Source organism: Hyperoodon ampullatus (assembly GCF_949752795.1).
Source record: "Hyperoodon ampullatus genome assembly, chromosome: 1".
NCBI classification, from domain to species: domain Eukaryota; kingdom Metazoa; phylum Chordata; class Mammalia; order Artiodactyla; family Ziphiidae; genus Hyperoodon; species Hyperoodon ampullatus.
This window is the reverse complement of record NC_136914.1, coordinates 90,594,250-90,738,428: the sequence shown is the minus strand read 5'-3', so window position 1 is coordinate 90,738,428 and position 144,179 is coordinate 90,594,250. Positions and strand designations below refer to the sequence as shown.

Here is a 144,179-nt window from a genome sequence, read left to right as displayed (position 1 = left end):
TATTTTTTACAGATTTTTTCCAATAATTGATATCTAGTCTCATAGCATTGTGGTCAGAAAAGATACTTGATACAATTTCAATTTTCTTAAATTTACCAAGGCTTGATTTGTGACCCAAGATATGATCTATCCTGGAGAATGTTCCATGAGCAGTTGAGAAAAATGTGTATTCTGTTGTTTTTTGGATGGAATGTCCTATAAATATCAATTAAATCCATCTTGTTTAATGTATCATTTAAAGCTTGTGTTTCCTTATTTATTTTCATTTTGGATGATCTGTCCATTGGTGAAAGTGGGTGTTAAAGTCCCCTACTATTATTTTGTTACTGTCGATTTCCCCTTTTATGGCTGTTAGCATCTGCCTTATGTATTGAGGTGCTCCTATGTTGGGTGCATAAATATATACAATTGTTATATCTTCTTCTTGGATTGATCCCTTCATCATTATGTAGTGTCCTTCTTTGTCTCTTGTAATAGTCTTTGTTTTAAAGTCTATGTTGTCTGATATGAGAATTGCTACTCCAGCTTTTTTTTTTTTTTTTTTTTTGTGGTACGTGGGCCTCTCACTGTTGTGGCCTCTCCCGTTGTGGAGCACAGGCTCCGGACGCGCAGGCTCAGCGGCCATGGTTCACAGGCCCAGCCGCTCCGCCGCATGTGGGATCCTCCCATACCAGGGCACAAACCAGTGTCCCCTGCATCGGCAGGCGGACTCTCAACCACTGCGTCACCAGGGAAGCCCTCCAGCTTTCTTTTGATTTCCATTTGCATGGAATATCTTGTTCCATCCCCTCACTTTCAGTCTGTATGTCCTTAAGTCTGAAGTGGGTCTCTTGTAGACAGCATATATACGCGTCTTTTTTTTGTATCCATTCAGCCAGCCTATGTCTTTTGGTTGGAGCATTTAATTCATTTACATTGAAGGTAATTATCGATATGTATGTTCCTATTACCATTTTCTAATTGTTTTGGGTTTGTTATTGTAGGTCTTTTCCTTCTCTTGTGTTTCCTGCCTAGAGAAGTTCCTTTAGGATTTGCTGTAAAGCTGGTTTGGTTGTGCTGACTTCTCTTAGCTTTTGCTTGTCTGTAAAGGTTTTAATTTCTCCATCAAATCTGAATGAGATCCTTGCTGGGTAGAGTAATCTTGGTTGTAGGTTTTTCCATTTCATCACTTTAAATATGTCCTGCCACTCCCTTCTGGTTTGCAGAGTTTCTGCTGAAAGATCAGCTGTTAACCTTATGGGGATTCCCTCATATGCTATTTGTTGTTTTTCTCTTGCTTTTAATATTTTTTCTGTGTATTTAATTTTTGATAGTTTGATTAATATGTTTCTTGGCGTGTTTCTCCTTGGATGTATCCTGTATGGGACTCTCTGTGTTTCCTGGAATTGATTAACTATTTCCTTTCCCGTATTAGGGAAGTTTTCAACTATAATCTCTTCAAATATTCTCTCAGTCCCTTTCTTTTTCCCTTCTTCTTCTGGGACCCCTATAATTCGAATGTTAGTGCATTTAATATTGTCCCAGAGGTCTCTGAGACTATCCTCAATTCTTTTCATTCTTTTTCCTTTATGCTGCTCTGCAGTAGTTAGTTCCACTATTTTATCTTCCCAGTCACTTCTCCGTTCTTCTGCCTCAGTTATTCTGCTATTGATCCCTTCTAGAGAATTTTAAATTTCATTTATTGTGTTGTTCATGATTGTTTGCACTTTATTTCTTCTAGGTCCTTGTTAAACATTTGTTGTATTATCTCCATTCTACTTCCAAGATTTTGGATCATCTTTACTATCATTATTCTGAATTCTTTTTCAGGTAGATTGCCTATTCATTTGTGAGGTCTGGTGGGTTTTTACCTTGCTCCTTCATCTGCTGTGTGTTTCTTTGTCTTCTCATTTTGCTTAACTTACTGTGTTCAGGGTCTCCTTTTCTCAGGCTGCAGGTTCGTAGTTCCCATTGTTTTTTGTGTCTGTCCCCAGTGGGTAAGGTTGATTCAGTGGGTTGTGTAGGCTTCCTGGTGGAGGGAACTAGTGTCTGTGTTCTGGTGGATGAGGCTGGATCTTGTCCTTCTGGTGGGCAGGTCCACGTCTGGTGGTGTGTTTTTGGGTGTCTGTGACCTTATTATGATTTTAGGCAGCCTCTCTTCTAATGGGTGGGGTTGTGTTCCTGTCTTGCTAGTTATTTGGCATGGGGTGTCCAGCACTGTAGCTTGCTGGTCGTTGAGTGGAGCTGGGTCATGGCATTGAGATGGAGATCTCTGGGAGATTTTTGCCATTTGATATTACATGGAGCTGGGAGGTCTCTGGTGGACCAATGTCCGGAACTTGGCTCTCCCACCTCAGAGGCACAGCCCTGACATCTGGCTGGAGCACCAAGAGCCTGTCATCTACACGGCTTAGAATAAAAGGGAGAAAAAAAAGAAAGAAAGAAAACGATAAAATAAAATAAAATTAAATTAAATTTAAAACGAGTTATTAAAATAAAAAACAAAAAAATAATTATTAAAAAAATTTTAATTAAAAAAAAAACCAAACCAAAAAACAAATTCACCAATGATAACAAGCATTGAAAACTATATTTAAAAAAAAAAAAAGGACAGACAGAACCCTAGGATAAATGGTAAAAGCAAAGCTATACAGATAAAACCACACACAGAAGCATACGCATACCACTCACAAAAAGAGAAAAAGGGAAAAAAAATATATATATATCATTGCTCCCAAAGTCTATCTCCTCAATTTGGGATGATTCGTTGTCTATTCAGGTATTCCACAGATGCAGGGTACATCATGCTGACTGTGGAGATTTAATCCATTGCTCCTGAGGCTACTGGGAGAGATTTCCCTTTCTCTTCTTTGTTCACACATCTCCTGGGATTCAGCTTTGGATTTGGCCCTGCCTCTGTGTGTAGGTTGCCTGAGGGCATCAGTTCTTCGCTCAGATAGGACGGGGTTAAAGGAAGGAGCAGCTCCTTCGGGGGCTCTGGCTCACTCAGACCGGGGTGAGGGAGGGGTATAGAATGAGGGGTGAGCCTGCAGCGGCAGAGGCCAGCGTGCTTTTCTTGCCTTCCTTTGAATGAATGTTTTTATCATTCAAATCCCTACTCCCCAATAGTTTAGAACAATATACTCTGTTTCTTTTCTTTTGTTACTTTATTTAGTTATTTTGCTCTTTGGATCTCTCTTTTATAAAATAATTAATTAATTATTTTTGTTGCATTGGGTCCTTGTTGCTGTGCGCAGGCTTTCTCTAGTTGCGGCGAGCAGGGGCTACTCTTCGTTGTGGTGTGTGGGCTTCTCATTGCGGTGGCTTCTCTTGTTGCAGAGCACGGGCTGTAGACGCATGGGCTTCAGTAGTTGAAGCATGTGGGCTCAGTAGTTGTGGCTCACGGGCTCTAGAGCACAGGCTCAGTAGTTGTGGCCCATGGGCTTAGTTGCTCCGCGGCATATGGGATCTTCCCAGACCAGCGCTCGAACCCGTGTCTCCTACACTGGCAGGCAGGTTCTTAACCACTGCACCACCAGGGAAGTCCCTGGTTTTCTTATTGTAACTCACACCTTCTATCTGGGATCATTTTCCTTTTGCCTGAAATACATCCTTTAGTGTTTCCTTTGGTGATAGAATGCAGGTGATGAATTCTTATTTTGTTTATCTAAAAATATCTTTGTTTGGCTCTCATTCCACTATAAGACTCTTAGAGGAAAACATAGGCAGAACACTCTTTGATATAAATCACTGCAAGATATTTGTTGACCCACCTCCTAGAGTAATGAAAATAAAAACAAAACTAACAAATAGGACCTAATTAAACTTAAAAGCTTTTGCACAGCAAATGAAACCACAGACAAGACGAAAAGACAACCCTCAGAATGGGAGAAAATATTTGCAAACAAAGCAACTGACAAAGGATTAATCTCCAAAACATACAAACAGCTCATGCAGCTCAACATCAAAAAAACAAACAACCCAGTCAAAAAATGGGCATAAGACCTAAATAGACATTTCTCCAAAGGAGACATACAGATGGCCAACAAACACATGAAAAGATGCTCAACATCACTAATTATTAGAGAAATGCAAATCAAAACTGCAATGAAGTATCACCTCACACCAGTCAGAATGGCCATCATTTAAAAATCTACAAACAATAAAGGCTGGAGAGGGTGTGGAGAAAAGGGAACCCTCTTGAACTGTTGGTGGGAATGTAAATTGATACAGCCACTATGGAAAACAGTATGGAACTTCCTTAAGACTAACAATAGAACTACCATATGATCCAGCAATCTCACTCCTGGGCATATACCCAGAGAAAACCATAATGCAAACAGTCACATGAACCCCAATGTTCATTGCAGCACTATTTACAATAGCCAGGATATGGAAGTAACCTAAATGTCCATCAACAGAGGAATGGATAAAAAAGATGTGGTACATATGTACAATGGAATATTACTCAGCCATAAAAAGGAACAAAATTGGGTCATTTGTAGAGACGTGGATGGACACAGAAACTGTCACACAGAGTGATGTCAGACAGAAAGAGAAAAACAAATATTGCATATTAACACATATATGTGGAATCTAAAAAAAACCTGGTATATATGATCTTATTTACAAAGCAGAAATAGGGACACAGACGTAGAGAACAAACGTATGCACACCAAGGGGGAAAGGGAGGGTGGGATGAATTGGGAGATTGGGATTGACATATGTACACTATTGATACTATGTATAAAATAGATAACTAATGAGAACCTACTGTATACCTCAGGGAACTCTACTCAGTGCTCTGTGGTGACCTAAATGTGAAGGAAATCCGAAAAAGAGGGGATATAGGTATATATATATATAAAGCTGATTCACTTTGCTGTACAGTAGAAACTAACACAACAGTGTAAAGCATCTATACTCCAATAAAAATTAATTTTTAAAAAAAGGGGGGTTGCTCTGAAGGTGTTTTGTAGATGTGTAAAGTCCAGAATCAGTTGACTTTAAGTTAGGAAGATTATCCTAGATAATCTGAGTGGGCCTGATTCAATAATGGAAAGGCCTTAAAAACAAAGCTGAGTCTTCCCAGATTGAAGAAGAAATTCTGCCAATGGACTGCTGTTTCAGCCTGTTTCAGTGAGTTCTGGTCCACCCTTCTGAGGGCCTGCCATACAGATTTCAGACTTACCTAGCTGGGCCCCACAATTGTGTAAGCAGATCCCTTGCAAGAAGTCCCTTCATATGTACCTCCTGCTTGTTCTGATTCTCCGCTTGAACTCTAATACAGCAGTTATTTTCTTTCAGCTAATTTTCTTTGAGACATTATGGCATTATCTTCTGGCTTTCATTTTTTCTGTCAAGAACTCAGTTGTCAGTTTAACTGCTATTGTTTTGAAGATATACTCTCTTTCCTTCACCCTCTGGCTTCTTTTACAATTATGATGTATTTCGGTGTGAAAATCCCAAGCGGCAAAAATAAAAACATATTCTGAGTCTCTGGAATCTGTGGATTGGTATCTTTCATTTTTTTTTTTTCTGAAAAATGCTCTGCTATCTCTCTTCAGATATTGCCTTTTCCTAGTCTCCGTCTCCTGGGATTCCAATCACAAATAGGTAAGAATTTCCCACCCTTTCATGTCTCTTACTTCTCCACAGTAATTTTCATCCTTTCATCTGTTACACATTCTGAGTAATCTCTTTTTTTTTTTTGGCTGCGTTGGGTCTTCGTTGCTGTGCGCGGGCTTTCTCTAGTTGTGCTGAGTGGGGGCTACTCTTGTTGAAGTGCATGGGCTTCTCATTGTGGTGGCTTCTCTTGTTGCGGAGCATGGGCTCTAGGCACATGGCCTTCAGTAGTTGTGGCACATGGGCTCAGTAGTTGTGGCTCACGGGCTCTAGAGCTCAGGCTCAGTAGTTGTGGCACATGGGCTTAGTTGCTCCACGGCATGTGGGATCTTCCCAGACCAGGGCTCAAACCCATGTCCCCTGCATTGGCAGGTGGATCCTTAACCACTGCACCACCAGGGAAGTCCCCTGAGTAATCTCTTTTGATCCATCTTTCAGCTCATGAATTCTTCTGTTATCAAACATGTCTTTGAGTTTTCATTTGGATTGCTGTAGCATTCATTTCTAGAATTTCCATTTTATTTCCCAAATCTGCTATGTCACTTTTAATGATTTCCTTCAGATATTTTCAAGCTTGTCATTTATATAATTTGTGCCTGATAATTCTGACATTTTAGATTTAGTTGAATCTGTTTCTGCTGTCACGTTTTTCTACTGGTTTTCATTCATGTTACCTTGCTTTCTTGTGTATGTTTGCTTGCTGATCATCACCTTTAAGAAAAACTTGGTGGGTTCTCTGGTTTCTAGGCTAAATGAACCTTATTTCATAGAGGTTTTCTGCCAAGTGCACAGGCACCCCAGACGTGGACCATCTCACCTTGAGATTCTCTGGTTCACCCAGGCTATGCTTATGCAGGATACAAATTCTTTTAAGGACAAGTCTATGCCTATAACTTTTTTTTAAAAATTAATTAATTTATTTATTTTTGGCTGTATTGGGTCTTCGTTGCTGTGCATGGGCTTTTCTCTAGTTGCGGTGAGCGGGGGCTACTCTTTGTTGCGGTGCTCGGGCTTCTTATTGTGGTGGCTTCTCTTGTTGTGGAGCATGGGCTCTAGGTACATGGGCTTCAGTAGCTGTGGCATGTGGGCTCAGTAGTTGTGGTTCATGGACTCTACAGCACAGGGTCAGTAGTTGTGGCACACGGGTTTAGTTGCTCCGTGGCATGTGGGATCTTCCCAGACCAGGGATCAAACCCATGTCCCCTGCATTGGCAGGCAGATTCTTAACCACTGCACCACCAGGGAAGTCCACTGTAACTTCTTAGGGACTCTTTCCTTGTTACTTTTTGTTTTTGTTTGCTTGCTTGTTTTTTTCCTTTCTGTTACTTCAGGGAGGTAGGAGCTTTGTTCTGATTTACCATTTCTTTAATTATGTAGTTAATATTCTGTCTCCAATTACAATGTGTGGGGTTCCCCTTCACACACCCCTGCACCCCCTATACCAAGCAGCTCTCTGACACCAGCTTAGTGTCCTATAATTCAACTCAATACTGACACCAGCTACCCAGAAATAGCATCAGATCCCATGGGTTAAGGGCTTATTCCCACAAGACTGTCCCCATGTTAGATGTCAAACACAAGTCAAGGTTGTTATCTGTGCTTCTGAATAATGGGCTGTAAATCAAAGGTTCCCATGACCCCCTCCTTGGATTTTACTAATTTACTAGAGTGGCTCTCAGAATTCAGGAAACCAGTTTACTCACTAGATAATTTGTTTATTATAAAGGATATGAATCAACAGCCAGATGAAGAGATGCATAGGGCAAGGTATGGGGAAAGGGCTCAGAGCTTCCATGCCCTCTCCAAATTTGCCACTCTTTCCAATTCTCCACATGTTCACTAACTTGGAAGCTCTCCAAACCCCATCCTTTTGGATTTTTATAGAGGCTTCATTATGTATGCATGGTTGATTAAATTATTGGTATTGGTGAATGATTCCATCTATAACCCCTCTTTCATCCCCAGTAATCGGGGGTGGGGGGGGTGGGGTGGGGTGGGAGTGAAAGTTCCAACCCTGTGTTTACGGTTTGTTCTCCTGGCAACCAGCCCTCATACTTAGATGGATCCAAATGTCACCTCATTAACATAACAAAAGACACCTATGTTGCTATCTTCGCTTAGGAAATTCCAAGGGTTTTAGGATCTCTTTGCTGGAAATGGGGACAAAGACAGAATATATGTTTTTATTATAAATTACAGTATCACAGTAGCCTTTTGGGGTCCCTATGATGTAGGTAATGTCCCCTCTTAGTTTCCTCTTCTTGGGTGGACCCTGAACCTTGACTGTCTCCTTTGCCACATGAGACCGGGGAACTCAAGACTGAGTGTTCAGCATTAGGAGACACCTGAGCAAAAAGAGGTTTTGGTGCTCAGATACTTTCCCTTGACTTTTAGGTTCAGGCTTTCCCCCAAAATTTAGCATGGCAGGTCCCACTCTTTTTTCAATTCTTTATTGTTTTTAATGTGATTTTAAATATATTTTATCCAACATTTTTCAAAGAGAAAATTATTATCTAGCCCATCATGATGGAAACTGAATTACTGTTTGTATAGGATGTTACAACACACAAACTAACTTTCGACTTCCTTTTAACACTCCCCAGTCAGCTAGCCTGGGAGTGAAGAATCTTAGAACTGCATGCTAGATCTGTACTTCATCATCATTTCATCCAACAGGCAATACATTTTCTAAAACTGGCTTCCAGGTACCCAAACCCCAACCATTAAAATAAACAAATTCATTTGTGAGCTCATCTACAGGCATGTTCTAGCAGGAAGATACTATGCAGGGTCGCGTGGGAAGGTTTCCCTGAGAGCTTCTTTCTGAGAGTGTGGAGCTTGCAGAGACATACAGAGGGTGAGACAGAGATAGAACCTGGACTGAGAGTCAGTTCCTGGCAGGTGATCTTGCTGGTGATACAGGCAGTTAGAGGGGACCCTCAATATCCAGTGATTAGAGAAGGTAGCTAACTTCACCTGGAACTGGGGAGATTGGTTTCAGTTGAAGCTAGGCTTAACAAGCAAGAGGCTTGAACCTTCTTAGAGAACGAATAAGACTTGGTGGAAAGCATGGTGTGGTGTGGTTAAGAGAACAGAGCTGGGTCTGCAGGAGCTATTTGCTTTTGGCAGGGGTGGAGCAATGGGAGTTATCTGGGGGTGGGAGGAGTGTTTAGCACCAGTGTTTTCAGATGCAGAAGGCTTGGGAATGAGGGTCTGAATAGCCTAGAGGAGACCAAGGGCTTGGTGGGCTAGAACTGTTCCCCTGTACCTCTCTTCTGGCAACTTATCTTGTCTACCAACAGCTTTTCCTCTCTGTCATTTCTGTTTCTTGCCCATGTAGGTCTCCTTTTCTCTGCTTACTTGAACTATGGATATAAATAGAGGTGAGTTCTGATGGCAGATCCTACGACTTAGTGTGCTCTAGTATCATGCTTCTCAAAGAATATGCGAAGTTCTGCTGGGAGGTACAGAAAACTATAGGACAAAGGAACATCTTTAAGTTTTACTTGTGTTTGGAAGATTTGGGGAACAAAATTCTTTCTTCTTTTTTTAAAGATTTTTTTTTTGATGTTGACCTTTTTTTTTTTTAAAGTCTTCATTGGGGGCTTCCCTGGTGGTGCAGTGGTTGAGAGTCTGCCTGCCGATGCAGGGGACACAGGTTCGTGCCCTGGTCCGGGAAGATCCCACATGCCACAGAGCGGCTGGGCCCGTGAGCCATGGCAGCTGAGCCTTCGCGTCCGGAGCCTGTGCTCCGCAACGGGAGAGGCCACAACGGTGAGAGGCCCGTGTACCGCAAAAAAAAAAAAAAAAAAAAAAAAAAAAAGTCTTCATTGAATTTATTACAATACTGCTTCTGTTTCATGTTTTGGTTCTTTGGCCACGGGGCATGTGGGATCCCAGCTCCCCGACCAGGGATCGAACCCCACAACTCCAGCATTGGAAGCGAAGTCCTAACAACTGGACCACCAGGGAAGTCCCCAAAATTATTTCTTTATTCAAAGGAATCATTTACTTTATAGTCTTCTACTACCCACCTTCTTTTCTTAGCTTTCTCCATACACTTTTCCAGGGGATCATTTCAAGACCAGGGCTTCAGTTACCAAATATATGCAGTTAACTTTCCAATTAACATTTATAGCCCTGGTATCTTTCTGAGGCTCCAGGCTCTTACACCTCAAGCTTTACAGGTCTAAAACTCAGCACAATCTGTTCTTCCCAAAGCATACATGTTCTTCTCCTGCATTCATTCATTCCTTCATCCACTCATTCAAATAGCTATTGGGCTCCAAGTACTACATTACACTAGGCACCGTAAGATGAATAATGAGCAAGATATATATGGTCCCTGCCTTCATAAAGCTTCTAGTTCAGTGAAGTATATTCATAAGAAAAGAAGAAAACTTCTCAGAACTAAAGAACATGAATCTCCAGGTTAAAAAGACCCACCAAGGGCCCAGAACAATAAAATTTTAAGACTGACCAAGAAAAAAATCATAAAATACCAAAAGACTTCAAACAAAGAGAGTATTTTTTTTCAGAGATTTTTTTTTCACATTCATTCAAAGAAACTGGACTAGAATGACAATAAGACTTTTAGTACCAACTGTAAAATTTGAAGACCATAGAAGAATGTCAACATCCTGAAGAATTGTTATTTTCAAGGGAGATTACTAAGTCTTTCAAACTAGCAATTATGTATGAGTGTATTAGTCAGCTTCTTCAGAGAAACAGAGACAACAGTTTGTGTATTTACATATAAAAAGATTTACTTTAAGGAACTGGCCCATCTGATTATGGATTCTGGCAAGTTCAAAATCTTAAGGGTGCACCTGAAGGCTGGGGACCAGGGAAGAGCCAATTCAAGTCAGAAAGCCATCTGCTGGCAGAATTCCCTCTTGCTCAGGAGATCAGTCTTTGGTGTCATTTAGCCCTTCAACTGATTAGATTAGGCTCACCATGTTATGGAGTGCATTCTGCTTTACTCCAAGTCCACTGTAGTGGGTCTGACATTAAGCTTTTTGTTTTTTATTGTAATGTATTGCCTGACATTAAGCTTTGATTGCCAAGACATCCATTTCAAAGACCTCCATGCCGAATAAGCATGTTGCCAGCTCTATGACACAGCTACTAGTCAAACAACTGGATAAGAACCCAGGCCACCTTACCTATGAAGTTCCCTTTTCAGAAAGCCTTGGGTAACCTAGATGACTGACCACTTGAATGGTTCCACTTGTCCACTCCTGGGTCCTAATTGCCACTCTTATATTTTAATTTCGCCAATAAAAAGTGAACCCTAGGCACCTCACCCTCAGACCCCAATTAAGGCAGAGCCCCAGGTCTGCGCCCCCCTCCCTCTTTTTCTACCTTTGACCTCAGTGTGTAGCCATTGGGTGTGCCATGTACCCTTCAGGACCTGTGAGTAATACATTTTGTTCTTCAAAGTTCCCTCATGGTGTTTGCTTAGGTGTGTCTTCTGATCGTAGTAAGAATCACAAGGGCCAGTCCAGCCACAACACTGGCTCCAGTCAAGGAAATGTCAGTGGGGGCCTCACCACAAGTAGTACGGACCAGGCAAGTGCCTCAGGCATCCCTAGCTGACAGCGTCACTATCAACAGGCAGAGACTGACAGAACATCTACCTACGTAAACATTAATCTCATCCAAATACACTCTCAGAGAAACATCCAAAAAACTGTTGGACACATATCTGGGCACTGTGGCCCAACCAAGCTGACACATAAAATTAACCATCACAATGAGGGAAGAAAAAAAATATTTTTAAAAATTCAAGGCCTCCAAAAATTAACCTCCCATGTATCCTTTCCTATGAGCTCCTTAGAAAGCTTCAGAAAACAAGAGAGTAAACTAAGAAAGAAAAGTCACAGATCCAGGAAAAGGTTCTCACAGGCTAGACTCAGGGCAATAGCAATGCAGCAGGCAGAGGAAGCAACCTGGGCAGACAGGAGCAGCAGGATGGCGCTGATCAGGGGAAGTAAATGGAAGATGGACTCTCTGATGTATTCCTGTATTTTTTCTCAAGGAGTCTCTGCGGGATGGTTACTAAGGGCAATTTATTTCCTGGCTTTACTCCTTTGTAGCTGAGTAATATTAATCTTCCAGTCTTCTGTTTCTTCACATGCAAAACTAGGAAGATTACAGTATGTTTTGTTGGGAGGGCTGATGGATGGACAGGATGAGCTAACTTGTGTTTCTTAACAACCCTGAAATCTCAATGACTTATAACCACAAAGATATTTTTCTTTCTCATGCTGTATGTCCCACGGGTTCGCTGGGGGTCCACACTTAAGCATGCAAGTGGAGGGAGTCCCCATCACCTGGAATGACAGTGTTTTTTGTGGTAGGGGAAAGTAAAGTGGGAGTTACATACCAGCTCTGAAAGACTTCTGTCCGAAAATAACATGTCATTTCTGCTCATGTTCCATTGGCTAAAGCAAGGAACAGGCAGGGACAGGCAACTCTACGTTATGTCCAGGTGGAAGAGAAGGACGAGAATGCTGAAAGACACTCTACTGACCACCACAGACCCCCAAGCCCTCCCACCACAGGGAAGGAATCTGAAACTTTATATAAGAAGTGCACCATCTCAAGGGAGGAACAAATGGGTCCTTGAGGAGGGAATAAGGCCGGAGGGACGGCAAGGAGCCGTTGAGTCCAGGGACACAGGTTTGGAGTTTGAGAGAGAGAAGAGAAATGTATGATTTCCTATGAGAAGTAGAAACTTAGAGAACATGAGAGGGGTCTGACTAGGGTTGACAGGAATTTTTGTTAGATGATTGCCATGTAACAACACATATCAGAGAGGAATCCTCTGATAGCTCCTCAAGAAAACTTAGCAGACTTTCGTTAGGTTTCTTTATATGTATCTAATACCATTTAATTACATCTTCATATATTTATGGCTCATTTAACAAAGTCCCTCTTTCCCATATTCAACTTGTTCTGCAAATATATTGTTTTTAAAATATTTTCCATGGTTCCAAAAAGAAAAAGAAGGGAAATTAGGTTCTGGTCTCACTTTTTAAAATGTATTTTTAAAATAAACTTATTTTGGAACAGTTTAGACTTACAGAACAGTTACAAAAATACTAAGTTCCCACATACCTTATGCCCACTTTCTTCTATTGTTAACATCTTACATTAGTATGGTATATTTGTCACAATTAATGAACCAGTATTGATACATTATTAATAACTAAAGTCCATACTTTATTCAGATTTCCTTAGTTTTTGCATTATGTCCTTTTCTCTTCCAGGATCTCACCCAAGATAACACATTGCATTTAGTCATCATGTATCTTCATTTTATTTTTATACAGATGAAAATCTCACACATTCACTTGTACTGAAAATAAACTGAATTCAGAGCTAGCTGACTGCGAGTTGTTATTTAAAACGCTCCAAGAGTTTTTTGGGGGGTGGGGGTAGGGCTGGTGGAGAGGGAGTGGAAAAGAAAACAAAAAACAAAAAACAAAAAACCACCACTCCAAGAGAAAACAAGATCTCCCCCTAGTGTTTAGAATAGAAAACAGCACCTTGACTTTCCAACTTAGTACTAATACAGAACAAATCTTCCTTAAAAAGTGTTTTTTGGAAATGATAATAAACATTATAGTTTAAATATCACCCACAGAAAAAGAAGGCACAGTCAACTACTAACAAACATGGCAAACAACCTCAACAACAAAATGTCCTTGAAGAGAGAGGGAGCTGCAGACCTGGTAGGGGGTTCGTGTAAAAGCAAGCAGGGTTGGCGAGCAGGTATCCTCTGCGGGGCCCGGCATCACGCCTCCTAATAGGTAATCAAGGACTGAATGAGCAGTTTTCTGTGGGCTTACATTTTTTATATTCATTATAATATAATTGAATCAGGATTAATGAATATAAAAGGTAAGGCATTCAACTCCTGTGCTGTCTACTTCCCTAGTCTTGATGAGCACTACAGTTAGCAGCACTTTTCCCCTTCCTCACCCCCAATGACTGGGTATCAGATTTCTGGCTATTCAAACATTTGAACATAGTGAAAAATCAAAAAGCATGTCAACGGGGGCTTGTGAAATAACTGTCCCAAAGAAAGAGAAACAGAAACTTGGCATCCATGCAGAAATAGACATAGTCAAGGACTTAGAACTTACTGGCTATTCTTATATGTAACTCTAATAATTAGGATGATTTGATTTGGGTCCACAGGAAGAAAGATAGCAACTTTGTAAGGGTGGCTTCAACACTGGCTTTCTGGCAGTAGGATTGACAACTGGTAGCCAGAGAAGAAACAAATCTACCAAACACAGAATATAGTTATTGATTTTACTGATGAGCTTAAATCATTAAGCAATATTCACATCATAATCAGCATCACATCACATCATCAATATTGATGAAAGAAGTTGAAGAAGACACAAATAAATGGAAAGATACTCCATGCTCATGGATTGGAAGAATTAATATTGTTAAAATGTCCATACTACCAAAAGCAATCTACAGATTCAATGCAATTCCTATCAAAATTCCAATGGAATTTTTCACATAAATAGAACAATCCTAAAATTTGTGTGGAACCATAAAAGACCCCAAGTAGCCACAGCAATCTTGAGAAAGAAGAAAAAAACTGGAGGCATCATACTCCCTGGTTTCAAACTATATTACAAAACCATAGTAATCAAAAGAGTATAGTATGGGCATTAAAAACAGGCACATAAATCAATGGAACAGAATAGAAAGCCCTGAAAAAACCCCCACACATATATGGTCAATTAATTTATAACAAAGGAGCCAAAAATATACAATGGGGAAAGGACAGTCTCTTCAATAAATGGTATTGGAAAAACTGGACAGTCACATGCAAAAGAATGAAACTGGACCACTATCTTACACCATACATAAAAATTAACTCAAAATGGATCAAAGATTTGAACATGACCTGAAACAATTAACACTCCTATAATAAGAAAACGTAGGGGACTTCCCTGGTGGTCCAGTGGTTAAGAATTTGCCTTCCAGTGCAGGGGACACAGGTTCAATCCCAGGTTGAGGAACTAAGATCCCACATGCCACAGGGCAACTAAGTCCATGCATCACAACTACTGAGCCCTCACACTCTGGAGCCCGTGTGCCACAACGAGAGAGCCCGTGTGCCACAACTACTGAGCCCGCACGCTCTGGAGCCTGTGCACCACTAGAGAGAAGCCTGCACACTGCAACAAAAGATCCCACATGCCACAACTAAGACCCGATGCAGCCAAATAAATAAATAAAATTTTTTTAAAAAGAAAGAAAGAAAAATAGGCCACAAGCTCCTTGACATCAGTCTTAGTGATGAATTTTTTGGATTTGACACCAAAAGCAAAGGCAACAAAAGCAAAAATAAACAAGTGAGACTACATCAAACCAAAAAGCTTCTGCACAGCAAAGGAAACCATCAACAAAATGAAAAGTTAACCTACCAAATGGGAGAAAATATTTGCAAACCATATACGATAATGGGTTAATACTCAAAATATATAAAGAACTCGTAAAACTCAATAGCAAAAAACCCAAACAATTCTATTAAAAAATGGGTAGCAGATCTGAAAGACATTTTTCCAAAGACAGAGGATCTGAATAGACATTTTCCTAAAAATGGCCAACAGGCACATGAAAAGATGCTCAAAATCACTAATCAATAGGGAAATGCAAATCAGATCCACAATGACCTATCACTTCCCACCTGTTAGAATGGCTATTATCAAAAAGACTAGAAATAATAAGCGTTGGCAAGGATGTGGAGGGAAACTTTGCATTGTTAATGGGAATATAAATTGGTGCAGCCACTATGGAAAACAGTATGGAGGTTCCTCAAAAAATTAAAAATAGAATTACCATATGATCCAGCAATTCCACTTCTAGGTATTTACCTGAAGGAAACAAAAACACTAACTTGAAAAGATATATGCACCCCCATGTTCACTGCAGCATTATTTACAATAGCTAAGCTATGAAAGCTACCTAAGTGTCCATCAATAGATAAATGGATAAAGAAAATATGGCATACACACACACACACACACACACACACACACACACACACACACTGGAATATTATTCAGCCATAAAAAAGGGAGGCAATCTTGCCATTTGCAATAGCATGGATGGACCTTGAGGGCATTATGCTAAGTGAAATAAGTCAGCCAGAGAAAAACAAATGTTGTATGATCTCACTTATATATAGAATTTAAAACAAAACAAAACAAATCCAAAATACAAACAACCAAGTTCATGGATACAGAGAACAGACTGCTGGTTACCAGAGGTGGGGAGGGGAATTGGGAGGGGGTGTGGGAGGTGGGTGAAGTGGCTGAAGGGGGTTAAAAAGTGGAAACTCCCAGCTATAAAATAAGTAAGTCATAGGGATATAATGTATAACATGGGGACTACAGTTAATAATGCTGTATTGTCTATTTGAAAGTTGCTAAGAGAGTAGATCTTAAAAGTTTTCTTCACAAGAAAAAAAATTTTTGTAACTAGGTATAGTGATGGATGTTAACTAGAGTTATTGTGGTGGTCATTTTGCAATATACACAAATACCAAATCATTATGTTGTACACCTGAAATGAATATAATGCTATATGTCAATTATATCTAAATAAAAATAAAAATAGATAAATAAAAGAGACAGTGTTAAAAAGAACTCTTTCTAGTTATTTGTAAGTCTGCCTGGTTTGGAAGCATCTACATGGGAATAACCTATAGGTACCTCCTTTTATCTAAAAGATGAAGTGTAAACACTCTAAGTAGCTGCTGGCCAAGTTACCAATTCTCAAATATAACTTTCCCTCTCCCCCGCAACTTCCTAAAAGTGTATATTAAAAGAAGGATGTCTACCATAGAAAATCAAGTTTTCTAACTAAAACTTTTTCATGTTATTTTAAAGGAATCAAGACAAAGAAACTCCTATAGCAAAACTTTTTGTAAGGGACTTTAACAGATTTTGCTTACACTTATTTAGTAGTCAGTCTCCTTTATTTACTATAAACCAATAGTATAACTTCATATAATTATATTATATAATTATATGAATATAATTTCATAATTTCTCAGTCCACAGCTTAGGGCTGTGCAGAATAAGTTAAACCTACAGAAGACTTTCTGGCTTGCTGAGGAATGAAAATAGGTGGAAAATTTTAACATTTAGGTTAAAAATATAAATATGGATTCTTCACTTATGTTCACCTTACTTCTAAGAGAAGTTTTATAAAATAAAAATACAATCAGTGCTCTGAAAAGGAAAAGGAAGCAAATATGCCACATGAGGTTTCTCCTATTTTCTTCAGCTTCATGATATTTTCCTGTCTAATAAAAACTTCTTCTTGTATTTATGTAAACCACCTTATATTTTTTTGGACCAAGGTAGGCTATAAAGAAATAAATTCAGTTACTACAATTAAGCATCATTTATAGATCTACTCTTTCTGGCAACAGGGAGAAAACTGCAAACATGACAAAGCACAAAGGTCTTGTAATCAAGGCGGGGGCACCCTCAGTTCCTCAAGAGAGACTATGATTTTGCAGGTACTGCCTTCTAGACTAATGTTCTCACATGGGCCCTCATATAGGGGATGTTGAGCCATATAATGGGCAATGCTCCTGATAATTTTATGCCAGAGAGAAGCAGCTTTTGTGGCTGTTCTTCATAAAATTCTGGATAAAGCCCAAAGCATAACATTAAAGTAAAATTTATGAAAATGCCTTTTGTGGCCCAAATATATAAACTTAAGATGACATAAATGAGAAGGCTAAGACAAAGAAGAGCATGTCCCACAAACCAGATTCTACTCGTTAAACTAAAGTCAAAATTTTAGTTTTTTTAGGAGGGGTGGGAAGTTAGAAGGAGAGCTACATTTCTCTTACTTTTTGAAAAACCAGTAGGTGTACATATGCACATGGTAAAGAATTCAAAAGTACAAAAAAGTATGCTGGTAAAATAAGTCTTTTTACTACTATTAACCTAGTCCCCAGTTCCCCTCTCCACAGGTCAGTCACCAGTTTCTTTTGCTTTCCTCTAGAGACAGTCATTGTTAATCAAGCAAATATCACACACAAATCTTTTTACTCCACAAATGGCACTGTTTGGCACTTTGTTTTCACTTTTAACACTATCTTTGGTATCATTCCACACCATTATATAGAATTATTGTATCTCGGTCTTCCTTACGGCTACATGATACTTCAGTGAATAATGTATCATAATTTATCCAGTGTCCTACTGATTGTCATTTAAGTTCAGCCTTTGCCACAAATACACTATAATAAATGTTCTATATTCACATCTACACAAGCACACATACAGGTGTAATATAAATTCTTGGAAATCACTGTATCTACATTTTAATCTACATTGTAAATTTTGTTAAGTGTTACAAACTGCTCTCTCAAGAGATTCTCACCAACAATGATTTCATTCAATATTTAAGTGCCTACAATGTGCTAGGCACTGTTCTAGGCGCTTGAGGTACAATGATAATCAACGATCTCTGCTCCTGTGAAACTTATATCCTGTGTGTGTGTGTGTGTGAGAGAGAGAGAGAGAGAGAGAGAGAGACAGACAGACAGACAGACAGACGGAGACAGAGAGACAGAGGAGTTATCAAGAATGACTCCGAAGTTTTCAGCCTGTTGCCATCAGCCAAGATGGATGCAGAAGGTTTGCAAGATCAGAAGTTTGTTTTGCATATGTACACCTTGAGATTTCTGTTGGATATCCAAGTGAAGATACTGAATCAGCAGATGGGTGTGTAAATCTGGAGTGCAGGAGATGGGTCTGAATTCCAGACATATAATAGATGATTTCTAAGCTATGAACCATTGAGTGAGTACAGAGAGAGAAGTGGACCAAGGACTGGGTCCTGGGATACATCAAATTAATAGCTGCAATTAAAAAATTGAGAAACTCTTGGTGAAACTTATAAGGGAGGAGAGGTGGGAGGAGAGGGAGAATGCAAGAATCCCCAAATATCAATACATGAAATGAAAGGGACATCACTTCAGATTACATATTCACTAAAAAGAATCATGAAAAACTTTACTAAAAACTATCTAAATGTACTTATCCAGGATACATATAGAACTCCTACTAATCAGTAAGAGAAAGAAAACTCAATAGAAAATCAGGCAAGCAATTTGAACCAACTTCACAAGAGGATATCTAAATGATCAATGAGTATATGAAAAAGTACTCAACCACATAAATTATCAAAGAAATGAAAATTTAACCCACAAAGGTATCACAACACACTCTGAATGACTAAAGTAAAACAGACTATCAATACCAAACATTGGCAAAGATGTGGAGCACTGCAGGTAGGAATGGGAGCTGGCACACCACTGTGGAAAACAGCTGCACATCACTTTATCCAGAAATTCCACTTCTATACATGTATCTAGCAGAAATGCATGCACAAGAAAGTTCATAGCAGCAGTACTTTGACTCCACTGATTTCCTCAATTGTTTTAGTGTTCAATTTCACTGACTTCTGCTCTTTATTATTTCTTTCCTTTGGCTTCTTTTCGTAGTTTCTTAAGGTAAATGCTTCGATCATTGATTTGAGACCTCTTATTAGTTTCCTGTTGCTGCTGTAACAAATTACCACAAACTTAGTGGCTTAAGACAACACAAATTTATCATCTCAGTTCTGAAGTCCAGAAGTCGGAAACAACTCTCACTGGGCTAACATCAAGGCCTCGGCAGGTTCTTACCTTTCTGCAGGCTCTGGGGAGAATCTGTTACCCTGATTTTCTAGCTTCTAGAGATGGCCTGCATTCCTTGGCTCATGGCTCCATTCCTCTAGCAGTGTTGTGCTGAGTCCTCATGCTGCCATCTCTCCCTCTTTTGTCTCCTTCCTCCATATGTAAAGACCCCTGTGCTTGCACTGAACACGCCTGGACAGTCTCCCCATCTCAAAGTCAGCCGATTAACCTGAATTCCATCTACAACTTAATGCTCCTTTGTCATGAAATCTAACACATTCACAGGTTCTAGGGATTAGGATGTGAATATCATTGGCGAGCTATTATTCTGCCAACCACATTTTTACTTAATATAAGCATTTAATACTGTAAATTTCCTTCAAGTTATTTTAGCCGCTTTCCCCAAATATCAATGTTTTGTACCTTCATTTTCATTCAACTCAAAATATTTCCGAATTTCTCTTGTGACTTTGTCTTTGATGTGTGGTTATTTAAATGTATGTTTTATATAAAATTTCCAGATAGTTGTATTTTCCAGTTATCAATCTTACTGTAATTTATTTGTTTTTTTATTTTTAAATTTAATTTTATTATAACTTATTTTATTGGCTGCGTTGGGTCTTTGTTTCTGTGCATGGGCTTTCTCTAGTTGCGGTGAGCGGGTGGCTACTTTTCGTTGGTGTGTGTGGGCTTCTCATTGCAGTGGCTTCTCTTGTTGCAGAGCACAGGCTCTAGGTGCCGGGCTTCAGGAGTTGTGGCTCGCAGGCTCTGGCACGCAGGCTCAGTAGTTGTGGCGCACGGGCTTAGTTGCTCCGTGGCATGTGGGATCTTCCCAGACCAGGGCTTGAACCCATTTCCCCTGCACTGGCAGGCGGATTCTTAACCACTGCGCCACCAGGGAAGCCCCTATTTCTGTTTTATTCAGAGAATAAAATGTGTTAAAAAGTTGTTCTTTTTGTTTTCTATAATCCAGCATATGTTTTGGTTACTATTCCATTTGTACTTAAAAAATATGTATTATGCTGTTATTGGATTGAGTATTCTTTAAATGTCAGTTCAATCAAGTTGCTTGATAGTGTTGTTCAAGTCTTCCAAATCTTAATATTGTCTATTTCCTCTTTCAGCTCCATCAGTTTTTGTCTCATGAATTTGAAGATTGTTAGGTGTGTACATTTTAAGGACTGTTACAGCTTCTTGGTGAATTGACCTTTTATCATTATGTAATTTCCCTTTATTATTCCTGGCTAATCTTTCCTGTTCAGAAGTCTACTTTGATAAATGCGATCACTCTAGCTTTCTTTTGATTGATGTTTGCATTGTACGTCATTCTTCATCTTTGTATTTTTAACCTACATGTTCATATTTATATAAAACATATAGTTATAAAGCATATAGCTGAGTCTTTTTGTGCAATCTGACAATCTAATTTGGTGTGCTTAAATCATTTATAGTTAACATAATTATTGGTATGGATGGATTTAGGTCTTCCATTTTAATATGTGTTTTCTGTTTGTCCTGTTTTTGTTCTTCTATTCCACCTTTCCTGCCTTCTTTTAGATTATTTGAACTTAAATTATAACATCTATTTTCTCTTTTTTTTTTTGTGGTACGCGGGCCTCTCACTGTTGTGGCCTCTCCCGTGGCGGAGCACAGGCTCCAGACGCGCAGGCTCAGCGGCCATGGCTCACGGGCCCAGCCGCTCTGCGGCATGTGGGATCTTCCCGGACAGGGGCACGAACCCGCGTCCTCTGCATTGGCAGGCGGACTCTCAACTACTGCGCCACCAGGGAAGCCCTCTCTCTCTCTCTTAATTGCATTGCAATATACATATTCTAGAGATTACGATATATACACCTGACCTTTCACAGTCTATTTAGAGTTAGTATTTTGTCACTTCAAGTAAAATATAGAAGCCTTACAACTATACAGGTCTCTTTATTATTCTTATAGTTGTCATATGCATTATTGCTAAATGCACTGAAAACTTCTTTTGACCAAGCTATAGTTTTTTCTTTCAACAGTCATACATATTTTAAAGAACTCAGAAAATTTTTTTTATTTTTAACCACATAATTAACATTTATGCTGCTTTTCCTTCATTCTTGCAGTTCTAAGTTTCCCTCTGGCATCATTTTCTTTAAGTCTGCAGACAATAAATTCTTAGTTTTCCCTCACCTGAAAATGTCTTTATTTTGCTTTGATTACTGAAGAAAATTTTCAATGGATAGAAAATTGAGTTGATTATTCTTTTTTTCAGCACTTTAAACATCTTTTTCAGTATTTTCTGGCCTCCAGAGTTTCTGATGAGAAATCTGTGATCATTTAAATTGTTGTTCCACGATACATAAAGTGGTTTTTTTTTGCGCTGTGTTGGGTCTCTGTTGTTGTATGTGGGCTTTCTCTAGTTGAGGCGAGCGGGGGCTACTCTTCATTGCGGTGTGCGGGTTTCTCATTGTGGTGGCTTCTCTTGTTGCAGAGCACGGGCTCTAGGCACACAGGGGCTTCAGTAGTTGCAGCATGTAGGCTCACTAGTTGTGGCATGCAGGCCCTAGAGCACACAGGCTTCGGTAGTTGTGGTGCATGGGCTCAGCAGTTGTGGCACACGGGCTCTAGAGCACAGGCTCAGTAGTTGTGGTGCACGGGCTTAGTTGCTCTGCGGCATGTGGGATCTTCCCAGACCAGGGATCGAACCCGTGTCCCTTGTATTGGCAGGCAGATTCTTAACCACTGCTCCACCAGGGAAGTCCCCATAAAGTGTTTTAATCTAGCTGCTTTCAAGATTTTTTTTCTTTATCTCTGGTTGTCAGCACTTTAATTATGATGTGTCTCTGTATTTCTTTTGAGTTTTTCCTTTTTGAGCTAAGCAGTTTAATTATGATGTGTCTTGGTGTGGCTTTCTTTCAGTTTATCCTGTTATCAAGCCAGGTAGGTTCAGTTCACTGAGATTCCTGAATCTGTAAATTTGTCTTTCATCAAATTTGGCAAGTTTTATCCATTACTTCTTCAAATAATTGCCCCATACCCAGCTCTTTCTCCTCCTTTTCTGGGATCCCAACACTGCTGTGCTAGAGCCAGCTTGTACCAACTCACAAGCTGATTTTGCACAACTCTTCCCAATACTATGTTCAATGACATCATGTTGATAGCTTGAAAATGGCCATGGTGGGAATATTTACCTGGACATTGGAAAACATTACAAATGACTTTTTTTGAGAGTTTACTACTAGACTCCAGTGAAACAAATGTTAGGCCTTTTGATATTGGTCCTCTGGTTCCTGAGGCTCTGCTCATTTTTTCAATCTTTTGTCACTCTGTTCTCTATGTTTAATAAATTCTATTGATCTCCCAATATCACTGACTCTTCTGTCATCTTCAGTTAGCTATTGGATCCATCTAGAAAATTTTTTTTTTTTTTTTGGTGGTATGCGGGCCTCTCACTGTTGTGGCCTCTCCCGCTGCGCAGCACAGGCTCTGGACGCGCCCGCTCAGCGGCCATGGCTCACGGGCCCAGCCGCTCCGCGGCATGTGGGATCCTCCCAGACCGGGGCACGAACTCGTGTCCCCTGCATCGGCAGGCGGACTCTAAACCACTGCGCCACCAGGGAGGCCCCTAGAAAATTTTTTAAATTTCAGATACCTTTTCAGTTCTAAAATGTCTTTTATTTTTGAAAAAAATTTTCTATTTTGTTGAGAACTTCTATAGTTCCACTCATCTCTAGAGTGTTTTCCTTTGTCTCGTGTTATAGTTATAATGGCTACCTTAAAGTTTGATAATTCTAACATCTGGACCATATTGGTGTTGATATTTGTTGTCTTACTTCTTGAGAAATGATCTCATTTCCCTGGTTCTTTACAGGCTGAGTAATTTTAGATTATATGCTAGACATTTTGAATATTATACTTTAGACTCTAGGTCCCATTAAAATGTTCTGGACAATGTTGATTTTTGTTTGTTTAAACAGTCAACCCAGATAGGTTCAGAATGCAACTTCTGTTCCATCTTCTGCGGGCTGTGGTTCCAATGTCAGTTTAGTTTACAAAGGCTTTGTTATGCTATGTTGGATCTACCTCACACATGCACTGCTCAGTGCATGACAGACACAGTTAGGTTGTGTCATGTTCAGTGGTTTAAATTAGTTCAGTTCTCAAAGGCTTTGCTGTGCTGCTTTGGGTCTGAGTATGTGTAGCGCAGGGGTAAGCCTGGCGCTTGCACTAATCAAAACATAAAGAACTGCTTTCTCCAGCTCTCTCATCAGTTCCCCCCTTGTCCCAAAGGGCACCGCTGCCCTGTCCTCTGACCAGATATAAGGGTTCTCTCAGAATTTTAGCTCCATCACTATTACTGTGCAGTTGCCACAACTCAGTTTACCTTCAGGACAAAGAGAACAGAGAAGAATAGGGATTATCTTCACATTCTTCAAACTGCAGAGGTTCTTTTCCCATTTCTTCTGTCAGAAAAACAGGCTTCCCATCAATTTTAACTGTTGGCACTGTTTGCTACCAGGGCTTAACTGGAGTGCTCACCAGTGACAAATCATGAAAGAAAAGCAAAAATAAAAGCCCCCAACATGCCCTAGCTTACAAGGGCTATTTTTTTTCTCATTTTTGGGGGTTTTCCTTTCATAGGTTTTCCCTCAGAATTTCCTCTGGTTCAAACTATCAGAGGAGTCCTTATGACAGCTCTGCTGGGTGCCCTCTCTGAGCTCAGGGCTAAGATAAAAGAGGGAAAAAATGGAAAACTCATCCCTCTATGGATCTCTTCTCCAGGTTTGACTCCCCTCTCAATCCACCTGCTTTTGTTTACTTTTCAGTCTCCACAGGTAGGTGTCTTTTGCATTTTGTCCAAAATTTTTAGTTGTAAGTGGGAGAGAAGGGCTTTTGAGGGCTTACTCCATCTTGGTTATCCCTGAAGTCCAAATCTGCATTATTTTCAAGAGACCTAAACTGGAAACAACCCAATTGTCCTTCAACATTAGAATGGATAAATTGTAATATATTTATAAAATGGCATATAATATGGCAAGGAGAATGAACACACTACAGTGACATCAGCAACATAGGTGAATCTCACATTATCTTTGTTGTTTACTGCCAAGTCTGACAGAAACGCCACTTTTAGCCTTTAATCAAAATGATAGGCAGAAAAAAAATTACAAAGTGTCTGGTTACATTAGAGAAAGTTCAAAAATAGGCAAAACTAAATTATAATGTTGGAAGTCAGGATACCTGTTATCTTTGAAGGGGAGGAAGGAAGGAGTGATTGGCAGATGGCATTAGGGGAGTTTTTTTGGGGTGCTCTGAATAGTCTAATAATTCTTGCCTACATGGTGGTTACACATGTATTATAGTTACTCAGTAATTCATTCAGCTGAACATTTGTTTTGTACACTTTTCTGTACATATTTTATGTATCAATTTAAAAAACACTTAAAAAATTAAAAAAGTTAACTTCCTTCTGGTGGCAGATGCCAGAATCTTAGCTTAAATCAACCTTTGTATTAATGGGAACTTATAATAAGGATACTGAGGTACTTTGTGGAATTCAAGGCAGGAATGATACTAGGCTGCATGAACAATTTGAGCCAAGGGCTCAAAAATACTATCGGAACCTTCCCTCTCATTACAAATGTTTCCTCCAGGAAAACATGACCATTGACATGAAATAACCATTCTATACGATATACACTGAGACATTTGTGTAAGTACCTACTGTTTTGTTTGCTCAAGACTAGGCCTACTTACTGGGGATAGCACCACTTTCAGGGAAAACGGTCTTCCCTCATTCTCTCCATATGGTTTTCACAAGAGCTACGTGGTTTTTGCTACGTGGTTTTTACTTAACCCCAATCACCTGCCATAGTCAATTAGCCCAGTAATGGGCACCTGACCTGTGCTGGGGAATCCTATTCCTAGAAGTTTTGTTCTTGGGACCAGGGTTCTATTTTTAAACAGGAATGCTTGGGGTAGGGTGCAGAAATCTGCATTTTAGTAGTCTGTCAGGTGATTCTAAAGTCTGAGAACTCTAATCTAGACTATCTTGATTCTTTATTTGGTTGTGCCTATTTCTTCAGAGGTATTTTATTTTGAAACTGGAGTTGTACTCAACCAATACTGTCAATTCATGGCTTGGTAGACTGGGGTGGGGGTGGGGGGGAAGCTCAAGTGTCAATAAAAGATACTATATAAAGAACATGAGAATATAAATTTGGTAAAGTTTTGGAATATATGTAGACTCTTTCTGGAACTTATTTCTCCCCGGGCAGAACCAAGCTAAATGATGGCAGTCCTTATAGTGACCTCAGAGTTAAGAAAAAGTTAAAATGTCAATCATGAATATAATCCCAATTTCATTAGTGGGAAAAAAGACAATATCCTTAAATTTAAGTGGGTGATTACCTATGGAATTAGTGCTTTTTCTTCTTTATAATTTACTGTTTCTCTACTTTCCTAAAATAATTTTTCATAACAGAAACCAATTGATGTTATAAAGATACAAACAATATATTTTTTTAAGTCAAGGAATATGTACAATCAGGAATTGAAAAATGTGTCATGCTTTCTGTAGGTAGTTAATATACACCTCTGTTCAAAAGCAAACTCATGTCAGCATTGTAAGTGAAAAGTATTTTCTCATCTTAAACATTAGACTTCTTACCCTTCCACTTAATACAGTTTTCTCCTGCTACTGAAAGTAGAAGCATTTCTATGAAAACTTTCCTAAGCTGAAATGGCATAAAGTGAAGAAGCAATTATCTGAGGACACATCTTACTAACAGACACACAAAATAAATCAAGATAAAGCACAGATGCTCACATAGGTCCAAGCTATGGTGGCTTGATGCTGAGATGCTGAGTAGTTCCTGATGAAGGAGCTTCACAGTGTGGGGCACACTGCTCCCTGCAAAATAAACACTGAATGCTGTTTTTGCTTTCCCCTTTTTTCATAAAAGCAAAAACACTCTTCAGATTTCTTTTGATTAGTGAAAACAGCTACTAATAGGTCTTTCATAAAAGCAAAGTGGCATACAGTGAACCTTTGAAATGCAGGAGATACCTGCATTTTATAACCATGTTAAGGTCAGCACTTAAATATTTATTTCTGGAACGTGGGATTGCAGGATCCCAAGGTGAAATGTGGGATCATTTCCCCTTTTATATTTCTTAGTATTTTCAGTTAAGTAAAAAAGTAATGGGTCTATTATTTTTAAATCAGAAGAAATAAAGCTCTTTTCCCCTTCTTTTTAAAGAGAAAACATTAAAGTTATCCAGTGTAAAGAATTGGTGTGAAATTAGCATGCAGTTAATAGTTTTAACTGAGTTGTATTAGCTAAGGTCCATGAGTGAAATCCATTCCATTTTCATACTACTAACCAGAGGGCCATTTAGTCTACTCAGACTTTTATTTAGATCATTCAAATATGTTAGTGGTTGCTAACTTCGGCTTCATGCTCATGTGAACATGCTGTTCACTACCTCCCTCCAAGTTAGTTTCACTATCATTTATTCTTATTCTATTTTGTAATTCAAAGCTAAACTTTGATACAGCAAATAATTCACAAGAACCACCATATACATTTTCCTGTTACACAAGGTATATAACAAGTTTAAGTAAACTTTTCATTCATTAATTTACAAGTATAATGGCATTTAGTTTTAAATGGTTCTTAAAAGTTTTCAGGTTGGCTTGGGAGGAAATTCAAGCAGGAAGGTGTCATTTCTTATGACTCATTAGTGAGACCAATTTTAACATGGAGGACAGTAAAAACTTCCAAAAGGGATGTGGGGAACTAATAAAACAGTGTACAATTCTTGATTTTTTCTGTTTATCCATAAGAGAAAGATGCACATGATCAACTAAACAAATATTCATATTTGGCTTGAAAAAGTAATTAATTTTCCCTCCTGGATACTCTTATATAATAGTTTTTTGCTTGTTTTATGTATGCTACCTTTTTCTAACTAGATATCAATTCACAGCAAGTTAAAAAGTTCCAGGAAAATAGCAATTTTGAGTAAACTACAAATTTTACCCTCAAATAATCCACATATGAAATAACTAGGGCAGAGAGAATACAACATGATATATTCCAACCTCACAGAGATCAAGTCTGGAGGGCAGTATGATTTGGGTTTGTGTTTTAAAAAAATCAACTGAGCTATTTATTATTACCAATTGTAGGCAACTGGTGGGAAGGGGGGGGCAGATCTTACCATATCCAGAAATTAATAAAACACTTAAAAAAACAAATATAAATTTAATAATAAACATTATGGTCAGGTTGTTTATTAAGGAGGCAACCACACATACAAGTTCGGCTATAGAAATGTTTTTGCAAATCAAACTTCATGTGATCTAAAAGGACCATGCATAACGTTAAAAATGGACGCCTGTACATTCAATAAAAAGTTAAATATACATAGTCTAGATCATTCTAGAGTTATACAAACATCTGGGGACACATGTATCTAATTTCCTTTCAGAAAAACTTTTTTATAAAAGTGACGTACTGAGATAATAATTTTAAAAAGTATCTGACAATTATGAATGGTCCCCAGTATTACAAAATGTGATTTCCAGGGTATGAAAACCAAAAAAAGCCAACCCTTCAGAGAGCGTTTTATATTATACAAACAAGTTTTGTAGAAAAATGATCCAGCAAATGCTTGAGTTAAGAATATTTATATTTTTTCCAATTCTTTACACTTTATTAACACACTTACAAAAAATAACATTCAAACACTGAGAAAATTAAATAACTTTGGAAGCAGAGCTCACAGCTTTCTGCTTACATATAAGTGACAATTCTGGGCTGTTGGCACAAAAAATAATCAACATTCATAAAACCCTTACTACTATATATCAAACATAAGTTAAAATCATAGGCACTAGTTTATCAAATCCACACTTCATCTGTAAGACTAACCACAGTGAATCCTTAGATTTTTCCCAAACAGAAAAATTGGCAATACACAAAGGCTTTCTAGTAAATAGGCAATTTTTCTCTTTAGGAAACTAAAAGCCAATAGTCTGTGGTAGTACAACAGCAGGTAAAATAATACTTTACCCAACTCAGATCCAAATATGTTTTTAACAAGTGATGAAATATTCTAATTAAAAAAAATAGACATTTTTTTTTCTGATGCAGCCATTTAAAAACAAAGTTAAATAACCTGAATATTCCTTTTGAAACTGATAATCTAACTTAAAAATGTAATGGGTGTTTTGTAATAGGGTTAAAATTCCTTTTAATTAGTAGATTGCAGCATTTTTTTTTCCAATGTTGCACTGAAAACTGAGACCTATTTTCTTTTGTGTATATGTGGTTTCAAAAAGAGACAGTGGCTAGTTCTTTCTTTTACTTACTTAGATTTTTACATGCGATACCCCTCTACCCGAAACAGATGCTTCATCTTCCTCTGAAAAGCAACATTTTTAAGTTCATCATCATATGGAATTCTGGCGCCATCCTTTCCTGACCCATCCCCATCACCCTCAAATCCATGGATAAAATTTCTTCCTTGCATGAAACACCAAAATACATTAGCACTGGCAGTTTGAATCTCCAGCTGTTTGTGCTAACTGAATGACTCCCTACTGGTCAAGCTAATAAAGACTACCATGGGATCTGTCATGGCAGAACAGGGGTCTTGGTTTTATAAGTTTTATCATCCTCTCAATCTATCAACCTCAGTGCTATCCTGAATATAAGCTTCCCATTTCTCTCTCAATTTCTTTTGCCAACTTACAGAATGTGTTTGACAAATAGGAAATGAACTTATGTTCAAATATCTAAAATCCTTTAGTGACCCAGCTGCCAATATTTTAGAGCTGTTCAAATTAAATACTTAAAAACAGACCTCACCATGAAAAATTAGAAGCCTGCTGAAGAAGGAAGTTTTAGTCTGGTAATAGTCAAATAAAACCAAAATAAGTGATTTCCAAGATATACATAAGGGCCATCATAGAGCAAGTGTTTAACAGCTTAGAGTCATATGCAGTAGGTTTCATTTGTTACCAAAAATGCAAAAAATTGACGTCAGGCAGAATCTAAAAGGGGCAGTATTTTCAAAGGATGTTTTGAAACAGTTAGTTTAAAGTGGATCAACTTAAGTAGGATTCAGCAGGCTATAATTTCCCACTACATAATAGGCAACTGTGTCAATTAATAGTAACAATACAACTGTCATTACCAGAGATTTTGTAAGGTAAGTGCATAGATTTCCCTCCCCAGTTTTATTGTATGGTTTTGTCCCAGGTTGTAAGCACTGAGGTGGTGTTATTTATATCAAGAATAAACACACATACTACTTGCTCTTTCCCATCATGGAAACCTGCTAATAAAAATAAGAACTCTTAGTTCTGTAACAGATGACAGCATGTGAAGAAGTTGGTTTCAATAGCAAAGGCTATCTTTCCTGAGCCAGGAGCTATAAAGTTTAGAAAGATTGTACAACTGATATTAAGCCCTTTTGGCAATCAAAACAAACACACAGGAGTCTGATGTGTCAACGCAACATGATGGATGCATGCTGTAACACTATCTGGTGGTGGTGATATGTGAGCTACACCCAAAACTTAAGATTAAACAAAATAATTTTTCTAATGAATCTGCAAAAATAACTTATAGGATTCTTCCAAATTTAGGTATCATGTTTTAAATCTCTAGCCTAGGTTTCTTCCCACCCTGCCCCCCTGCCATCTCAATCTAGTTTCCTGGAGAACTAGTGAAACACTAGTGAAACATTTTAGATAAGTAGTCAGAATATTAGTTCTCATTAACACAAATATTTATTGATACTATTTATACAGTAAATTAGGTTGAATGTGAAGTTTTGGATAGCTTGAATTCACCAGTTTCTTGTGCACAAAGGTACTCTCTCATTTACAAATGGGCATTTCTCTTTGGCATCCATTAGTTTTTTGCCCAGATATTGGCCTCTGTCAAATATTAAAAAATCAACCTAGTTTCTATTAAACAAAACTAAAAGTGATTCCATGGAGAGTGATTGTATGATTACCAAACACATCTGATGTTAAATGTCATTAAAGTGCTGCTTGATCATCTCTGTCAGTTTGTGCTAATTAAGACAGAGAGGGCTGGGATTTTATAAATCCCAAGAGTCTTATCTGAACAGTCTGCATATAAAAGTTGTCTTTTAGCCTGGTGAAGGGGTATCCATGAAGCTGTGGACTCTGCATTCTTGTCTTTGCTGGTCAATAACAGCCATCTTTCCAACTGTCATCTTTCATGCTACTGTAGGTTTTAGGAGCTGGCAAGGATCTGAAATAAAGCAATTTATAAAGTGATTTGCAAGGTTTAATGGAACATTACCATTTTATCTTCCATATATATTAATTACTTTGCAGGTGGCATCACGATCCGATGTTCTAGGGCACTGCTGAGATCAAAGCTCTAAACAGCTATTAGCGCAACCATCCCACACTCAACATGTCCACAACTTTCAAGTTTCACTGGGCATCAGGTGACTGCACTAACCTCTTTTTTGTTAACATAGACACTTGAGTAAGAGAAAAGATTGTCTTGTCTTTTCCAACCGAATGGATCACCAAGCTTATTATTTACTTATTTATTTGAGGGGCAAATTAATGAATGTGATATTAGAGGCGTAGTGTCACCATCACGAGAGAGGCAGAATGGGATAGTGCTTAAAAGGACTCTGAAGTCAGACATACTTGGAACTGAAGGTCTTACTAGCTGAAATCTTAGGCAAATTACTTAACCTCATTAAATTTTAATATTCTCCTCTGAAAAATAGGCATAATAACAGTACCTACATGTTTAAAGCTATTGTAAAAACTACATAAGGTACAGATATGTTATTTAGCATAGTACGTAGCAAAAAGCTGTTATACTCTATTGAATTCAGAAATGTAATATGCTATCTTAGAATAAAAGAAGTACGGGTAATTCAGTTTCAATGCTTACAGCACAAAAGCACTTTTTCCATGCAAATAAATATTTCAAGTTTAATTATATTTGACACCTAAGTTTACTGATAGTGGTAAGCACATTCCTGAAAGGTAGATGAAGACTACAGATACATGGTTCCGAACCTGGCTAGGCTCAGAATCACCTGAAGATTAAACAAACAAATTTAAAAACAGCATACCTACAGATTTTGAGCTTCATACCAGATCTACTCTCTGTGGGTAAAACTTAGGCCTCTATATTTACGTAAATTCCACAGAAGATTCTGAATTGTAGCAAGGTTTGAAAACCACCCTCCTGGATTACATACTCAGACCTGATGGCTAGAAGTTTTATCTTAAATTTCATTCTAGGTTCTATTATGCTTTTAGTATCTTTATTGAATATCAATATATTCAAAATGAACAAATACCACATCCAAATGAAGTGGTTCTAACAATTTTTTCTAGAAGTTCACCAAGATGCTTAATCATGTTAGGCATCTGGGCAAATTTAACCTGAACCAAAGTGATATAATACCCCAATGTCCCAAGTGAGAATTTCTTAAGTAAGGAAAGTAATGTTTTATTCAAATTGTACTAAGATGCTAGTGGGAACCCACTAGGACTCTTGATCTTCATTATCAAATGCAGAGATGAGGATAATTCCAGTCTACCCACTTCCCTATGCTCAAGAAAGTCAAAGCAGGGCATTTGCCACTTACCTGCGAACAGGCTGTGCAAGTTTGCTGCGAGGCACTGGTATACCACCCCCAGCAGAAGGGGCACTGGGTCTGGGCAAGCCACTTCTCATCACAGTTGTCCCTGCAGGTCTGGTTAGAGTAGTGCTGTTGATATTGCTGGGAGGATTTGCTGGGACTGTGTTCTGAACCATGGGAGGCCCAGGTGAGGAGGTGGTTTGCATGAGTTGTGTCGTTTCTTGGCTACCAGGAGAACCAGAGCCATGGTTACTAAATGCTTTTACTGGTTGCCGGAGAGCCAAAGGAGATGGTGCTGCAGGGGAGCGGAATTTGCCTGGAGAAGGTACTGTAGAATGGCAAAGAAAAGTCAATGTTTTCAGTGGAAACCAAGTGCAAGTGAAACCACTGCTTTATGGCTGGGCACCAGTACATCTGTATTCATGAAAACTCACTCTACAGAAATGCAAGGAATAAAGAATATTTCTAGGGAGATAGATAGATAGATAGATTGATCAATCGACCGATCAATCACTGGTAGCTCTTAAGTAACCAAGTCCTTACTCAGAGGATTGCAACTATCCTTGACAACAGTGTTTTAACTAGGTCAGCTAGGAATCTACAATACCAGAAAAGGCACTGCAGCATTCTGTTTTACTGTGGCAACCAACCTGAGCCATATTCTAGAGATGAAAAAAATGCTGACTACTAGACAGCTGACTGGAATTTGAAACACACTTTCCCCTCAAAGAAACATTCATGTAAACATGTATCAAGTATCTGGAGAGTGTACCTCCAAGTCCTGCATCATCCATAGTGTAACTTATAATTTAGAAACTAAACCTGCTTCTATTGTGCTTCACCAAGTAGGGAAGTTATAAATCTAGCTAGGGGTATATCAAGAGGTATATGAAGTCACAGGATAAAGATGGTACATTTTGCTGGAATGTCAATTCTACTAAGTGGTTATTTAAAATACATGTTGAAACAAATAATGATATATGAAAGAATTAAATGTACACTTTGCATTAATTTTTAAGTCAAAATAAGACTTCAAATAAATTTTATTCTTGTAGTGGTCCCTTAGCATTGTAAGTTCAGATGTCCTGGGGGACATTCATCCTTTCCGGTTTATCCTTTTTGGATAAATCATCTCTGGAAGGTTTCTTCAAATGCCCATGAATGGCTATATACAATATAAATAAAAAATATTACCTTAACATGCTTTACCTAGCAAAGAACTCTGGGGTGAGGTTCAGAGTGAATTGGGGTGGGGAGAGGAAGGGAGGAGAGTGCAGGGGAGAAACGTATCAGAATCACCATATTCTCTCTCAACCTCCATTAGTTTGCCAAGGATATGAGTAGAGGAAAGTTTGACTGTGTGTCAGAATCCCAAGAAACTTTAAAAAAAGGTTGGTGGGGGGTCGGGGGGAGCCCAGGCACCACCCCTAGAGAATCTAGTCTGGAATGGAAATCAAGATATTTATTTTAAAAGTACCACAGGCACTTCCAACCATGTTGACAAAAACAGGACAGGGCTTACCCAGTTAAGATACATAAGAACAGTTTTCAAATATTGGACAACGGGCAGTACAGGACTGTAATCCCTGAGAGAGGGAAAATAAATGTGGTGAGCTCTACTGGCACCCTGGCTTTTTTTTTGGGGGGGGGGGGCTTGGATTATAGAGTGTGGAGGAGAACCCAGAGTAGATCAAAGTTATCTTGCTGACTTGAGAAGACTAAACTTGGAATCTGAAGGGCAGATTACCTTAGAGGAGGGAGGTGCTCCAGAAGACCTCTATAACTCAGCTTAGAGGTCTGCTTGGACCTTTGCTGGAATATTGAGCTGTGCATGCACCAAGTGAAGCTCCATGAGACTGGGCAAAGGAGGCCTGGAGCACTGTAAACTGAACAGTTTCCAAAGCTCATACAGGACTAGGAAACATCTGAGTTTCAACCAATTAGAGCAGAGAATCCTTGTCAAACACCCAGGGCAATCAGGGGACACTCCAAAAGGAATAAACTAGTTCTAGAACAAAGCTACCCCAAATCCACTCAAACAAAACTTAAAAACAAGCCACTAAAGCAGGGGTCAGCAAGCTACCACCATGGGAAAGTAAAATGCTTTTCTGAAAAAAATTGTATTAGAATATGGCAACACTCATGTGTTTCTATATTGTCTATGGCTGCTTTCCAGCTACAAGAGTAGCTGAAAACTTACAACGGAGACCATATCACCCACAATCCTAAAGTATTTACTATCGGGCCCTTTAAGAAAACGTTTGCTGAGCCCTGCTATAAAGGATTAAACTAACCCATAAAAAACTTACCTGTTTACCACAACAAAGTCTACACAATTTAAAAGAAGGTAACAAAATCCAGCACAGAACATAAAACTTCACAATGTCCACTAACCAATAAAAAATTAGTAGACATATAAAGAAATAGTAAAATGATAACCAAAACTAGGATAAAAATTAGTCAAGAGAAACAGATTAAGAAGTCACAGGAATGACTGAATTACCACGCAAGGACTTTAAAAAGAACTATTACACATATACTTAAGGATATTAAGAAATATGTAAATATGAGGTGAGAAATAAAAGATTTTTAAAAGAGCTAGACAGAACTTTAAAAGAAAACATTTTTTCTATTATTATTGTTATTATTATTAGCCATGCCCTAAAGCTTGCAGGATCTTAGTTCCCGAACAGGGATCGAACCTGGGACCCCTGCAGTGGAAGCACAGAGTCCTAACCAATGGACCGCTAGGGAATTCCCAATAGAACTTTTAAAGATGAAAAACTGATAATATATTCCAAGTGCTAAGTTCACTGGATGGGAATTAATAACAATTTAGATGTTGCAGAAGAAGAGGTACCTGAAGACATAACAGTAAGAATTATCTAAACTAAAGCATACAGAGAATAAAAAGACTCAAAAAAGAAATGAAAAAGACTCAAAAAAGAAATGATAAAGCCTCAGTGATCTACAGGTCAAAATCATGTGGTCTAATACATGCAACTGGAGTCCCAGATGAAAGGGGTTATAAGTGGGACTGAAAAGATTTGAAGAATGGCTGAAAATCTTCCAAATTTGATGAAAACTATAAACTCAAGTATTTAAGTAGTTTAAAAAACAAAACAAAAAAAACCTGAGCAGGGCAAACAAAGGGAACACCACACCAAGGAACAACATGATCAAATTTCTAAAAATGAATAATAAATTTTTTTAAATGTTTAAACAGAGGAACAAAGATAAAATACCTCAGACTTCGATCTAGAGTTCTATATCCAGCAAAATTATAATTCAAAACTAACATCAAGGGCTTCCCTGGTGGCGCAGTGGTTGAGAGTCCGCCTGCCGATGCAGGGGACACGGGTTCGGGCCCTGGTCCAGGAAGATCCCACATACCACGGAGCGGCTGGGCCCATGAGCCATGGCCACTGAGCCTGCACGTCCGGAGCCTGTGCTCCGCAACGGGAGAGGCCACAACAGTGAGAGGCCCGTGTACTGCAAAAAAAAAAAAAAAAAAAAAAAAAAAAACTAACATCAAAGTAAAGACTTTGAAAGACAAACAAAATCTGAGAAAATTTGTTGCCAGCAAGTCTTTCACTAACAGAAATGCTAAAGGAAGTTCTTCAGGTAGAAGGAAAATGATACCAAATGGTAACCCTGATCTGCATAAAGCAATAAACAGTGCCAGGAATGGTAAATATTTTGGGAAACATAAAAGATCTTTAATAAATCATTTTTAATTTCACTAAAAGATAACTCTGTAAAATAAAACTAACAAAAACATTCTCTGTGATTTAATATAATATATATAAAGAGAGTAAAAGTAAATGATAAATGTAGCACAAAAAATGGGAAGGAATGGAAATATACTGTTCTGAGGTTCTTACATTATAAGTGAAGTGGTATATTACTTGAAGATAACTGTAATAAGTTAAATATGTACACTGCACACTCTAAAGCAACCACTTAAAAAAAAAGATAGAAAGTAAGCCAACCGTGAAAATAAAATGTAATATATAAAAAGTACTCAGATATTCCAAAAGACTGAAAGCAGAGGAGAAAAGGAACAAAAATCTGAAGAGACAAAGAGAAAACAAGTTGTGAGACAGATTTTAAACCAACCATATTGATAACTGCATTAAATGTGAATAGTGATCACTCCAATAAAAAGGTAAATATTGCCAGTATGGACAAAAAAGCAAGAGCAACATGCTATCTAAAAGAAACACATTTTAGATATAAAGACACAGGTTAAAAGTAAAAGGATAGAAAAAGTTACCTTATACAAAACTGATTATGAAAAAGATGGAGTGTTTATAATAATATCAGAAAGCAATTACCATCAGAGATAGAGTTTATAAAGTTAAAGGGGTCGATTCAGCAAGAGGACATAAGAATACCAGCTATGTATACCCAAAAACAAATATACAAAACACATGAAACAGACATAACTGAAAGGAACTAAAAAAGTCCAGAATTAGTTAGAGATTTCAACACTCCTTAGTAATAGATGAAACAAATAGGTAGAAAATCAGAAAGGACAAAGACATGACCAACACCATCAATCAAGCTGACCTGACATTTATAGAACACTCCATTCAACTGGACACAGCTCAAATGTCTGTCAGCAGGTGAATAGGTAACCAAATTGTGGTATATCCATACAACAGAATACCACTCAGCAACAAAGAAGAGAAAACTGCTGATACAACAAGGATGATTCTCAAAAATTAGGCAAATCTAACTTATGGTAACTAAGCACAAATCAGATATTTGCCTGAGGCTGGGAGAACTGACTAGGAGGAAGTACAAAAAAAACTTTGGGGGATGATGTAAATGTTTGATAACTTTACTGGGCTGGCTGCATGAATGTATACTCTTGTAATTAAAATTGTGCATTTAAAATTCCACCTGAGAAAAGGTCATTAAAAAAAAAAAAACTCCAGGACTTCCCTTGTGGTCTAGTGGTTAAGACTCCGTGCTTCCCCACGCTTCCACTGCAGTGGGTGCAGGTTCAATCCCTGGTTGGGGAAGTTCTGGATGCTGCAGGGTGCAGCCCCCCCCACAAAAAAACCCCAAAACTCCATAAGGGGCTCTAAAGTAAGGCCATAGTTGAGAATAATTATGAACCAATTATATCTTGAATCAATTATATCCAACAAACTGTTACAGTCTCTTCTGGTAGAAAACTGAAGACAAGATATCCACAGGACCCAAGTACCCGGAATTGCAAATTCCATGATCTTCACAGAAGTTGTTTTTTTTTTTTTCCTTACATAATCCATCTTCCCCTTTCTATAGGTGACTATGAAAGTGTTTTCTCAATTCTGTTCCCTACAGTCCCACCTTTGTCTCTGCCCAAGTTGTTTCACTGTCTTCCTGGAAACTCACTGGATGACTGAGACTCTATGTCTAAGTTATCCTCTAGCCACTATCTAAGGGTGGTGCCTAGACCTGCTCCTTGCAGTACCAACTCCAGAAAAGCCACCTTCAGTCCTAGTTTTTTATTTTTTACCATACTTGGCAGCCTTTTGACTGGGATTTTGTTTTGGTGGGGATGCAGGTTTCAGATAGGAGGCAAGAACAGTAAAGTTCAGAGGAGGATCACTGAGTTTCAAGGAGTATTTTGGAAAAGTCTGGAGAGCTGGGGATAGACAGAAATGAGGTCAGGTTAAGAGATTCACTAAGACATTGTGAATGACAGTCTGGTAGATGAGAGACGACCAAGGAGTCCTAGGCTTCTTTTTTATGGTGACTGATGTAGAGGGTATGGTGAAATTAGGCAGATCATCTTGAGGAGGCTGAGAGTGTTTCATTTCTTTCTTTCTTTTTTTTTTAAATAGTATTTATTTATTTGGTTGCGCCGGGTCTTAGTTGCAGCAGGCAGGCTCCTTAGTTGCGGCTTGCTGGCTCCTTAGTTGCGGCTCGTGGGCTCCTTAGTTGTGGCATGCGAACTCTTAGTTGCCGCATGCATGTGGGATCTAGTTCCCTGACCAGGGATCGAACCCGGGCCCCCTGCATTGAGAGCACAGAGTCTTAACCGCTGCACCACCAGGGAAGTCCCTGAGAGTGCTTCATTTCTACATCACAGCTTTATAAATACTGGAATATATCTATAATGTTTGGAATGTCTCACCAAATCTTACCTTGAAAATAGGCTTTGTGAAAGCCTTTTCCTCTGGAAAAACTTCTGACCACCATTTTAACTATTAATAGTTATGCCAGGGAAATGGTTGTCTCCTGAAATTTTTTAAGAATGTGAATCTCAGACTTCCACTTGGGAAAATGGAATAGATGAACTTTTCCCTATTTCTCTCAGTAAGTATAATTTTAAGACTGTGAGCACTGTATATAAAACAGACATAAGACTGAAACATGGAGAGAAGAAGAAACACTACCCAGGAACCTTGATACCTGAGGGATGACATGGTAATGAGTTCCCAGGATTTTCTTTTGCCTCATATATCCCAGATTAAAGCTGAAGAAGGCAGCAACCCAAAAAGGCCTTTGGGTATGACAGACCAAAAAAAAATCTGCTCTCTCTAGCCAAAGGACTAGGAAAGAAAACTTTTAGATAATAACTGCTCTGCTCCAGCCAAACACCACAGAAAAAACTGTAGCACTACTGTCACCAATGCCAACAAAGACTAGTGGGGAGCCTGGACTTCTATCCTTTTGAGACTGAACAAGGCCTACCAACACCTTATCCAGGGAGGTAAGAGAGAAGGAAGTAATGAGGTGCTCTTTTCCCTCCTCTTGGGTTGGTGTCAGAGGAGGATTAGTGGAGAGTCAGGACTTTCATGACTGCTCACTGGTAGTAAGACCACCCTCATCACAGTTTCAGTGGAGACCATACGGGGAGCCAAAATTTCTACCTCCACCCAGTTGGTCCCTCCCCCTTGGGTGTCAACAGGAACTGAGTGGGGAAACTGGGCATCTATTCCCATAGCAGTAATGAAACCCCCCGGCCCCTCATCCACCAAATGCCTGAGTGGTGTCAGAGAAAGATATATCCTTTCATAAAAGGGTAGGTTTAAATAAGATCTAGACTCTAATAATCTGAAAATGTCCAGATTTCAATTAAAAAAACAAAACAAAACAATTTATCATACCAAGAACCAGGAAGATCTTAAAGTAAATAAAGAAATACAATCAAGAGATGTGATCACCAAGATGACAGAGATGTCAGAATTATTTGACAAAGATTTTAAAGTAGCTATTACATATAAGGAATCTAAAAAAACAGTACTGAAGAACCTAGTGGCAGGGCAGTAATAAAGACACAGATGTAGAGAACAGACTTGAGAACACAGGGAGGGGAGGGGAAGCTGGGACAAAGTGAGAGAGTAGCACTGACAAATATACACTACCAAATGTAAAATAGGTGGCTAGTGGGAAGCTGCTGCATAGGAGAGGGAGATCAGCTCAATGCTCTGTGATGACCTAGAGGGGTGGGATAGGGAGGGTGGAAGGGAGGCTCAAGAGGGAGGGGATATGGGGATACATGTATACCTGTAGCTGATTCACTTTGTTGTACAGCAGAAACTAACATAACATTGTATAGCAATTATACTCCAATAAAGATATTTAAAAAAAAATAAAGTAGCTATCATAAAATTTTTTGAATGAGTAATTCCTAACACTTGAAATATGCAAAAATACAAAGTCTCAACAAATAAATAGAAGACACAGAGAAATGGGAATCAAATGTAAATTTTAAAACTTAAAAATGCATTAACCAAAATAAAAAACTCAGTGGATGAGCTCAGTAGCAGAATGGGGGCTGGGGGAACTCCAGTGAACTGGAAGATAGAACAAAAGAAATTACCCAATCTGAACATAGAAAAAATAGATTAAAGAAAAAAAAGCCTCCCAATGATATAGAAATAAAAGTGAAAATAAACAAATAGGACCTAATCAAACTTACAAGCTTTTGTACAGCAAAGGAAGCCATAAACAAAACAAAAAGACAGCCTACAGAATGGGAGAAAATATTTGCAAATGATGTGGCTGACAAGGGCTTAATTTCCAAACTATACAAACAGCTCATACAGCTCAACAACAAAAAACAAACAACCCAATTGAAAAATGGGCAGAAGACCTAAATAGACATTTCTCCAAAGAAGACATACAGATGGCCAATAGGCACATGAAACGAAACTCAACATCGCTAATTATTGGAGAAGTGCAAATCAAAACTACAATGAGGTACCACCTCACACTGGTCAGGGTCACAGGGTCATCATTAAAGAGTCCACAAATAACAAGTGCTGGAGAGGGTGTAGAGAAAAGGGAACCCTCCTACAGTATTTGTGAGAATGTAAGTTGGTGCAGCCACTGTGGAAAACAGTATGGAAGTTCCTCAAAAAACTAAAAATACATCTAGCATATGATCCAGCAATCCCACTCCTGGGCATATATCTGGATAAAACTACAATTCAAAAAGATACATACACCCCGATATTCATAGCAGCACTATTCACAATAGCCAAGACATGGAAACAACCTAAATGTCCATCAACAAATGAATGGATAAACAAGATGTGTTAAATATATACAATGGAATGCTACTCAGCTATAAAAAAGAATGAAATAATGCCATTTTCAGCAACATGGATGGACTCAGAGATTATCATACTAAGTGAAGTAAGTCAGAAAGAGAAAGCAAATACCATATGATATTACTTATATGTGGAATCTAAAATATGACACAAATGAACCTATTTATGAAACATTAACAGACTCACAGACATAGAGGAAAGACTTGTGGTTGCCAAGGGAGAGGGCAGTAGGGGAGGGATGGATTGGGAGTTCAGGATTAGCAGATGCAAACCATTGTATTTAGAATGGATAAACAACAAGGTCCTACTGTATAACACAAGGAACTACATTCAATATCCTGTGATAAACCATAATGAAAAAGAATTTTTAAAAGAATGTGTGTATATATATATATGTATGTATAACTGAATCACTCTGCTGTACAGTAGAAATTAACAAAACACTGTAAATCAACTACTTCAATAAAAAAAAGAAAAAACTGAACAGAATTTTTAGGGACCTGTGGGACTACAAGAAAAGACCCGCATTTTCATGCCACTGGAGTACTGGGAGGAAAGGAGAGAGGATAAAAAGTACTGTGAGAAATAATGACTTCCCATATACGAAAACTTCCCATATTTGTCAAAGGACATAAACCTGCAGATTCAAAAAACTAGGACAACACCAAACTAGGTAAATCCAAAGCAATCCAAGCCAAGACACATCATAGTTATAAACTTCTGAAAATGAAACACAAGAAAAAACCTTGAAATCAGAGAGAGAAATAACACCTAACCTATAGGAGAAAATGAATTCTAACAACAGTGGATTTCTCATCATAGCCCCCAGAGGCCAGGAGAAAAGTAGCAAATATTTTTCAAGAGTTGAAAGAAATGTCAACCCAGAATCCTATACTCAAAGAAAATATCCTAGAAGAACTAAGGGAAAAGCAAGACATTCTCAGACAAAAGAAAACCAACACAATTTGTGGCCAGCAGATGCCTCCCCACCCCCCCAAAATCCCCAGCTAAACAAATTCTATAAACAGAAAGAAAATGATAAAAACATGGAAACTTGGAATATCAGAAAAGAAGAAAGAACAAGTTAAGCAAAAATATGGGCAGACACATAGGCTTTCCCTCTCCTTGAGTTTTCAAAATTATATGTGCAGGTTGAAGAAAAAATTGTAACACTGATGTTGTTGGAAATATTATTTAAAGAAAATATTTATGACAATTATAAATGGGGTGAGGGTAAAGGTACATGAAAAAAGGTAAGGTTTACATATTTGAAGTGATAAAATGATAACATCTACAGACTGTGATATGTATATATGATGTTATGTATGCATAATGTAATGTAATGCAACCACTACATATGCAAACATATGGACTCAAAAACACTATATATAAGTCAAAATGGAATTCTAAAGAATGTTCAAATAACCCACAGGAATGCAGAAAAAGAAAACAGAGAAATGAAAAAGAGAAAAAACAACAAATAAAATGGCAGTCTTAAGCATATCAACAATTACATGAAATGTAAATGGTCCATCTACACCAATTATTAAGACAGAGATTTGAATGCATTTAAAACATAACCTAACTTTATGCTGTCTTTAAGAAACTCACTTCAAATATAAAAATAGGGTTTCCCTGGTGGCACAGTGGTTGAGAGTCCGCCTGCCGACGCAGGGGACATGGGTTTGTGCCTCGGTCCGGGAAGATCCCACATGCCGCGGAGCGGCTGGGCCCGTGAGCCATGGCCACTGAGCCTGCGCGTCCAGAGCCTGTGCTCCGCAACGGGAGAGGCCACAACAGTGAGAGGCCCGCATACCGGAAAAAAAAAAAAAAAAAAATATATATATATATATATATATATAAAAATATAGGGAGGTTGAAAGTTAAGGGATGGAAAAAATATATCAAGCAAATAATACAAAAGGAAAGCATGATGGTTATATTAACATCAGAAAATGAAAAAGAAAATTATCAGGGACAAAACATAATGAAAGCAGGGTCAAATTACCAAGAAGACAAAACAATCCTAAATGTGTATGTACTAAACAGAGCTATAAAAATGTGAAGGATAAACTTACAGAACTGAAAGGAGAAATAGACAAATCCACAATAGTTGGAGACTTAAACACCCCCCTCTTAACAACTGATAGACCATGGAAGAACTCAACATCACCACCACCAACCACAGAATGTAACTGACATTTATAGAACAATCCACTAAACAACAGCAGAATACACATTCTTTTCAAGTGTCCACAGAATATAAGCCAAGACAGACTATGCCCTGGGCCATAAAGTAAATTACAACAATTTTTTAAAAACTGAAATTACAAAGAGTACTTTCTCTGACCATAATACAATCAAACTAGAAATCAATAACTAAAAGGTAACAAAAAGATGAAAAAATCACTTGAAAACTAAATGATATACTTCTCGATAGAAATTTTATAATACATGGAACTAAATAAAAATTAAAATACAAAATATCAAAGTTTGTGGGTCATAATTAGGAAAAAGAAAAGTCTTAAATCAGTAATCTAAGTTCCTACTTCAAAAAGCTAGAGAAAGTAAAATAAACTCAAAGCAAGCAGAAGAAGATAATAAAGAGCAGAAATCAATGAGACTGAATAAAGAAAAACAGAAGAATCAAAGAAATAAAGATTTCTTTCAAGAGGACAATAAAATTGACAAGTCTGACAAAATAAAAAAGAGAGAAAACACAAATTACCAATATCAGTAATGAAATGGGATATCACTGCAGACCCTGAAGACATCAAAAGGACCATAAGGGAGTACTAAGAACAATCCTACACACATTAATTTGACAATTTAGATGAAATGAACCAATTCTTCAAAAAACTAGCACAACTCATCTTGTATATAACAGATAAACTGAATGGCCATATAATTATTAAGGAAACTGATTTCATAATTCAAAACCCTCTGAAAGAGAAACCTCCAGGCCCAGATGGTTTTGCTGGAAAATTCTACCAAAGGTTTAAAGAAGAATTAACACCAATTCTATACACTCTCTATCAGAAAACAGAAGAGGAGGGAACACATCACAATTCATTTTATGAAAGTAGTATCACCAGTAGTACCAAAAACTACTGTGTCACTAGATAGTGACAAAAAAGAAATCTGTCAGGGAAATAGACATAAACCTCCTTAACAAAATATTAGCAAACAGAACTCAGTGATACATTTAAAAAAATTATATACCATGATTGAGTGGGGTTTATTCCAGGATGCAAAGTTGGTTCAATATTTAAAAATCAATCCATGTAATCTACCACAACAACAGGCTAAAGAAGAAAAATCACATGAGCCTATCTATTGATGTAAAAAAAGTGTCTGACAAGATTCAACGCATATTCATGACAAAATTTTCAGAAAAACAGGGAATTGGAACTTTAACTTGATAAAGAGCACCTACAAAAAATCTACAGCTAACATTATATTTAATGATGAAAGACTGAATTCTTCCCCTCTAAGATCAGGAACAAGGCAAGGATATAGGCTCTCACCACTCTTATGTAACACATGCTGGAAGTTCTAGCCAGTGCAATAAACAAGGAAAGGAAATAACAGACATATAGATTAGAAAGAAAGAAAGAAACTTTCTCCACGATTGTTTACACAGAAAATCTCAAGGAATCTAAAAACAAAAGAACAAAACAAAAAAAACCTTCCAGAAATTTTGAGTTCAGGAAAGTCACAGGATGGAAGATTAACATACAAAAATTGATTGTATTTCTATATGCTGGCAATAAATGCGTGGAAATAAAAATTTTAAATGCAATACCATTTGCACTGCACCCCAAAAAAGAGAAAATAGATATACAGATGTAAATCTAATAAAACAAATCTCGGCAAATATCACAGGTTAGCTGCAAAGATCGAATGAGCAATGTGTAAGTAAACTGCTGGTAAAATGTAAAATATTATAGGATTTGTAAGGTGTATCATATCCATGCCTCCCTTATCTAAGGAAGATGGTGCTTTTCAGCCTGCTGCAGCTCAGTTATCTGGAAAGATATTCAACAATGTCACTCAGGACAGTCTCCTAAGCTGTCCTTATAAATTAACTAAAATATAGGGATTAAGTAAATTAGGCTCCATTACCCAAATTAATTAAGACAGCAGGCTATAGTTTCTCTTTACTCATTGTGGATACCGAGAATTACACTTGAATCAAGGCACAAAATGAAGGAATGTTATCTGCTCCAAGCAAGAATTAGGATTCTATTTATAAAACTGAGATATGACTAAGAATGTTAACTGTGGTGTCTAAGTCATCTCTAAAATGGAATGGTGGGTGATATGAGGATTCTTAATTTTTGAATATTCATTTTTGTCTTTCAATAAGCATTTAATAAAAAATGGTAAGTTTATTTTCTAATTAAGGCTTGTATAATTCAGCAGGCACTTAACTCTAAAATGGAGAAACTGAGTAAACTGTAGACTGTTTTTAGCCTGATACTCACTGAATACAAAATCTTTTACAAATAATATATCTCAATATTAAACACTATCTTGCAATATAAAAACTAGACACTTCAAGTGGTTATCTTCACAGTCATGTATCAACCAAACTACAAATTCATTAATTGTATAATTCTTAAAAATATGTAAATATCCAATAAATGCACAGTTTGCAATAAAAATACACACATTGCCAAACACTGGCTACCATGACTGATGGGGAGCAAAGTACATATGCCATTCAATTATTTAAAAAATAAAGACAAAAATACTTCCTTGTCGGGCTTCCCTGGTGGCGCAGTGGTTGAGAGTCCGCCTGCTGATGCAGGGGACATGGGTTCATGCCCCGGTCCGGGAAGATCCCACATGCCGTGGGGCGGCTGGGCCTGTGAGCCATGGCCGCTGAGCCTGCACAGCCGGAGCCTGTGCTCCGCAATGGGAGAGGCCGCAACAGTGAGAGGCCCGCGTACCGCAAAAAAAAAAAACCCCAAAACAAAAAACTTCCTTGTCAACTATCCCTTACTTTATAGGTATAGCATTCCAGTCACTCAATGGTCTATGCACCATAAATGATGGCAACAGGTTACTGACATAATAAGGACTTTAAAATAATTTCTGGTTATTAAAGACCACAGAGATGAAGTAAATATGATTCTCTCATTACAGAGTTAAAGAATCCTTGTTAGGACTTCCCTGGTGGCGCAGTGGTTAAGAATCCGCCTGCCAATGCAGGCGACATGGGTTCAAGCCCTGATCCGGGAAGATCCCACATGCCACGGAGCAGATAAGCTCGTGCGCCACAACTACTGAGCCTGTGCTCTAGAGCCCATGTGCCGCAACTACTGAGCCCATGAGCAGCAACTACTGAAACCCATGGGCTCTAGGGTCTGCGTGCTGTAACTACTGAGCCCATAAGCAGCAAGCAACTACTGAAACCCATGTGCTCTAGAGCCTGTGGGCCACAACTACTGAGCCTGAGCACCACAACTACTGAAGCCTGCATGTTCTGGAGCCTGCGTGCTGCAACTACTGAGCACGCGAGCAGCAACTACTGAAACCGGTGTGCTCTAGGGCCTGCGTGCTGCAACTACTGAAGCCCGTGTGCCTAGAGCCTGTGCTCTGCAACAAGAGAAGCCACCACAATGAGAAGCTTGAGCACCACAACGAAGAGCAGCCCCCACTCACCACAACTAGAGAAAGCCCACGCACAGCAACAAAGGCCCAACGCAGCCAAAAATAAATAAATAATTTTAAAAAATCCTTGTTAAAAGAGATACTAGTAACTACTACAACCCTTCCACTTTACGGAGAAGGAAAATTGCCACAACCACAGAAATCAATTGAGCAAATAAACAGGAAAGTCACACCTGAATTCAGGTCTCCTGATTCCCAGATTGGTGTTCTTTACCTCTCGGTAATACCAAAAGAGAAACACCTCTGGGAGTAGACATTAAAATGTCTTTTTCGCCATTTTAATTTTCAACTAGACTCAGAAAGTTTATTTGTGGGGCTACTATCCTATGCAGGTTTTATAATATACAACACCAAGGCATATTAAATTTGTAATGGCTGACAAGTAATCATAAAAAAATAAGAAGACATAGAATCCCTTGATTTCTTCTTTCATTAGGGTACAGTACTTACCATTATTTTTGTAAGCATATATTTATCAAGAGAATATTTATTAAACATAAGAGGCAGAAGAAACTCCTGGGAACAGGTTTTGCTAGCTTTTCTTCCATACATACAAAAAGACTGATAGATAAGAATAAATAAGCTACCAGCAAACATTTGCAGCATTAGCAGCATTATTTACAACAGGTACAAAGTGGAAACAACTCAAATGTCCACCAACTGATGAATGGATAAACAAAATTTGTTTGAAAGAAGCCAGTTGCAAAGATCACATATTGTATGATTCCACTGATATGAAGTGTTCAGCACAGGCAAATCCAGAGTCAGAAAGATTAGTGGTTGCCAGTGACTGGAAGGAGTGGGGAATGGGAGTGACTGTTAATGGGCATGGTATTTCTTATGGGGTGATGATAATCTCTAAAATCAGACAGTGGTTAACAGTTGCTCAACTCTGTGAATATACAGTTGACCTTTGAGCAATTCAGGGGGTTAGGGGTGCTGACCCTCTGCACACTGGAAAATCCACATATAACTTTGCAGTTGGCCCTCTACATGCATGGTTCTGCATCTGTGGATTCAACCAACTACAGATTGTGTAGTATTGTAGCACACACTTAGTGAAAAAAATCCGTGTATAAATGAACCCATACAGTTCAAACCCATGTTGTTCAAGGGTCAACTGTACTAAAAAACACTGATTTATACACTTTAAAAGGACGAATTTTAAAACAGGGGAGGGGAGTAAAAGCAAGAAATCTCAGAAAATAAACAGCCATATTTTTGAAGAGTTTCCTAAAACAAAGAAGAGGGAGCAGTAGAGCCATAAATTAGAAAATCTTAAAACTCCCTTTCTAAACGTTTAGAAAAACCAATTTCACAGAAAAATGAGCAATAGAAAAAGAGTAAGGCAAAATCCCATATAAAGTTATTAAATAAAAAATAGAGAGAATAAGGAATAGAATATTTCTACTAATGGTGAAACCTTGCCAAATATGTCCACCATGCACATGCACAAAAAGATGAAAATTACAAGATATGAAAGAACATAAATCAGAATGAAAAAACACTCAAAAAGGAGGTGGTGGAACACAGAAAAGAATCAGACATAAAATAAATCATTTCAAAATGAAGTCAAAGACAGAAGGAACACAAGAGTCACCATACACAGTATCTTATGCTTTAAAAGAAATAAACAATGAAAATAAACTTTTATAGAACAAGAAGAAATGAAGAAAGATGAAAAGGATTCAAGAGAAGGCAACAAACACAGAAGAAAGGCAAAGAACACCCAACATGTGTACAAGAAGAGTCCCCACAAAAAAAAGAAAGCCAAAGCAAAAGAACACAATAAAAAAAAACTATAATTCTAAAGAACTTGCCTAAAATTTTTAAAACTCTGCAATTTCAAATTGAAATAACACACCACATATCTGGGGAAATCAACTCAGAATGACAAACACTAAGACATATTCTCATAAATTATTGAACTTTAAAGGAGAAGAAAACAACCTTTGGACATCCAGATAAAAAGACCAAACGATTGTAATGGAAACAATTCTTATTCCTGACAAAAATGGAGTCACATATTTAAGATACTCAAGGAAAGAAAATGTGAGCCAAAGATTTCATATCTAGCTAATGACTTTCAAATATAAAAAGAGCAGACAGGGCTTCCCTGGTGGAGCAGTGGCTGAGAGTCTGCCCGCCGATGCAGGGGACACAGGTTCGTGCCCCGGTCTGGGAAGATCCCACATGCCGTGGAGCAGCTGGGCCTGTGAGCCATGGCCGCTGAGCCTGCGCATCCGGAGCCTGTGCTCTGCAAGGGAGAGGCCACAACAGCCCGCGTACCGCAAAAAAAAAAAAAAAGAGCAGACAAGCTGTCATCGACATGTAAAAATTGAGGGAATGGATATCGTTCCCATAACTCCTTAAGGAATCTAACAGAGGATAAGCTTTAAACAAGAAAACTGACTGGTGAGACAATATCAACAGACAGGTAGCAAGCATCAAATATTATTTAAATGTAGGGCTGAGACTAAATGAGGCATATAAAGGAGAGTATATAATAGTTATTTATGGAAAAAGTTTTTTTATTTTTATTGGAGTATAGTTGATTTACAATGTTGTGTTACTTTCAGGTGTACAGCAAAGTGAATCAGCTATACATACACATATAACCACTCTTTTTTCAGATTCTTTTCCAATATAGACCATTACAGAGTATTGAGTAGAGTTCCCTGTGCTATACAGCAGGTTCTTATTAGTCATCTATTTTATATATAGTAGTGAATATATGTCAATCTCAATCTCCCAATTTATCCCTTCCCCCCTTATCCCCTAGTAACCTGTTTATGGAAAAAGTTTTATAAACTGCTTTTAGTAACCATATTGTATGGTATTACACTAATGTTATCCCCAGAAGATTCTGTGTAAAACGTGGGAGAAAACAAATTATTAAATGATACTCTATTTCTATGTGTTTCTGAGAGACAGACTTCTCGGAGCAGAATAAAAGAAAAAGCTTTAAGTTAAAAGAGGTTAAGTAATTATCCTCAAGCCCTAAATGTGATTAGGGAGTATCAGCATGAACTCATTAAGGAATTCAATCTTAAAAAATATACAAACACAAATCTACACATATATATTTCTAGTAACTGAAAAGAACTAGAAACAATGACCAACTGGATAGTAAAGAGCACAACTAAAAACTCAGACTTTGGTTTCGAAATTCCATTTCCTACCAAAAGAAATCAGGATTTTTTCTTTGAGAAATAACTAAATTCAGGTCTGTGGCAGGAAGTGTATAAGATGAGCCTATCTTGTCATACCAGTTATCAAGACGTTATCAAAGACTACCAGGGTTGTGTCAAAAAGACCTGAACACCAACTTGAAGATGCTTCTACCAAAGTTGGGAAAATACTCAGATCGAAACACATTAAAAAATGTTTAAATCTGTAAGTTTATAATGATATATATATATATATGTGTGTGTGTATATATATATATATATATATGAAAAATATTGGTCACCTTTGGAGGATCCTAGATTGCCAATTTTTTATTTTGTAAACTGGTAAATAGAAAGAACAAGTATTGAAATAAAACCTCAGTGCTGGTTAACCGAAGAATAAGGAAAAGTTTCTCTTAGGGATGTTAGAATTGAAATAATCCAATTCTGAAATTCCTAATAAAGTAAGGATATAGGCATTATGCATCAATGCCTGCTAATATCACATGAAACAGGCAACGCCAAGTACCACCACCTATATAGGAGTGGTACAGTGGTATAGGTTCAGTTATGCCAAAAATAACATAACTGAATCTAATTAAGCATGTGGATAACTAACAATTTATAGGAAATACAGAGGAACCTGATAAATGACACCATGGAAAATCCAGTCTGTGTGAACATCTACAGGACAAGTGATTTGGTGGTTTCTTCAAACAACAAGGGGGAGTAAAGAGTTGGAGGAAAACTATAAATTAAGAGAAACTTAAAAAAGACATATATTAAAGAGGTAAAACTATAATTTCATTACTTGGATGATAAAAATTATACAGAAAAGTAAGGAAGTGATCACTGTAAAAATTTGGAAGAATGGCTATTCTTGGGAGAGGGGGTCAAGAGAGGATTGTGTTTGGAAGCAGATGGGTATAGAGCATCTGAGGTAGTAAGTTCTAGTCTCCTAATATGAATGGTAGTTACAAGGGGGTCACCTTATAGGAATTCACTAAGCTCTCTATGTATTATATGGTTTTCTGAATTTGTGCTATATTTTAAAATAACAAAGATTAAAAAATAGATTTATAAATTAGAAATCCTTTTAAATTTATTAATCTTTATATTCTTAGATAAATGTACTATAGTTTATGAAAGGATAAGTCAAAAAGTTCTACAATCTCCAGATATGGAGAGAAATCCTTTAATAAGGTTAAAGTATAAATTGAGGGAAAACTAGAGTATATGAAGAGGTGCACTAAGTTGTAGTTTTACTATTGTAAAAACTGTTTCCTCCTCTAATGGTAGCAGCATTTTGCCTTATCTATAAACTTGGGAGTTAGAGAGGAATAAAAATATAATGAGGGTTAACTGGAATCAGGTGATCTTTTAAAACCACAGAATGTTAAAGGCTTTTAATATTTTAAAGTGCAGTCCTATTTAATCAGGAAAATCAAGGCACAAATTTCAAAGAGGTGGAAATTTTGATCTAGGACTTTCTCAGCAAAGGAAATTGATAGATGTAGTCAAGATTTAATTAAAGAGGAAAAAAGAATTTTAGAAAATCATAAAAGCCTTAGCAAGTCTAAATGTAAGTAAAATCTATCAAGTATCATTCCAAAGACAGCATGAAATGATCTAACAGAAATTTGTGTGTTTGGAGGGAGCCCCAAGAACAGCCCCTGTGCTCTCTCCTTTCCTTCTCCCAATTGTATGTAACAGTCATGGGAGGGAGAGCAACTCCTTCAATTTTAACTGTATCTAAAAACTGTTTATGGCAGAGGCTGGCTTTGATCACAACTGTTAACAGAAGAAAAAGTAAAGAGGGGCTAGAACAGAGAAAAAAAGAGAAAAGAATATAATGCATGTATCTTGTTTATGCTTCAGATTCAATATGTGTTAGTTGATAGAAAAGGGAACACGAAATTTTAAATTTCAGATCCAGGGTAATGACAAAATTCCTGGGTTCATATCAATAAGACCTCTTATAAATATTGCTTATGTCACCTTAAATATCTCAAAATATAGTGAATTAGAAAATTAAAGCAGTATTAGACAACCACCATCATGAACTCCTCCTTAGTTGTTTCTTTCCTTCAAAATAAAAATGTTTGTACATTTAAATTTGTCCTTATCTCTACATTCACTTCTCTAATTAGTCTTCATTTTCTTCCCCTGACTTGTTGAGGTTTCTACCCTGTTTATCTCTACTTGACAGAGTTCCCAGCAACTGGAGATAAATAAAATATATCTTTATCAAAGCAGTTTAAGCAGTCACTTCTACGAAGTCTTAAAAAAACACAATGAGTTCTTTCCCTCAAAGAGAAAAGTGGGCTGAAGAGAAAAGTGGGCTGAAGAAACACAAAAGCTTTGCAAGAAGAAAACGCAAAGAGGGACGTGTCCAGCCGTTCCTGAGTTAGTGGCATGATCGTGTTCATCAACAAATGTTTATGGTGTGTTTCTCTGTGCCAGGCAACACAGTTTTACTTCCCTTCCTATCTTCAAACTCCAGCTACTACTAAATGCAATTAAAGTCAAAGTGACCATTTTTTCCAATAGTTAAAAAAACCATCTTCTTCCTCTTCCCATGATTCTGTGAGCCCTTAAAATAAGTAAATCAGCTTTCTAGAAAATGTTATAGGCTCATCCCCAGGATGAGGAACAACTGATTTATGTGGCAATTTACTATCTAGTTCATGTTTCTCTATTGGATGGGATTAATGTGCAAAGGTACCTATGAAAACGTGGTGTCTGAATCCTGTCTGCTTCACATCCCTACAAGAGCAGAGAATCCCACAGCCCAATGCAGACTCCTCTCTCTCAAAGTCTAGACATGAGGGTAAATTAGAAAATCCATTTTGACCTTGGATCCAAGAGATATTCTCCAACTCAGCTTTACCAGTAATTAAACTAGTATTTTAAATCCTATCATATATTGTTCCTTTTTCAATTGGTTTAGAACTTATAGTGTAAAATGATCATCACCAAGCCACAGTACGACCAGAAAATAAGGGAGTCTGGATTAAGATAAATGAGAGATTAAACAAAATGAAACAAAAAGGAACAAAAAATCAAACATGCACACCCACAAACTTCTCTCTCTTTACCATGTCATCTAGATAGCTAGAGGTACCAGGAATTATGAGACTGGGTTTTCCTGTTATCTTATCACAGAGGGCAGGCAGTTTGGTAGTTCAGAATCACAAAAATAATGTAACCTCCACAGGCATCCCCCACCCCCCCCAAAAAATCAGCCAGAAGTTATGATCTTCTCGATCTAATAAATAGCAACATAAAATTTCAAGTAAAAATTTAAAATTATATAAGCGTACCTAATGCCAAAAAACATTATGAAGCAGCTTATAGAGGCATACAAAAAATAAAATTTATATAAACTTAAAATCCTCTCTTGCCCTGGTATAGATACTACAATCCTTTTATAATCATCTCTTTTCACCTACCTTCTACCCCTAGAAGTACTCAAAAGTATCTGGAAATCTCAAAAAAGAGGTTTAAGGTCCTCAAATAATTTAAGAACCTTTTCTACAATGATCCTTAATAAGTCACCTTCTTCTCCATCAAAAGAGCATAATCTATTCAGTCTGTTATTATTTCTGACAGTGGCACCAAAACACACCCCTACTGGAGGCCTATAATCAGCCCCTGACATCCAAGACACAAACATTCCAACATTCTACTTTTCTATTTGACTATTCTCTTTTCTTTGGATTCTAATATCTAAAACTATTTCCTTAAATTATACTTAATCCACCAAATCATTGCTAAAATATCTGCATTAGTGAACTTGCTAAAGTACCTATTTCAGTACTTTTATAACCATATTAACTAAATAATTTTTCAACATATCAAATCCCAAACCTCCTCTTTCCATATAATGTCCTGTTAGTGTTTTATCCTTCTTATATATCTTTGTTATTTATTGAGTTCTGAAGCTATCAGGAAATCTACATGTCCTAGATAGGGGAAATATTTTTCCTCCTTGCCTATATTTGTTCTGTACCATTTCCTCTGAGGTTTCTATTCATTCTTATTACTGCTGGTCTATCTAATCCCACATTGTTTCTCCCAATTCTACTTCTTCCTAGCTGTCCATACATCCAATCTCTTGGAACCAACATGATAACTTTGATGTCAACCTTCATATATTTCTTCAGCTGTCAGTTCTTACAAAAGCTACCATTCCGTGAATATTCCAAACATCATCAGTTAACAACTCTGCTTTAACGTCAATCAATTTCTAATATGAAAACATGCCTGTTTCATCCTACAGATAAGTAAATCCAAAAACCAAAGACAGAAGAAAAAACATAACATACAGAATGTCTGGCATTTGGTTCATTTTAAAGCATTTATTAGTTATCTAACAAAGTTAAAACAATAACCTTCAGTTTCAGGTAAGAAAAATGATAAATTCTCTAATATTAAATGCTACATATCATTTATTCCTTTTAGAATTGCAACCCAATACATACCTCTGTAGAAAATGAGTTTCTTCTGGATTTATCCAAGTAACAGAGAATGAATACACATTATTTTAGTATTAAAAAAAAGACTAAAATGTGCCTTATAGACATCACTGACTCAGTATGCCAAAAGGTAAAAGATTTAACTAACTTGACCATTTGATGAAATTTAAAACTTAGTAAGAGGCTGTAGTTACCTCTTTTTGTAGATGAAGTTTGAAGCAACTGTTTGGCTTTGAGGGAAGTACGAGGCAAATTTTTCAGCCTTTGCGAAGCTGTTGAAAAATAAGGAACTGTAATATTTGCCTGGAAGGACAAGATAAAGACTATAGCTTCTGTAAATCTGAATATTTTAATACAAACTTGAAAATTTATCAAGGAACAGATAAGGTGAGACTATGTTAGAATCCTAGAAGCAGAGGAATCTTAAAGTGATGCTTAGTGCATTAAGTTGGAAAAGAAAGGGAATGGAAATCTTAGTGCAAAGTGCATACTTTCCAAAATTATTTCTTATAGATGAGAAAATCTATAATATGTAAACCAATCAAAATATCAAAGAGAAAACAAACCACCAGCAAACATGCTACAGGATGCAAAGAATACAAAGCTAATAAGTAAAGTGATGAACGCAAGCACACAGTACAGAAAAAAAAATAAACGTAGTACTTGTTCAGTGCAAAAAGCAGACTTTGGCAAAGCAGTTATTGTTAGATGAACTGTCCTAACATGAAATAGTAATCCCCATACTCAAAAAGGAGAAGAAAACTCAGAACCAGGCAGGTCCTCAAGGGAGTAAACAATCTAGTTGCTTTAATATGTTCAACATCATCTTGCTGTAGAATTCAACTAACTGCACTTTAGACTTTGGGTAGCAACATATCTGGACTATGCACACATGCATACGGGGTGGGGAGGGCTGTGTATGTGTTGGGGTTGAGGGATTTGGAAGAATCAGAGCATCTGGTTTTTAAAGTGATCAATGAGGAGTTCTAAGCTTTCTTCGGAACTCCTAATCTATTAACTGCAGCGAAACTCTCATAACCAGCAATTAAGCAGCAGTTCAGAGCCATCTGGAGTTAAGTCTCACTTTGGCTCCAATGAACTGATGATTCCCACATGTACCAGTGCAGTCACCTATTTAAATGGTTCTAAAATGTCATTCTACCCATTTGAAAGTCAGACTTCATATACCTCTAGGATTTATATGCAACGCCCCCAACCTGCCCCCCAAAAGAGATCTCAAACCATAAATCTGGCTAGAGTTTAAACAATCATTGGGTTGATAAATGGATTACTTGATATATCACCAAAAAGAATTCAGGAGAATTTTTCTTTCCCTCTATTGCTTAACCATATCAATGCTGATAGGATTTTCTCACTGTCTAATAGTAAACATTTTTAAAAAGTACCAAATGCATTTGATTTCAATTTCTGTAACACTTACTACAACACATTACTGCTGCTAAATAAGACTGTATGCTAGTTTAAGTTAAATATATTGCCAGGCAGACAAGCAGAAAATTCTCCAAACCTAAAAAATACCAATTTTATAATGCATTACTTCATATCTATCCCACAGAAATATAGGATGCTGTCGTCATTGAATATTCTTCATTTACATATTTATTCATACATGCTTTCAACCATTCATATTTTCATTCATTCACTCATTCATTCATTCCTGCTTTCTTTCATTCTTTCAAGTAATTATCTACTTTATTAGAGGCACTGTTTTAGGAACAATGGATTCAGTAGCCAGCTAGATAGACAAAGTTCCTACTTTCATGTAACTAAGATTTTAGGGAAGGGGAAACACAATAAACAAAGAGTAAAATATATGGCCTGAGACATGGTGATAGCTGCTAAGGAGAATATTAAGTAGGAAAGGGGGACAAGAAGTAGGAGATTTAAGTTGCAATTACAAATAGAGTCATCAGGAAATATTTTCCTGAGATGACATTTGCCCAAAGATCTGAAGGAAGAGAGGAAGTGAGCCATACAGATATCAGGGGAATGCATTCTATATGGAAGGAAAAGCAACAGTAAGGACCTGAGGTAGGAGTGTGCCTGGTATATCTGAAGAACAGAAGTAGGCCATGGTGATTGGAGTGGAGTAAACGAGGGCAAAAGGTAACCAACTGTACATACACTGGCAATCCACAGTATCTATTAACCATTAAAATTTTTTAAACGAGGGTTTAACATATCATCTCTAATCAACTGTCCCGGAAAGATCTTATTTAAATTAATAGCTACAATAACTCCAATGGACCTTATTTAGCCCTCAAGTTTCATGGGTGATGCCACAAGAACAGCATCTACAGACAAGAGAAAACTGTCCAACAGAAAGTCAAAGAATCAGATAGGATCCTGTTTATAGCAAATAGGATCAGGCAGTATACTCTAAATTTGCCTGATACAGATGCAATGAAATGAGTGATTTTCATGAGATACCACAAAGTCAAATAATGTTACTCAAATAAGAACAAAAGCTAAATTTTAATCTGAATTATCAATCATAATTTGATCTGTTTTCTAATGACGAAATCACTTATTTATTTATTTATTTTGTCCGCACAGCTTGCGGGATCTTAGTTCCCCAACCGGGGATCGAACCCAGGCCCCGGCAGTGAAAGCATCAAGTCCTAACCACTGGACCGCCAGAGAAGTCCCCAAAATCACTCTTTAAAGATAAATTATAGTAGTTAAACTGAAAGTCTCCAAATCCTTCTAGAACTTTAATCCATTCTCCACATTGCTACTAGACTGAATTTCTTAAGAAGTAACCCTGATTAAAAGCCTATGATGGCTCGCCATGCTTATAAGATGAAATCTAAACTCCTTAATATGATATTTATTTGATTCACTTATTTTTTTGGCTGCACCACGCGGCTCGTGGGGTCTTAGTTCCCTGACCAGGGATCGAACCTGCACCCTCGGCAATGAAAGCATGCAGTCTTAACCACTGGACCGCCGGGGAATTCCCAACATATTTAAAAGCTACCACAATCTAACCCCTACCTGCATCTCTCATCCTTGGTCACTGCACCAACTAACCATCCTGTGACCCCCACTTTAGTCAAACAAAACCACTATAATCAGGGTGCCATTCTTAAGACTTCATTACTGGTCCCACTGTTTGGAAAACCTATACTTCCTTTATTCGTGTGACAACTCCTCCAGAGTTGGCTGAGATATCTTTCAATACCTTTCCTGAAAACCTCTTCATACTGCTGTGTAATGCCTCTCCTGTTCCCACATCACTTCCTGCCTATCACTTCCTCTTTTGGAGGGCACGAGCTGTCTCTTTCACATTTATATTCCCGGTGCTTGGAACATATACACCCAATAAATACCTGTTGAATAATTAAGAAACACATAAGTGACTGAGTACTGGATAAAATCCAGAGATTCAAACTAAATATTCGAGATCCTCCACAGCTGAGGTCCAATAGAGTGGTTCTCAAACTTAAATATGCCCGAGTCAGCTAAAACACTTCTAAAAAATAGATTCTGGGTCCCCATCCCAGATGTATTCAATCAACATTTCCAGAAGTAAAGGTCAGAAAAACTACATTTATAAAATCTCTTTGTGATAACTGACAACATCATTACACTACTTATCCTTAAGTAGGAGTTCTACAAGTATCTCACTCATTTGTACCTTAGCCAATTACACAGATTTATCATGACTTATTTATTTCAATTTATGTTTCATAATTATATAAAATTCGAATGTAACCTTTTAGTGTTTTGGTTACAAGTGAAATCTGGATGAGAATTCCTTCCCCATGGGCCTAAGTGCAGTCTGGCCTATGTATAAGCTGACAACTGCCCTGGACACTACCTCTTCAGTGAGAGGTCCAGAGTACAATACTGATCCTATACATCTCTTCTCTGGGAGTATACTCTGTATCCTATTCAAATATATTCTTCCATTTAGTTAAATGTAAGCAAGCAAGTGGATAAATGTTACAATGACTTATTTTACCCTTTGTGGTAATTCACAAAGTATTTATAGTTCAGTCTCAAATCATGCTCCAGTAGAGTCATCCAAGAATATTTTCCAAGATGCCTCCTCATTTGCAATTAGGTCAGCATGATGTAATCCAAACAATGATTGGGAGGAAATCAGGAGACTCATGGAGGAGTTGAGAAGAGGGATTAATTTGGCTTGGTTTTGCCACTTTTCTAGTTACTTGACATTCTATGTATAATTTATATGGATCTCTTCTCCCTCTCTATAAAAATGAAAAATGAGATGTTGTGAGCTTCAAATGGGACAATACATGTGAAAGTAAACTCATACTACTTTCTTTAAAACCAGCAGATTGCCTTGGGTTTTCCTCTCTTATTTCTGAACCAGTAATTCCTATATTTTTCTGAAAATTAAACTTTCTACTAAACCTGTGCTCTAGTGGTCTTAGAAAGCAAGCACTAGTCTTTTGAAAAACTGTCCATGAGAAACATTCCTTCCTTTAACTGGAGAATCTGAGAAAGTTACATGTATCCATGACCTCTGCAATGCTCTGGTTTTCTTAAACTTTTTAAGTTACTCACATTTTCCAAATATAAAAGTCAAGAATTGGTAATAGCTACCAAAATGAAAATATATTAGAACTCTCATAATATTCATATTTGAATGCCAACATCCACAATAATGCAGCCATAGCAAATAAGCATATAAAAATAGTGATTGGCATAGTAACAAGGCAAAAGAAGTGTTCCCTTAGGTGGAAGTAAAGCAACCTTGCAAAGTTAGGTTCATGCAGACCAGCAAGTAAGAATCAAAGCTTTACCACTTAAGAGCTGGAAAAATACTTAAAAGAAAACAAAATGCAGAAAATATATAAATTTGGTTTATATAAAATATTTAAAATGCTAATTTATGTATAAAACTTGCCATTGTAATATCTGTACATAATTATATATCAATATAAAAAGGCTATTATGAAAACAGTACACCTATATACACACACTAGTTAAAACACACATATATATTATGTATCAAAGATATACGTAAAAATTTCAGAAAAAAAGGTAACATTTTATTTTGCTTCATAATGTATTAACTTTAAACAAAACGTTTTCAATTTTTTTTTCTTTTTTTTTTGGCCGTGCTGCATGGCTTCCGTTACCTTAGTTCCCCAGCCAGGGATTGATCCTGGGGCCATGGCAGTGAAAGCCCAAGTCCTAACTACTGGACCTCCAAGGAATTCCCAAGTTTTAAATATTTTTATGAAATAAACTTTATTAAATTTTAAACCTGCCAATATTCTGGATTTACTACTTTCCAAATACATTTTTGTGAGTAGTGTGATTCTATACTAAAATAAATATTTGTGACATTTTCATCATAAATAAGCTTCACTACAGCTACATATATAAAAATAAACAAGTATATGCAATTTTTAAAAAAGGATGGTACCTTACTTTTTCTTCTGCCTATACATCATTCAAATATTGAAATACACGACTATGAAACAGTATACATATATCCCACTTAAAAGTAAATTAGTGATTAGAATCTCATTATGTTTCTTTACGTATTTTCCTTAATTATCAACTTCTGGGGAAAAAGAAAAAACAATTCACCTAAAGGAAAAGAAAATTCTAGGGAATCAGCAGTTGATTATACAACGGTAATTCTACCACTAAAGAAGGTGAGTAGTTATCATAAAGTTTAAGATAAGGTCAATATATTCTTCTTTTATTAACATTTTTATCCTAGGTTCTCAATCTTTTATTGTTCCTTCTCTTTTGGTAAAGAGTTATTTTTCATTTCCATACAGCTTTAAGATGCTAGAATAGTTTAAACACACAAACAGCATGTATGAGGGCATGAGGGAACAAATCTGAGTAAAGAGTTGGTACTGACAATAATGGAATGAGGTAAAAAGGATATAGATATAGCTGGTTTCATCAAAGAGCTGGGAAGCTGTCTGAAAATATGTCATGGAAAGATTTGAGAAATTCAGAATTTAACAATTCAAACTAAGTATTAAAGCACCTCTGAAAGCCGAGTGAAAATGGTGTTTTGGATTATCTGTGCATAGACTGTAAAAGTGTAGCTTATAATATACATGAGTTTTGTTACTTAATATTCTTAACAATATAAAAGTTTCTTTCCCGTTGTATTAACACTATGGATTGCTCTTCCCAAGGGGGAAGAAAACCCCAGAAACAGGATATTATTAAACCAAATTAACTTAATTTTCAGGTTTAAAGGCACAAAAACCTATCACTCACCACTTCAGTAATAACTTAGAGTTCAAACTGTATCTTTACTTTCATTTTTTAAATTTTGTGAATCTCTATTTTCTACACCATTTATGAGTACCATATGAGTACCATAACGACACTTTTTTTTTTTTTTTTTTTTTTTTGCGGTACACGGGCCTCTCACTGCTGTGGCCTCTCCCATCGCGGAGCACAGGCTCCAGACGCGCAGGCTCAGCGGCCACAGCTCATGGGCCCAGCCGCTCCGCGGCATGTGGGACCTTCCCAGACCGGGGCACAAACCAGTGTCCCCTGCATCGGCAGGCGGACTCTCAACCACTGCGCCACCAGGGAAGCCCCACAACGACACTCTTAAACACATAGTTCACATGGTCTGTATGTTTAAAATTTAATGTGGTATAAAAACATGTTTTTGCACACCTCCATCTAAAAAAACGAGGTACCCAAATCTCTAGGTATCAGTTTTCTACAATGCCTTAAATTTTAGAGTTTATCTTAGAAAGAAAAAGAAATAATATTTCTGGATAATTTTTATGTCTTAGTACTAAACCACTGATGTGACAAATCTCTCTAAATGGGCTTCGGCTTTCAATCAGGATCAACATGGGTCTGAATCCTAACTTGCTACTTATAAGCTGTATGGTATGATCATAGATAACTTATGTAACCTTTCAAAACTTCAATTTCCTAATTTGTAAAATGTGTTAGTAATTGAACCTACTTCATAGAATTGTTCAGAGGATTAAACAGAATTATGAATGTTTGGTACTGTACAATGTGAGTTCTATAATATAAATAATATCATATGCAATTTGTAAATGAGGAAAATTTATCAATACATCACAAAAGTCATTTTGGTTCAAATGTATTTTTTTTCTGGACTGTGGATTTTTGAGCCACCAAGTAACAGCAGCTTAATACAAACTACACAAAGTCAGCTAAACACAACAGAGCCAAGGAAGAGTGCAAGGGGATTTAAAAAGAGTTGAATGCTTTCAAAGTTGGGTTACTCAATACACAAGTTATAAATGGACAATCAATAACCTCATGTTTGTATCACTTCTTTGTCACAGCTTTGAGGAAATGAAGGAACACATCACAGTGACCACTTCAAGCACTGACAGTAAACATGCTACAAAGGAACTGAATGAATCAAACTACAAAACTGATGTGAACTGTGGGATAGAAGGCATGCATATTGAGCATTTCTAAGATTGTAGAAATAACTGATAGTTGTTTAAAACTGGTTTGACTGCATGCTCATATCTACCCTACTTAATACGCAACAGTTTTTGGAAAGTGTTCAATTCTGTTTTAGTCACTCTATAAAGTACAGAGTGCCATCTACTCCCACATCACTTCTTGGCTCAGTTTGGCCACTTTGTCTTAGAAGTTCCTTCTGCATGATTATCTAATCTTTGTTTATGTTGCATATGTCTCCTTAATTCAATAGCCTCAACATTCCTTTCCATCAGGTTACCTTCAACTTTTTTAAAAAATGAAATTCTACATTTGCTGGAGTATTTATTTTATTTATTAAGAATTTAATATGCCTTTAACTGTGCTATTATTTTTATGGGATCATTATTGTTTTTATTAATGTTCTAGTAAGAAATCTCCTTGGGTTTTAAGTGGTCTGCTTCAGGACTATTTCCCCCCAAAATCCTGTCATTTTTAATGTGCAGTATTGCAGAATATAAGATTTTTAAGGCATATATATTTATATATTAAACAGCTAGAACTTGCTTATTTTAGAATTCTAGAGAGACCACAGTTTCATACAGATTTAAGTATTGATGCAATTGGGTATTTTATAGGGACAAATTTTAAATTTTAATATAGATCATCTTATAGCAATTGATAATCACTACATTTTACTATAGTTTAATACAGCTATTCAGCACAAAATTAAAATCTATAATTTTCATTTATCTTTAAATAACTGATACATAAAAGATACTTACTGGCTGAAGCCTGAGGTTGCATGCGAGGTATTCCTCCATTTGGCACTTGAAAATTTGAGTCACTTCTGCTGCTTTTCACTGAGTCAACTTGTGTATTAGATGTTCGGGACAGGTTTGGAAGACTGCGTCTTAGTTTTTCTATGACAACAGAAATTTAATTAAAAGAAAAAAATCAAAACATTCTTTCCGATGGAGAAAATTAAAATGTTAATTAACATTCAAAAATCAAATTCTTGGGCCTCCCTGTGGTGCAGTGGTTAAGAATTCGCCTGCCAATGCAGGGAACACAGGTTTGAGCCCTGGTCTGGGAAGATCCCACATGCCATTGAGCAACTAAGCCCGTGCCCCACAACTACTGAGCCTGTGCTCTAGAGCCTGCAAGCCACAACTACTGAGCCCGTGCACCTAAAGCCCGTGCTCTGCAACAAGAGAAGCCACCGCAATGAGAAGCCCGAGCAGTGCAACGAAGAGTAGTCCCTGCTTGCCGCAACTAGAGAAAGCCCGCCTAGAGCAACACAAAGACCCAACACAGCCAAAACTAAAAATTAAATAAAATAAATTAATTAAAAAAAATAAAATTCTTTAAGTGTTCTGCATATTTTAGAAGAGCTAACAGGAAGTACACGTCTTATAAAAATAAACAATACAGTTTCTATAAATGGGTAGAATTGTTAAAAAGAACCATAAATTACTTAAAATCTATACACAGGGACTTCCCTGGTGGCTCAGTGGTTAAGAATCCGCCTGCCAATGCAGGAGACATGGGTTTGATTCCCTGGTCCGGGAAGATCCCACATGCCACAGAGCAACTAAGCCCGTGCACCACAACTACTGAGTCTGCGCTCTAGAGCCCTCGAGTCACAACTACTGAGCCCACATGCTGCAAGTACTGAGGCCCGCGTGCCTAGAGCCCATGCTCCGCAACAAGAGAAGCCACCACAATGAGGAGCACGCACACTGCAACGAAGAGCAGCCCCCGCTCACCACAACTAGAGAAAGTTTGCGCGGAGCAACAAAGATCCAATGCAGCCAAATATAAATTAAAAAAAAAAAATCTATACACAGATCACTTCATGAGTATAACAAATCAAAACTAACATAATCAAGTAAAATTAAATTCACTTCTTCCTTTATTTTTGCATTGACTCAGTATTTTTTAAATAAATTTATTAATTTTATTGTATTTATTTTTGGCTGCGTTGGGTCTTCACTGCTGCGCATGGGCTTTCTCTAGTTGCAGCGAGCAAGGGCTACTCTTCCTTGCAGTGCACAGGCTTCTCATTGCGGTGGATCCTCCTGTCATGGAGCACGGGCTCTAGGCTCGCGGGCTTCAGTAGCTGTGGCTCGCAGGCTCAGTAGTTGTGGCTCGGGGACTCTAGAGCACAGGCTCAGTAGTTGTGGCGCACGGGCTTAGTTGCTCCATGGCATGTGAGATCTTCCCAGACCAGGGCTCAAACCCATGTCCCCTCCATTGGCAGGCGGATTCTTAACCACTGTGCCACCACGGAAGTCCCTGACTCAGTATTAATAAAACAATAAACTGTCTCAATTCTTGATCTACTTTCTAAAATACAGAATCTTGATAAAAACTGTTACTTTCATACTGAAATATGAAGGACAAATTTTTTCCAGACATTATAGTTACCTTCATTTTTAACACTTGTGGTCTGTAAATCTGTGGGATGGCCTTGAAGGGAAAGGCGAGGTTGCTGTAAGCGGCTAATCATAGGCTGTGGGGACACTCTACTATATTCTATTCCCCGAGCAGGAGATCGAGAACGAGGTGAATTTCGGGGTGACTGCTTAGGTGATGGTCGAGGTGAATTGCGTGGTGATGGTGAAAACCTGTTAACAGCAGGGTATACTGCATGATGCATATTGTCATCTTCATCATCTAAACTTTGTGCATCAAGTTCCTGATCACTAAAAGTACCCCGTCTTGTAGAATTGCAAGATGAACCAGAACTGCGCCGAGACGCGGTGGCTGCATATTCTTGCCGGAGACCTGACAATAATGAATGTATTATTTTATTTCTTCAGTTTTATTTTTAAACATTTAAATATTTTTAAGGTTTAAAAGCAAAAGATTATCATTGAGAAATTCAAATAGGGTATAACGTGTAAAGGAAAACTCCCTTTCACTTGATTCACCTTAGACTTTCCCACACATAAGGATGCATATACCACATCTAAAAGGCTCTTTTTAAATTAAATGAAATTCGTAAACTTTTGCCCAATTTCAACATTTCTTCTTGAATCCGAAATCTATATTAAAAATAGAACCATAAATTTAAAAATATTTCTACTCCAAAAGACAGTAATCCAAATTTGAGATTAACATTAAAGGAATACTGAAGGAAAACAATTACTGCCCAACCAGTGTAAAGAATACATCAGGAGTAAATATACTCCCTGGATACTGAATCCTTGCTTAATCTTACTCAAGAAGATGATGAAGGAAACTTCTATCCCACTCTTAGGAATTCAATACTTGGGCACAAACATAATTTCAGTTGTTTAATAACCTAAGAGACTTCAATAAAACAAGATAAATTCTAAGCCATCACGTAAGAATTTTCAAAGGAGTCAGTCCCTTAATTATCTTGATACCTCCAGAAATACCCAAGCAACCTTAGGAGCCCTTCAAATAGAATAAAACCTTCTAGAATAAAAACAAATGTTGATAGATATGCAACGAGAAAAAAAATTACAATTGAAAAAACATATGGAACTTAGATAACATTTTGAGGAAGTCCTGCTAACTATTGGCAGTTTAGCCCAAAAGATCTGTTCCAGAGGAGTATCAAACTTTTAAGTTATATATTCATTCACAGAAAGTGATTATCAACATGGTTCCCCAAAGTAGTGGATGAGAATCACACCAGGGTACCTGTAAAACTAGATTCCTAGGGCCCGTCTAGCCCTTTGGGCAGGTTTGGGGACCACTGTAGTAACCAACAAATTACTTAGGGTCATGTTATAGCAAACATGGCACTAAAGTCACCTAGCAAAAGACAACAGACCAGTGAGAAGAGCGGTGTTTTAAAAAAGAAAAATCCAGATCCCAATGCAGGTTCTCCATTAACAAGGGGGTCTTAGGGAAGTCAAAACCACTATGGGATTGTGTGTTTCTCATTTTAAAAATGAGGGAGCTTAACCAGGCAAAAGCCCAAATCTGTTACTCTTCATTTTTGTTACCAAAGAACGGGAGAAACAATGTTGTAAAAAGGAAAATCATTCTCTCTTTAAAAAAAAAAAAAAAAAAAAAAAAAGCTGGTGTTTTCAAGGAGGTATCACACACCTTTTCAGCATTTTTTGTTTTATTTTTTTTTTAATTCACCAGGAAAAGAAATATTTGTGCATGTGAATAGCTTAGAAAGGATTTTTAAAGTAAGCCTAAAATTTCTATTATGCATTACCAACACACAATATGAAAACTACAGCAAATAGCTGCTTGAATTTCTAACAAAATACTGCAGTCTAAAAAGTCAGGATTCAAAGAAGAAATGAGTGAGTTTATTCTAACTGGTAGTTACACAGCATTCTTTATTCTTTTTTCACATCCATGATAATAAGTAACCCCTCACTAGCTGACAATACCATATTCCCAGTGAGGAGTTATATATACAAAGTTACAGAATAAAAGGGTAAAATGTTATTAGTTTCTAGGGCTAAAGATAGATAAAACAAGCATCAAACCTTTCTATCTCTAAGGGAAGATGTGTGAAAATGAGACAAGAATTAGCAGAGTGAGAAACATTGCAGTTTCTTAATAAATGTTATAGCTTGATAAAACTTACTACATATTTACATAAAAGAAAGGACCTAAACAGAAAATTTTTGAACTGAACTATAACATTGCTCCATTACCTCAGCCAACTGTCAACTCTGAAATCTGTGTTTCAAGGATCTTTTCATTATGAAGGTTAGAGAGACTGCTTCCTTCACAGTTAAGCCTATGGCATCATACAATAAAATATACAGGCAAGAATAATACTATCACCAACATCTTACATTCAGATGAGAGTCAGGGCACTAATGAGCCTTTGAAATAGTATGAAAAAACTTGTGCGTATGCATATTTTGGGAGTGACAGGGGACAACACTTTTATCAGATTCTCAAAGGTATATGTGACCTAAAAAGTTGCAAGGACCACTTTGCAAAGCAACATCACATGCTTCATTTAACTTAATGTCACAATTCCGATTTTCCCATGAAGGTCTTTTTTACAGACTACACCAAACATTCTAAGAAAGATGAAATTTGCCCCCAAGGAGAAAAAAACTGATTTCGGGGGTGTGAAAAAAATCTTAGATATCATAATAGTTTGTGGCCCTTATAGTACATAAAGAGATATACAGTATATCAATGGTATTAAAATTTAACGGGAGTGGGGGTGGGTAAAAAAAAGTCTAAATCAGCTCCTTGGGGAGGCATTAATGAAAGAACAGTTGAGAAACTCTGGTCTATGCTAAGAAAACACAGAGCAACCGAGTAATAACTACAGAGTTACAGTGTAGAGTAACATGCAGGGTATGATTACCAGTCACAGAAGCAGAGCATAGCCTGTTTTTCTTTGCTCCTCACACAGCAAATTGCTCTACATACTATGGACTCTAAAAACAAGTTAATGAACAAACCAGTCCACTTGAAAAAGCCTCTGAAATTTCAACATTTCTATTCTTACTACATTATTATTCCACAACACTTTGACATATTTAATAACAACAAAATTGTACAGTAATGAAAGACCACAACTTTAACAATTAAAATACTTACTTTCTTCCTGCATCCGAGCTAGAATCTGCACATCAGTTACATCATTTAGCTTATAATTGGATCCAATTGAATCTTCATCTAATTCTGAAGCACTTAATTCACTGTCTATAGAGGATTGAGGACTGAGTGGAGGATTTCTGTCTGACGAACTTTTCAAATTACCTTAAAAAAGAAAATGATTCAAACTTCAGTGAAACAAAAATTGAATAAACATCTGTTGCAATTAACTTGATATTATATCTTTGGATTAAGTTCATTGTTATTCTGTCTTTTCTGTTTATAAAATTCCCAAATGTTAAAATTAAAAATTGACCTGATTAAGTATAAAGAGGGCTACAGAGACTCCTTCATATATAATGACAAATACAAAACACATTTTCTTATAGCTATAACTTATCTATATTCTTATGAAACAATTAAGTTTTCAAAACAGTACCTGGCAAGTAGTTAATGTTCAATAATACATGCTAGAGGATTTCAACTTTTACAAGGTAGCCAATGAAACTACTCTATAAATAGATGAATTTAAGATGTGTTTTCTCCTCCCAAATTCAGTCACTAGCAAATACCACTATCTTTTCCCTTGAATAAAAGCACCTACTTCTCCTAAACAAGAAAGCTATAATTTGAGGAAAATCAGGACTCCTTAGAGATTTAGGAACAAACCAAAAAAAGAATACTAAGCTCATTTCTCCTACAGTATGCCATGTTTACAAAATTCCTTCGCTAAACTAGTAATGGGGATCCAAGGAGTTCTCTGAAATTTACTAGTGAAGCATAAAGATGGGATGAAGAAAATGACTGGATGAAAAAACTCATTTTATCACTGTAAACCAAAAGGGGGATACAAGACAGGTCAGAGGAATAAAGGATATACATATCCAAAAGATTCTAATTTGTTTCTAAGGAAATGCTTTCATCAGATCATCAACTTCTAATGAAGAATTTAAAAAATTCCAAGACTGTCACTAATATTTCTAATACAGATTTGAAACTTGTTTTCCAGAATTCTTCACCATAAGAGTCAGCTCCAACACGAATGGCACATAAAAAGAGCAAGAAGAATACGAAACAGTTTATGTTATCAAGAAGAGCATAGTGCACATGATAGGAAAAGTACTATAAGGTCAGTCTCAAATAGTGCCTGAATAAAATTCTTTATATTAAACAAATACGGCAGATCAACCTTTTTAGTACAACAGTCATGGGTGAAATAAGGAGCAAGTAACAACCTATGTACAGAACAAACTTCAGGGTCAATAAGTGATGAGACTAGGGAGTATACAAGTCAAAAGTTTGAGGTGGTTAATAATACTTTAATTTTTAAGGAAGTTATGATAATTAATCATACCAAGAGCAGTAATAAGAGTAACTGAATGGGTGAAATCTAAAGAACAGTAAGCTACAAAATAACAGTCTCAGTCACAGAACCACAGCAGAACATTCTTCTCTCAATTATAGCAATCTATCCCTCTCCCATATCATTTAGAGCTCTAAACACCCTCTTGGCACATTCACATACAGCCTTGTACTATTATTTAACTACAGTATCAAAGCTTATTAAAACTCCTATTAGAAGAGTTTAACTCTGTAGCTTTTACAACCTAAGCAAGCTACTCAGTAAGCATCTATTGGTTAAAAGAATAAAGCCTGTGACGCTATTTTATCAAGCCACATTAAAAAACTTTTACACACATGCTAAAGAAAATTTTATGAATGTAACTTGGCTTATCGGTATCACAGGAGCCTAGTATCGTACTACCTGGTGCTAAGTAGCACCTCAATGATATCTTCTCTAACCAGTTGGAGGTTTCATAAATAAAGGAACTTGAACTACTGATGAGTAAGTTATTTTCTGAGGCAGGGCAGTAAGTTAAAAACCATTTCTTAATTACTCCATTTCGTTTCTCCTTACCTGAATTTCCAGGAAGTATTAGCTGTTTGACTATAGGAGGTCGCACTGGGGTTGAGGACGGAGAATTGAAACCACTGCTGTATGGGCTACTGGCATTTGGACTGTAAGGACTTGTGTAACTGATGGAGTTGAAAGGATTATTATACAAATTCTGCCTCTTGAGAGCTGCATTAATGACAAGGGGAAAAATCAAATTGAAGAAAAGGCTAATAACATCGCAAAAATTTTCCTACTGGGGGACTGCCCTGGTGGCGGAGCGGTTAAGAATCTGCCTGCCAATGCAGGGGACAAGGGTTCGAGCCCTGGTCCAGGAAGATCCCACATGCTGCGGAGCAACCAAGCCCGTGCGCCACAACTACTGAGCCTGTGCTCTAGAGCCTGTGAGCCACAACTACTGAGCCCATGTGCCACAACTACTGAAGCCCATGCACCTAGAGCCCATGCTCTGCAACAAGAGAAGCCACTGCAATGAGAAGCCCGCGCACCGCAATGAAGAGTAGGCCCCACTCGCTCCAACTAGAGAAAGCCCGCGCGCAGCAATGAAGACCCAACGCAGCCAAAAATAAAAAATATAAATAAAAATAAATTTATTAAAAAAAAATTTTCCAATTAGGAAATTCAGTAAGTCATTATCTCAGTTTAAACAAAGAAACGTTTCTATAGTAGTAGAGAGAAATATATCACATTAATAATCCCAACAAAATATTTCCACTATCTTAAATTTTTTTATGCAAATAAAACAGGAGCCACACCAAACAGAAATAATACTATAGGAAGAATATCTCCTCAACAAATTATTAGCTACTAAATTAAGTTACTTCTATCTTGTTGGAAAGTTTATTCCAACTGTATCAACCTTGAATGGCCTTTAAAAATAAAATGAATATAGGGGCTTCCCTGGTGGCGCAGTGGTTGGGAGTCCGCCTGCCGATGCAGGGGACACGGGTTCGTGCCCCGGTCTGGGAGGATCCCGCATGCCGTGGAGCGGCTGGGCCCGTGGGCCATGGCCGCTGGGCCTGCGCGTCCAGAGCCTGTGCTCTGCAACAGGATAGGCCACGGCAGTGAGAGGCCCACGTACCACAAAAAAAATAATAATAAAAAATAAATAAATAAAATGAATATAAAAGCATATTTGTGTTGTCTCATTTTTCTATAACAAATACACATTGCTAATAACAACAAAAAACTATGAAATAATGAGTTTTAAAAACAGTCTTTCCAAAGTTTGGATTTTTGAAAAAATAAAGCAATACTGACTATTATTTAGGCCAGATTAAGGTCAAACATACAAGAATTCTTTTTATAAAAAGACCCCCCCCGCCCCATTTTCTGGGCCAAGGAGAATACTTCTGCCAAAAAAGGGGAAAAATTTGTGCTATGCATATAAAATTATAAAAATAGTATGAAAGTAGGGCTAAGATATCAATTATATACAAGAAAAATTAATACTTAAAATATTTTTCTTTTCTTCACCCTATTCTAAAATCTACAGCTTATTCATATTTATGACCATCACCAAAGTACTATGCAGAATAAATACACAAATGTGACATGGTACATCTTCTCAAGAGGCCTAAAGCCAAGTAGTGCAGGCAGAAAAAACAGCGATTTCAAGGCAAAATGAAATGAGTACTATCATAAAGGCGCAAAGAGGCTAATGGAAATGATGAGATAGGAGTAATTCATTACAACTGAGAGAAAGTAGGTAGTAAGGCTTTTTGGAAGGAAAGGCACTGGAGCAGTCTTGAGAGGATAATTTGGTAGGACACTGGAAGTGGGGAAAGTATATGTTTTCATCTGTTTATAACATAAACTAAAGCCATGTCTTGCAAATGCATAGTGTGTCCAGGGAATAACAGTGAGTAATCTAGAAAGGTAAAGTTCATGGTGAGGGACAAAACAGGAAAAACCAGCTGGGGCCAGGTCACAGGAGGCCTGGAATACTATGCTCAGGAGTCTGGAATTTGTTCAGTAGCAGTGATAACACCATCAGGGACTTTTAAGCAAGAGTAACATGATCCAATCAGCTTAAGGAAAAAAAAACTGATGGAAATTCTAATGTTAAATAGATTAGACTGAACTAGGCAATAAAAGTGGCCAAAAAAAAAAAAAAAAAGGAAGAAAAGGATAAATATTAAAAACCGGTAAGGATTACTAAAGGGAAAAAACAATAAGATGGTTCTGAAGTTTCTGGTTTGCCTATAAGCAGAGCACTGGTTTTGGGAGGAGGAACACGTTTTCTGTTTAGTTTTTCTGTTTAGTTGGATAGTGTGGTAAGTTGGTCAGTATAGTTTTCTACATATTCACCATGAGACACCACGAAACATATTTAGTATGTAGTACGTAGCATGATCTCAATATATCAACCTGAGCAGAAATAGGGGTGTTCATTCCTTCCTATCTCTTTACTCTTCTATTTCCTTTGAAGCGCAGTCTCTCTTTATTTGGTTATTTAACCACTAGCATTTCAAGTTCTCAACTCTTTTATCTTCTCACTCTAAACCATATTCTTCTTCTTGAGAAATTTCATTCATACTCACAACATTAGTTATTATCTCTATTCCCCCAAATATCCATTATTTATATCTCCAGGCATAAGTTTCCATGAGCTTCAGTCCCATATATGCTGCCCATTTAATGTCTCCCCTGAGGGTATGGCAAATGCACCCCAGAGCCAACAAGTCCAAATCCAAATTCTTTATTTTCGAGCTAAAACAAATTCTCTTCCTGGGGTCTCTATCTCAGAATGATAACAACATTCATCCTATTACACAAGCTGGAAACCTAGAAATCACTGCTGATACTTTCTTCTCCCTCATTTCCTCATATTTGGTTCATTCCTTTTTCCTTTCACACCTTTTCATCTCCACTACGACCCTTTCCCCCCAACACACACTACCCAGCTATCATCATCAACCCTCCTCAAAAGCATCCTACGGTTCACTTTTGGCCCTCTCCAATCTACTCTCCATACTACAGCTAAGCATGTCCTCATCAACGTGCAAATCCTCTCATTTCTTCTTCCTGCCAACACATACCATACCCTTGAATAAAACCCTTCAGTATCTTCCCATTGCTTTTAGAATATTAGAATAAAGTCCAAAACCTTTAACATGGTCTCTAAGGCCTTGCAGAGTCTGGCTCCTACATATTGTTCTGACCTCATGTCCAGTTCCTCATGTAGGCCAGGCTCCCTCCCATATGCTCCCACAGGCCTCCCACAGAGCCTTTGCACACGCTGTTCTCACCACCTGGAACACTCTACTCCCTCTGTCGCCTTCCCCTTTAGCCCACTTAAATTTTCCTGAATCTTTAGGACTCAGGCCAAACATTACTTCCTGAAGTAAAATTCTAATTTCTCCAAGCTCAAAGCACTGTAGATCATTCTTTTATTACATATCACCAGTTATAAAAATTATTTTATTAACATATTTCCCCTACTAGATGATAAACTCCATGAGTGCAAGTACAGTGTTAGTCTTTCTTCATCATGTATCTGCTACCCTTTCCCCAATGCCTGATACATAACAGACTCTCAAAAAATATTGAATATATGCATAAATAAAGGAGATTAGTTTGAATAAAGATGATACTGGATATAGTATGAATGGATGAAATCATCAAAACAGAGAGAAATGGGGCAAAAGAGAGACCTGGGTAGATGGGGCGGGGGTGGGGGGAAGGCAGGAGGAATGGGAAGTTTAATGGGTACAGAATTTTAGTATGGGATAACAAAAAAGTTCTGGAGATAGACAGTGGTGATGGCAATGTGAATGTACTTAATGCCACTAAACTGTATGAACTGTATATTTAAAAATGGTGAAAGTGGGAAATTTTATGCTATATAAATATTACCCCCCCCCAAAACACACACAAAAAGAGGGGCAGAGAAGGGAGAAGCTTTAAAGAAGACTGAAAAGAAAACGGGAGGGAGAATAAGGGTAAAAAAGATAATGCGCTATCAAAAAAACAAGAGAAGAATATCTTAGGAACACATGCTGGTACACTAAAGAGAAGCTGAGTATGATGGTGTAGAAATGGCTGTGCTAGAATATAATAGCTAAGTTCCTAGGAAGCTTTGCCTTATCAAACAAATACATTCAAAAAACAATCTTCCCTTTAACTTGGGAAAAGAGAGGTTTAGGACTATAAGGTTCAAACTTGTAACAGCCAAATTATTTTTCTTTAAATATATACAGCTATAGCTATTGCTCTGTGCATACAGCTATAAAATCTAAACACTGTTAAGCAGATCCAGTACTTGATTACACCTAGTTTTGGTTCAAGAGTAACAGCTTTTCTTACATGCTCCTACTATCTTTAATACCTTTGTTATAATAAAGCAAAAAGCTACTCACTCCAATTGCTACTTTTGAAGTGCAACAGCTTTGGTTTTCTCCCCTATGTCCATCCCATACATTATTTTCTTATAATAACCACTGCTCCTGCCAAACAAACTACACTTTGCTATATGACAGTTTAACTGTGTAAGCTCCCCGCTGCCTCCCCTGACCATTTGCAGCTTACACTCTAAAAAAGAGCACGTACCTCAATAATAAAGCCAAAAAAAAAGCAATTTTAAGGACATGGCTGCCAAGTAAACACAAAGCAAAAAACAAAACTCTATTTAGGATTTGTAATCATGCATCAATCTTTTACTACGTGAGTATTCCAGGAAACTGATTCTTTTTTTTTTTTTTTTTTGGCCTCACTGCGAGGCTTGCAGGATCTTAGTTCCCTGATCAGGGACTGAACCAGGGCCCCAGCACTGAAAGCATTGAGTACCATCCACCAGACCCCCAGGGAATTCCCAGAAACTGATTTTTTAAAAAAAAATTTTTTTTTGAAACATGTTTAAAAGATTGAGAGTAATTCCAAGAAAGAGTCAATAATATTTTTCCTACATTTCTAACACACTGGCATGCTACATTAAATGCCATAAAGAGTGACACATACATTTTGTCAGCTTTGTGAATGCTATTAAACAATAGAACATAAAAGCAGTTTAACTTAAAATGCCAAGTTAAAAAAAAAAAAAAAAGAGGGGAAATGAATACATTTACTAAGCACTACCATGAGCCAGAAAAACATGCTGGGCTCTTTCAACATTATCATTTAATCCTTAAATAACACTTACAGGGTTCATCATGCTTGTAAGAAAACTGAGCTTATAGGAGTTAAATAATTCGCAGAGCCACATAGCAACTAAGTGACAGAGTGAGAATGAGGGCTCTTTGGTTCTCAACCTGTATCTTTCTACCACATCAGAATTTCCCTGAGGCTGGTGAGATGATTTTAGATGATATCAGACAAAACATTTTTTAAAAATAATTATTTCTTTTAGCTTGCATCAGAAAAAACCTTATTACATAAAATCCATTATTTCATGGATATTTTTTAGGATGAAGCTAAATAAAAATACGGAGATTTTTTTTAAAAGCTATTAAGAAAATAACAGAACAGGGTTATGTGCATATGGCAAAAACTCACAATGGCATGCACAATGTGATTTGGAAAACACCCCCCAAGCAAAGAACTGCCTTCCTAAAAACATACCAGTCAACATTTATCTGTTTTTTGATTAAAGAAAGCAAAGAGATGAATTTACAAGTAAAATTATAGACATACCTGACATAGTTTGATCAAGTTTGTGGATAAGAGACTTTTTAGCACATTCAACATCAGGACTTGGGTAATCCAAAACTTGCCTGCACCAAACTAAAGGACTAACTGATTTCTGCATTGGTGTAAGTTTTTTCTTTGGTGATGAATACAGCCTAGAAGAAAACAAAACACAAAAACAAAAAAGGGTAATGTTAATTATTAAGCACAAGGTTATAAAATAGGGATCCTTTGGAACAGATTTAAATTGGGGGATGGGGAGTAAAAATGATGCAGTATGTTTAAGATCACCCACATTTACTTTCTGCACAGGAAGAAAATGACACTACAATCATCAATATAAGCCCAAATCTCAACTATTAAATGAACCCAAATGAGGCCAACTGTCCAGTCCTAAAATGTGTCTTATTTTTCTCTTTTACTCTCATTTCAAAAACTATGAAGAAACATGTCTTTACAATATTTTATTCTGTTTTCAATAGTTCTTAACTCCCTAATATAACCATATCATTAAGTCCTGTCTAGAAGGCAGATAAATAACTTGCTTTCCAACTCCCAGTTCCCTTCCTACCACAAACCACACAAACATTCACCATTAGTAATGCATTCCTTTTACTTAAGCAGTACCCACTCTGTAGCCCTTTTTCCAAATGATACGTCAGAGAAAAGCAATACATTAAAAAATCCTTAATAACAATATGAATCAATTTATGAAATTACTTCAGTTTCAGTAAAGAAGAAAGGAAAAGTATTTTATAAGCTCCTGCGGAAGGTATATAAAAACAAAAAGGGGGCTTCCCTGGTGGCGCAGTGGTTGAGAATCCGCCTGCCGATGCAGGGGACACGGGTTCGTGCCCCGGTCTGGGAGGATCCCGCATGCCGCGGAGCGGCTGGGCCCGTGAGCCATGGCCGCTGGGCCTGCGCGTCCGGAGCCTATGCCCCACAGCGGGAGAGGCCGCGACAGTGAGAGGCCCGCGTACCACAAAAAAAAAAAAAAAAAAAAAAGGTGAGAAGATACTTCCTACTTCATTTGTTTTTCCTCAGATTAGTTCAGATTACATCAATTGATGTAAATTTATTTCAAATGTGACTTCTATATGAAAAATGTGAAGTTACTTGAATTCTAACCAGAGTGGTTTCCAAATTAAGACACTTAAGTGAAATCTATGATATAAACAAAATTACTACACTTCCAGATGGATGGGATGTAAAACCAGCTCCTTTACTGCACCTGACTGACTCATGAAGGATGGGGAAAAGGGAGAAAAAGTGCCCCATTTGACATTGCCTCCTTCTGTCTTGTTGATGCTGCATAGAGGTGGAGGTTCAGCTCTCACACTGGGCCTCTGTGACTTAATTTTAGCAGAAATAGGGGAATAAAGCAATATTTTTCAAGTTCTCTTTTTTTTTTTTTTTTGCGGTACGCGGGCCTCTCACTGCTGTGACATCTCCCGTTGCAGAGCACAGGCTCCGGATGCGCAGGCTCAGCAGCCCAGCCACTCCGCGGCATGTGGGATCCTCCCAGACCCAGGAACGAACCCGTGTCCCCTGCATCGGCAGGCGGACTCTCAACCACTGCGCCACCAGGGAAGCCCCTCAAGTTTTCTTGACAAATAAAAACTTGACAATCTCAACTTGTAAGTTACATTAGCCATCAATAAATTGGCTGTGTCCATCAGAACACAGTCCTTCTTGACTGAACTGTGTATTATTTAAGAAATTCAAAAGCGTCAGAGTGGAAAAAAATGTTTTTAGTAGGCAAATTGATAAGGATAGGAAATAAAAAAAGATGGAAGAATACAAAATTACTCTTAAATTTTTAGCCGTTGTAACTGAAAGAATTATAGTGCCACTGACAAAAACAGGAATGCTACCATTCACATGGTATAGCCGAGATTATGATGTTTTAAACTGATTTTGAATTATTGATGTTTTATTCATTTAGTTTATAGTAGTTTCTGTATTTTTAAAGATGCTAAAAGTACCTTACAACTTTTTTAAAAACAGCCTTTTCAAGATGTAATTTACATACCATAAAATTTGCCTGTGTAATTTCTGCACCATAAAATTCATTGTAAAATTTGATGAATTTAGTATTTAGTTACCCGAACCATCACCACCATGTAATTTTAGAACATTTTTATCACCCTAAAAAGAAACCCCCTTTCCGTTTCTACCTCCAGCCCTAGGCAATAACAAATCTGCTTTCTGCTCCATGTTCTTTTCTAGACATTTCATATAAACAGAATCATACAATGTGTGTTTTGTGTGTCTGGCTTCTTTCACATGAATTACCAAAGTCTGAAAGAAAGAGTGATACACACTACTATATATAACTAATGAGGACCTACTGTATAGCACAGACTATAGTAGAGACTCAATGTTTTGTAATGGCATTTATGGGAAAAGAATATAAAAAAGAGTGGACATACATGTATGTATAACTGATTCACTTTGCTGTACACCAGAAACACAATACTGTAAATCAACTATACTCCAATTAAAAACAAAAAAACAAAAAAGCCCAACATTTCCTAAAAGTTCTCAACACAAGGAAAACAATAATTTTCTTCTTCTCCCCCCCCCTTTTTGTATCTGTATGAGATGATGAATGTTAACTAGACTTATTGTGTTAATCATCTTGCAAAATACTAAGTCTTGTCATTATGTTGTACACCTTAAACTTATATAGTACTGTATCTCAATTACATCTCAATAAAACTAAAAAAAAAAAAAGGAATGAGCATTGCTACAAACACTACCAATATTAAAAGAATTGTAAGGAATATTTTGAACAACTTTATGCCAACAAAACAGATAGACTGGATAGACAAATTCCTAGAAAGATACAAGTTATCAAATGGGACTTAAGAAGAAATAGAGGGCTTCCCTGGTGGCGCAGTGGTTGAGAGTCCGCCTGCTGATGCAGGGGACACGGTTCGTGCCCCGGTCTGGGAGGATCCCACATGCCACGGAGCAGCTGGGCCCGTGAGCCATGGCCGCTGAGCCTGCGCATCCGGAGCCTGTGCTCTGCAACGGGAGAGGCCACAACAGTGAGAGGCCCACATACCGCAAAAAAAAAAAAAAAAAAAAAAAGAAATAGAGACTCTGAAGAGATTTATAAAAAGAAATTGAATTAGTAATGAGAAATCTTCCTGCAAAGAAAAGCCCAGGCCCAGATGCCTTCACTTATTAATTTTATCAATACTAAGGAAAAGTAATGCCAATCCTATACAAACTCTTTCAGAAAATAGATCTAATGGTAAAAGACTGAATGCTTCTCCTAAGACTGGGAACAAAGTTAAGGATGCACACTATCAACATCTCTATTCAATGTGGTACTACAGTGTCTAGCCAGTGCAGAAAGGCAAGAACAAGAAATTAAGGCATCCATGTGGGAAAGAAAAAAGTAAAATTGTCTTTATTCACAGACACTATGATCCTGTACATAGAAAATCCTTTGTAGGAATCTACTGAAAGCAAACGAAATCAACTAGACTTAATGTGTTTAGCAAAGTCACAGGATATGAGATCAACAGGCCAAAAACAAAATCAAGTTATTTCTATATATCAATGAACAACTCAAATATGAAATAAATATAACAATATAACAATTCCATTCACAACAGCATCAAAAAGAATACTTAGGAATAAATTTAACAAATGAAGTGCAAGAGTTGTACACCGAAAACAATAAAACACTGCTGAGAGAAATGAAAGAAGACTTAAATAAATGGAGAGATGTACCATGTTCCTAGATCTGAAGACTCAATGTTGTCAAGATGTCAATTCTTCCAAACTGATCAACAGAATACAATCCCTACAAAAATGTCAGCAGGCATTTTTATAGAAATGGACAACCTAATTCTAAAAGTTACATGAAAATGTAAAGACAAAGAATGGCCAGAAGAATTCTGAAAATGAAAAATCTTTTTAAAATTTTAAAATCTCTGGTCTTGCTCCCTTCCAATCCATTCTATATATCACAGCCAAACTGTTTTCTAAAATATGAATCTGACTATTAATATTCCTCTGCTAAAAATTCTATGCCAGTTTCCTTTTGCCCTTATGATAGTTTTTTCCAAAACACAGCCCCCATGGCCCTTGAAACACAGCAATGATCTAACTGTTGCAGTACCTTTTTTTTTTTTAGCTACATTTCTCACCCTTCTCCACCACTCAAATCTAAATAATAGCCATATGGTACTAATTTCTACTCCTGAAAAGCCCAACACTTTTGCTTCTAGGTCATTTTGTGCATGCTGTTCCCCTTGCCTTAAACAAACTCAATTCCACTTCTTGGTTACCTCACCCTCCCTTGCCCAACTTCGGCCAGCCCATTCGTACTTTCTACGAAGTCTCAACTTAAATGTCCCTTCTTCAAGGAAACCTTCCTTAAGTACCTGTCATAAGACTATATTAGGGGCTTCCCAGGTGGCGCAGTGGTTAAGAATCCACCTGCCAATGCAGGGGACACGGGTTTGAGCCCTGGTCCGGGAAGATGCCACATGCCACAGAGCAACTAAGCCCATGCACCATAACTACTGAGCCCTCGTGCCACAACTACTGAAGCCGGAGAGCCTAGAGCCCATGCTCTGCAATGAGAAGCCACTGCAATAAGAAGCATGCGCACCAACACAAAGAGTAGTCCCCGCTTGCTGCAACTAGAGAAAGCCTGCGCTCAGCAACAAAGAACCAATACAGCCAAAAATAAATAAATAAAAATTTTAAAATGTGTTGGGGCAATAAAAATGCTACAATATGGATAAACCACAAAAACATTAAACTAAGTAAAAGAAGTCAGCCACAAAAGACCACATACTGCATGATACCATTCATATGGAATGTCTAGAATAGGCAAATCTATGAGACAAAGTAGATTGGCAGTTGCCCAGGGATGGGAGAGCGGATGGGGAGAGAGAAATGGGAAATGACTGCTAATGGGTACAAAGATCCTTTCTGGATACTGAAAATATTCTAAACCAAGATTATGGTCATGGTTGTACTATTCTGTAAATATACTAGAAATCACTCAATACTAAAAACAGGTGAATTTTATGTATGTAAATTCTACCTCAATAAAGCTGTTAAAAATGTTAGAAATAATTGGTCTCTCAAGATGTTGCTTTTTCCCTTAGGACAATTATTACAAAGGAATTAAACACCATTAAATATAATTTATGCCTATTGTTAATAGAGAACTAGTAAAGATGTAATTAAGAATATGAATATTATGAAACTGATCATAACAAATCATATTTTGTCTGATATGTCACACATACCTGTATAATATGACTGGTGATAAAAACAACTAAGAATATAACTATTTTGTAAAAGTAACAACTTTAGGGACTTCCCTGGTGGCGCAGTGGTTAAGAATCTGCCTGCCAATGCAGGGGACACAGGTTTGATCCCTGGTCCAGGAGGATTCCACATGTTGTGGAGCAACTAAGCTCGTGCGCCGCAACTACTGAGCCTGCGCTCTAGAGCCTGCGAGCCACAGCTACTGAACCTGTGTGCCGCAGCAACTGAGGCTCACGTGCCTAGAGCCCGTGCTCAGCAACAAGAGAAGCCACCGCAATGAGAAATGAGAAGCCCGCGCACCGCAACGAAGAGTAGCCCCCGCTCACCACAACTAGAGAAAGCCCACGCGCAGCACTGAGGACCCAACCCAGCCAAAAATTAAAACAAAATGAAACAAAAAAACCTTTAGTAATATAGAAATGTATAGATGTAAGGAGTGATAATAACCTCCCTCCCCCTACCAATTCTATCCTCCCAAGTTATTTACAGTTTGCAGTATGTCTCACGTGACTTTTTTATGCATACACATAGCAGACATATTAAAAGACAGAGATAGGATGGGAAACTGGAGACACTTTACTGAATTTATAGTAACTACAGTAATCACTTTTCATGTTGCAGTCAGCTGAAAGAAGGCTAATAAAGCTAAGAACAACAAAGATTTAACTTTATTTAAAGTAAAAATAAAAATTATATCAAAACTGTTATTGAAATAAATTTCTGTAGATTGGTATGGAAACTTTTTACAGGCTAAGGAAAATCATCAGATTTTAATACCTCAAAATCATACTTCTCTATTTACTGAGCAAGGTGTATTCAAGGCAAAAGAACAGAGCCTCTGTCTTCACAAGTTCAATGTATATTCCCTGAAACAGTAATGACATTTACAGACTTATATATTTGCATCTGAATGAACCCTGAACAAAACACCAATGTTCATTCTGTCTCCAAGCTAAACTCTAAGCACTTGAAGGCTTAGTATCAAGCCACAATCAGTCATTTAAACAAACATTTATGTGGCAGCTACCACTGGCCAGGCATGGTGCTTGACAGGAATTCAAAACTGAATTAAGGGGCTTCCTTGGTGGCACAGTGGTTGAGAGTCTGCCTGCCGATGCAGGGGACATGGGTTGGTGTCCCGGTCCGGGAGGATCCCACATGCCGCGGAGCGGCTGGGCCCGTGAGCCATGGCCACTGAGCCTGCGCGTCTGGAGCCTGTGCTCCGCACGGGAGAGGCCACAACAGTGAGAGCCCCACATACCGCAAAAAAAAAAAAAAAAAAAAAAAAAAGAATTAAGACAAAATTAAATGATTATACTTGCCATCGTGCTGGTTGTTAGCTCTCTCAGTCATAGGGGGTACTACCATAGAAACCTACAGTGCCTGCTCAACAAGTTCTAAACCTCTAGATTCAGGTTTCTAGGACTTATCTGTTTTTTTGGATTTTATTTTTTAATCCTCTCCAGATCAGCCCCAGCTAAAAATAACCAATGGCAAACAAGAGTTTCACTATGAGAAGTCAACGCAAGACCCATTATTTCCCTCCAAGGGGGGAAATTAGCAGGCTCACTCAAAACATAGTCACATCCTAAAATTACTAAAGTACTCTCTCTATATCTACTAGTTATTAATAAAAACATAAAATATAATCTCTATAATTATAAAATGCAGTACGAATTAGGCACTAAACGCACATACTTAAAAACCTCCTCACTAACTTGAGAGCATCTATTAAATTCCATTCCTCAAATTTATCAGACTTATAGGTCATTTTTGGACTTAGCCTGGCCCACACCTGCTTCTTTTTTTGTGTATATATAAATTTATTTATTTTATTTATTTTATTTTTGGCTGTGTTGGGTCTTTGTTGCTGCGAGTGGGCTTTCTCTAGTTACAGAAAGCGGGCTTCTCACTGCGGTGGCTTCTCTTTTTGCAGAGCATGGGCTCTAGGCGTGTGGGCTTCAGTAGTTGTGGCTCGCAGGCTCTAGAGCACAGGCTCAGTAGTTGTGGTGCATAGGCTTAGTTGCTCCACAGCATGTGGGATCTTCCCAGACTAGGGCTTGAACCTGTGTCCCCTGCATCGGCAGGCAGATTCTTAACCACTGTGCCACCAAGGAAGCCCCACCCCTGCTTCTTATTCATGCTTTTCAAACAAAACAACCCTTAACAAGGACACATGGTTGGGTACTTTCTAATTCTCTCACAGGCAGATGAGCAGAAGTTCATGAATGGAGTAGTGGAGGGCTGTGTGTGGGAGAGATTTCCTTCTAGTAACTGTAGAAGTGGGACATGGTTTGATGCATCCTCATGAATTCTAAATCTCTAAGTTTTAACTAAACACTATTTCTCTCTTACCAAATATTTTCATAAACTTCATGGTACTGCATTATCTTGCTTCTATTATTTCCCACATTTCAAGGAAATATAATCACTTTTTCTTTTCCTCCCTATAGTTCCTTAATACCCTCAAGAAATCTCAATTTTACTCCAGAATTTGAACCTTTTCCAAGATCAAAGCAAATTGTATGTTTTGCATTTATTGAGCCTTCCTCTTAAATAAGCTAATTTGTTCCTAAAGGTATCCATTTCCTCCATAATTTAGATTCCCAAATAAAAGAGCACAGAGGATGTGATTTTACGTAAATAGAACAGGCAAAATAAGAACTTATATTACTGAAAGCCTTAAAACCTAAATGCTTCTACAAGTTCATTTTTGCTACTAAACTATCACACAACAGGAGTCAACATGCAGTGTGCTCTGGCTAGTACAAGTCATTACTATAAGGAACAGAACATTATTGTAACTCAATTCATTTACATTGAGACACTACTTAATGCTATTTACTACCCAAATTATTTTATTTTAAATCATGTCGAAATTAAACTGATTTACAGATATACTTATAGATATGTTCCCAGCAGAAGGGCAAGGAGGCAGGGATCTCAGTAAATAAAAGAGAAGGGAATGAGCCTTTTCAGGCTACCAGGGCATCAGCACCACCAGGGACCCTGGAAAGTTTGGCATAGGGATTTGCATGCAGAGTAGTCCCAAAAATGAGACTGAAGAGAGCAGCAACATCAGTAACCCTGAAGATTCACAAAATGTGAGCTTTGAAATTCCTTATCTGATATTCCTGGAAAGTAAGGAAGTTTGGGTTTTTTCCCCCTCAACAAAAACAGACTACAAATCACAGCAATATCTTTTTTGATCCACCTCCTAGAGTAATGAAAATAAAAACAAAAATAAACAAATGGGACCTAATTAAACTTCAAAGTTTCTGCACAGCAAAGGAAACCATAAACAAAAAGACAACCCACAGAATGGGAGAAATATTTGCCAATGAAGTGACCAACATGGGATTAATCTCCAAAATATACAAACAGCTCATGCAGCACAATATCAAAAAAACAAAAAACCCAATCCAAAAATGGGTGGAAGATCTAAATAGGCATTTCTCCAAAGAAGACATACAGATGGCCAAAAAGCACATGAAAAGATGCTCAACGTCACTAATTACTGGAGAAAAGCACATCAAAACTACAATGAGGTATCACCTCACACCGGTCAGAATGGCCATCATCAAAAAATCTATAAACAAAAAAATGCTGGAGAGGGTGTGGAGAAAAGGGAACCCTCCTATACTGTTGACAGGAATGTAAATTGGTACAACCATTATGGAGAACAGTATGGAGGTTCCTTAAAAAACTAAATATAGAGCTACCATACAGGGGACTTCCCTGGTGGCACAGTGGTTAAGACTCCACACTCCCAATGCAGGGGGCCCGGGTTCGATCCCTGGCCAGCGAACTAGATCCCACATGCATGCTGCAACTAAGAGTTCACATGCCACAACTAAGGAGCCCGCCTGCCGCAACCCAGCACAACCAAATAAATAAATAAATACTTAAAAAAAAAAAAAACTACCATACCATACAGCAATCCCACTCCTGGGCATGTATCTGGAGAAAACCATAATTCAAGAAGACACATGCACCCCAATGTTCACTGCAGCACTATTTACCATGGCCAAGACATGGAAGCAACCTCAATCAATGTCCATCGACAGAGGAGTGGGCAAAGAAGATGTGGTAGATATATACAATGGAATGTTAGTCAGCCATAAAAAAAGAATGAAACAGTGCCATTTGCAGCAACATGGATGGATCTCTAGATTGTCATACTGGGTGAAGTCAGACAAAGACAGATATCATATGATATAGCTTATATATGGAATCTAAAAATAAATGGTACAAATGAACTTATTTACAAAACAGAAATGGAGTCACAGATGTAGAAAACAAACTTATGGTTACCAGGAGGGAAAGGGGGAGGAGGGATAAAGGGAGATTGGGATTGACGTATACACACTACTATATATAAAATAGATAACTAGTAAGGACCTACTATATAACACAAAGAACTCTATAATGACCTATATGGGAAAAGAATCTAAAAAGGAGTAAGTATATGTCTATGTATAACTGATTCACTTTGCTGTACACCTGAAACTAACACAACATTGTAAATCAACTACACTCCAATAAAAATTTTTTAAAAAAGACTACATACTTTAGGTAAATCTGATAAACTTGTTAATATTTGCACTTGTGGAATCTCATTTTTAAAATGCAAAGTTAAAAACAAGAATAACGGATAAGATCATACACATCAGCTGACTTGCGCTCCAGTTCTATCAAAAACACATGTCTAAACTTACTGGAACCAAAATTTGTTCATCTGTGAAATATAATCTTACTGATTCTAAGTAATAAGGAAAACATCAATGGCTTTTTAATGTATCATGTTGTATTATGATCCCTACCCTATGTGACTACAGAGTAATGAAACTGACTTAAATCAGTAAGATTTATCAGGATTTTGTTTTAATTATAAAAGCAATTTGTGTTCATAACAGAAAATTAAGAAATTACAAAAAGTACAAAGAAGTATAAAACAAGGTGTAACTGTTATCCTACAAAAGAGAGAATTTTAAAACTGATTTTAAACATCAGATACTGTATCTGGACAGAATTTTCTTTAATTCATTCATGGGAAAGTACAGTTTCAATATTGCCATTATGCAGAGTATGTATGAAATTCCTCATTTGTAACTGGCATAGGGGTCATGCAAGTCATGCAAGAAATTTGGTCTCATTATTTTACCTCGTTCACCTCGTTTCAACTAACATCATTGACAATCAGATTCATTCAACTTAATATACCTGAACTCTTACTACACACAAGATTCTGAGAGCCTGTTCCGACACGCAAAGATGAATATGATACTGTTCCCTCTGCTTAAAATGCTCACAATCTAGACAAGACAAAGTACGAGGTTGTGGTGTTACATATACTCTTAAAAAATATATAAACAGTGATAGGTAACACTGAAGAGCAAGTAAACCAAGTGGGAAATTTAGAACTTCAGAAAGGAAAGAAAAAAGGTACTCTATACAGAACGAAAATTAAAAGGTAACAGGCATGAATGTTTATGAAGTTTTCTGACAACAGCAAGTAAATCCAGGAAAAAGGTGAATTGGAGTTGGACTGCCGAGGACTTCAAATATCTTGCTAACCCATTTTTATTCACGAGGCATAATAATGACTTTAACAGTTTTCAAAATTCAAACCTACCCTCAAAAGGAAAAGAATCTGCTATTACTATGGATATTCGGAGAAATGTGCCATAGATTTAGGAAAAGAAAAATCCATGATGCTTACATTGCTAAAGATCTCTCCCACATTTAAGCTTAGCAATTTGTCTTGAGGGTACCTTACGTTCCAAAATAGATGACAATATTTTAATCACAGAAACACAGATAAAAAGAACACTTAGAAATAACCAAATTCAACTTTTACCTCTTTGAAACATCCCTTGTCACAGGACCATTAAGCAGTCTTTACTGCTAAAGTTTACTCACGCTTTTTAAAGGTAGTCTATACTATCTAGGAACAGCTCTACTAGAAAATTCTCCCTTATATTAAATAAATATTTGCTTACCTCTAATGTATACCTATTGTTCTAGTAATGATCTCCAGAGTTATACAGAATAAGTCTAAAAAATCTATCTACAGGTTAAATAAATCAAGATCAAATGTTTTATCAGGCACAGTTTTCAGGATTGGTATGAATCTCGATGCACTATATTAGCTATGTGACTTCGAGTTTAGTTTCCTTACCTGTAAGATGTGGATAACATGACACCTGCTACAACACAGATGAATTTTGAAGAGACAATGATAAATGAAATAAGCCAGACACTAAAAGATAAATACTATATGATTCCACTTATATGAGGTACCTAGAATAGTCAAATTCATAGACACAGAATGTAGAATGGTCGTTGCCAGGGGCTGGGGGCAGGGAGAATAGGGGAATGGGGAATTACTATTTATACAGAGTTTCAGTTTGTAAAGTTCTAGAGATGGACGGTGGTGATGACTGCATAACAATGTAAATGTATTTATATGCCACTGAACTGTACACTTAAAAATGATTAAAATGGTAATTTTTGTCTTGTATATTTTACCCCAATTGAAAAAAATGGGGATAACAATAACTACAACTCAAAATTGTGCAGATTAAATTATTTAACGTGCATAAAATGCCTTATACAATACTTGGTATATAGAACATGCTTAAACAATAATGATTGTAATATATTTTACCAATCATGTGGCCCTTCTTGGCCAAATTCAATTTTTTAAGAAAGCAAGAAATGCATTATCATGTCTCTAAGTGTTCCCAGCATTGCAATGCTCACATATAGGGGGTCTACGTAGTTTTTCCATTAAAGAAAAAAAAAATGTAAACCCCTGTTAGAAACACTGGAAAACCACTGCTAAGAAGGGAATAAAATGATCATCTAGATGTATAACTTCTGATTCATTTAAAACACACACACACACACACACACACACACACACACACACACACACGAACCACGTTATTTTAAAGTAACATCTCCCTGGTACAGAAGAGTCTAGAAAACAAAACTTCAAGATGTTAATCAGTGAATGACTGCCAAATTATAAGTGGTGCCAATTATACAAATTAAATTGCTTTATAAACTTAGGCTTATCATATTAAATCACAGGCAAATTCTACCAATGGTCCCCTACAAAAAGCATACATAAAACAGAAAGGTCAAGTAATAAAAGCCCATTCTCAGAAGTGAAGGGCTATGAGAGAAAAAAATACAGGAAGAAAAAGCCACAGACTTATCTACCTCTGAGTTAGGGAAGTTTATCCATAAAATTTATTGATGAGAAGTCAGCATGAGTTTAAAGTGTTTTCATAAACTTAAAAGAAAACTGATTTAAAGTAAAATGGATTTAACGGGATACGAGGAACTTATTAGATTTCCAATCTCAAAAACCTTTAAGAAAAGAAGAAATAATCATCTGTCCTGACCAGCTTGAAAATTAAATCAGCTTAAAAACAAGAGGCATGACCGCCTGGTCTCAAAGTCCATTTCTAATTTTATTTTCTATGATTTTATGTTCTGCAAAAGTTCCTAAGGGTCCCACAAAGAGTCAGACAGCTCATGTCTATTTTCCCTAAAATCATTATTCTCAATCTGTTGTCTTCTCTACAGATATAGGGAGTGTATGTCAGCAATAATGAATCTCTCAAAGAAAAAGTAAAAAAAATAATAAAGCAACAAACTTCTAGATACTGACAAATAATTTTAACAAATACTGATTAGATAATACAGTCTTTACACATATATACGCAATACTAAACTCTCATCTACAAAAATGCAGCAGAGTGGATGAATAAACAATCTAAAACTCATTTAGAAAGTATTTCACACATACACCCCCCTTTTGCCCACATGTAAATTCCTTTTCAATTAGCCCAATTCACACTAGGAATGGAGAAAATAATCTGGAGACTTGGAGAGATGGAGAGGTCAGTTCCTAATCCTCCCCCTCAACAATGAATATTTTAAATAGTAACATAAAGATGTTTTATGTATTATATGCATTTGTTTATTCTTTTATATGAGGCTCTTGAGAAATTCTAATAAAAACCATTTAAAAAGGGTCCTTTCTTTGAGACCCACTACTGTTTCTTTCCTCAGTAAAAGTATACCTGTTTTAGGTAAATTTAATGAAGAACATGAGGATTTATGGAAAATTAGACTAAAATTATTTTGTTTTACAAAAACCTGGGAGCCTAAAAGTACAAGTACATGGATGAAAGCACAGAGACACTAAAACTAAATTTAACTAAAAATGTTATATAACTGTAAAAATAAGGACAATATTACAGGAGCTGATTACATGCCAAGGGGCCAAAGGAAGATATAAATGATGTTACTTACCTAATTCAAATTTCAGTTCTAGTACAAAGAAAGTATGTAATAATGATATGGGATCACTTCAAGTTTTTAGACATCTGCTGAAAACCTCACCCTGCACAGAGAACGCCTAAGAAATTCTTGATTTACCCAACAATTAATTTCTCAAAAGGCTTAGGATGAAATGAGAACTGGACCTGTTCTGACCATCACCAACAACAAATTAACTGGGGATGACAAAATGATCAAAATACTGGAAGAAAGAGGCCATTTCATTTTGGAGTTTACAGAAAAATAGAAAAAAAAATTCTAAACACAGACATGCAAACCATTTTTTAGAAAATTTGATCTAAAAACATTCAGAGCACGTTTGATGATAGTAAAGAATTATTTTTAATGGGGAGGGTAAACTGGTAGTGTAGTCATGTTTAAAAAGAGTCCTTATCTTCTACTACAATATTTAGTAATTAAATGATATGATGTTTGAGATGAAATTTGCTTCGAAATAGTCCAGAGGGTTGAGGTTTGAATGGTACAGATGAAACAAGAATGGCATGAGTTGGTAAGTGTTAAAGATGGGTTGTAAGTTAAGTGGAGGTTCATTTTACTGTTCACTCTATTTTTGTATGTTTGAAATTTTTCAAAAAGTTTTTTTTTAAGTTCACTGCAAAGACAGACCACTCTAGAACTAAAATAAAATGGTGATGATAAAGACAAAGCTAACACTTATATATTTAATTTGTGTCAACAACTGTTCTAAACGCTTTACCTATATTACATTTAATTCTATATGGTTGATACAATAATTAACTCTACTTTACAGATAATGAAAACTCTCAAGCACAGAGAGTAAATGGTTGGCAAGGTCATGCAGTTGACAAAGGTAGGAGCAGGGATTTCAACTCGGGCTACCTAGTTCCAGAGTCATGGCTCTTAGCTACAATCTGACTCCCAGGGGCTCCAAAGGCCAATTCAGCACAAGAATAGTGAGTACAAAAAGAGGTCATCAGATAAAGAAATTAATAAAAATGTACACAGGGCTCAGGTCGTTAAAGACAAATGATCAAAAAACAGAATTAGGGAATATAAAATAGCCGAAGGTGAATAACAGTACAAATGTACAAAGAATAACATAAAAATACAGATAATTAGAATTAGGTAAGGGTTGAAAATGTTTAAATATAGTCAGACTAACTGTGTTCCAATCCTAGCTCATCCATATACTTGAGAGACTACAAGCAAATTATTTAACCTAAGCTTTAATTTCATCATCTTTAAAATGGGGATTAATAATAGACTGACCATACTGGGTTATTAAGAAGATGAAATACTGTATATAAAGTGCTTAGCATGTATCTGTCATGTGTTAATGCAATAAATAATTGTTAGCAGGGCTTCCCTGGTGGCGCAGTGGTTGAGAGTCTGCCTGCCAATGCAGGGGACACGGGTTCATGCCCTGGTCTGGGAAGATCCCACATGCCGCGGAGCGGCTAGGCCCGTGAGCTATGGCCGCTGAGCCTGAGCGTCCGGAGCCTGTGCTCTGCAACAGGAGAGGCCACAACAGTGAGAGGCCTGCATACCGAAAAAAAAAAATTGTTAGCAATTATTAAAAATAAAAGAGCAATAAAAATCACACTGAAGGATGTCCACTTTCACCACTTGGACCTAACATGATACTGGATGTTCTACTCAGGGCAATTAGCTGGGAAGATGAAATAAAAGGCATCCAGATTGGAAAAAAGAAGAAGTAAAATTATCTCTATTAGCAGATGACATGATCTTTTATATAAAAAAAACTATTACAACTGATATATGACTTGGGGAAGGCTGCAGGAGACAATGACATCAATATACAAAAATCAACTATATTTCTATAGAGTAGCAATGAAAAATCCAAAAATGAAATTGAGAAAAACAATTCCATTTACAGTGGCATCAAAAAAATAATAAAATGACTGAAAATAAAATTTAAAGAAGAAATGTAACACTTATACACTGAAAATTACAAAACACAGTAGAAAGAAATTAAAGACGTAAATGAATGGAAAGATATCCAAGGATGTTCATGGATTGAAAAAAATCAATATTGTTAAGATCTCAAAAGTTAAGATCCCCAAACTACAGATTCAATACAATCTCTATCAAAATTCCAGTTGCCTTTTATTTTTTGCTGAAATTTACAAGCTGACCCTAAAATTCATATGGAAATACAAGGGTCACTGAATAGCCAAAACAATCTTGAAAAAACCAAAACTGGAAGACTCACTCATTCCAATTTCAAAACCACAGTAATCACACTGGGTAGTACTGGCATAAAGGATAGTCACAGATCAACGGAATAGAATTGTGAGTCCAGAAATAAACCCATACATTTTATGAGGAACTGATTTTTTTTTTGGATTTTTGAATTTTACTTTTTATACAGCAGGTTCTTATTGCTCATCCATTTTATACACATCAGTGCATACAGTCAATCCCAATCTCCCAATTCATCACACCACCACCCGCACCCGCCGCTGCTTTCCCCACTCGTTGTCCATATGTTTCTTCTCTACATCTGTGTTTCAATTTCTGCCCAGCAAACTAGTTCATCTGTACCATTTTTCTAGGTTCCACATATATGCGTTAATATATATTTGTTTTTCTCTTTCTGACTTACTTCACTCTGTATGACAGTCATTAGATTCATCCACGTCTCTACAAATGACCCAATTTCGTTCCTTTTTATGGCTGAATAATATTCCATTGTATATATGTACCACATCTTCTTTATCCATTCATCTGTCGATGGGCATTTAGATTCCTTCCACAACCTGGCTATTGTAAATAGTGCTGCAATGAACATTGGGGTGCATGTGTCTTTTTGAATTATGGTTTTCTCTGGGTATATGCCCAGTAGTGGGATTGCTGGGTCATATGGTAATACTATTTTTAGTTTTTAAGGAACCTCCATAATGTTCTCCATAGTGGCTGTATCAATTTACATTCCCACCAACAGTGCAAAAAGGGTTCCCTTTTCTCTACACCCTCTCCAGCATTTGTTGTTTGTAGATTTTCTGATGATGCCCATTCTAACTGGTGTGAGGTGATACCTCACTGTAGCTTTGATTTGCATTTCTCTAATCATTAGTGATGCTGAGCAGCTTTTCATGGGTTTCTTGGCCATGTGTATGTCTTCTTTGAAGAAATGTCTATTTAGGTCTTCTGCCCATTTTTGGATTGGGTTGTTTGCTTTTTGTAATACTGAGCTGCATGAGCTGTTTATATATTTTGGAGATTAATTCTTTGTCTGTTGATTCGTTTGCAAATATCTTCTCCCATTCTGAGGGCTGTCTTATCGTCTTGTTTGTAGTTACCTTTGCTTGGCAAAAGCTTTTAAGTTTCATTAGGTCCAATTTGTTTACTCAAAAAAAGATCTTGCTATGATTTATGTCAAAGAGTGTTCTTCCTATGTTTTCCTCAAAGAGTTTTATAGTGTCCGGTCTTACATTTAGGTCTCTAATCTATTTTGAGTTTGTTTTTGTGTATGGTGTTAGGGAATGTTCTAATTTCATTCTTTTACACATAGCTGTCCAGTTTTCCCAGCACCACTTATTGAATAGATTGTCTTTTCTCCATTGTATATCCTTGCCTCCTTTGTCATAGATTAGTTGACCATAGGTGCGTGGGTTTATCTCTGGGCTTTCTATCCTGTTCCATTGATCTATACTTCTGAAGTCAAGGAGCCTGATTCCTCCAGCTCTGTTTTTTTCCCTCAAGACTGATTTGGCTATTTGGGGTCTTTTGTGTCTCTACACAAATCTTAAGATTTTTTGTTCTAGTTCTGTAAAAAATGCTATTGGTAATTTGATAGGGATTGCATTGAATCTGTAGATTGCTTTGGGTAGTATAGTCATTTTCACAATATTGATTCTTCCAATCCAAGAACATGGTATATCTCTCCATCTGTTGCTATCATCTTTAATTTCTTTCAACAGTGTCTTATACTCTTCTGCATACAGGTCTTTTGTCTCCCTAGGTAGGTTTATTCCTAGGCATTTTATTCTTTTTGTTGTAATGGTAAATGGGAGTGTTTCCTTAATTTCTCTTTCAGATTATTCATCATTAGTGTATAGGAATGAAAGAGATTTCTGTGCATTAATTTTGTATCCTGTAACTTTACCAAATTCATTGATTAGCTCTAGTAGTTTTCTAGTGGCATCTTTAGGATTCTCTATGTATAGTATCATGTCATCTGCAAACAGTGACAGTTTCACTTCTTCTTTTCCAATTTGTATTCCTTTTATTTCTTTATCTTCACTGATTGCCGTGGCTAGGACTTCCAAAACAATGTTGAATAATAGTGGTGAGAGTGGACATCCTTGTCTTGTTCCTGATCTTAGAGGAAATGCTTTCAGTTTTTCACCATTGAGAATGATGTTCGCTGTGGGTTTGTCGTATATGGCCTTTATTATGTTGAGGTAGGTTCCCTCTATGCCCACTTTCTGGAGAGTTTTTATCATAAGTGGGTGTTGAATTTTGTCAAAAGCTTTTTCTGCATCTCGAGATGATCATATGGTTTTTCTTCTTCAATTTGTTAATATGGTGTATCACATGGATTGATTTGCGTATATTGAAGAATCCTTGCATCCCTGGGATAAATCCCACTTGATCGTGGTGCATGATCTTTTTAATGTGTTGTTGGATTCTGTTTGCCAATATTTTGTTGAGGATTTTTGCATCTATATTCATCAGTGATATTGATCTGTAATTTTCTTTTTTTTGTAGTATCTTTGTCTGGTTTTGGTATCAAGGTGATGGTGACCTCATACAATGAGTTTGGGAGTATTCCTTCCTGTACAATTTTTTGGAAGAGTTTAGAAGGATGGGTGTTAGCTCTTCTCTAAATGTTTGATAGAATTCACCTGTGAAGCCATCTGGTCCTGGACTTTTGTTTGTTGGAAGAGTTTCAATCACAGTTTCAATTTCATTAGTTGTGATTGGTCTGTTTATATTTTCTATTTCATCCTGGTTCAGTCTTGGGAAGTTATACCTTTCTAAGAATTTGTCCATTTCTTCCAGTTTGTCCATTTTATTGGCATAGAGTTGCTTGTAGTAGTCTCTTAGGATACTTTATATTTCTGCAGTGTCTGTTGCAAGTTCTCCTTTTTCATTTCTAATTTTATTGATTTGAGTCCTCTCTCTCTTTTTCTTGATGAGTCTGGCTAACAGTTTATCAATTTTGTTTATCTTCTCAAAGAACCAGCTTTTACTTTTATTGATCTTTGCTATTGTTTTCTTTGTTTCTATTTCATTTATTTCTGCTCTGATCTTTATGATTTCTTTCCTTCTGCTAACTCTGGGTGCTGTTTGTTCTTCTTTCTCTAGTTCCTTTAGGTGTAAGGTTAGATTGTTTGAGATTTTTCTTGTTTCTTGAGGTAGGCTTGTATTGCTATAAACTTCCCTCTTAGAACTGCTTTTGCTGCATCCCATACGTTTTGGTTTGTGTTTTCGTTGTCATTTGTCTCTAGGTATTTTTTGATTTCCTCTTTGATTTCTTCAGTGATCTCTTGGTTATTTAGCAAAGAACTGTTTAGCCTCCATGTGTTTATGTTTTTTACGTTTTTTCCCTGTAATTGATTTCTAATCTCATAGCATTGTGGTCAGAAGCGATGCTTGATATGATTTCAATTTTCTTAAATTTACTGAGGCTTGATTTGTGACCCAAGATGTGATCTATCCTGTAGAACGTTCCATGTGAACTTAAGAAAGCGTAATCTGCTGTTTTTGGATGGAATGTCTTATAAATATCAATTAAATCTATCTGTTCTATTGTGTCATTTAAAGCTTGTGTTTCCTTATTAATTTTCTGTTCTGATGATCTGTCCATTGGTGTAAGTGAGGTGTTAACCCCCGCCCAACCCCGTACTACTGTGTTACTGTCGATTTCCTCTTTCATAGCTGTTAGCAGTTACGTTACGTATTGAGGTGCTCCTATATTGGGTGCATATATATTTATAATTGTTATAACTTCTTCTTGGATTGATCCCTTGATCATTATGTAGTGTCCTTCCCTGTCTCTTGTAACATTCTTTAAAGTCTATTTTATCTGATATGAGGATTGCTACTCCAGCTTTTTTTTGATTTCCATTTGCATGGAATATCTTTTCCATCCCTCACTTTCAGTCTGAATGTGTCCCTAGGTCTGAAGTGGATATCTTGTAGACAGCATATATATGGGTCTTGTGTTTGTATCCATTCAGCAATCCTGTGTCTTTTGGTTGGAGCTTTTAATCCGGTCACGTTTAAGGTAATTATCGATATGTATGTTCCTATTACCATTTTCTTAATTGTTTTGGGTTTGTTTTTGTAGGCCCTTTTCTTCTCTTGTGTTTCCCACTTAGAGAAGTTCCTTCAGCATTTGTTGTAGAGCTGGTTTGGTGGTGCTGATTTCTATTAGCTTTTGCTTGTCTGTAAAGCTTTTGATTTCTCCAATGAATCTGAATGAGATCCTTGCCATGTAGATTAATCTTGGTTGTAGGTTCTTCCCTTTCATCACTTTAAGTATATCATGCCACTCCCTTCTGGTTTGTAGAGTTTCTGCTGAGATATCAGCTGTTAACCTTATGGGAGTTCCCTTGTATGTTACCTGTCGTTTTTCCCTTTCTGCTTTCAAAATTTTTTCTTTGTCTTCTATTTTTGCCAATTTGATTACTATGTGTCTCGGTGTGTTTCTCCTTGTGTTTATCCTGTATGGGACTCTGTGCGTCCTGGACTTGAGTGGCTATTTCTTTTCCCACGTTGGGGAAGTTTTCGACTATAATCTCTTCAAATATTTTCTTGGGTCCTTTCTCTCTTCTCCTTCTGGGACCCCTATAATGAGAATGTTGTTGCGTTTAATGTTACCCCAGAGGTCTCTTAGGCTGTCTTCATTTCTTTTCATTATTTTTTCTGTATTCTGTTCCACAGAAGTGAATTCCACCATTCTGTCTTCCAGGTCATTTATCTGTTCTTCTGCCTCAGTTATTCTGCCATTGATTCCTTCTAGTGTATATTTCATTTCAGTTATTGTATTGTTCATCTCTGTTTGTTTGTTAATTCTTCTAGGTCTTTGTTAAACATTTCTTGCATCTTCTCGATCTTTGCCTCCATTCTTTTTCCGAGGTCCTGGATCATCTTCACTATCGTTATTCTGAATTCTTTTTCTGGAAGGTTGCCTATCTCCACTTCATTTAGCTATTTTTCTGAGGTTTTATCTTGTTCCTTCATCTGGTACAAAGTCCTCTGCCTTTTCATTTTGTCTATCTTTCTGTGAATGTGGTTTTCCTTCCACAGGCTGCAGAATTGTAGTTCTTCTTGCTTCTGCTGTCTGCTCTCTGGTGGATGAGGCTATCTAAGAGGCTTGTTTCCTGATGGGAGGGACTGGTGGTGGGAAGAGCTGGGTGTTGCTCTGGTGGGCAGAGCTCAGTAAAACTTTAATCCAATTGTCTGCTGATGGGTGGGGCTGGGTTCCCTCCCTGTTGGTTGTTTGGCCTGAGGTGACCGAACACTGGAGCGTACCTGGGCTGTTTGGTGGGGCTAATGGCGGACTCTGGGAGGGCTCACGCCAAGGAGTACTTCCCAGGACTTCTGCTGCCAGTGTCCTTGTCCTCACGGTGACACACAGCCACCCCCCGCCTCTGCAGGAGACCCTCCAACACTAGCAGGTAGGTCTGGTTCAGTCTCCTATGGGGTCACTGCTCCTTCCCCTGCATCCCGATGTGCACACTACTTTGTGTATGCCCTCCAAGCGTGGAGTCTCTGTTTCCCCCAGTCCTGTCAAAGTCCCGCAGTCAAATCTCACTAGTCTTCAAAGTCTGATTCTCTAGGAATTCCTCCTCCCATTGCCGGACCCCCAGGTTGGGAAGCCTGACGTGGGGCTCAGAACCTGCACTCCAGTGGGTGGACTTCTGTGGTATAAGTGTTCTCCAGTTTGTGAGTCACCCACCCAGCAGTTAAGGAATTTGATTTTATTGTGATTGCGCCCCTCGTACCATCTCATTGTGGCTTCTCCATTGTCTTTGGATGTGGGGTATCTTTTTTTGGTGAGTTCCAGTGCCTTCCTGTCAATGGTTGTTCAGCAGTTAGTTGTGATTCGGTGTTCTAGCAAGAGGTAGTGAGAGCACGTCCTTCTACTCCACCATCTGAACCAATCTCTGAGCAACTGATTTTTGACAAGGGTACAGAGACAATTTAACAGAACAGAAAAGTCTTCTCAACAAATGGTACAGGGACAACTGGATATCCACATGCAAAATAAATGACACTGGACTCCTACTTCACACCATATAAAAACTCAGAATGAATCAAAGCAAGTGTTGGCAAGGATATGGAAAAACTGGAACTCTTGTATAATGCTGGTTGGAATGTTCAACGGTGCAGCTGCTATGGAAAACAGTATGGTGGCTCCTCAAAAAATTAAACATAGATTACCATTTGATCCAAAAATTCCACTTCTGGGTATATACCCACAAGAAGTGAAAGCAAGGACTTGAACAGATTATTTGTAGGTTCCCATTCACAGCAGCATTATTCACAACAGCCAAGAAATGGAGGCAATCCAAGTATCCACCAACAGATGAAAGGATAAAGAAAATGTGTTATATATTATAACAGAATATTATTCAGTCTTCAAAAAGAGAGAAACCATGTCATATGCTACAACATGGATGAACCTTAAGACATTATACTAAATGAAATAAGCTAGTCACAAATAGACAAATTCTACATGATCTACTCATAGGTATCTAAAGGGGTTAAACTCATAGAAACACAGTAGAACACTGCTTGCCAGGAGCAGGGGGAAGGGGAGTTACTCTTCTGTGAGTGTAGAGTTTCAGTCATGAAGGATGGGAGGGTTCTGGGGATCTGTTGCACAACAATGTGCATGTAGTTGACAGTACTGAACTATAAACTTGGAATTTTGGGGAGGCTAAATTGAGGGAAATTGTAGTTCAAATGAGGCAAGGTGATACACAGTAAGCCAAAAGGTAGCTTGAAACAGGTTTAAGTCTACTCTTCCAAATAATGGAAAATAATTGAAATTTTATCACCAAATTATTGTTGATCTGTAATCTGCTGATCTGAAATATCACTATTATGGCAAGCTCAAAAGCCCGGATAAGACAAAATATGATAATTTCTAAAGAGAAAAACAAGCAATGTCTAGAAATTCCAGACCAGACTGATTCCTTGCAAAATTCAAAACTAGGTTAAACAAAATGTTTGTAAAGTTAGAATAGGAAAAACCCAGAAGATTCATCATGAACAAGTCAAACCAAATTAACTGCAATGTCTATGCTGATAAGTTTACCTCAGTGAAGGTAAGAACTCTGTAAGTCACCATATAGCTTAATTATAGCAAGCCACTTGGCAAAATCTTTCATAATATCCATACAGGCAAAATGGCATATGGGCTTGATAATAATAAGTAGTACTAACAGTTACTGAACAACCACTGTGTGAGTTGATTAATGATGTTCATTAATCTGGAGGGAGTCTAGTCAAGCTGCATACTTCAGAGCCCTTTATTCTGTCATTTTAATATTTTTATCAACAACTTAAATGAAAACCCAGTAGGTATGCTTATGAAATATGAAAATGACAAAAAAATTTGGAAGGAACAGATATTAAATGCCTAAATCAAGACTAACAAAATGAAATATAAAAGCCTAATATTCAAGCTAAAAAAAATTCATTACAGAAAACCAGGGTTAGGAAGACTTAGTGTAACAGCCTATGTATAAAACATATGGAGTGTAATTGAAACTACTCACTCACTTTAAGCATAAATAACAGAAATTAAAAGTTAATGAAAGATTTGGTTTCAAAATAATAGCATTTACCTCAAGCAAGACATATCCACCACACACTGTCTGGTCAAATGTCATCTAAAATTATGAGTACAGTTCTGGGTACCACGTTTAATGACAAGGAGCAACCAGAATTCATTAAGAAAAAAATGACCACAGTTGAAAGATCAGAGAATTACATTATCTAAGGAATGATTAAGTAAACTGGGATTGTATTACTCTGAAGAAGAGATGAGAATGCTCAGAGTGTGTGGTGGGGAGGAGTCAGCAGGGTCATGATGGTAGTATTCAAATATCATAAGGGGCCATTCATGTGGAAAAGGAATCAGACTTGGAGAAAGCAAAATATAGTGGAAACAGCATAAGCTATGATGTCATAAAGACCTAGATTCAAATCCTGACTCCATCATTTACCATCTGTTATTTGATGCTTAGAGAGAGAAGTGTCCTTACCTAAAAACTGATACCTACCTCATAAATGGATAAAAATTAAATGCAATTAAGTGTAAAAATGTTTATAAGTTGCCTGGCATAGACTGACACACTGTGATACACAATAAGGTTAGTTCCCTTCTCTAGACTTTTCTGAGTTGTTCTATAAGAGCATTTTTCAAACTGATAATTGGCCATTAATGGGTCACCACATCAGCTCAGTGGGCTGTAACCAGCATTTTTTTCCTAAAGAAACAGAACAGAAAACATTAGCGCTTTACCACATATACCAAGTATAGTTTTGTGAAACTTTTGTTTCAATTATTCATAAACATGTGTGTACTAGGCTATGGTATAAAATGTATTTATCATGAAGCTGGGATTGAGAAAAAAACAAAACAAAAACCGTGAAAGCCACTGCTGTAAATACAATACTGTTTTCTAAGTGTGTTCTAAAGATACTAGTTCCTTGGGAGTGCAAATAAGTTTAGGAAACAAACCATACCACTTAGAGACTTACTATATTCAATACATATTAGCATATTAAAAAAGCCCAGCATTAAAGAAATCTGGTGGGTTTTTTTGGTTGTTGTTGTTGAACCTCGTTTTTCCCAGATATATTTGATCTCAGACCCACAATTATTTTTTTCACACAATATCTACTAACACCTTCAGGACTGGCATTTTGTGGTACACATTTGGGAAAAAACATTCCTCTAGATGAAAACGAAGGAAATGGGTATAAGTTACAGAAAGTAGACTTTCAGCCTGCTAAGAAAAACTCTTGACTCTTTAAATCTTTCTCTCACTGATACTAACACCCACCATCCCTTATAATTTACACTCCATACACATACTCCAAAGCACTTTAAATATGATTTTCAAACTTTCAATTCACACAAATCTTTTCAGAAAAAGCACAGGACATCTATAACATCAAGATATGTAACCAGGATCAAAGTAGTAAGCAGGAACCAATTGGCCAAAAGAAACTTCTGGCATAATATTTTAAAAGATTTGCTTTACCTGAACAAAAACAGTGATCAGAAACCAAAGCAGCAAAAGGCTTAATCAGCTTCTCCAAGGGGAGTCAATGTGTTCTAAGAATACATAGTCTAAAATGGGCTAATGAGTGCAGCTAATCTTCATTATTATTATAAGCATCATTATCATCATCACTTGGAAGAGGCATGTGATATTTAGATGATTCCGACTTCCTTTAAAGTGTATACATACCTAGGATTCCTTTGTAAGGACGTGATTTCACACTAATATGAAAACTGTCACTACCACAGTCAGTTCTAATAATATTTGGTATCACTTGGCAATAAAATAAAGGCTTGACATCATATATTCAAGAGCATCTCTGTAACTCAAACCTTTCTAATTGAGAGTTACAAATATCTCTGACTCTGCTCTAGCAGTTGTCAGAGCATGAAATGCCCTTCCCACTCTTTCTCCACCCTCAGGCTCCAAAACCACCTCTCCTCAAAGTTTGCCCCAACTAGACTATTATTTTCTTCTCAATTTCTGAGCACACTCAGTACTTTTTGTCCCTATCACTCTTTTAAGCAATTCACTGTGTATTTCCTAGCTCATTTCTTTATTCCTCCGTAAAACTTGGCTCCCAACAAGACTATAACTTCCTTAATGAACAGGGATCAACATTTAAGAACCTCCCTCAAGATCCTGAAAGCACTCACTAAATATTTCTTGACTTAAACAACTAGGCTTAAGAGTAATAGTGGCTAGTCTCACAGAGCTTATATACCAGACCCATGCTAAAAGCATACATGGATTATCTCACATAATCTTCACAACTCTACAGAGGTAAGAACTATTATCTTCTCCATCAAACAGAGGAAGAAAATGAGGCTCTGATTAACTTGCCCAAAGCTGTACAGCTACTAAGTAGCAGAGCCAGTACCTGAATCCAGGCAAAGCTCTTAACTACCTCAGTACACTCTGTAAGGGTTGCAGCCCTGCAAAACCGGAGTCTATGAAGGATTTCAACTTCACTAAGTTAGAAGTTTCAGTTTCAACAAAGAGCAGAGATACTTTAGCTAAAAATTAAAACTTTAAAAAAGGATAAATTAAGACAAATTAAGAATTTCCCGTTGACATCTTTATGCAATTACAATAAAACATGAGGGAAACTGCCTCTCATGTCCTTTCTATATATGGAAGTGATATTACGGTGTGGGTCACAATTTTATCAAGAAGTAGCTTATGACAATACAGTTCGGTTTAGATTTTTAAATACGGCTGTTTTTCTCTGCCCCTAGGATGACATGGAAATGAAGGATAGATAACTGTCACTTCACAGCTTCGAAAAATGCCAGACCCAATTCTTGTTTAAAAAATGAGAGCCAGGGCTCTTGTTCCACCCTTGACTCGTCACACAAAGCAGCACCATCCTCTGCCCTCTTCACACAAAGCAAGCTTCACCCTACTACCCAAGGGGGAGTGCTGATCCACACGGTCTCCCCATCGCCGCCAGAAATGTACCCATCTCCCACGGGTCCAAAACACTGACCACTGTCCGGACTTAGATTACCCTGGTCTGCTCCGCGCACCGGGTGACACCTCATCACACCCAAAATGCCCAGGCCGCCATCCGAAAGCCAGTATTTCACACAAAGCTGGATCCCTTCCTACAAAGCAGTTTCCCATCTCCGACTCCTCCCACGGCGAGCAGCCCTTCCTAGGTTGTGCCAGCCCCCAGACCCCAACGGGGTCCCAAGCTCAGAGGGTTCCCAACCCAGAGGAGAACTAGCTACAAAGCCTGTTCCTCTCCCAAGCCTCGAACCCCCAACTCTCGCTGACCGTTCCGCAGCCAAAGCAAGAAAACCACGAATCAGAGAGCGAACCCCGCTACACAAAGCGAGGTGTCTTACCAGGGGACCCTCGGAAGACGCTCTCCGCCCCCGGGCCCGTCCCCGCCCAGCTCCGGCCCGGAGCCCCGCGCTCACCAGCTCTCCTCCTCTTCCTCCCAGCCTGACAGGCGCTCCAGCTCCTCGGGCCGCAGCGGCTCCACCTCGTCCAGCAAGCCGCCCTCGCTCGCTGCCAGCAAGGAGGTGGCGTCCCGCAGCTCCTCGCTACTCGTCCGCCTCGGGCCCGACCCGGCCCCGCAGCCCGACTTGGCGCTGAGGCCCAAGGGGAAGCCCCTAGGGGACGCCGCTCCGGAGGAGAGAGTGGACGCGCCGGCCCGAACCGGGCTGCCAGGCCCAAGGGAGCCGGCGCCCTGCACGGCCCCGGAGCGGCTCCTCAGCTGTTCGTTCTGCTTCTCCAGCTTCTTCACCAGCTCCTGCAGCTTCCGCACCTCCTGGTCCGCGTTCACATTGGAGTTAATGTCCTCCATCCCGGCCCCGCCGCCTCGGCCGCCCGCCACCCGCTCAGACTCACAGCGACAGGGAAAGAGCCGGAGGAAAGAGGCGCCGCCGCCGCTCACTCTAGCCAAGGCGCCGGCATGTATCAGGGCCAGGCCCCACTGCCAGGGTCCCCGCCTGCTCCGGTTCCGACGCGCCGCTGGCCCCAGCCGAGCCGCCTCATCTGCGCCGGCTCCAGAATTGGAGGAGGCGGCGCCAATATCCGGGCTCGGCCGCCATCTTCCCTCTGTCCCTCCGCCCCCCTCAGCCCAGCCCCGTCGATGACCTCAGAGCGTCGGGGAGGTGGACCGGCCGGCAGCGGGCGCTGAGAGGACCCGGCGACTGTCTCGCGGAGGGGCGGGGCCACGGGCGAGGCCTGTGGGGCGGGGCTTAAACCGGAAGGGGCTGCCCGGAGCGTCGGCGGAGGCGGGTCGCTGCCCTGGTGGCTGAGAAGAGCGATTACGGCCGCAGGCGGGGCCCGAGGGGAGTGTGGACTTGGCGGCGGGTGGGGCTAAGGTTGCAAATCGAGACTCTCCCTCAGCCCCGCCTGTTGGCCTTGGATGAGCACCCGCTTCTAGGTCCAGCATCCGAGCCTGTCCTCCCTCCCGGCTGGTTCCCTGGTGGGCGCTCTGCCCGGCTCCGTGGAGAGACAGTTTGCTTCGTCTGTTTGTTCAGCAAATATTTATTCGATGCCTCCTTGAAATAGGAAATTGTCGGGGCTGGCAGGATCCTCAGACCGTCTGTGACCCATTTATTCCTCTGAAAATGAGAAAGCAGAATCGCAATGGTTAAGAGAGGTCTAAGGTCAAAATAATAACCATAAATTGTTAAGTGCCTACTACGGGGAGACACTGTGCTCTTTAAAGGCATTATCTAGAATAGTTTTCCCGACTTCACTGCAGTTTACTGCACAATGGCATGGAAGCGGCGATAGAAAACTGTTCCTCTTTCAACTTTGTCTGTTAATTGATGCAGAATCTGCTCTTTGTATCGTTTTCTTCTGAAAATCTTTTTCATAGTCTTGAAAAAAGTTGTGTATTGAAAGTACTTAATAAACATGTTGACAAATACTGATGAATGCTGAGAGAAGTATGACTAAGAATCTGCCTTCAGTCGCATCCGTTTATAATTCATACTGCTGACAGCAAACAAAACAAAACACCTAAATTCTTTGTTTTGATCACATTCACTGCTCTTGAGTTGTCAGTTGTGAACTACTGGTTTATGTTTGCAGCTTTCCTCTAATTGCCTCCTCCACCCTTTGCTAATAATGATCCCGTCCTATTACATACACCTGGGTGTGGACTCGCATGCCATGTCATACTTGCTTCTACCCTTTAGCCTTCCTGTGCTATATTTTCCTTACTTAGAATGTTCTACCAAATCTGATTCCTTTTCATAAAACTCTGCTAAATTTGATTCCTTTTCTTAAAACTCATGCTCACCCATCTAGGATAATTTTTCCTGACAATTCCACAACGATCTAGTGGCTCTGTTTACTCTAGCATTGCCTGATCAATAGTTTGCAACAGGTGTCTGCACTTTTAAAAATTTTGCTTCTTTTTCTAAATCACTTTCAATTGTTTTTGTCTGTGTACCTGATGAAAAGGGACCATTCATTTTAGTTTTTCATGTCTAGTAGAGTGTCTGACACAGTAGACATCGAATATCTGGTTTGTTGAAAGTTATGAGGAATGTAAATTCTGATAGGTCAAGGACCGGATAGATGGTTATTCATAGCAAAAAAAAAAGCATTGAGTATTTTTGACGTTTGCTGACCTACTATAAATAAGTAGAATATCGGGACTTCCCTGGTGGTCCAGTGCGTTAAGACTCCACGCTCCCAACGCAGGGGGCCCAGTTTCCATCCCTAATCAGGAAACTAGACCCTGCATGCATTCAGCAACTAGGGGTCCGCATGCCCCAACTAAGAAGTCCGCATGCCACAGTGAAGATCCTGCGTGCTGCAACTAAGACCCGGAGCTGCCTAAATAAATAAATAAGTAGAATATTTTCCTAGCTATGCACACCTAGTCAAAGGATATCTTTGCATCACAATAATTGTGTTATCTATATAATGCACATCTAAATATTATTGCTGTCTCTGGCACATCTGAACTAGTCACCAGAGGGTTAAACAACATGGCTGCTTCACGTATAGCACTTTCACTTGCATTTAATAGTTTGTGAAATAGATCCCAGCTAGCCAGGTTCTGTAACAAGAACATTTCAAATATACTCCTTGAAAAGAATAGTTCACATAACATTATGAAGTTCATGGGGGCAAGGAGAGGTTGGTGTAATGTGGAAAAATGAATGGAGCATCAGAACACTGGATGGCAGATCCTAGCTATACCACAAATCTGGTACTTGACTTTAATCTCTGATCCTTACACAGTTCATTCTGGCTCTATATTCAAAATATGCCTGAATACTTCCTAGCACCACCACTGGTACAGCTGTAGTTCAAGTTGCCATCTTCTCTTGTGTAGCTTATTGTGGTATTCTCTTAATGGGCTGTTCCACTTTGCTGCTTACAATCCGTGATGCACAGAGCAACCAGATGATCCTTTGTGTAAGTCAGATCAGGTCACTTCTTTGCTAGGGATCCTCTACTTGATTTCCAACATACTTAAAAATCCCAAATCCTTTCCTTGGCCTAAAACAGTTGATACTTGGCAACTTCTGCAGGTATCTCATTGACTACCCTATTCTTCCCCTCCATCACTCTACTCCAGCCACACTGGCCTTTCTGATGTTCTTCAAACCTGCAAGCATATTTCTACTTTAGGAACTTTGCACTTGTTATTCCCACTATCTAGGGTCAATTCTTCCTCCACACTGTCATATTACTAACTCTCTCCCTTCATTCAGATCTCAACTCAAATATCACCACCTAAGTTCACTATCCTCATTATTATGACCCTCATAAAATAGCATCCCTATCATTCCCCATCCTCTTAGCCTGTTTCATTTTTCCTCAGGCACATCATCTATTTCTTCCTTTGTTTATTGCCTATCTCTCCCCAGTAGAATGTAAACTGTGTGAAAACAGGATTCACTGATGTATCCTTGGTGCCTAGAATAGTGCCTACTGTGTGGTAGGTGTTCAGCAAATGTTGAATGAATGGATGGATTTAGATTGAGTGAATTTCAGATAAATGCGTTTATTATGTCTCAAATCATTAAAGTGGAGATTCCTAATAATGTTGAATGGTTGATTTTCTTAATTATATTTTCCTCTTTCAAAAGAGCAACATGTGGGCTTCCCTGGTGGCACAGTGGTTGAGAGTCCGCCTGCCGATGCAGGGGACACGGGTTCGTGCCCCGGTCCGGGAGGATCCCACATGCTGCGGAGTGGCTGGGCCCGTGAGCCATGGCCGCTGAGCCTGCACGTCCGGAGCCTGTGCTCCGCAACGGGAGAGGCCACAACAGTGAGAGGCCCGCGTACCGCAAAAAAAAAAAAAAAAAAGAGCAACATGTCACACTACATATGTCATCTTCAAAACTAGGTCATTCTCCACATCCTGAATGCCAACAGCCCTTAAGAATTGCTGAGGAGAGAAAGTCTTAGGTTTTCACTGAGACGTATGAGGACAAGAATACTTCCATTCCATCCTAAACCTGTCTTTTCGGGTTAACTACAATTCTCTGGTGACTCAAAAGTGTTAGAGCATGTTTTTTAAAAGTCACTCTAAAATTGACCCTCAGGTAGACATGAGGAGTAAAGCTAGGAGGTGTCTGCAGTATGCACAATTATCCCAACTGGCTCTTCAGGTGTTGTCTTTTTGATAACCTTGCTTTGTTCCTGGACGAAGGAGTTGCTTTTTTTCTAAGCAGGTGTGTCCCTTTCCATAACTTGTTTCTACTTGTATGTTACCTCTTGGTGAAGCTCCCGACAAAGTGGAAAATATTACAGCCACTAAAATTATTTAAGTAAATAAACTATTACTCAATGGCTTAAAGGTATTTAGCAATCCTAAAATCCTAAACAAAGATGTGTGTGTGTGTGTGTGTGTGTGTGTACGGGTGCACACATATGAGCACATGCCCAAAAGGAATTTAGAAATTGCTAGGCACTTACAGAAATATTTGCATTTGTTTAAAAAATGTGCAAATTCTTTGAAGAAAGCTTTACTATCCAGTACATTTATTTTGTCTTCACAGGCACACACTGGACCACTCACTTCCTACATGTTCTGTCTCACCTATTCCTCACCATCATTCTTCCCAAAGATCTACCTCCCTCTATCAAGGGAGGCTCTTCTTTACTGTCTTGGCACATGCAACTTTAAGAAGGAATCTCAAGAACTTTAAAGGCTATGTGTATAAGAAATTCTGAATTGAAATCTTGGGGACAAAAAGAATAGGGGCACAGGATTTGAACCTAGAATTTTTCCAGTCAGCATTGATCTAATCTTAAAGTTATAGGATGCCTCAAAAGTGACCATAATGGCAGGCATCACTTCCTTAAGAAGGTCCTCCGGCCAAGGGTGGCCCCCTATCACACTGTTGGGGGTATGTATTACATTGATGTAAAATGGGAAGGTCCACGATAAGGGCAGAGGTAAACAGGCTCTCAGACTCTTAGAAGGCTGCCGTCTTAACCCCAAATGGAACAATACCTAGTCTCCCACCCTCTTTGTGGTAGCAAGAGGGAAGATAAGATTGTTAAATAAAATTTATGATTTCCTCCTTTCTTTAAGTAGTATATCAGATAGTGAAGTTGGAAAAGTAGAATATGAACCACTTCTGGATATCCATGATGTTCTAGAGAACCTACCATTCAAGGATAGGAGAAAACTTAAGAATCATCTAAATCTCCAAGTTGATACAAATCACAGTAATCTGATCTAAAATTTTAAACATATTATTCTGAGTATTGACTTAGAGATGCTAGAGAGATAATAGGCTATGAACAGAGGCTTGTATTAAGCTAAAGTAAACTAAGTTGTCATAGAGATATTTATACAGTTACTCTTCTATCTAAGAAGTTGTAGAGACTTCCATTCCTGAGTCTATGGGATACTCCTGGAATATTACACAGACAGAAAGACATAATCATCTATTCAATTTGCTGAAGCACATCTAGAAATTTCCTTTCTCATTCATCATCATCCTTATGTAAACAAAGTTATGTGTACCCTGGAAGTGTAATTCTGTAAATATCTAGGTCTTTTTGAATTAGCCCAATAATAATAGTAGCTAACAATTATTGACCACCTTTATGATACGTAATAATTCATTTAAAACTCACAATTGTCCTTTGAGGCAGCAGCTATTAGTATCATCATCTTCATTTTACAAATGAGGAAACTGAGACAGAAATGTTAAATAATCCCAGAATCCCATAGCCAGGAAGTAGTAGAGCTGGTTTTGAACACAGGTGGTAGGACTTCAGAATCCGCACTCATAATCTCCAATAGTTCATGACCAAGATGAGTTCTCCATTGTTCTCCTTACAAGAATATTGATACCTCAGTCAGCTACCATCTGGGGTGGGGATTGGGAGCAAGGGTTATTGCTTTTATGATACCCAACAACTTGATCCTCTTGCTCTAAGAGCAAGTTTGCCAGTTTTGAAGTCTCAGCACCTCTGGGACTCAACACATTGAAACAATCTGTTCCTTAGAGAGGGAAGCAATTCCTTTATCTCTTGCTCAAAAGACTTCCTAGTAGGCCATTTACTCTGATAGTACTCCAGATACTCCAGAGAGTTCAGTGGAAGGGTCCTGAAGACCATGTCCCTCCCACCCCCAGTCAGCAGTTTGCTAAGATGAAGCTTCAGCATCTGAGCTTCTTACTGGAAAGGCTGGTAGACTAGTCCAGCTTGTAGGAGTTTTATGGGGAAGAAGTTAGCAGAAGGAGTCTTTTACCTAGGGCAGTAATATTACCACCACAATCAACAAAGCAGGAAGATTTAAAGGTCAGAATTTAATGGCAGGAGTCCTAGGCCTATACATGAGAGAAGGAAAAATTGAACTGGCCCTGAAACAAGCGAGACAAAAGCAGATATCAAAAGACAAAGTGTAGAGCCAGGGAAACAGATGAGAATAGGAGGAATGGTCTCAACAGTAGATGAGAGGGGTGATTCTCTGCTAAAGCTAAGTGGTTGCAGGCTTTTTAGCAGGTTGTGTGGGCGGAAGAGTTGCATTTAAAGGGCCAGTGATGCTGCTGCCTATCTGGGTTGTGAGTTTCTAGTCTTGGGACACACTGGTAACCAGATATGTTGGACTAGGGCCTGCTCTTCATAGCTCCCTGATGCACAGGAGTCCACCATTGTGTCGATCTGTAAACAGATTCCATCTCCCCAAAGTTCCTGGAAACCAGATAGCTCTCATCTCACATCTGCACTTCAGTCTAGAGAAATGAGGGTAGGGTGTCGGGCAGGGAAGAGATGAGTAGTAGGGCATGGCACAGGTGGTTCCCCTGTTATCAGTGGGTATGGTTTCCTTCAGATAGGGCACCTGCACATGAAGAAGTGGCTCTCAGTTCAAACAGAGCTGCTCTGTCTGTCGGCATGGTTGTCCACTGCAGCATTATGGCAGACTTGTTTCCTCTTTACTACCATCACTATTCTCCCAAATCGATTGTACTTTCACTATTGCTGGTTTTTGCAGCCCCCATCAGTTGATCAGGAGATGTGTCCAGGTATTCAGGCAACCTTCAGTCACACACAGCTGTCAGTTCACAGTTCTGCTTCAGCATCCTCTGGTCCTTCAATAGTGGACCCAAAATATGATGTGATATTTTTGTAAACAACTCTTGAGAAAACCACCGAAATTCTGCTGTGCATTGGCAGCAGGACAGATCATGGTGTTGCTGGCAATGATCCTGGCAGGGAGAGGGCATGTATTCTATGGGATAGCAGGGCAATGTGTATTGCTTTCAAAGATGGGATTGCAGTGTGCGTGGAAGGCGATAAATTTCTCAACTTCTCCACCCAGCAGGATAAAAGAGATGCTTTTCTACTTCTCCACCACAGATGCATTCAGAGCTACATCATAATGTTGCACAAGGTCCCCTCCAAGAGTGGGCATAGCCTATTAGACTCCAGGCAGATAAGACAACTCCTCCTACACTTAAGTCAAAAGGCTGATAAAGGCCACCACCTCCACACAGAAGTGGATGTGCTCCCTGAGCACAATAATGTAGTTGCCAGATCTTCCACATGTAGTAATGGGCTTGGCTCTGGAGCCTTATATTTGGGCAAGAACATTCAGTCATCCCTTGAAGGGTCAGCCCAGCAATTAACCAGCCAGGATTTGTACCATGAGCAGCGAATATGGGCAGGAGCTATGTGAGAAGATCCCTAATGATGGGCTAGAGGGCTCCAGGCTCATATTTATTGGGTCAGTCTAGCTTAAAGCCACAAAGTTCAGACAGTCCTTTCCCTGACTTCTAAACAAATGCTAAATATCACACCATTTTTTCTTATAGTTTCTTAGAATTCTTACATTCAACTATTCAGTTGACATGAGATTTATTCTGGTGGGTTGTGTGAGGCATATCTCTAAATGGACAGTTTTATATGGGGCATTGTTGTATGCTGGATTATACTCTATGTATTTATTCGGTCACTGTTACTAGTTCAAGGTACACTGTTAAGGGCCAGAGATGATAAAGGTCATAAGGACTGTGCTCCTTGCTCCGGAGCAGCTTATTGTCCAATTAAGGGGATGAAATGTACACAAGATAACAATACATACAAAGAACCATGTGAAAAGTGCCATGTGAGCCATATGGACAAGAGAGAATATAAAGGCTTTTTTGGTGTGTTTGTTTATCCTCTGTTTTTTTTTTTTTTTTTTTTGAGAGTATTAAGGGAATAGAAGTGGAGTCTTTCTGCTTGAGATAATAAGAGCTTTCCCAGAAGAAGTGTGATTTCAGATGGGCCTTCAGGGATAGGTAGCTATTTTAATCTTGACTTGTTGGTTGCAAAGAACAGAAAACCATTTGAATAATCTCAATTTAATCTCATCTCACTTGTAAGAATCGATTCCAAAAGGAAACTGGAAAAAATATGAACAGAAATATGCACAAGGCAGTTTACTACTTTTATGCCATTATCTGTAATATCAAAAGACTGAGAGCAACCCCGATGTTATCAAATGGGACTAGTTGAGAAAATCATGAAGCATCCACATAATGGAGGACTAAGCCTCAATAAAAAGGAAAGAGAAAAATATCCATATGTCTCCAAGATAACTTGTTCAGAATGGTGCTTAGTGTCAACATCAGGAGGGATAGAAAAAAATATATATATATGCTTATATATGTACAAAATATACATATAAATTAAAAATAAACAATGGAAGCCTAAACCAAAGATCTATTTTAAAAAATGGTGACCCAATGAGGAGGGAGGAAACAGAGTGAAGGGCATAGAAATTGTGAAATAAACTTCATATTTTATGGCAAGAGAAGAAAAATTTAAACATAAAAAAAATTTTCTCTGCCCTTTGGCCTCCTCTCTCCCCTCACTGTGCACAGTGTATCTGCATTATGCATCAACCACAGCTCCCCATCAGCAGAAATACCTGCTCAACCATAAAGAGCAACATTCTCCTAGCACCAACCAGACAACTCCTTTAAAGATTACATTCCTTCTTGATCTTTTAAAGGGGTCTCAATGATCCACCACTGTGTACTTGCAGATCTGGATTGTGTAAACTGTTGATAATACATCATTTAATGTACAGACTTCTCTCTCAAAAAATTTTCATAACTGTACTTTGACTTCTAGTAGGTGGAACAGTTCTCAGAGCTTTCTGAGGAGCCATTCCCAGGTTATAAACCTCAATTTGGCTCAAATAAAAATTTCCATTACTTTTTTAGATTGATTGATTAATTTTTCATCAACAAAATAGAATTTATCTTGTAACATGGTTTTGACTTTGGAACCATGTAAATATTGACATGTTTAACAAACAAAAAGTAAAATTAAAAAAGGGGAGATATTAAAAAGTTGTATTATACAAAAATAAATTCAAAATGGATTAAAGACCTAAATGTAAGGCCAGACACTATAAAACTCTTAGAGGAAAACATAGGCAGAACACTCTATGACATAAATCACAGCAAAATCCTTTTTGACCCACCTCCTAGAGAAATGGAAATAAAAACAAAAATAAACAAATGGGACCTAATGAAACTTAAAAGCTTCTGCACAGCAAAGAAAACCATAAACAAGATGAAAAGACAACCCTCAGAATGGGAGAAACTATTTTCAAATGAAGCAACTGACAAAGGATTAATCTCCAAAATTTACAAGCAACTCATTCAGCTCAATATCAAAAAAACAAACAACCCAATCCAAAAATGGGCAGAAGACCGAAATAGACATTTCTCCAAAGAAGATATACAGATGACCAACAAACACATGAAAGAATGCTCAACACCACTAGTCATTAAAGAAATGCAAATCAAAACCACAATGAAGTATCACCTCACACCGGTCAGAATGGCCATCATCAAAAAATCTAGAAACAATAAATGCTGGTGAGGGTGTGGAGAAAAGGGAACCCTCTTGCACTGTTGGTGGGAATGTAAATTGTTACAGCCACTATGGAGAACAGTATGGAGGTTTCTTAAAAAACTAAAAATAGAAATATCATATGACCCAGCAATCCCACTACTGGGCATATACCCTGAGAAAACCATAATTCAAAAAGAGTCATGTACCAAAATGTTCATCGCAACTCTATTTACAATAGCCAGGACATGGAAGCAACCTAAGTGTCCATCGACAGATGAATGGATAAAGAAGATGTGGCACATAAATACAATGGAATATTACTCAGCCATAAAAAGAAATGAAATTGAGTTATTTGTAGTGGGGTGGATGGACCTCGAGTCTGTCGTACAGAGTGAAGTAAGTCAGAAAGAGAAAAACAAATACCGTATGCTAACACATATATATGGAATCTAAAAAAAAAAAAAAGGCTCTGAAGAACACAGGGGCAGGACAGGAATAAAGATGCAGATGTAAAAAAAAAAAAGATGCAGGTGTAGAGAATGGACTTGAGGATATGGGGAGGGAGAAGGGTAAGCTGGGAAGAAGTGAGAGAGTGGCATTGACATATATACACTACCAAATGTAAAATAGATAGCTGGTTGAAAGCAGCCACATAGCACAGGGAGATCAGCTCTGTGCTTTGTGACCACCTAGAGGGGTGGGAAAGCGAGGGTGGGAGGGAGACACAAGAGGGAGGGGATATGGGAATATATGTATACGTATAGGTGATTCACTTTGTTATACAGCAGAAACTAACACAACAATGAAAAGGAATTATACTCCAATAAAGATGTTAAAAAATTTTTTAATAATAATAACAGCAAAAAGATAAATTGTATTAGCTACAAGATCAAATTATCTTCCAGTTATCACGTGAGATATTAATATTACAAAATTGCTATCGTATTAAGAAGCAGTCAGAGATGATGAAGCCAAAACATGTAAGAGAAATAAGCATTATAGTTGTGTATCATGTGTGCTCATTTATTTTGAAAAAAAAAAGATTTTTCTGTATATTATAATACTAGTGGTATATGTCAACTATTAAAAAATCTGATGAGTTAAAAAAACATGTTGTATTATAACATCGGAGAGTAGGTAATACAGTGTGGTCAGGCCACTTGAGGAACAGAGTAAGTTTCTTACTACAAAGTAAGAAACCAAGGAAATGTCCTCCATCTCCTTTAATGAGTCATTCATTTATTTATCCAACATATTTATTGAGCACGTACTATGTACCAGGCATTGTTCTAGGCAATGGGTATATAGCAAAAAAATCAGAGGAAAAAGACTTGACTTCAAGGAGCTTACATTTTACTGATGGGTGACAGACAATAAAGACATAATTAAAATGTAGAGTAAGCCATATGATGATGGTGCTATGGAGAAAAATAAATCAGAGAAGAGAATAAGGAATGTGGGCAGGGGTGGTATTGAAATTTTAAATAGAGTGGTTAGAGAGAGCATTGCAGAGAAGATGACATTTGAGCAAAGGTCTGAAGGAGGTGAGAGAGCAAGACATGCAGGTAACTTAGGAAGAGCATGCCAACAGAATAGCAAGTACAAAGGCCCTGAGGCAATAATGTGCCTGGCTTCAAGGAAGAACAAGATCCATGTGGCTAAACTGGAGTGAGTGATGGGGAGAGTCTTGGAAGATGAAAGTCAGAGGGATGGAGGAAAGAGTCTATAGGACCTACTAGGTTCTTGTAAAGACTTTGGCTTTTACTCCAGCTAAAATGAGAAGAAAAGGGAAGATTTTGAGCTGAAGAGTGACATGACCTGATTTACATTTTAACAAGAGCCCTCTCTTCTCTGCTTCTTGCGTGTTTGCCAGTTGCTCCATTCCCCTAATTCTCTCTCAAAACTTCTGCTTATTCATGGCTTGTGAGTTCTCTTCACAACATCAGTTTACATGTGGGTTTTTGTTTGGTGTTGTAACAACTGTTGACATTTGTGTGCCTACTGTGACCTAATCACTCAGTCTCTCAGGGTCTCAATTCCAGATTCTTGGGTGACATAATATTAGACTCACGTATTATTAGGCTAAGATTAGTCCACTGTGGGAGAACAAGATGAGGTGGTGGTGCGGGCAGAGGTGAACAGAATCCTATAGTATTTCCAGGAAGGGGTTATGGGCAGAAAGGCAATAGTTAGCACATCAACTTCATCAGGTCCTCAAATATTTTGGGTTTTCAATGTACACATAACAGGGCTTTCCTGGTGGCTCAGTGGTTAAGAATCCGCCTGCCAACACAGGGGACATGGGTTCGAGCTTTGGTCTGGGAAGATCCCACATGCCACAGAGCAACTAAGCCCACGCGCCACAACTGCTGAGCCTGTGCTCTACAGCCCACGTGCCACAACTACTGAGGCCTGCGCACCTGGAGCCCGTGCTCCGCAACAAGAGAAGCCACCACGATGAGAAGCACGCCACAAGGAGGAGTGGCCCCCGCCCGCCGCAACTGCAGAAAGCCTGTGCACAGCAACGAAGACCCAATGCAACCAAAAAGAAAGAAAATAAAGTAAGTAAATTAAAAAAGAAAAGAATATATTCAGTTTTATAAAAGATAACGTAATTTGTTCTATTTAAATTTGCTATTACAGATTAACTCTACTGCTAAATATAGCTGAAATAAATTCTAGTTTTTCTTGGGTTAGAAATGGGACAAAAAAGGGGAAAAAGAAAATATATTTTCTTAAATTTCAGAGATAGACAACAAAAAAGTACTAACACTAAATTAGAGGAAATAGTGCTTCTAAGTATTCGTCTTTCGTTGAGATTGAAAATCTTGGTTCTATAATTGATTTGTGGACCATTTTCTAATTTAGCTAATATTTAAGCACTCAACTGGTATGCTAAGTTCTCTATAAAGTGAATTAAACTGATTAATTCAGTATTTTATGGTTTCATCATCTAAGATATACGTATCAATAAGTGTAACTGAAGAAACAGTAAATAAATCATTGATTTGTTTACAAACTACCATTCCATAATCACTGACTGGAGAGAAATCATAGAATAAGGTTACTCTGATAGCTGGTTTATTTCCTAAGACTATATGACTTTCTTCATCTACAGAGTTCTGGGTAACCAGAATTTCAAATTCATGTACAAGCATAATTTAAAAAATCTGAAATGGTCATGAGGGATTAAATGAGGGCATTTAAGTCCCTTAGTACTGCCTTGAATTTCTTTTAAAGACAGCTATAAATGTTCCAAGTTTTGTTTTTATTCATACAGAATCAGAGTAGTTCAGATTCCCTTTAGGAGGAAAAACAATACCCTTCTTGACCCTTTGCCACACCTACTCTTTATTTATTTATTTTTAATTAATTAATTTATTTATTTGGCTGCACTGGGTCTTAGTTGCAGCACACGGGATCCTCGTTGCCGCGTGCAAGATCTTCGTTGCGTCATGTGGGATCTTTAGTTGTTGCATGCGAACTCTTAGTTGTGGAAGTGGTATCTTTAGTTGCAGCATGCAAACTCTTAGTTGTAGCATGTGGACCAGGGATTGAACCCAGGCCCCCTGCATTGGGAGTGTGGAGTCTTTAGCCACTGGACCACCAGGGAAGTCCCCACAGTATACTCTTTGGAAAAAGAAAATTTTTAAAGTGAAATTAGTTTTAAAGAATTACTTCAAATGCATCATCGCCAGGAATTTAAATTGTTTTCCTCCATACCAATTATTGTGAAAACACATTAATATTGTTTTCAAAATATTCTATACCTTTTGGGAAGAGTTTTTTTTTTTTTTTTTTTTTTTAAGAAAAACAGGTTCTATGGGACTTCCCTGGTGGTACAGTGGTTAATAATCTGCCTGCCAATGCAGGGAACACAGGTTCGATCCCTGGTCCAGGGAGATCCCACATGCCGCAGAGCAACTAAGCCCGTGCACCACAACTACTGAGCCTGCGCTCTAGGGCCTGAGTGCGGCAACTACTGAGCCCACGTGCTGCAACTACTGAAGCCCACGGGCCTAGAGCCCATGCTCTGCAACAAGAGAATCCACTGCAATGAGAAGCCCTTGCACCGCAACGAAGAGTAGCCCCTGCTCGCCACAACTAGAGAAAGCCCGGGTACAGCAACGAAGACCCAACGCAGCCAAAAAAGAAAAAAGAAAAACAGTTTCTAATGGTAAGGTTCTATAAGATAAAAACTAGTAAATATTCCCTGAATTCATTTGTAAAAAGTGCTAAACTTATTCCCACAACCATTCTAAAAGCTACCACGCTCTGGAGATTTTGGTGGATATCTGTTATTTTTTTGGGCTTAGGGCATCCTGTCCCCCTCACCTGCCTGGTGGGAGCCATTTCTCCCTGGATCTCTTGAATTTCTGCATATCTTGTGAGTGAGGCACTGCCACCCTTGTTCTGGATTATCTTTTCGAGGATGTTTATACAACAAACAACCTTGGACTATAAAGATAATGTCTCTCTGTAGCAAAAAGCAGGTTTGTTTACGATCCAATACAATAAAAATAATGTTTCCTCCCAGGGCCAAGGTCAGGCATGCATCCTGCCCATTATAAAAGATTTGGGTTCCCTAAACTTGGAGTTTCTCACCTGTAACACAACACACTGGGTGTGTAAGCACCACCTGGCTCTCTTCATGTCGCCCTGTGGGAACTGGAGCTCAGAACCAGTGCAAATGCTGATACTCTGGCTACTGCTATGGGTATGAATGATATATTGTTCTTTGTCTCTGACTCAGGAACCTTCTGTCTTCTGCCAGAATGTAATGGTGGCAGGCTAACTTGTTAGCTTGCAAGTAGGGTAAAATCTCCAGGTTCCCTAGAGTACCCCAGTTCCTGTGTTGAGTTCTTTCCTAAGACACATCTGTACCTTTGCCCTTCAGCTTCCTGAGAGAATCCTGTATCTGCATCTTTTTTTTTTTAACATCTTTATTGGAGTATAATTGCTTTACAATGGTGTGTTAGTTTCTCCTTTATAACAAAGTGAATCAGTTATACATATACATATGTCCTCATATCTCTTCCCTCTTGCGTCTCCCTCCCTCCCACCTTCCCTATCCCACCCCTCCAGGTGGTCACAAACCACCGAGCTGATCTCCCTGTGCTATGCGGCTGCTTCCCACTAGCTATCTATTTCACGTTTGGTAGTGTATATATGTCCATGCCACTCTCTCACTTTGTCACAGCTTACCCTTCCCCCTCACCCTATCCTCAAGTCCATTCTCTAGTAGTTCTGCATCTTTATTTCCATCTCTGTATCTGCATCGTAAATGGGCTTCCGTTACTTGTAAACAAAATAGTCCTGATACGGCCAAGAAAATCTGTTTCTTTTTGAAAATTGAACAATGGGGGAAATATTAAAGTGGTTTTCTAAGTGCTTTCATTCAACAAATCTTTATTGAGCCGTTCCAGGTATTTTGCTGTATGCTGGGGCTACAATAGTAAGTAGCGTGTGGTTCATAGAGGTTTAATTCTCATAAGAGAAACAGCCTAAAGTATAAGTAAAGCAACACATAATAGTTGCAAATTGTGAGAATTGTTGTGAAGAAAATGAAAAGGAGATGAAGGAAGGGAATAAAAAGGGAGGCTACTTTACAAAAAGTGATTGGAGAAGGTGACTTTGCGAGAGGCATATTTAAGCTGAAATGTGAAGAATGAGAAGGCAAAAGGTTGGTACAAATTGATGGAACAGTAAGTGCCAAAGCCTTGAGATGGGAAGCGCTTAGGAAATGTGAAAATTGAGAGAAGAACAAATGTGAATAAATGTAGTGAGGAATGGGAAGAATGCCAGGTGGGGACTTAGGCCAGATTATTCAGGGATTTACTCTGTGTACAATGGGAAGCTGTTGGAGGGTCTTAGGCATTTAAGTGACAGGACCCAATTTACATTTAAGAAAACAAGTTTTGCTGTTGTGTGTGGGATAGGCTGGAGGAAAGCAAAAGTGGAAGCAGAGAGGCCAGTTAAGAGTTTGTTGCTTTGTCCAGGAGAGAAATTATGATGGCCAAAAACAAGTGGTAGCAGTGGAGATAGAGAAAGTGGATTCTGTGTACTGGGGAGACTGGGACAGTGGATGGGGGTGGCAACCTGGGGGAATGGTGGGTGGGGAGGTTAAGATTGCCATTTGGGGCTATGTTTAGTTGTATATTTCTGTGCAATGCCCAAGGGAAGATATCAGGTTGGCCATTGGAAATTGGAGCCTAGAGTTAGATGTGAGATATAAATTTTAGGGTCATCAACAAATACATGGTATATGGCCCCAGGATCATAATTTCCAGGATTTGGTGCCTACTCTCCCCAAATTGGGGCATGCAGGAGCTTCTGAATTTCCTGCAAACCACCCACAGAGCATGAAGCACCGGGAGTACCATCTCCAGATTTCTCTCTGCCTAATGGTGCCACCATTACTATTTTTTTTTTTCTGTTATGGCTATTCCAGGTTGGTGAGGGTCTTCCTGTAAGGTGGCCTCCTCCCAGAGACCCTGACAGAAAGGTGCCTTTGATTTCAGCCTCTACCTCAACCTACCTGGAGGGTTTTTACTGACATAGTTTAATGGGGTAGAGTTCTGGGTCCTTTCTCAGATTTATATCTATCCATGTTCATGTCTGCAATCTAAAATAACATTCCCTCCCTCTCCCCCAAGCAAAAGTGTTTCTTCTTTAAAGACTTTTTAAAAACAGTGGGGGGTTTTTTGGACATATAAGTTAGGTACTCTAGCATTCACCCATTTTAGGTTTATAATTCAATGAATTTTAATAACTCACAAAGTAATATACAAAGTTGTGCAACCATCATCACCATCCAGTTGTAGAATATTTCCATCACCCCCTAAAAATCTTCTGTGCCCATTGGCAGGCACTTTGTTTCCTCTCCCATGGTTCTAGGCAAACACTAATCTATTTTAGGCACTTTTTTGGCCTTTTTTAGACATTTCATATAAATGGAATCATACAGTATGTGGTCATTTGTGTCTGGCTCCTTTTACTGAGCATAATGTTTTTGAATTTCATCTGAGTTGTAACATATATCAACATTTCATTGCTTTTTTATTGTTGAATTTCCTTCCTTTGTACGGATACACAACATTTTTTTTTTTAATATTGAGCCTTCTTTTAATTTATTTATTTTTATTTTTAGCTGTGTTGGGTCTTCATTTCTGTGCAAGGGCTTTCTCTAGTTGTGGCAAGCAGGGGCCACTCTTCATCACGGTGCGCAGGCCTCTCACTGTCGTGGCCTCTCTTGTTGCGGAGCACAGGCTCCAGATGCGCAGGCTCAGTAGTTGTGGCTCAACGGGCCTAGTTGCTCCGCGGCATGTGGGATCTTCCCAGACCAGGGCTCGAACCCGTGTCCCCTGCATTAGCAGGCAGATTCTCAACCACTGCGCCACCAGGGAAGCCCGATATACAACATTTTGTTTATCCATTTGCTTGCTGATGGCCATTTGGGTTGATTTTGGCTATTATGAATAACACTGCAGAAATAACATTTTTATTCACCAACCTCATTGTGTTGTTGAAAGAATTACATAATTTTTTTTATTGAAGTATAGTTGATTTACAATGTTGTTGCAATCACTGCTGTACAGCAAAGTGACTCAGTTATACACACATATACATTCTTTTTTTATATTCTTTTCCATTATGGTTTATCACAGGATATTGAATATAATTCCCTGTGCTATACATTAGGACCTTGTTGTTTATCCATTCTAAATGTAACAGTTTGCATCTACCAACCCCAAACTCCCAGTCCATCCCTCTCCCTCCCATGCCCTCCTTGGCAACCACAAGTCTGTTCTCTATGTCTATGAGTCTGTTTCTGTTTTGTAGATAGGTTCATTTGTGCCATATTTTAGATTCCACATATAAGTGATGTCACATGGTATTTGTTTTTCTCTTTCTGACTTACTTCACTTAGTATGATAATCTCTAATTGTATACATATTGCTGCAAATGGCATTATTTAGTTCTTTTTAATGGCTGAGTAGTATTCCATTGAATATATGTACCACATCTTCTTTATCCATTCATCTGTTGATGGACATTTAGGTTTTTCCGTGTTTTGGCTATTGTGAATAGTGCTGCTATGAACATAGGGGTGCATGTATCTTTTTGAATTATCGTTTTGTCCAGGTATATTCCCAGGAGTGGGATTGCTGGATAATAAGAATTATATAATTTTTTAAAATTGTGGGTTAAGGGTATAATTTGGGGTGAATTTTCCTCTATTTTCCAATTTTTGGGGGAAATTTGGTTACACTGTGTGTATCGTTTTAAAACTAAACTTTATTTATTTGATTTAAAATTTATCATGAAATAGTTTAGTCATACACAAAGGCATAAGGATTATAATAATAAAAAAATCATGTACCTACCACAGCTCAAGAAATAGATGTGGGAAATTCCTCTGGGAATTCCCTGGTGGTCCAGTGGTTAGGACATGGCGCTTTCACTGCCGGGGCCTAGATTCAATCCCTGCTCGGGGAACTAAGATCCTGCAAGCTGCACAGTGCAGCAAAAAAAAAAAGAAAAGAAAAGAAAAAAAACAAATAGCTCTTTGTCCAGGAGATAACTGCTATCATTAATTTGTATTTTCATTCACATTCATATCTATGTGCTTTTACATGTATACATTCTTACAAAATACCCAGTATTTTTTGCATGATTTTAGACTGAAGATACACTGTATGAAAAATAATGGTACTATGTATTCTTCTCAGTACTTTAATACTAACTCATTTTTCTTTTCATAATAACCACATTAAGTAGAACAATTATTATCCCCATTTCACAGAGAAGGAAACTGAGGCCAAGATGGGTTAAGTTACTTGCCAAGGTCACACATGTAGTAAATAGTGGAGATGGCTTTGAATTCAGGAGTCTGACTCCAGAGTATCTGCATGACTAAGCCACACTGTTTCAAATACTGTTATATTGTTATACTATGTTTCTTTTGCAACCTGCTTTTCCCTTCATCAACATTATATGTGCAAGATATGATACATGAAGCCATAGTTCAGTCCTTTTCATTACAGCACAGTATTTTGTTCAATCAATAGGCCACAATTCAGTTGTTTATTCTACTATTAAAAGAGATTATAACCAACAATACTGCAAGTACATTCTTGTACAGGTCTCCCTGTGCATATATGCAAGAGTTCTAGGGTATATATCTACAGGAAGAATTTCTGGGTCACGTGGTACGTACATCTTCAAACTAACTAGATATTTCCAATTATTCTCCATAATGATGATATCATTTTACTTTATCACCTTGTAAAAAATTCTGCTGTCTCTGGTTACAATATAAAAAATAACCAAGCACCACAAGAAAGTGGAATAAAATGCCAAGAAAGGTGACAAGAAATGGAAGTTAAACAGAATAGTATAGTAACCCAAATCTGCCATTTATCAATTCTCCCTTGCAAGTGCATGCAACAAAGATGAAACACAGCTTTTATTCCCCCTCTCCACTGTCATCTCCTTTCCCTTTCCTTCCAAACTATATTCAACACTTGGATCTTCCCTGAAAAGCATGAATGTGATGTATTACTATAAATATTAAAATCCCTGAATTCTTTCCAGAGGAAGGAGTGAATAATGTTAAAGTGGAGTGCCTTCACAATCCAGTGTTTCATTGACCCCCTCTTTCCCTTAAACATTGCCATAGGTTTCCTTTCTACTAGTCTGAAACCTGCTATTTTATTTTATACTCACAATCATGTAGTACTAAAGGGTTGAAACTCTCTTTCACATACAGATACAGATATAATATAGAGATATAGGTCTCAAGTAAGTTTTCTCAGTGAAGAACTTGTAAAGTTGTAAGCAAACAATATGTTTAGTGTAAGAAATTTTAGTCCAATTGTTTGATAATTTACATGAACTTTAACACTGCGTAAGAAAAATTCTTATATAAAAGAAATATAAGCAAACTTTGGAAGGTAACTATTCTTTTCAAAATATTTTACCTTAAGATTCCTTTCAGGGACTTCCCTGGTGGCGCAGTGGATAAGAATCCGCCTGCCAGTGCAGGGGACATGGGTTCGAGCCCTGGTCTGGGAAGATCCCACACGCCGCCGAGCAACTAAGCCCGTGCGCCACAACTACTGAGCCTGTGCTCTAGAGCCTGCGAGCCACAACTACTGAGCCCACGTGCCACAACTACTGAAGCACGTGCGCTTAGAGCCCGCACTCTGCAACAAGAGAAGCTACTGCAATGAGAAGCCCGTGCACTGCAACGAAGAGTAGCCCCCGCTCGCCACAACTAGAGAAAGCCTGTGCGCAGCAACAAAGACCCAATGCAGCCAATAAATAAATAAATAAATAAATAGATTTAAAAAAAGATTCCTTTCAAAAGCTTTCTCCCTTATGCATTAAAGTAGAATCAAATGCAGTTTGCTTCTAAATTAAGAGCACTATACTGCTTCCTCTGCAGCTTGGAGGGACATCAAGGATGATGCCTTTCAGGTATAACGAAGGGGGGAGGATGAGCAGGAGTGCAGGGTGGGAGGAGAGAGAGAAAGCCTCCAAAACATAAGCTCATGGAAGATTGTAAACACTGCACTTTTATCCTTCAGGCCAGCTAGGCACCTTGATCCATTTGTCTTGTCCCGCTACCCACCATACTCTCTGAAACTGCCTCACTTTCTTCTGTGCTCCTCTTTCACTAGTCTCTCCTCCTCTGTCCTATTGTGGCAGAACAGGATTTACAATGTGCAAGTGCTACCCTCCTGTATGCTTTCTTTCACTTTCACTAAAGAAGATATGCTCTTTCATCTCACAGATGCTTCCTGTCCTTCCTGGTGTGCCTTACGGAGCAGTGGTAGCAAATTCAAAGGCCCACAGGAGGTAGAAAAGCAACTTGAATGAGAAAAAGTGGGAAGGGATCATGGAGAACTGGAGTGATGCCCCACAACAGAGACGGCTGCTATCAAGCTCCCGTTGATTCTTACCATGGAGAAAATGGGATCCCAATGTTGCCAGGTCTTTTAATTTTCCAGAAGATCTGGAAATCCAGATTTTTAGGTGAAATTCACCCACTGTTAAATGTTGGAAACTAACTCAATAAAGACAACAGCAACACCCTACAGCTTAAACTAAGTTGGAGGGCTAGGGGTAGCTTGTGGGCTGCTATTTTGCCACCTCTACTTTAAGGAGAATTTTGTCCTGGCCAGCTTGATCCCCAGACCTTTTTCAGAATTGAAAAAACGAGTAGAGAGAACCAAGGTCTGGGAGGTGAAATAAAATACATAAGGACCTAACTGGATGAGGTAAGAGGATCTAGATAACAAAGAGTTGGGAGAGAGAGAGGGTAAGAGGAAAAGAGGTCCCAGAGTCGGGCAGTCCAGGTGTGGAGAGGTGGGAAGTTTGTGAGTGTGATGCTCTAGAGGAGCTCTGAGTGAGAAATTTCTCAGGGTGGAGGTGGGTGAGGAAAGAGCATGAGTATCAGTAAATATGGGTCATAAAAGAGATCGCTTTTAATGTTCTTCAGAGAAATTAGACAGGGATTGGAACTCTTTTTACAGTTCTTTTTGGATGCAGGATTGGGCTATTAAAATGTGACTAAAAAAAGAGACAGAAAAGAAAGAAAAAAACCCAAACATTAATAAAAAAGAAAAAAGAAAAATAAAATGTGACTCCATGTGGAGACCGGGTCACTTCAAGCCCTGGGAATTGGTAGGAATAAGTTTCTTTTTTTTCTTTTTTTGTGGTACGCGGGCCTCTCAATGTTGTGGCCTCTCCCGTTGCGGAGCACAGGCTCCGGACGCGCAGGCTCAGAGGCCATGGCTCACGAGCCCAGCCGCTCCGCGGCATGTGGGATCTTCCCGGACTGGGGCACGAACCCACGTCCCCTGCAATGGCAGGCGGACTCTCAACCACTGCGCCACCAGGGAAGCCTGGAATAAGTTTCTTGATTGCAGACAACTGAAAGCAACTCTGGATAATTTAAGAAGAAAACGGATTGATTGGAAGGATATTAGGTACATCAAAGAATTGGTAGGAAAACTAGAAAAGCAGGCTCAGAAAATGAGCAAGAATGAGGGGACTTGGAAGTCTGGAAGACAGCTAGATCACACCACCGGAACAGTCTGCTTATCTTGTCACTACTGGACACTCACTGTTACACCCCTGACTGCACTCTCACTGCTGTACACCCCTGACTGCACTCTCACTGCTGTCACTCCACTGGACACTGGCAGCTGCCACTAGCAACATAAATGATACTATAATATACTGTTCTTGCTTCTTTGTATTAAGACTCAAAGTCCTGAGTCCAGAGCTTCCAAATGGCTGACCTTAGGTCACATGCCTATTCTCTAGCTGTAAGCAATCTGGGAGAACAAGGGTCAGTTCTTTGTGGCTTCCCCAGTGGGAGGCAGAAAGTGCCTCCTGACAAAATTCATGCAATGGCAGCTTCTCCAAACAGGAAGTTTGTTTGTATCAAGTACTGGGTAGCCATACATCTATTACAGAACCTCAGTGGAGGTAGTACCCTGTGTGAAAGAATGATTAGGAGATGGCCAGTATATCAGCCAGGATAGGATTCTTTTTATTTTTATTTTTAAAAATTTACTTATTTTGGGGGCCACACTGTGCAGCATGCAGGATCTTAGTTCCCCCGACCAGGGACTGAACCCCTGCCCCCTGCAGTGGAAGCGAAGAGTCTTAACCACTGGACCACCAGGGAAGTCCCCACGATAGGATTCTTAATGCTGCAGTAACAGATAACTCCAGAATCTCAGTGGCTCACAGCAAGAAAGGTTTCCTTCTCGTTCACGTCCATTGTAGATTGTCCACATTGTCCTCACTTTAGGACCCAGGCTGGTGAAGCAGCTTCTACCTGGAAACATTACTAATCTCATAGCATGGGGGGAAAAAAAGGAGCATAGCAAGCCATGTTCTGACTCTTAAAGCTTATGCTTGGAAGTGACAAATATAACTTTTGCTCACATATTCCTAGTCCAAACAAACCATGTAGCCAAACCTGGTATCTGTGGGAAAGGGAAGTATGATATGACGCCAAGGAGGGGCAATTATTGTACTATTTTGGAAAAAAGAAATAAAGTCATTTTCAGTGAGGGGGGTATGCTAAGTAATAGGAATGAGCATATTAGAGTCAAGAAACAAAGTGGTGTTTGTGCAGTAGCTATAAATAGCTTGCTATTAATGAAGTATAAGGCTCAGGACAGGAGGAAGTAAGATGAAGCAGTAGTGACAGGTGGGGGAGAGGTCAGCAGACCCTTGTCAAGAGCTTGATCCTTATTCTGTAGGCAATGAGGCACCCTTGAGGGCTTTTAAACAGGAATATGAGATAGCTAGATTTATGCTTTAGATAGACGACTTTATGTAAAGGATGATTTGAGAGAGATCTGTTAGGAGGTTATTGCATTTATTCAAGTGAAGGATGGCAGCCTGAACTAGAGAAGCTAATAGGGGTGAAGAGGTGGTGACAGACAGAGAAAAGGCAGAATGGATGGGTTTGTTGATTGATCAGTTGTGAAGGGTGAGAGAAAAGAGGCAGGGAGGATGCTCCGAAGTGTCCAGACTGGGCAATTCAATTTCTTTCACCTTCCCACCAAATGATAAAGCTGAATGCCCCAACATCACCAAAGTATCTTAGAATCTAGGATCTTCTGTTTCCCTAGATGTGTACATCAGACTGGGTTAAGAGCTCCCAAGAAAATCAAAATGGCTAAACATCACCTCACATCCTAGTGTAAAAAGATAAAAGTTAGAAATGAATGTTCTTCCTCAGATGACTACTTGATCTCTCTTTTCCATTTATCTCCCTTTTTATCATCCTATTCTTACTTCTTATCCTATCCTTTAAGATGCAGTGTCAGAATGAGAAAGGCATTCACTCTTATATATGGCTGCTGAACGGGTAGATTATAACAAGCTTTTTGGAAAACAATTTGGCAATATGCTCCAAGAGCTTAACTGTATTCATAGACTTTGACCAGATATCCTACATCTGGCAATCCAACCTAAGAAGATAATTATCAATGAGAACAGAGATTTATGTACACAAATGTTTATTCCAGCATTACTCAGCGTTGTAAAAAACAGGAAACAAACTCAATGTAAAAATTAGGACATGGTTAGGACACATGTATGTTTTCATTAATGATGCTTACAAAGACTTTTAAATGAAATGGAAGAATGCTTATATGATAACATTACAAAAAACAGGATATAAAAGTAAACGCCTATAATAAAATCAAGTTTGTTTTATAAGAGCATAGAAAAATTGGAAGAAATTATATCAGAGAGTTATAGTATTACGGTGATGTTTGTTTTCTTCATTTTACTTTCATTTCCCTCAGATTTCTAGAATGTGATGATTTCCTTTATCATCAGGAGAAAAGGTGCTTTTCCCAACCCTACCTGACTTCTACCTCTTAGATCAACTCTGAGGTGATAAGGCAAGGTCACTGATGATGCAAAATATTTAAAAGACAAGTACAGCCAACTGGACTTCTGGAGCACATTACGAGAAAAGAGAGTGCAGCATCAAACTGAGATGCACTCACCTATCCACAGAAACTCAGGTTGCAGATTACGATTAGGAAGCTACAAGATACCAAGCCACCAGTGATGCTGGACCGATAGAGGTGGCCTCTCACTTTCTGCCACGTCCTCCACCAGGAGAGCTTTGCCTTCTTAGTATCACTTCCTTTTTGTGGACCAGGACTAAGACTTAACTCCTCACATCCAACTTTTAGGCCCTCTCAATAATTATTGGGATGAGAGCAAGCATGGGCTGGGGAACACGTTGCTCTTTAACCATGATTAATAAGACCCTTAATAATTGGTCTTATTAATCCAAAAAACATTAGAGGGAGAGGGAGAAAGAATATACTAGCTCCCACAATTCCATTGATGACTTGCTAGGCAACTGGTACAGTTTTCCCAGTCATATAATCATACATAAAGAATATAGAGAAAGAGACAGATTCAAGAAATATTTAGGAGGCAGGATATTCAGGGCTTAGTGGTTTATCATATGTTCACAGTGAAGGGGAGGGAAAAATCGCAAATGACTGGGGACCATTTGGGGTCAAAGGGACTAAACTGGTACACCTGGCAGGTATGGTAGGGCCGGACCTGAGGAGGTAATGTGTGCATTTGATTTGGTTGTGTGAGCCATGGAGATGGAGGAAATGGCTCACTTAACCTGAATACTCGTTACTTACAGAGCAAACAAATATATTAATGATGATGGGAGACAATTTTCTTGTTGGAGAAGGGGGTACAAATATGGAAAAGGGGGAGGCGAGAATAAACTTTGCAGTATTGTATTGGAATTGTAGAGATTGCTGTGAAGTCAGAGTTATTTACGTATATAAACGAGAGAGGGGCAGAGAAGGGGGGGAAGAGAGAGAGAGAGAGAAAGAGAGAAAGAGAGAGAATGTTAGAACAGATATAGGTGTAGATACAGGAGTAATCCTAGCTCTTTTTGGTGAGAGGCCTGCAAGCAATGACACCCAGATCTTGGTTTCTAAGTAGCTTACTAAAAGGAACCAGAGTTCATTGGATAAGTTGCCAGTTCTAGGGCTGTGCCATAGAAAGTAAAGATGAGTCTGAAACATCTTCTTGCTCCAGAAAATAAGGAAGCTTCCAAAGTATACTGGGAACCTGTTAAAGGATACAGAATTTAACCTGAAGGGGCTCCCAGTGGTGAAATATGGGACATTTTGAGCATGAAAATAAATAATATTAATAATGGGTTATAAACCATTGAACAAAAGGAATCCATGAGTCTATACTGGTATAAAGAAATGAATAAATAAATGGAAAGAATGCCAGCTAATTAATGTAGAAGGAATAATGGAATTAGAAAATCAACATTTAGTAACAACCACAGTAATAATTTATTCAGGCAAAACAGCAGGTGAAAGTTTGATGAGAAAAAGGATATTTACATAGTCCCAAAGTATCTCCGCACAAAATACTTGAACATTATATGTTAATTAGTAACTACAAAATATTTATTAATTATGTCTGAGTGGAGAAACAAAATGAGAAAGGTTAGTATTACCAGTAAGAAGACACATTGACACTGTGTGCTTCCTGATATGATGAACTGAGGACACAGCATCGCATTTGTAATATTCCTGACCCCCAAAATGTAACTTGTATCTAATCATGAGGAAACAACAAATAAACCCAAACTGAAGGTCATAAAAAGTACCTGGCCCTCAAAAATACCAAGACTATAAAAGATAAGGAAAGTCTGAGAAACTGTCCTGATTTTGATAGGGATGCTGTCGTTTTTGTCGAACAGTGCCCCTTGTTTATAAGGCCAAAGGGACATCATGTCTGCAACTTACTCTTAAATGGTTTAGAAAATTATACATAATAATTGATATCTCATATATTTATACATGTGAGGTAATGAGAAGGGGAGGGAAAGAGAGAGAGAGAAAGGCAAGAGAATGGTGAAATATTAATAAGAGGGAATCTAGGTCTTGGGTGAAGGGTGTATAGAGTTTCTTTGTACCATTTCCTATAACTGATCTCAAACTAAAAATATAGGAATGAAGCTATTGAATAGCGAAAAACATGTTTTTCAGAAAAAATATCCTTGACAGTATTAGAGATAGATATTGCTAAGGAACTGAATAAAATAAGTGGCTTGGGGAAACAGCAAGCTTCAGAGATGTGTCTCCAGTTCCAACATGGTGTGACAGGCAGAAAGCAGATATGGCTATCTGGGTCCAGATTACAACTTCTCTAGTGCTGGTGCCTAGTCCCTTCCTCCAATGATGATGCGGAGTAATTACAGAAATGTAGCAACCTAATAGAAGACAATACAATAAACTACTCAAAAGCCAATAGGCACCATCTAGTGGCAAGTAGGTGATTTTCCCCATAGTTTAAGGATGGTCAATTTGAACACCTACCAGCAGCATGAGAGTTCCCGAAGTTTCACATCTTCACCAAGCTTGCTAAGGTCAGACTTGCCAAGTTTTATCATTTTGATTAAGTATGGGATGTTATTTCCTATAAACTTGCAGTTAGATTTAGAGGCTTGGTTTAGATTTAGGTTTATTTACTTAGGCAAAGATACTTCATTCATAATGCTGTATACTTCCTATTGTATCACATCAAAAGGCACGTAACGCTGATTGTCAATCAATAGGTTCAAAAGTGGTCAACCTGATTCATCAACACATGTAATAATAACGCCCCTCATCAACATTTCACCCAATGATTTTAGCAACCATTGATAATCCCCTATGCTTCACTTACTCATCCCTAACCCCTTCCTCCCCCAGAACTTCTGGCAACCACGGATATTTTACTGTCTCCATAGTTTTGCCTTCTCCAGAATGTCATATAATTAGAATCATACAGTATGTAGTCATTTCATATTTGCTTCTTTCACTTAGCAACATGCATTTAAAGTTCCTCCATGTCTTTTTGTGGCTTGACAGCTCATTTATTTTTATTGCTGAATAATATTCCATTGTTTGGTTGTACCACAGTTTATATATCCATTCACCTACTGAGGGACATCTTTGTTGTTTCCAAGTTTTCACAATTATGAATAAAACTGCTATAAACATCTGTGTTCAGGTTTCTCTGTGGATATTTAGGTAAATACCAAAGGATGTGATTGCTGGGTCATGTGGTAAGAGTATGCTTAGTTTTGTAAGAAACTGCCAAACTGTTTTCCAAAGTGGCTGTACCATTTTGCATTCCTACTAGAAATGAATGAGTTTCTGTTGCACCACATCCTTCCCAGCATTTGGCGTTGTCAGTGTTTTGGATTTTAGCCATTGTAATATGTGTGTATTGGTATCTTGTTGTTTTAATTTGCAATTCTCTAATGACACACCATGTTGAGCATTTTTTCACATGCTTATTTGCCATACCTTGCTTCTGGTTTTTTCCTTCCACTATACATAATCATTTTTATTGACTTTTGGTTTGTCCTTCTATTGTTACTTAAAAACACACACACACACATATATCTATAGCCTCCTTTCTTACACAGGAAGTAGCATACTGTGCATATTCCATAGCATTTATTTTTTCTTTTTTCTCCCCCATAGCACTTTACAGAGCATCTTTTACAGCAGTATAGGACTAATCATATGATGTACCATTGTTTCTTAAACTAGTCTCTTACTGATGAACATTTGAATGGTTTCTAATCTTTTACTATTACAAATAATACTACAACGAATCACCTTGTACATACATCATTTCATATTTCTGCCTATATATCTTTGAGATACATTTTATAGAAAGGTGATTATAGGGTCCAAGGTTAAATGCATACGTAATTTTGCTAGATATTGCCAAATTCCCCTGATATTCCTGCATTCCGACCAGCAATGTATGAAAATGTCTGCTTCCCTGCAGATTTTCCAATAACATGTTTTGTCACACTTAAGGATTTTTGCCAACATGATGAAAAACTGTAATGTTCTACATTTTAGCTGTTTGGTGGGTACAAAGAAGTTTGTTCTGTTCTTAATTACACATTTTGATGCATCTAAGATATTTTATAAAACAAGCTAACATAAGGAATTGCTTTTAAAGAAGATAGGTTTTCTATTTCAGTCTTAGAAGAAATATACCACTTTTATTGATAATCTAACTGTTAATTAAAGAACTAGAGGGAATTCCCTGCGGGTCCAGTGGTTAGGCCTCCATGCTTCTACTGCAGGGGGCACAGGTCTGATCCCTGGTTGGGGAACTAAGATCTTGCAAGCCGTGTGGCCTGGCCAAAAAGAAAAAAAAAAAAAATTGGAACAATAGCTGCTAGAACTAGAAAGAATTTCAGAGATATGAAAGTCTTATCATTCAACAAATTAAAATTCTTGGGCTCAAAGAAGCCAGGTAATTTACTTCAAGTCATATGGTTAATGAAAAACAAGCTCATTTTAAAAAAAAATAAATTTATGTATTTATTTATTTATTTTTGGCTGCGTTGGGTCTCCATTGCTGCGCGCAGGCTTTCTCTAGTTGCGGCAAGTGGGGGCTACTCTTCGTTGCGGTGCACGGGCTTCCCATTGCATTGGCTTCTCTTGTTGCGGAGCATGGGCTCTGATGCACGGGCTTCAGTAGTTGTGGCTCATGGGCTCTAGAGCTCATGCTCAGTAGTTGTGGTACACGGGCTTAGTTGCTCCATGGCATGTGGGATATTGCCGGACCAGGGCTCGAACCTGTGTCCCCTGCGTTGGCAGGCAGATTCCCAACCACTGCACCACCAGGGAAGTGCCCAATATTAAGACGAGTCACAGTACTGGATAGGAGTTGCCAGGATATTTCTCATAGCATCTGTTAGTTCCATGGATGACAGCTGGGGTTTTGTTAACACCTGATGCCTAATGCTCTGCCATTTGGTAAGAAATTTCTTTCCTGGAAGGATTGAATGAGTAGCTATTTTTCATATCCATATAAAACACCTCACACCCAACTCCGCCTTGCTGAATGTCTGGAGGGTAGGATGTATATACAAAGCTGATACAATACTTACTTTGCGTCCACCAGGATGAAAAAGATGGTACACAGCTTCCTTTTTAATGACTGTGAGAACTAGAAAAGTTACTTTCCCCCCTAAGACTACCTAGCTGAATCAACCCAAGCTTTAAAATCCTGGGTGAATTTTCCTTATTATGAAATTTCTCTTAAAGCAAAATTAAAGAAAAACTTATTAGTCATTGCCAATAACAAAAATTATACAACAACTTCCACTGATTCTCCATAGATAGAAGGCTCATCTTCCAGAGGGGTGGGGCAGAGAGAAAATTGTTTCAAGTGATCACTTCCTTTTAATGCTTTCTTTTGTGTTTATATGTGAGGCTTTCTTCATTTTTTCATGATGATTTCTCTAGCCTGTATTAAGGACTGTTTTTTTTCTTATATTGAATTTTTACTTCTTATTAAAAATCATTAAGTTCAGTAAAACTGTTAACAATGAGAGTTTTTAAAAAAATAATAACTGGGAATTCCCTGGTGGTCCAGTGGTCAGGACTCAGCACTCTCACTGCCCTGCAAACAATCCCCCCTGGATCAAATGGTATAAAAAATTTTAGGGCTTTTGATATTTACTACAGAATTTCTCTTGGTAAAGCTTATATAATTTATACACTCAAAAGCATTTTAACCCCCCCTTTTTTTTACTTTCTTACAGATAAGATTTTAAATTTGTTGGTCCTACTCTATAGATAATACATGTCAAGCTTGATAATATTTATCAATATCCAATGGAATGTTGATCCATTAGCATCCATTTAGTACAATGTTATCCATTAGAAATCTTACCATATACTAGCTAACTATTAATCTGAGAGCCATTTCTAGCATTAAATAAAGATGAAAATTAAACTTAAAAACTTATCTGTGAATTGCTTCAAAATATATTCAGAAAAACACTTTTTTTTTTTTTTTTTTACAAACTACTGTATCATTGGAGAATGAGTAAGAGTCACAAGAAAGGTAGGTTTTGAACAGAACCATATCTTTATATCATAATATAAACATTTGGAAATTATTCCTAAAGTGGTATAGGCTGAAACTATAATAGAAAAATTTTTTAAATTTAGATAAATTAATGGATAATTGAACAATGATTGACTCAAAAGAGAGATTAAGTATACTATATATAATTATTTCACAGAGCAACTTTTCTACAAACTAGATTCATTATAAATACTAGACTAATAATCTGATCCCAAATGGAATTATTATATTCTATTGTCCTTACATTCATTCATTCAACAAATATTGAGTGCCTATATGTGTCACTTAAAGATTTTTAGTCTTTTTTCTATAAACAGTCTTCCATTCGCAATTTCATATTCTACATAGCAAGAGTTTAGATTTCCATGATACCTAAATAAAAAATAATATAGAGGGACTTCCTGGGATTTCCCTGGTAGTCCAGTGGTTAAGATTCTGAGCTCCCAATGCAGGGGGCCGGGGTTCGATCCCTGGTCAGGGAACTACATCCCGCATGCTGCAACTAAGAGACCGGTGCAGGAAAAAAAAAAAAAAAATATATATATATATATATATATACACAGAGAGAGAGAGAGAGAGAGAGGCTTCCCTGGTGGTCCAGTGTTTGAGACTCCACACTTTCACTGCAGGGGTCATGGGTTTGATCCCTGGTCGGGGAGCTAATAAAATCCTGCATGCCATGTGGCCAAAAATAAATAAATTAATTAATTAAAATAATGTAGAGAGTATTAAATCTTTGATATTTATGGAGACAAATGTGACTGGTGAATGATCTTGTAGTCCTAGAAAGAGAATTGCTGGGACTGGGGTTTCCCTGTTTCTGAAGTGGGAGGTGCTGCATCTTCCCACTAAGTCTCCAGATGCTAGGAGTCGCTTTCTCAGCACTGCTCAAAACTGTTGGCAATTAAGCTCAGACTGCCCAAGTGGTCCACTTATCCCTGTGACACTCTCATGCTCACCTTGCCTAAAGAGGGGGTGGGTCCCTCTATTAGAGGATGGCCCCCACATTATACCCACTATGTCCTGGCTCAAGTACATCTCTTTTTAGAATGTGTAAAGAGGGGGAACACATCCACCTGCTGCCCCTTCTACCTGGAGTTCCTGCTGGCTCAAAGTGATACCGCTGATACTCACTGGAGCCCTTTGCATGGCAATATTTAAGTAAACATTGTGGGAACCTTGGATCTGGCAGGGTCCCGCTGCCCCCTTCCAGCCTTCTCCTCAACTCTACCATGTCTTGGCGAAACTACTAGAGTCCCAGGCAGGACCATCAAGGCACGTTCCCTTCTCCTCTATGCCCCCTGATCTTCCCTGAGGGCAGCTCCACTGCTTTTTGTTCCCTTATCCATCACACACACAGGAGCTGGGATGTGAGGAGTTGAGGGGGGCCGACTAACTTCTAAACCCTACGGGTTCTTCTGCATTTCTTCCCCACCCTCCCCAGGTTTGAGGAGTGTTTCTATTTTGGATCTTGGTGATGGGGAAGGAACTGGCCTCTCTGTTGCATTTTCTTTCAAAACAATTTTTTTTTAATGACATTCCTTTTGAACTTAGAAAGGTAGGATTCAGTGTTTTTTTCTCACATCCAGAACTGACCTCTGTCTTGACCCTACCCAGATGGTGGCCTCTTGTTTTGCAGCCCAAAGAGGAGAGATGGTCATAGGTTTGGGGAACAAAATACATGGACTAACACCTCATAGAATCATACCATCACATATCTCATGAATATTATGTTTTACGTGAAGAAAATTGTTATGTTGTAATATGTGAAAATAATAGGAAAAATGTAATTATACCTTGATTAAAGCAATATAAAATGAAAATGTCTGTATAGAAAATAAGGCAGAGATGAGGAATACTAAATTGCTAATCTTGGTTACATTTAGAGTGGAGGGATTATGAGTGAGATTTTATCTCTGTTTTCAAAATGCTTGTGATTACTTTCATAAGTAGGAAAAAAAATGAATTTACCAAAAGTAAAAGAGAAATGTCTCTTCATTGCTTGCATGTACATTTCCTTGAGCAGACCTTGAATAATGAAGAAATAACCTACATTTATAGATAATGATCCCAGTCTTCTGTGGTAAGCCATACTAGTGCTCTAATAACCTCTTGGTCAGGCAGTTTTCCTTTTATCTGTCATTAAATATCTTCTGCTATATTATTATAATGTTTCTTATGTCTCTGGCTAAAGTTTTAGCTTGTTATTTAGCCAATGTTTACATTGTGGTTAATCACAAAGGAAAAGTATATTCATATATTATAAATAATAATAATATGTTAGTTAAACTATTAGTTGCTTTTTTTTTTTTTTTTTTGCGGTACGTGGGCCTCTCACTGCTGTGGCCTCTCCCGTTGCGGAGCACAGGCTCTGGACGCACAGGCTCAGCGGCCATGGCTCACGGGCCCAGCTGCTCTGCGGCATGTGGGATCTTCCCGGACTGGGGCACGAACCCATGTCCCCTGCATCGGCAGGCGGACTCTCAACCACTGCACCACCAGGGAAGCCCTTAATTGCTTATTGAAAGCATTACAAATTATATAAACCTCTATCATTAAAGTATCATAATATATTGGAATAAATATAAACAGGGATAAAATAATTTGTCTTTATCTACCAGACTTCTTAGTATATGGGAGACTTCCAATAAATGATTATTAAATAAATTAAATTTTATGATTTTAAAAATTATGATCATTTCTTAAGTATATAATGATTTGAAACATCTTGATTTTTGAAAGTCTTTGGATTAAAATCTGGATCAAGGCTTTTAGATATTTATTTGAAAAATTGTCATCATCTACAATATGAGAGTTTTGCCTGGAGGGTCTAACTAACCCTTTCACCCTCTATAAAGACATGTAATTCTTTTTTTTTTTTTTTGGTCTTAGTTCCCCAACCAAGGATTCCTCAGCAGTGAAAGCGCTAAGTCCTAATTTAGACAGAGAGGAGTTCATTTTTTTCTGTTCAGACCTGTTGCAACAGAAGTCATACCCAAATCATTTGCACTTTAGAATTGGAAAATTAAGATTTTGTTAACACTATTAATGGGGGAGGGGGTGGGGTGGGGGTTTGAGGGACAGGGTGGGAAAGGGTGGTTGGGGGGACAGATGTTCCAGAATTCTAAGTCTTCTATTCATTGTCCACCGAGAAGATCTGGGCAGCTTCTGTTACTGCAGAACAGTTACGCTATCCTTGCAGCTAATCCCCTTCTGTTACTGTTTAGACAAGAGTTCTGCTCCTCTGTTTTAAGACTTACTTTTGGTCTTGTGCTCAGAAATGCTCAGATGGGTACAGCCATCACCAAGGGTGGGCTGGGAGGGCAGAGGGGAAATAAAAAATGAAGCAGGGCTTCCCTGGTGGCGCAGTGGTTGAGAGTCTGCCTGCCTATGCAGGAAACGTGGGTTCGTGCCCCGGTCCGGGAAGATCCCACATGCCGTGGAGCGGCTGCGCCCATGAGCTATGGCCGCTGAGCCCGTGCGTCCGGAGCCTGTGCTCCGCAACGGGAGAGGCCACAGCAGTGAGAGGCCCGCGTACCGCAAAAAAAAAAAAAAAGTATCCAGTGGGAATGCGGCTTGGAAGTCACGTCTCTCGGGGGCCGGGCGGCAGCTGCCCACAAATGGGCCCATTAGCCCACAAATGCCAAAAAATTCAAACCTAGTTATTTTTTATATTTAAATATTGTTTTATTTATTTTAAGAAACATTAAAAAAAATAGAACTGGCATATTTAGGCCAGACCTGTATTGTCAATAGAAACAGAGTTGAGTGCTTCTCTAGCTAGTCTAGTGGATTCAGATAGCAGAGCTGTGTGACTAAACAATCCTCCCTCAAGATGACAGAAGGTAGGCTATTTTTACATGTAGTGAGGATAGTTTTTTAAAATGGCTCTATGATTTATACAGTCTTTTTCACACTCCATGTTGACTATGCACATGGCCTAAAATAAAATAGTATTAAGAGTACAGTAGAAACACTACAGAGACAGCTCATTGACAATCAACAGCTTTGGAAGCTTTGATTATAAAAATCACAGAAATTGCCTGGAGAAAGGGGGAAAAGTTAACCCCCCTAACTAGGGTGTTCTTCAGACACTGGTACAGAATTTTGTATAGTTTCAGCAATGGCCCAAAGGAGCAGCAATTCAGACGGGATAATCAATCCCTAGTCTGGAGATCCCTGAAACATTTCTGAGGACATTGTAGGCAGTTTTAGGATTAACCAAGGAATTTCACTCAGTATAATCTGACTAGGGATCCCTTAATATCATGAACTCAGGCTGTGAAAACTCCAAGGGCAGTGTTTCCCAAAGTGTAATACCTGGGGTATTTAAGGCAGTGACATTTTCCCTGCCCACCCCTCTGTGAACATACTACCACAGTATGCTCTGGACCCATGCTGTCCAATATGGGGCCATCAGGCCCAAACAGCCATTGAATACTTGGAAGTGGCTAATCCAAATTAAAATGTGATGTGAAATACACACCCAATTTTGAAAGCATAGTAGGAAAAAAAAGAATGTAAAATGTCTGACTAATAGTTTTTTGAATGGATCACATGTCGAAAAGATATTTTGGATAAACTGGGTTAAGTAAAACGTACCCTTAATATTAATTTTGCCTGTCTCTTTTTACTTTTTTCAATGTGGTTATTAGAACATTTTTGATAACACATGTGGTCTGCATTTGTGGCACACATTATATTTTGGTTGGACGGTGCTGCTCTGGACAGACACCACTGGGAAGAGCTCCTGTCCATCCCAGCAGTCAGCTCCCACAGTGTGCTGGGAGCTACACCTGGGATCACCAGAGAAAGCTCTGCCTCAGGCGAGGAGGAGGATTTATCTGATGACCACCAGCAGGGGGCTGTGTGGTAAGCTCCGTGCTGGGTGCTGGGGCCAAGTCTGGGGCTGAAGGCGGATGAGGTAGAGGGAGGAAATAGATCTTTGCACTTTCGGTTTCCTGAAGTTTCCTTATTAAGTAGATTTATGTAAGCGGGAGGCAAAAAAAACGAGGGAGTTAACAAATATATTAGTACAGGTAAGTCTTTAGATATGTAAATATGGTAATTGAAGTTTGTTTTATACATCAAGGTGACTGTTTACTTAGGACTCTGACTAAAACCATTGATATATGTATATTAGAGTATGATTTTCTGGGTTTTATTGTGAATCGTTAACTTTTCTGTTTCATACTAAGTACAGGGTTCATTTTCTCCATTACATCAGGAGATAGGTTTTCATTTAAGGAAGGAGAGAAGCTAACTTCTCTGTCCCACACGGTTTCTTCTCTATCTACACCTGCAGCAGTCACCCTCTCTGTCTACGTTACTACTGACAATCAAAGTGCCTACAGTTGGGACCCGTGGGAGTTGTTGGTAATATGCTAAGCTGTCCTTTTGAATGTTTCTATCAACCCCTGAAGACTAGAGTTGCTTTAGTATGGAAGGACATTCAAGAAATTTCTGTTTAAATAGGATACAGGAGTGCTACTAAAGACATTTTTTTTTTCTGTTAAAGTTAAAAATGCAGGAAATTATAAAGAGCAGAAAAACAGTCTGAGAATGAAGGCAATTTCACAAACAGAAATGAGTTCATTAACTATCTTCTTCTACAGAGAAATTTATTTATTTATTCACCTACTTGGTAATTTGATGAGAGTCTCCCAGCTAGGTGCAAGGCGAAGGTATATACAGTGGGTGCTGGTTTCATGAAATCTTCCAGACAGTTAAGAAGAAATTTCACAGAGGACAATCTCTAGTACAGATCTGAAAACTTCAAAACGGAGAAACTCAAAATTAGCAAAGAGGAGAAGAAATTCATTTTTAAAGAGAGAAAGATGTTAATTTTTACCTCTTGAAAAAGACCAAGAGCGCTGCCATCAGTTCTAGTAGACTCCTTAACAGCAATGTGTCTCGAAGGCCAAATTTTCTACTGGGTTTTGATGCCACCATTGTTTAGAAGCCAAGAATTAAGTTGAACTAAAGAAGCCTAGCTTGTTTTTGGTCTTCATATTGTGTTATCAGTGTTATGAAATAACATGCAATATTAGAAAAACAAGCACAGGAAAAGGGAGTTCTTCATAACTTCTTTATTTCTTTTGTATTTAAATTATTCCTGGGGGAAAAGAGAACAGAAGAGGCAAAAATGTTTCTTCCATTTTATAAATACATGTAGTACAAAATCTCCTTAATTTGGAATTGATTTGGCTGAGCACCTCTGGGTGGGTACCGATGGAAGATGATGTGGAACATGCCTTGATCTCAGTTTCTAACACTACCAGTTGCAGCTATTAATGACTTCTTAACAATAGGGTGTAAAACATATAGTCCTTATTTTTCTAAACCAAATGTCATCAGCGTTGACCCCTCATCTATTCATCTGGCAGGAAATCAAATCTCAGTTATTATTCAATCCCCTTTTCTCCCCCACCATGGAATCATACAAGAATCACAGGCTTATACTGTCTGAGGAACTGTGGGGAGAGGCCCAAACTTAGTCCTAGGATGGTTGCTGACTTCACTTCCATTGTTTCTTCTGTAGGTGCTGATCATTGATACTCTGGTGGGCTCAAGACTGTGGTGAATGAAGTAGACCTTTGCTTAGTGCATTCCTGAATTTACCTGGAGGTAAAGAGTGCAGTACATGAATGGGGCTCTGATAGCTGCCATTCCTAGAACCAGATCCTACTTTGAGTGTGGGGGCAGGTCCTGTCTTAGCTTGGGTTCCCCCAAAAGCAGAGCTGTGATAAGCACTTCTACATAGGCAGTATAGAGTGACCGCAGAAAACAAGAGTAATATAGTGGGGAGATTGAAGCAGAGAAGGAGGAAAAGCCAATATGAGGTGTGTTTTGGAGGTCAACGCTTTGGGCAACAGGGCTTTGATTTGGCTAAAACCTTCTGAGCAGCATGCTAAGTGCCTTCCAGAATTGTCTACTCAAAGGACTGGAGATGGAAAAATTCATATGTACATCAGATATTGTCCCCCATTTGTCGAGGGTTGCTGTATTAGTTTGCCTCAACTGCCATAAAAAAATCCCAGACTGGGTGGCTTAACAAACAGAAATTTATTTTCTCAGAGTTTTGGAGGCTGGAAGTCTAAGATCAATGTGTGGGCAGGTCTGGTTTCTCCTGAGGTCCAGCTCCTTGGCTTGCACAAGGCCACCTTCTTGCTGTGTTCTCACTTGGCCTTTTCTCTGTGCACAGGTACACCTGGTGTGTCTTCCTCTTCTTATATGGACACCAGTCCTATTGGATTAGGGCCCACCCTTATGACCTCATTTAACTTTAATTACCTCCTGAAAGGCCCTAACTCCAAATAAAATCACATTGGGGATTAGGGCTTAAAACTATGAATTTGGCAAGGATCGGGATGGGTGGGGGGTTGGTACAATTCAGTCCACAACAGTTGCCCTTGGAGGAGTTAACTGGACCAGCAGAGTAGAGAACAAATTCATTAGTGCAAAGTTACTGGAAATTCAGACTTGGACGAATTCAGAGGTGAGGAAGAAAGAATACCAAGTTGGGATTTCAGATGCTTCTGCTCTCACCTTTTCCCTTCTCAAGTCAAAAACTAGACCTTATCTCTCCATCTAAAACCAACCAGGTTAATCCTTTTTAATGGAAGCACAGCCAATCTTTACTTTCCTCCTGGGTGAGGCCATATATATATATATATATATATATATATATATATATATATTTATTTTAAGAAGTTCTTTTAAAAAAATTAATTTACTTTATTTATTTATTTCTGGCTGCGTTGGGTCTTCGTTGCTGCGCGTGGGCTTTCTCTAGCTGTGGAGAGCAGGGACTACTCTTTGTTGAGGTGCACGGGCTTCTCCTTGCAGTGGCTTCTCTGTTGAGGAGCACGGGCTCTAGGTGTGCGGGCTTTAGTAGCTGTGGCACGTGGGCTCAGTCTATGTGCCTTGAGGGCTTTAGAGTGAAGGCTCAGTAGTTGTGCCGCACGGGCTTAGTTGCTCCACAGCATGTGGATCTTCCCGGACCAGGGCTCGAACCCGTGTTCCCTGCACTGGCAGGCAGATTCTTAACCACTGCGCCACCGGGGAAGTCCCAAGGCTATATTTTTAAAGACAACATGCTGGGGACTTCCCTGGTGGTCTAGTGGTAAAGACTCTGTGCTTCCACTGCAGGGGGCATGGGCTCAATTCCTCGCTGGGGAAGTTCTGCATGCTGCATGGTGTGGCCAAAAAGACAAAAAAAAAAAAAAAAAGAGAACATGCTGGTGATTTCTTTTATATCTTGAATATATCCTTTTAATATAAATTATTTAATTGGAAAGTAAAAAATGATTATTCTTCTAATCCTTCTATTTGTCTTAATTTTTTCAAAAGTAAAAAGAAGATGGTGTCAATAAATGTTAATTTTTTGATTAAAAAAAGATAAAGAAAACATGCTGGGTCTTTCTTTTTTCTTTTTTTTTTTACATCTTTATTGGAGTATAATTGCTTTACAATGGTGTGTTAGTTTCTGCTTTATAACAAAGTGAATCAGTTATACATATACATATGTTCCCATATCTCTTCCCTCTTGCATCTCCCTCCCTCCCACCCTCCCTATCCCACTCCTCTAGGTGGTCACAAAGCACGGAGCTGATCTCCCTGTGCTATGCGGCTGCTTCCCACTAGCTATCTATTTTACGTTTGGTAGTGTATATATGTCCTTGCCACTCTCTCACTTTGTCACAGCTTACTCTTCCGCCTCCCCATATCCTCAAGTCCATTCTCTAGTAGGTCTGTGCCTTTATTCCTGTCTTACCCCTAGGTTCTTCTTGACTTTTTTTTTTCTTAAATTCCATATATATGTGTTAGCATACGGTATTTGTCTTTCTCTTTCTGACTTACTTCACTCTGTATGACAGACTCTAGGTCCATCCACCTCATTACAAATAGCTCAATTTCGTTTCCCTTTATGGCTGAGTAATATTCGATTGTATATATGTGCCACATCTTCTTTATCTATTCATCTGATGATGGACACTTAGGTTGTTTCCATCTCCTGGCTATTGTAAATAGAGCTGCAATGAACATTTTGGTACATGACTCTTTTTGAATTATGGTTTTCTCAGGGTATATGCCCAGTAGTGGGATGGCTGGGTCATATGGTAGTTCTATTTGTAGTTTTTTGGTTTTTTTTTTTGTGGTACACGGGCCTCTCACTGCTGTGGCCTCTCCTGTTGTGGAGCACAGGCTCCAGACGCGCAGGCTCAGCAGCCATGGCTCATGGGCCCAGCCGCTCTGCGGCATGTGGGATCTTCCCAGACTGGGGCAAGAACCCATGTCCCCTGCATAGGTAGGCGGACTCTCAACCACTGCGCCACCAGGGAAGCCCTATTTGTAGTTTTTTAAGGAACCTCCATACTGTTCTCTATAGTGGCTGTACCAATTCACATTTCCACCAGCAGTGCAAGAGTGTTCCCTTTTCTCCACACCCTCTCCAGCATTTATTGTTTCTAGATTTTTTGATGATGGCCATTCTGACTGGTGTGAGATGATATCTCATTGTAGTTTTGATTTGCATTTCTCTAATGATTAATGATGTTGAGCATTCTTTCATGTGTTTGTTGGCAGTCTGTATATCTTCTTTGGAGAAATGTCTATTTAGGTCTTCTGCCCATTTTTGGATTGGGTTATTTGTTTTTTTTAATATTGAGCTGCATGAGCTGTTTATATATTTTGAAGATTAACCCTTTGTTGATTCATTTGCAAATATTTTCTCCCATTCTGAGGGCTGTCTTTTAGTCATGTTTGTAGTTTCCTTTGCTTTGCAAAAGCTTTTAGGTTTCATTAGGTCCCATTTGTTTATTTTTGTTTTTATTTCCATTACTCTAGGAGGTGGATCAAAAAAGATCTTGCTGTGATTTATGTCAAGGAGTGTTCTTCCTATGTTTTCCTTGAAGAGTTTTATAGTGTCCAGTCTTACATTTAGGTCTCTAATCCATTTTGAGTTTCTTTTTGTGTATAGTGTTATGGAGTGTTCTAATTTCATTCTTTTACATGTAGCTGTCCAGTTTTCCCAGCATCACTTATTGAACAGACTGTCTTTTCTCCATTTCCTCCTTTGTCATAGATTAGTTGACCATTGGTGCGTGGGTTTTTCTTTGGGCTTTCTATCCTGTTCCTTTGATCTATATTTCTGTTTTTGTGCCAGTACCATATTGTCTTCATTACTGGAGCTTTGTAGTATAGTCTAAGCCAGGGAGTCTGATTCCTCCAGCTCTGTTTTTTTCCCTCAAAACTGCTTTGGCTATTTGGGGTCTTTTGTGTCTCCATACAAATTTTAAGATTTTTTGTTCTAGTTCTGTAAAAAATGCTATTGGTAATTTGATAGGGATTGCAGTGACTCTGTAGATTGCTTTGAGTAGTATGGTCATTTTCACAATGTTGATTCTTACAATCCAAGAACATGGTATATCTCTCCATCTGTTGGTATCATCTTTAATTTCTTTCATCAGTGTCTTATAGTTTTCTGCATAGCGGTCTTTTGTCTCCTTAGGTAGGTTTATTCCTAGGTATTTTATTCTTTTTGTCGCAGTGGTAAATGAGAGTGTTTCCTTAATTTCTCTTTCAGATTGTTCATCATTAGTGTATAGGAATGCAAGAGATTTCTGTGCGTTAATTTTGTATCCTGCAACTTTACCAAAATCATTGATTAGCTCTGGTAGTTTTCTGGTGGCATTTTTAGGATTCTCTATGTACAGTACCATGTCATCTGCAAACAGTGACAGTTTCACTTCTTCTTTTCCAATTTGTATTCCTTTTATTTATTTTTCTTCTCTGATTGCTGTGGCTAGAACGTCCAAAACTATATTGAGTAATAGTGGCGAGAGTGGACATCCTTGTCTTATTCCTGATTTTAGAGGAAATGCTTCAGTTTTTCACCATTGAGAATGATGTTTGCTGTGGGTTTGTCCTATATGGCCTTTATTATGTTGAGGTAGGTTCCCTCTATGCCCACTTTCTGGAGAGTTTTTATCATAAATGGGTGTTGCATTTTGTCAAAAGCTTTTTCTGCATCTATTGAGATGATCATATGGTTTTTCTTCTTCAATTTATTAATACGGTGTATCACATTTGCGCATATTGAAGAATCCTTGCATCCCTGGGATAAATCCCACTTGATCATGGTGTATGATCCTTTTAATGTGTTGTTGGATTCTGTTTGCTAGTATTTTGTTGAGGATTTTTGCATCTATATTCATCAGTGATATTGGTCTGTAATTTTCTTTTTTTGTAGTATCTCTGTCTGGTTTTGGTATCAGGGTGATGGTGGCCTCATAAAATGAGTTTGGGAGTGTTACTTCCTCTGCTATATTTTGGAACAGTTTGAGAAGTATGGGTGTTAGCTCTTCTCTAAATGTTTGATAGAATTCACCTGTGAAGCCATCTGGTCCTGGACTTTTGTTTGTTGGAAGTGTTTTTTTTTTTTTTTTTTTTTGTGGTACACGGGCCTCTCACTGTTGTGGCTGCTCCCGTTGCGGAGCACAGGCTCTGGACGCGCAGGCTCAGTGGCCATGGCTCACGGGCCTAGCCGCTCCATGGCACATGGGATCTTCCCGGACCAGTGCATGAACCCGTGTTCCCTGCATCGGCAGGCGGACTCTCAACCACTGCACCACCAGGGAAGCCCCTGTTGGAAGATTTTTAACCACAATTTCAATTTCATTACTTGTGATTGGTCTGTTCATATTTCTATTTCTTCCTGGTTCAGTCTTGGAAGGTTATACCTTTCTAAGAATTTGTCCATTTCTTCCAGGTTGTCCACTTTATAGGTATAGAGTTGCTTGTAGTAACCTCTTAGGATGCTTTGTACTTCTGCATTGTCCATTGTAACTTCTCCTTTTTCATTTCTAATTTTATTGATTTGAGTCCTCTCCCTCTTTTTCTTGATGAGTCTGGTTAAAGGCTTATCAATTTTGTTTATCTTCTCAAAGAACCAGGTTTTAGTTTTATTGATTTTTGCTATTGTTTTCTTTGTTTGTATTTCATTTATTTCTGCTCTTATCTTTATGATTTCTTTCCTTCTACTAACTTTGGGTGTTGTTTGTTCTTCTTTCTCTACTTCCTTTAGGTGTAAGGTTAGTTTATTTGAGATTTTTCTTGTTTCTTGAGGCAGGCTTTTATTGCTATAAACTTCCCTCTTAGAACTGTTTTTGCTGCATCCTATAGGTTGTGGATCATCGTGTTTTCATTGGCATTTGTCTCTAGGTATTTTTTGATTTCCTCTTTGATTTCTTCAGTGATCTCTTGGTTATTTAGTAACGTATTGTTTAGCCTCCATGTGTTTGTGTTTTTTATGTTTTTTTTCCGCTGTAGTTGATTTCTAATCTCATAGCATTGTGGTCGGAAAAGATGCTTGATATGAGTTCAATTTACTGAGGCTTAATTCGTGACCCGAGATGTATCCTGGAGAATGTTCTGTGCACACTTGAGAAGAAAGTATACTCTGCTGTTTTTGGATGGAATGTCTTATAAATATCAATTAAATCTATCTGTTCTATTGTGTCATTTAAAGCTTGTGTTTCTTTATTAATTTTCTGTTTGGATGATC

The 144,179-nt window shown here is 38.3% G+C and overlaps 1 protein-coding gene across 2 annotated transcripts; it reads right to left on the bottom strand.

Moving 5' to 3' along the window:
- Positions 1-30,121: 30,121 nt before the first annotated feature.
- Positions 30,122-101,630, bottom strand: SLAIN2 (SLAIN motif family member 2; the record flags this gene model as incomplete). 2 transcript variants are annotated; one of them, XM_079705226.1, is made up of 9 exons in its annotated part: positions 30,122-30,627; positions 32,000-32,321; positions 54,073-54,150; positions 62,080-62,217; positions 63,725-64,084; positions 66,860-67,021; positions 68,775-68,939; positions 74,403-74,551; positions 101,242-101,630. In XM_079705226.1, 9 exons carry the CDS (start codon positions 101,628-101,630, stop codon positions 30,561-30,563), a joined length of 1,830 nt encoding a protein of 609 aa, XP_079561352.1. In that variant the 3' UTR covers positions 30,122-30,560. The 2 variants fall into 2 exon arrangements, with proteins under 2 accessions (XP_079561352.1, XP_079561353.1); XM_079705227.1 differs by lacking the exon at positions 54,073-54,150.
- Between the last annotated feature and the right edge of the window lie 42,549 nt (positions 101,631-144,179).